This window comes from Felis catus, chromosome A2 (assembly GCF_018350175.1).
Source record: "Felis catus isolate Fca126 chromosome A2, F.catus_Fca126_mat1.0, whole genome shotgun sequence".
Lineage (NCBI taxonomy): Eukaryota > Metazoa > Chordata > Mammalia > Carnivora > Felidae > Felis > Felis catus.
The window spans coordinates 20965542-21072502 of record NC_058369.1 but is presented as its reverse complement, the minus strand read 5'-3'; the positions used below and the strand labels follow the sequence as shown (position 1 = coordinate 21072502).

Here is a 106961-nt window from a genome sequence, read left to right as displayed (position 1 = left end):
AGGACGGGAGGTCTGGTTGAGCTGCCTCCGAGGCCGCCACTGACCACAGCTCTCACTCCCCCAGCGATGCCATGCCCCTGCACGAAGAACAGAGCCCGCTGGTGCTGGAGGGAGGTGGGAAAAGGCAGGGAAGGTTTGAAGATGGGAGGGACATCACCTCACCTTGCCAGGGAGACGAACCCCTTGTTTGCCTGGGCCCTTCAATCCATACTATAGAGTAGAGAGGCTTAACAAGTCAGTCACCAGACCCCTCTCGCAGAGCTGGAGCAGGGCCCCTCCTTTTGTCCCCTGGGCCTGACAGAATTGAACCGGTATGTCCTGCCCCAAGCCACCTGAGAAGCATCATGGGCACCCATTTGGTGCTGAGCGTGGGGTTGGGAAGGATGTGAGAACTTGACCTCCACAGTCCCTTCTCCCCCCAGGCCACAGAAGCTGTGTTCCTACCTTCCTACCCCTAGAGTCTGGACTTTTCCCTCTCAGCCTCTCATCTTGAGTCCTATTTCCTGCCTCAAGGGCTTCCCTCTCACTCCGTCTGGCAGCTTTTTCCTCAAAGTCTCATACCTCCCCTAGTCTTTGGGTCTGTGTCATGATTTCCCAAACAGGTTTAGTGCTGGAAAGGGGCTTGGAGAAAGACACAGGACAAGCATTTTCCAAAATGGTGTCCTATGGAACATGAGATCCTCTGTGACAAGGGTCAAATAAATATGGGGATTTCTGTCCCTTTAGCCCCCGCGGAATTGCTGTGTGCTGCCTGTTTGCCCTGTGAAGTCCCCAAGAAGCCACAGTGATCTCTCGTTAATTTGCATGTCTGTCATGAGCTACATGATTCTCCTAAACCTGGGTCCTCTATCCCCTTTTTCCCATCAGGTCATCACCACTTCGTGTTTCTAATGTTTTGAAGCATACTTTCGGAAAATGCTGATTTGATTCATTCATTCCTTCCTTGGCCATGTGAAATTAGTTTATTAATCTCTGTTTTCTAAGCCTGTAAACGCTGAAGGCCCTGCCCCAAACCCCCCCAAGTCGAATAGCCACATCTTGGCTTCCTATGGGAGGCACTGGAGCAGGACCCACCACCCTAGGGCCAGGGCAGCCAAGCCACCAGTCTGCTGGCCCTTGGGCTTGGCCTCTGCCCATCCTCCCACACTCAGTATGCCTCAGCAGCCCACTTCCTGGCAAGGTCCTCTATTGATGGCTAGGGTTCACCCCAAGCCTGTGGCTGCCCAGCAGTCTAATACACTCACTTCTAAGGGAGGGAGCAGAATAGGGGAGGAAAACAGCTCTTTTCACTTTCTCAGATGGCTTCCTTGCACTCAGCCAAGCCCAGGTCAGCTTCTAGACACCCCCTTGAATCCTCCAGTTGGAGGAGGAGTCAGGCAGCAGCCATCAGGATCCAGGCTATCCTCTCCATGGGCTGGTAGGGGCCCCAGATGCAGCTAGAGGGGGATGGGTAAAGTGGGGTGAGCAGGGAACTCACTCACATCCCTCTGCCAGTCCAGCACACTGAAGCCTCTCTAGCCAGCCACATCTCCTTCTTAGAGCTAGGAGACAGTTGCTCAGAAACAGCCTGATTTCCATCCTAATTAGGGATCCACCCCAGCCTTCCCCAAGTGCTGGTTCTCAGGGGCTCCCCAAAGAGAAGTTTCAGCACACACTAAGATCAAATCTCCAGGGTTTTCTGAGACTACAAACTTGGCCCTGGTGTAGGGAGAGAGCGAGTGGGTGGGGCTAGGTTTCCATACAATTCCTGACTAGGATCTCAAGGATTGTTGGGCCCCTGCCCTGGCTTCTCTTCCAGATTCTCCCCCTCCCCCCCCCCCCCCATGAACAGGAGATGAGGCAACAGCAGCTGTGGCCCCCTGCCCACTTCCCACTGCCCGGCCCCTGCCCACTTTTGCCATGGGTACCACTGGTGGGCCCGTTCCCTGGATTCCCTGTCCTAATGAAGCCTTTCACTTTCCCCACTGGATTTTTATTAAGGAAACTCTTGGTTCCTCAATGCAGCCTTTTAAAAGATCATTCACCCCATGTGGAGGACAATAAGAAAGAACTTAATTAAAAAAAAAAAAAAAAAAAAAAAAAAGATCATTCTTCACCGAGGATGGGAAATGCTGCACAGACTCCAGGGAGGCCTTATAAGGGACGCCAGCCCCTAACCTCACACCAGGCCTTAGCAGTCAGCTAGTAGCTTGCACTCAAGGACTCAGCTGAGGGGGACTCAGGTGACCAGTCTTGACCTCTTTCCCCCAGGGAGGAAGATGACTGGAGTGTACCTTAATCCATCCCAACAGGGTGTGTTTCACTTCCATAAGCATCCCCTTGGACAGAGAGGGAAGACCAGGACAAGGGGACAGTTGTGGTCTGGCAAGGATTCCAAAATGAATCAATAGAGGCCTGTCTGTCATCAAATGGAGGGAACTATAGTAGTTGGAACACTCAAAGCCCAGATTGGCCTGTTAGGAGGACAAGGGGGGCTCTGCTCTCACAGATAAAGATACAGAAGAATGATGTGGCAGACCAGCAGCTTGGTTTATGGACATGACCTCATCTGTTCATGCTGCCCCCCACCCCCAGCCGATAAGAATCTGGTGCTGTTTCCTGTAGTCCAAGGGTCTCAGACAATGGTGTGAACTGCTAGGCCTGCTGGAAAGGACATTGTTTAGGGAAGAAAAAACAACATACCAGCACAAAGACAGGGCAGGACCAGTCTAAATGTAGGGCCTGTTTACAAATCCCTGATTTCCAAGGGGGGAACACAATGGAGAATTGTTTTTGGTGAGGCTGGAGTCCCCTCCACAATGCTCCTGGGGGCTGGGGATGGCTTTGATGGCCCAGACAGGTCTCAGATGCTCTGAGGGGGATGGACACTGATGGCGCAGATGCCTTCCTGTTTATCAGAGGTGCTCGCAGGGCAGGGTCAAGGAACAAGTTTATACCAAAGACAAGGGGGAGGAGCCCTGGGCCTCTCTCCTTCCATATGGGTCTCATGCTGTTGCACATACTAGAGGTGGTTTGCCACAGAGAAGCTAGAACGAGGTTTTGGGTTTTTGTTTTCTGAAAAATATCACCTTTTTGGTTTATGGCCTCCAATTGCCACATTGCTTTCTGGAAAAAAAAATGTACAAGGCATGAGATCCTGCCAAATCTCAGACGCCTCTGGAATGGGGTGTCCTGGCTTAGTTAGTAGGGAGACTTCTCATGCCCAGGGACCCCAAAGATGCTGCAACTCACCTCCAGCCTGGGAGCACACAGGAGCTAACACAGGGTCCCTGGGGGCAGGGCCAATGGATTTGCTATTTCTCATAGCAACCTCCTGCCTGGTCCTTAGGTTAGAGCCATTGATGTCACTAACTAGAGGGAGGCCTTAGTGTGTGTGTGTGTGTGTGTGTGTGTGTGTGTGTGTGGTATATAAGGAGGGTGGGGCAAAAGAACAGAACTGTTTCACCCATGTCCTTTGCGACTGGCAGTCATTTTTTGGAGGTAGGAGGAGGGCAGCTGCAATTAGGACAATCACTTTTGGGTCTGGATAGATCATGAAGGCAGACCTGTCTGAGTCTTTGACCTGGGATGAAAGTGTCATTAATAACTTTTATACTAATTTCAAAATCCGATAGGAGCATATCTCATGAATAAATGCAAATGGATGTATTTAGAACAAGTGAAGAGAATTAAGTCCTATACAATCCCAGAATAGAAGCAAACTTTTCAAACTTCCAGCTCTAAAGGGTTATAACCTTCTTCCTCAATATGCTGACAGTGCCCTCTCGTGTTTGACAGTAAAACAACAGGCTTATGCATACAAGGTATAAGCACTTCCATCAATGCAGTAGACATCAAACTGTCTCTGAATGTGGGGTCCAGAGTCAGACAACATGAGTGGAGAAACGTTAATAAGACAGACAGGTCTCTGCCTTTAGGGGGCTTCCAATCTAGTGGGAGAGATAGATCCACAACTGTAGGATCAGGTAGAGAATGATGCTAGCCCTAATAGGAGTATAAACAGAGACCAGTGGCAGTGCCTAAGGGTGAAGAAATGGCCCTTAGGCTGGATTCAACAGGCTGAGGATAAAGGTTATGTATGGCTCTCCAGAGTGCAGACTTCATGCTCAGGGCCAGGGTTCCAGGGTAGCCAGGGCAGAGTGCCTGTGGGTGGGGTATCCAGGAAGATGCAGAAGAGTAGGGCCGTATTTGTGGAAGGCCTTGCTTGGATGCCAATCTCAGCAGAGCCATTCTAAGTAAAGAGCTAGCAGATGTTTTATGGCAATTAGCATAAGGGAAAAGAGTGGATGTGTCAGCAAAGCAAGTGGACATAGGAACCCATGAAGACAGAAGGCTTTTCCTGCAGTCCTCTGAGGCACAGGGGTCTAGAGCTGAGCCCTGGTGATTGGGATAGTGAGGAATGCAAATGTCTGTAGAACACTCAAATTGATAAGAAAGAGGATGGTTGAGGATAAAGGGAAATAGGAGGAAGTTCTGGGATTCTGGCCTTAGTTTATGCTTCCTACAAAGGTAAGAATTAGAGAAAGTAGAGAAGGTGCTTTGGGAATTTTTATGTAACATCTATTTCTACCCTCCTCAAGTGAACTATTCGTTTTAGGACCTAAGTTATAAAACACTAATTATTTCTAACAGACACACCATTTGTGAAAACACATATTTAAAACATACAAGATGAGCCTGGGGCATCTTGTAGCTCCAAAAAGTAAAGAAGTGCTCAGAAAAACAACAGAAAAAAAAAAACCCACACAATAATAGTGGTATGTGAAAAGGACACAGGAACTCCCAGTGGCCAAAGCTAGAATAATTTGAGCAACAAAATAAATCAAGTAGTACTGGATTATAACTCAGAGTATACTATACATATCCCTAAGTCTAGACTGATATAAACAAACGACCGAATAAATAAATGGGAGAGAATAGGTAAATCTCCCACGCAGAAGAATTCCAAATAATTAGATATTCTGTCCTCAAGGAGGGAGGGGGCATAAACCCCTGCTCATTAATTGTGAGCTACACAGAGTAACTTTCTTCCAAAAGGCACAGTCTGGAAAGGGGGGAAAAGAAGTAACTTTACACTGGAGAAACCTGACAAACACTCCTTGACCAGGTGATCAAGGTCACCATCAGCAGAAGACTTGTTGACAGAATGTAATTTGGATATGATGTGATGACAACAGCACTTTACCTGTGTGCTCTCCCTCTCCCAGGCCCATAATCCTGGTCTAATCATGAGAAAAACATCAGGCAAATTCAAACTGAGGGCTCTCAAAATACCTGACCAGTACTCCTCAAAACTGCCAAGGTCATCAAAAACAAGGAAAATCTGACAAACTGTTACAGCCAAGAGGAACCTAGGGAGACATGACGACTCAGTGCAATGTGGTATCCTGGATGGGATCCTGGAACAGAAAAGAGACATTAGGTAAAAACTAAGGAAATCTAAATAAACTTTGGGTTTTAGTTGATAATAATATATTGTTCATTAATTGTAACAATGTACCATATTAAGACGGTAATAACGGGGAAAACCGGGTTTGGGATATTTGGGGACTCCCTGTACTATCTTCACACTTTTTTTTTTTTGTAAATCTAAAACTATCCTAAACTAAGAGTTCGTTTAAGAAAAAAAGCCCCGTTTAAAAAGAAAGAAAGAAAGAAAGAAAGAAAGAAAGAAAGAAAGAAAGAAAGAAAGAAGGAAAGAAGGAAAGAAGGAAAGAAGGAAAGAAGGAAAGAAGGAAAGAAGGAAAGAAAGAAAGAAAGAAAGAAAGAAAGAAAGAAAGAAAGAAAGAAAGAAAGAAAGAAAGAAAAAGAAAGAAAGCAAGCCCTGTTATTTAGTGGAGAATGACTGATTAGGCCCAGATGAAGAAGAGAACATTTCAAAGTTGGGGACTTTCCAATCTACAAGAATGGTATTGGCTATTAATATAAATGGAGAGTAAAGGTATAGAGATGAAGAAAAAGTTAATGGGTGGGAGTGTGTGCATGTGCACGTGTGCTGTTCCCATAAGAACATGCTAGGTACTCATAAGATGTTCAGGGAGCTGAATGTCTGGGTGACAAAGGCACCCCCACCCCCCACCCCCACCACAAGCTCTACCTCCCGTCCACTGCAGGTGGAGCCCAGAAAGCGCTATTAGAGGCCCACTACTTTCAGTTAAGATGGCGCCTCTCACACTTGAGTAGTATACAAGTGGATTTTTTAAAAAATTTTTACTTTTTGAGGGAGTGAGATCTGGGGAGGGCCAGAGGAAGAGGGAGAGGAAGAAAGAGGGTCTTAAGCAGGCTCCCATGCCCAGTGCGGAACCCAACATGGGGCTCGATCTCACGACCGTGAGATCATGACCTGAGCCAAAATCAAGAGTCAGACACTTAACTGACTGAGCCACCCAGGTGCCCCACAAGTAGATTCAAAGATACTACCCCAGATGTCTTGAGAATATGCCTGGTGACCCAAGTTACAGAAATTCTAGATTAAGAACTAAAGTCTTAATCTTGGAAGTGTCTTTCAGTTGTGAATTATAAGAATTGAGTCTTTAGGATAGGTAAAAAATGGATTTTTGAAATGAAAATCCACAATTTAAAAACTCTTCTGTCTCTTGCAGAGCTGTGACAAGGTGTCCTTGGAAGCCAGGCTAGGAAGCACAACACTGAGTCATCAAAATCACCAGAGAGAAAAGGAAGAAAAAAGGCTCAGTCGTGGGTAGCCCTGAGGTGTTAGCTGTGCAGTAGGCCCAGTGAGCAGTGAGCTCTAGGAGGAGGCAGGTCTTCCAGAAAAGAAGGGCAGCTGATAGTGACCTGATGTCTGGCTTATGAGGGAAACTGTATTTTGAGGTAATTGTCATGTGGAACATTTGAGAATTAGCCACAGGTACATAGCAAATTGAGCAATTAACAAAGAGATAGGAATTCATTTCAGGAAAGAACCAATGTCCAAGAGAGGAAAAATAATCCTAGTGTACTGCCTGGCTCAGAAGTACACAGCATTTACATAGTCATAATAGGTAAACTGAAGGTTACTAACGTAAATACTGAAGGTTAATGTAATAAAGATTGTGATGCAATGATAAAAGATGGAGAGAATGAAAGGCTTTAAAGGTGCTAGCTAGATCCTTATGTAACAAAATAGGAAGTCAGTAATATATAAGATTAATAAATCAAGAAATGGCTAAAAAAAATGGAAGGTGGTTGGCTTTAGGGAATGGGACGAGGGTAGGGAAGGGTAATTCAAAAGACTATTTTCATTATACTCTCCTTTTAGTACTTCTCAATTCAAGGCTTTTAAAATTCTGCATTACTTTACTATATACTCTAATAATAGTAAAAAGACAAGTACCTCACCCCACACCCCATGTGATTCCAAGTGAATCTGGTCAAATCTGAAAGTGATCACTGTAAGCACCAAGGATGTTAAGTCCCCACGGGTCAGCAACATTTGAATGGAGAACCCTATCCTCCGTCATTGGTGACAATGACTCAGTGAGACCCTGAGAACTGAGTATCTGGCAAAGGTCCTGAGTTTCCCCCACTAATCTAAATCCCACAAAATCATTAAAAACAAACAAATGTGAGATAGGTTCCATTCAATTTCTCCCAAAACCTTCTGCCAGATTCCTAGCTGCCTTGTCTAATGTGGCTGTCCTGGCACGGCTCCCTTACCCGAGACAGAAAGAAATGCCCGAGTCACCAGGCAGCAAGGTTTTCAGTGGAGGTACGCTGCCGACCGCACCGCCTGAGTGAACAGAGTCCTTCCACCCAGGGTGAGCATGGCAGTCCCTGCCCTGGTTGGGGCCCAGGGCCCCAAGCCTTGCAATAGTGGCCCATTCTCAGTCCAGTGTAAACTCCTTTGTGGGCTCACCTCCCTGATGGGAGCCTGTGTTTATTTGTGCAACGATGAAATCTCTGCCCCCGCCTGTAAAGTTGATTTCCCTGCAAACTGCTTCCCTCCAAGGCAACATGTCTATGTTCTAAGCTGAGAATTCTACATTTATCCACCGCATTTTATAGAGTAGAAGCATGAGTTTTCTATTTCCTCACTCTGCCCTCTGGATTCCTCCGAATGCTAGATAAATTCCAGAGTGAATTTATGAGGAGACACCAATGGAGAGAAAACCTTTATTTGCATAATAACAAACGTGGGTGAAGTAAGAAGAGGCATATGAGAACCAGACTAGGGTGGTAGAAGAGAAGAGGGCTCTCTGGGGATGAGGCAGAAAGAGCTGAGATGCTCTCGTAACCACTAACACGTTCCGAGGTTGGCATCTCCCCTGGGACTTCTCTTTCCTAGGTTCTTACTCTCACTGCTGGCCCCCTTTCCTTGTCTCGCAGTCCCAAAGGGCCCCCTCTCCCAAGCCCGATGGAGGAGCACAGCTTCATACCCAAATGTGCTCAGCAGCTACTACTCAGAAGCTGTTACTTGGATTTTTTGCTGCTCTTAGTGATTTTGACACCCTTGGACTGCCAGGAGTGGCCCCTCCTGCCACCAGAGGACTCTGGTTTTTCTAGTAAGTAAGGTCCTGGCCAATCAGTACAAGAAGGGCCTGGGTTCTCTTCCAGGCTGGTGTCTCTGCAGAAATGCCCCCCGGAGTGGAAGGTGCTGCTGCAGCAAGGGACGGCACCTGAGTTTTCAAGTGTGTGGTCTGTGGTGAAAGAAAGGTGGGAGAGGAAGACTCAACCCTCTGCCTCTCAGGCTCAGGTCCTTAAGCCCCTACCTAGCCGCTTTCCTTCCCAAACTAAAGGCACCAACCACGAGTCCCCATCTGGCGGCAAGCCCTCCCCCTTTCCCAGGCACCACAAGTCCCCCGACCTCCACCCCAGTTCTTAGACCAGACCATCCCTCTGGTCCCACCTGTGGCTTCAGCAGAAGGTGCACACTCTTCACACTCCCATTTCTTACTGTTGGCTCTAAGAGAAGAACAGTCCCTATGAGTTCCGTGGGATCCGCATGTAGCACACAGAATGAGGCGCCATCTCCTGCAGGAAGAGCCAAGGGTCGTGGAGACAAATATTACACTATCACTCTCGGGAGGCTAGCTACAGGCCAGGCCTTTGCTGAGGGTTTCCCAGGCATTTTTCACCACACATTTTACCTGTGACCCACATGTGGCTGAGTGCCAAGTCCCGGACCCCGCAGTCAGGCACGGACACTCAAAAGGTGGATTTGGGAAAGAATTGGATCTGAGGGTTTCTGCCCTGGGCACAAGGAGGAGCAGGCCCTGCAGGGACCTGTCCACTTGTGCAGGAGTGAATCCTGGACTGGTGAGAATGGGACCTGAGTTCACCCTGAGGTCTGCACACAAGAGCAAGTTTCTTGCTCCTAATAACTGTGCCAAGGTCTAACTCTATGATGGCACCAATGAGAGATCTTTCTAGCCAGGAGCCTTTCCCTACCCTTCGTCCTCAAAGCTGTCTCTGCCTTGTTCATACAGACAGATGGGGGCATCACAATGTTGGTAGCGCTGATACAACTCCGAGAAAGCCCCTGGCTCGAGTTCCCAGGCAGCATCTCTACAGTGGGAGAAGAAATACTGAGTAAGGGGCATGTAATCGGTGGTGAAACCTGGGAGGAAGTAGAAAGAACTAGAGCTAGCACAGGAAAAGAGTGCAACAGCCTGCCTGACTATTTTAAACAAGATGGGCTGAGTGGCCTGACAGTGGAAGAGGGTTGAGGCAGGATGAGTGGAACATGGGGCGGGGGTGGGGGTGGGGGGTTGTGTTCCTTAGTTCCCCACTGGAATTCAAGAACCAACCCACCAGGGAATTCTGATACCCAAGTACCCTTTTCAGGAACATGTCTACCCCACCCCCCATGATTCCCTCCCAATTTTTCTTTTTATAACTCAAAAGCCCTCCCTCCACTCCTTCCCTCTTTCCCATATACAAAGGCATGGGCTGCTTCTTCATTTTCTGAACTACCCTCACACTCACCTCCTCTCTAGAAATCTAGCAACCCACTCCCTGGCTCAATCCCTGCCTTAGAGTTTCCACTACCTGTCTGGAATATGAATTCCCATTCTTAGCATTTCTTGAGGAAACTCTTCTCGATTGTTACACTGTGGACATTTGAAGAAATGCTTTGCTGATGTGTGGGCATATTTCTGTAAGAGAAACATGGAAGAGCGTTGTGTTTATAAAAACACCATCTTTGATCACCTCCTCTCCACCCCAACCCTCATTTCACAAAGAGGATGTTGCTAAGAGAGCTTGACTGGAGATTTCCACTGAAGAGCTATGGGTAAGCTAGTGTGAGGGGTGCAAATCCAGGTATCAGACCAGAGACCAAGCTCAAATCAAGAAACTTCCCAGGAGTGCCTCAGCTGTCATCTCTGGCTGTGGGGCTTGGCAGTGCTGACCCGTTCGGGGTCCTTTTCCTTCTATTTCAGGAAATAAGCCTGATTTTGAGGCTGCTTGACTCATTCTAGGTTAAACTCATTTGCTCTAGCCATCCTAAGGATTTTGTTCAGTCTAAATGTTATCATGAATGAGGTCTTACAAGTCACGAGTGACAAGAGACTGGGCTGACTTTTCCTCTGACTGCCTGGAACCACCCCTGCATACAGGCCTCCAGGATGGAGCACGGAAGCCGAGACTGCCTGAGCATTCCCAAGGTGCTGTGAACTAGAGAAAATGTGGGAGGTCCCCAGGGCAGAGAAAGGCCCACCTGTATGCACTTGCGGTGGTAGACAGTTTGACTACAACATGGACTCTGGATGTTTTCAACACTTGCTTGGGATAAGTCTTCACAACATAAGACACAGCTTTCCTCCCCTGCCTTCCCCTGCTGGATGTCCTGTGTTGGGCGATGTTTTCCACAAAATGATCTGTAGCAGAGTAAACAGACGTACTTGGCTCATCGTTGATGCTGTCTTCCAGCTGCCCGGCCTAGGAAGGGCAACCACCCAGGCCGTTGCGCAGCGAACCTCCTCGCTCGTGGGGAGGAGGGGAGCAGGGGGAGGAACAGCCCACATGCCTCCTCACAGCTGTTCCCCAACTGAACAAAACTCCGGGGACTATCTCCACAGCCTCCTGTTCCTGAAAGCCCCGCTTAGCTCTGAGCAGCTGTCTAAGAACCCCAGCTGTTTGTAATTTAAGAAGGGGATGGGAAGCAAGAAGTAACCCCTGTGAAATCACCAAGCCAAGACACTGTTTCTCATTATTGAATGGTGGGACAGATTCACCAGGAATCAAAACAGGCCCGTGAGAACTGGACTCTGATTTCCTTAGTGGCCAATTCAGAGCAACTTGCGAAAGGGCAGCCCGACATTTCCCCTTCGTCACTCACTTGTACTCTCCAAAAAATTGTGAAAGGCAACCCCTTTCTTGGCCACAAGGAAGATGGAAGTTTCTGACGCATTGATCCTTCTGGCAGTTGATGGCAGCTCCCTTTTTCTTGCACACAAAGCAGATCTGCAAATGAGATCCCAGGCAGTGCTCAGGGCCCCAAGAAAGACAAACAGACATTCTGTGGCACGTCACTCTATGGAAGGGAAATTCTATGAAGCAAAAGCCATTCCCTTTCCTTGGTTGACCTGAAAGCTCTGGGGGGCACCCTGAAGCTGCGTTTCAAGTGGCACTAGATTATTTGTTTTCCCAGGATGTTGCTCCCTCTCCTCACTTAGGGTACTACACCCCAGAGAAGCACGCAACTTAAGAGGAGGACCAATTGGGAAATCCAGGAGTCCTTTGACTTCTAAACTAACAGGTAGGGAAAAGAACAGAAACAGGGACGATCAGAGAGGTATGAGAAGAGGCCTATCCCAAGGCCCAGGCCCCTGTACTGGGGGATTCTAACCTTCCTAGAAGCCCGGGCTGCCTCCTTTTTGATGTCTTCCGGCAAGAATCCATGGAAACCTCTGTTGGACTGGCCTCTCTGAGGCAGCTTGCTAGATAGGATCTGGGGGAGCAGTAGAAGCAGGCTGTCAACATTGATGATCAATGAAACAGTGCAATGGGGTGAGGAAGAAGACAGGGTATATAGAGCTGGGCAGGATATACAGCGTATATGCATTTACAGGTAATTTACTTGACAAAGGGCTTACACAGAATTAACTGTGTAATGTGTTGGGTGCTCTAGGTGCTTTTCAAATATTAACTCATTTAATCCTCATAACAACTTCAAGAGGTAGGTACTGTCATCATCCCATTTTATAGGTTACAGGACTCCAGAGCCTGGGCCCTTACATACCTTTGTGCTACACTGCCTCTCATTTACTGAGGATTGCTTTTGTGTGCTGAGCCCTTTGGGGAAACAAATGCTGTGTACTGACTCATTTTATGTTCACTATAACCCTGTGATACAGATGCTATTGTGGTCCTCCTCTTTCAGAGGAGCCCATCGAGGTACAGGATGGTAAGTGAAACGGCTGGAGCCACACAGCAAGGAGGCAGCAGAGCTGACATTCACATCCAGGCCCACAGAACCCACACTCTTAGCCCACCCACTGTACTGACCCTTGGTACAGAATATGCTCTTCTCAGAGTGTACTCTCTACAGGAAGGGAAACAGGGCTTTAAAATCTGACTGTAGTCATTCTGCCCTATTGGGGAGGGGAAGGAATTGAACTTTTCTTTAAAAACACACTTTAAAAGCCTTTTTGTTTCTGAAAAGCCCCCACAGCCGATTCTAGAATGGGAAATCAAGAAAAAAGAAGATAAACTGTTCATGTACCCATAAACTGTTATGTATGTGTATGTACACTGGAAAAATGCCAGCACCCCAGCCCCACCCCAAGAATCTTCCAAAAATACTGGGGAGGGCACTGGACTGGCTGCAGTGATTACATGTAATATATAATGGGGGCTCAGGTTATTTTATTGACATTATAAAAGGGTGACCCTACAAGGCTAGACGACTTGAGGATGCTTGAATTACAGATTTATGTTCCCAATTAGGCTTAAACATATCTATTTAACACTGATTATCTCAGGTCTTTAGGACTATATGAGTGATTTGTTTTTATACTCCTATTATTAATGTTTTCTACAATGAACACCTATTATTTCTATAAACAGAAAAATCAACAATGGAAGATCAGAAATAATCTAAATGTCATTTAAGAGCAGTTTAATACTTTAATCCCCCATACCATGGAATACCAATTAGCTATTAAAAGAAAAAAACCAGACCAATATGTTCCATGGAGAAAGATCTTCATAAGTATTAAGAGATAAAAAAAAAACAAGCAAAATACAAAACACTGTGTATAGTATGTTTATTTTTATGTTGAAAATGTATATGCTTGTAAAGGCATTGAGATTAGCCAAGACCTGGTACCCAAACCACACAGGACTTACAAGAGAGGAAAATCACAGACCAATCTTTCTCACAAGTATAGATGTAAAAATGAAACAAAATATTAGCAAATTGAATCCAGTACCATATAAAGAGGATAATACATCATGATCAAGTAGGGTTTATACCACAAATGCATTAAAAAATTCAATTGATGTAACAAACCACATTAACAAAAGAAAGAAGAAAAATGACCATCTCAGTAGATGTAAAAATAAAAAAGCATTTGAGAAAATTCAACACACATTCACGATATTCTCAGCAAACTAGAAATAAAAGGAAACTTCTTCAATCTGATTAAAAGCCTACAGTTAACATCATATTTTAATGTTGAAAAATAGGATGCTGTCTTCTGATGCTGGGAATAACACAAGGATATGTACTCATGTAATTCCTATTCAATACTAGATTGAAAGTCCTAACTAGTATAACAGGGCAAGGAGAATGAAAAGAATTTAAAGATTGGAAAAGAAGATGTGGTGCATATGTATGTGTGTGTACACACACACACACACACACACACACACACATGAGTATTATTCAGCAATCAAAAAGAATGAAATCTTGCCATTTGCAACTATCAGGATGGAACTAGCGGGTATTATGCTAAGCAAAATTAGTCAGAGAAAGACAAATATCACATGACTTCACTCATATGAGGACTTTAAGATACAAAACATGACATAAGAGAAGGGAAGCAAAAATAATATAAAAACAGGAAGGAGGACAAAACATAAGAGACTCTTAAATATGGAGAACAAACAGAGGGTTACTGGAGGGTGTGTGGGAGGGGGAATGGGCTAAATGGGTAAGGGGCACTAAGGAATCTACTCCTGAGATCGCTGTTGTACTATATGATAACTAACTTGAATGTAAATTAAAAAAAATTAAAAATAAAATAAATAAATAAATTTAAAGGTTGGAAATGAAGAAGTAGAACTGTCTTTATTCACACTACATGATTGTGTACACAGGAAATCCTAAGGCATTTACCAAAAATTTTAAAAATAAAAAAACTACTAAACAAATGAATTTAACAAGATTTCAGGATACAAAATCAACATACAAAATAAGCTGCATTTATATATGCCAGCAACAAACTTGAAACTGAAATTTTAAAATACTATTTATAATAGCATGAGTCACAAAATATTTAGGCACTCATTTAATAAAAGATGTGCAAGACTTCACTAAAAAACATTGCTGAGGGGCGCCTGGGTGGCGCAGTCGGTTGGGCGTCCGACTTCAGCCAGGTCACGATCTCGCGGTCTGTGAGTTCGAGCCCTGCGTCGGGCTCTGGGTTGATGGCTCAGAGCCTGGAGCCTGTTTCCGATTCTGTCTCCCTCTCTCTCTGCCCCTCCCCCGTTCATGCTCTGTCTCTCTCTGTCCCAAAAATAAATAAACGTTGAAAAAAAAAAATTAAAAAAAAAAAACATTGCTGAATAAAAAAATAAATAACAAATAAATTAAAAAAAAAAACATTGCTGAGACAAAATTTAAAAGGCCCAAATAAATGGGGAAATATATGACATCCATGGATTGGAAGATTCAATCTTCTTCATCAATTCTTCCCAAATTGACCTATAAATTCACTGCAATCCCAATCTCAATCCCAACAGGCTTTTTTTTATTTTTTAAGGAAAAACTCATAAGCTAAATATAGATTTTCATGGAAAAGGACCTGATAGCCAAAACAATCTTAAAAAGACTGTAGAACTTATAAATCTTGAGTTCAAGACACTATAAAGCCACAATAATCAAGACAATGCAGTACTGTTGTAAGGATGATGCACAGATCAATGACATAAAATAAATCACCCAGATCCAAAGATACATGGTTAATTGGCTTCGACAAACGCACCAAGGTAATTCAATGAGTAGGCAAAGATTTCTTGGGACACACACAAAAAGCACTAACCATAAAAGAAAAAAAAAACTGATAAGCTGAACTTCATCAAAATTAAAAACATTTGTTCTTCGAAAGACACCATTAAGAAAATGAAAAGGCAAGCCACAGACTTGGAGAAAATAGTGACAAAGCATACACATGTCTGAAAAAGGATTTATATCCAGAATATATTTAAAAACTCTTATAACTTGGTAAGACAAAACAGCTCTACTTTTACAAAGGAAAAATATTTGTTCAGACACTTCACAAAAGAACATAAGTGAATGGCCAGTAAGCACACAAAAGAAGCTCAACATCTTAAGTCAACAGAGAAATGCAAATTAAAACTACAATGAAATCCCAGTACACACCTAATAGAATGGCTAACATGAAAAAGATCGACCATATCAAGTTCTGCAAGAACTGCAAGAATATTGTGCAACCAGAATTCTCAGAAATTGCTAGTGGGAGTGTAAACTGGTACAATCTCTTTGAAAAGTGATTTGGCAACTTCACATAAAGTTAAACACGCAGTTAGCATACAACCAGTAATTCCACTCCCAGGCATTTGTCCAAGAGAAGTGAAAATGCGTGTTCACAAAAACACTTGTACAGGAATAGTCATTGCCACTTTATTCATAATAGGCCTCAAATGGAAACAATTCAAATGTCCATCAGCAGATGGATAAATAAGCCAATTATAAAATATTCATAGAACAGAATACTACTAGGGGACAAAAGGTACAAGCTACCCGTACATGCAATGACATGGGTTAATCTCCAAAATGCTGTATTGAGCAAAAGAAGCCAGAAACAAGAGTGCAAATGCTGTATGATTCCATTTATATGAAGTATAATAAAAGGCAAAAGTAATCTATGGATCAGAACATGATGATCTCTGAGGGGACTGACTAGAAGAGTGCAGGAGGGAACTTTCCAATGATGGAAATATTTACTTTGATTGGGGCAGTGTTTACATGAGGATATACATTATATCCCCATGATATAAGAGCTTATAAAAATGCATCAAATTGTACACTTAAAATGGGTACATTCTATAGTATGCAAATTATAGCTAATTAAGAAACAGCATAGTACAAACAACAGCTTGAAGGACAGTTGATAGCATGTGCTTCTGGGGAGAGGGGGAAAGATTGGGAATGCTGTTTTGAGAAGTATTGGGAATACTGTTTGAGAATGTACTGTTTAATTGTACATACTTTATACTGCCAGGATTTTATAGCAGGTACCTCTGGTATTACTTTTCAAAACTAGGATTAAAATTTTTTTTTTTAATATTTAGTTTTGAGAGAGAGAGAGAGAGAGGGAGAGGAGAACAAGTGGGGGAGGGGCAGAGAGAGAGGGAGACACAGAATCCAAAGGAGGCTCCAGGCTCTGAGCTGTCAGCACAAGAGCTCAACGCAGGGCTTGAACTCAAGAACCACAAGATCATGACCTGAGCTGAAGTCAGAAGTTTAACCAACTGGGTCACCCAGGAGCCCCTAAAAACTATGTTTTAAAAAGAAAAAAGCTATTGGGGCACTTGGGTGGCTCCGTTGGTTAAGCATCAGACTTCAGCTCAGGTCATGATCTCGTGGTTTGTGGGTTCGAGCCCTGCATCAGGCTCTGTGCTGACAGCTCGGATGGAGCCTGGTGCCTGCTTTGGATTCTGTGCCTCCTTCTCTCTCTAACCTTCTCTCTCTCTCTCTCTCTCTCTCTCTCTCTCTCTCTCTCTCTCAAAAATAAATAATAAACGTTAAAAAAAAGAAAAAAGCTATTAAGAAAAACAAACAGGGCTATAAATCTGAGGCTGGATGAAAGACTATATAGCAAATGCCATGAAACATTGAAAAGGAACCTTATACTCACAAGACAAAAATAATGCACGCTGAGATTGTCTTTCTGAAGAAATTCCCCCAGTTTTTCGGGATCCCCAGGTTCTCGAAGGCATAGCCGGCAAACTGGAAGAGAGAATGTTAAGAATTCAGTTTGGGAGTATAACCATCTCTCTAAATACAAGGAGGAGTCCAGTATTGGGAAGAGGACATTTTGACAAGGATGGAGGTTGGGATGAAGTGTTACATGGTATCAGTTATACATTTTGGCCACTTTTTAGGGAATTGGCTACAACTGCACACTTCATATACTTTTGTCTCAAGCGGCTTTAATTAACTTGTTTCTTGAACTTTGGAACATTTAAAAAATCAAGGACCCTGAGTTCTTCAGGATCTTAGAGAATCTGGGAAGTAGGACAGAGAAGCAAGTTTGTTGCCCTACACAGGTGGCCTTTGCTGAGGTCGGAATGCGGTTGAACAGAACCTCCAGTCTTTCTTACCAGGCCCTGAAGATGGCTTCCTTTGGGTTACCCTCCTTGTCTTGGCAGATTTTCTATACAAGAGAAGGAAGAAGTACAAGGTGGTCTTTGAGGATCCTGTCGACCACCAATGTGACATTTCCCTCAAAATGCCTCCATGGGTCTGAGGAAGGGCCAAAATATCAAAAGGCTAAGGCATCAGTTTCTTTTTTTATTGAATATTTTTTGAAAGCACAAACCGTACCAAGTTATCTGAATTATGTAAGATTGTGCTTTTCTGTTCCCGTTGGCTGTGCTGCCTGTGTAGACTGAATGAATGCAAGAGCAAATCCCCTTTTACTCTTTTACTGTTTCTTCTGCCACATACTCTGAATCTCTGTGGTACCGTGCTCATAAAGCATCAAAAAATGATACTAAAATTGAGTGTGAATTTCCTATTGCGAAGCACTATTGCCAGTAAGCAAGAATCTACAGACGGTTCTAAAAATGGGCATTGCTCGTATGCACATTTTCCAGATGAGGAAACTGAGGCATAATGAAATGAAGTAACCTGTCCCAGGTCACCTAGTGTTAGCAAGTGTTAGAGCCAGGATATGAATCTAGGGCTCCAGCGCCAGCACTTTGTTATTAGGGACAGCCCCAGGAGCATAGGTTGCTGGGCAGCTTCCGGGGGACCACTGGTGTGTGCTTCCATACTACCCAACCTCAGCCCTCAAGGCCACACAAGTGTAGCATATGCCACAGGCCTTTGGACAATTTCTCCCAAACTCCCTTACATCACCTACTCTACCTCAGTCTTTGACGTTCCTTCTTCTTTTCTTTAATAGTCTTCATTCGCTGCTGCCTCTCTCTCCTAACTTGAATTCTTCTATACTATTATGAGGACAATACCGGCTCTTCCAGCTATAAATACAAACAGGGCTTGGTCAGCAATTTAATTCTACACTTGATTCCACAGGGTCAAAGTAATAGTGTACTTCACCTCCCAACTCATGTGACATAATAAAAGGGACCCACCCAGTATCAAGGCTAGCATTAGCCAATAAATATTAAATTGTGTTAAGAACTGTTCTAGGCATTTTACATGTGTTAACTCACAAAGACTCTCATGCAGGAGGTACCACCATTATCCCTATTTTCAAGATGAGACTGAGGCACAGAGAGGTCACAGAGAGGCACTTCCCCAAGATCAGAGTTACTGCTATCACTCAGCAGAGTAAGAATTGGAATTATTGCTTGACCTAAGTGGGTCTTTTTTTCCTTTGTGCCTACTAAATACATGAGGGAGTGCTCAGGGAGAAAAAAAAAAAAAGGTTCTTTTTGCCTCCAAGTATGGGTGGCTTAATTCCACCCAGTAAAAGCTTAGAGAAGGTAGCTCTTTCCTAGTAAAAAAAAAAAAAAAAAAAAAAGCCCCTGGGATTTTGACTGCCTGAAGCAAGAACCCCCCCTAGTGGGAGACAAGAGAGAACACTGACAAATCACACCACTTTTCACCCAGCTCAGCAGGCCATTGACGTTTGGTCTGTTCCCAATCTTTGTCTAGATCTGAGCCAAGAGTAAGATGTCCCAGAGTGGAGAGGACATCCTGCCACTCCTCCCCCAACAAATGTCAGCAGACTGAAAATTTAGTTTTCATTGGTTAAAGGGGGAAATCCCTGAAAGGGAAATCCCTGAAAGAGAGACAAATGAAAAAGACATAAAATTCACTCCCATGAAGGAAGGGAAAGGACGGCAGCATTTCTTCCAAGGAGAGCTGAGTGAATCAGGTCACTCCAGGGACAGACACTCCAGCACCCATGTCCTCAGATCACAGCGGGGGAGCGTGAACATCTGCAGGGACTGTCAACTGTTCCCCATGGATACAACTACTAAGGCAACTAGCTGTTCAGAAAACTAAGACTAGACTGCTCTTCCTCTCTTTGTGTTTGTTCCATCTCCTCCTCTGACCCTTGAGTTGCACTTGCAGAAGTAATGACATCTGAGGGCTTCTTATTCAACAAAAGCACTTGGACAGGCTGGAAGAGGAGGGAGGAGGGCGTGCACTAGGGGATCCACTTTAGTGGCTACTGAGCGGCTCCGGGTTGTTGGGGGGAAATCCCGGCCATCTCACAATAGAAATAAAACCTTGAAACGTCAGTGCTTTGCATCGCTGGACCAAGACGTTCCTTGAATGGGATTCTGGGCACACTGATAGTTACGGGAAGACTCAACAATCTTCAGAGCATTTGAGGAGGGACTTTGCAAATGCCGGCTTCCACGAGCTGCTCAGTCCGAGACTTCCTAACCGAGCGGATGCTCCCTTGAAACGGTTATCAAGCTGTTTCACTGGATGAATGCTGGGTAAAGGCTTGTTGAGAAAATTAAAAATAGCGTGTTCGGCCCCGCCGCCGCAAGAATAAACAATGATTTGGAAAATACGTGTCGGTGTGGCCACAACCGTCCCCGGAGGTAATAGCCAGAGAAGGGGCTCAAGGAGCATCCCGCGAATGCCAGACCAGGTTCATGTCGCGCCTGCCGGGCGGCTGGTGCAGGCCCGGGCCGGAGGTCGCCTCTGCCGCTCGCTCCTCCCGATAGCGCACAGGCCGCCGCTCCCGGCCGGAGCCGCCCGCCCAGCTGTCGCCGAGGGCTCTGCTGTCCGGAGCTTTATTCGTTGTCACAAGCCGTGGGAGCTACCTCACGGGCGGCCGCCCCGCGCGGTGACTGCGCCAGCGAAGGGGGCGAGCGCGCAAACGGGGGCCGGGTCACGCGCACTGCGACCTAGGGAGACTGCGGCCGCGGAGACTACCGGAACACCAACCGTTGCCGGAGCAAGGCCGCTAACGGCCGCGCGCTAACGGCCACGCGCCCGCCCCGCCCCTTCCTCTCGCGCAGTCTGCGCCCGACCCCGCTCTCGCTTCACCCCCTCATCTCGCCCCGCCTTTTCCTCTCGCGCTGCCCGCGCCCAGCACGGCTCTCGCCCCGCCCTTTCCCCGTCGCCCCGCCCTTCCGTGCGAGCGCCAGGACCTCAGGAAGATCCTGCGGCAGACAATCCCAGAGGCGGGGCGGAGAGCGTCGCGCCGTGGTGACGTAGTGTCGCCGGCGCGGACGGGTGACGCTAACGGGGCCCGTTGTCTGTGTGTGGGGCTAGGGGCCCCGGGGCGGCGGGGGCTCCCGGCGCGGGCGGCGGGGTGTCGGGAGGGCCTGGACATGGCGCTGAGGGGCCGCCCCGCGGGAAGATGAATAAGGGCTGGCTGGAGCTGGAGAGCGACCCTGGTGAGGAGGGTGCCGGGCGGGCCGGGGGCTGGGGAGGCCGGGTGGGCCCGAAACGCGCCTGCCTGACCACCAACCCGCTCCTCTTGTCGCCCCACCCAGGCCTCTTCACCCTCCTGGTGGAAGATTTCGGTAAGAGCCTCTCCTACCCGTCGGATCCGGCTTTGGCGGGGGGGGGGGAGGGGCCCACTTCTGTGCCCTCACACCACAGCCAGGGGCTGCCTTTCCCGACTTCTTTCCTTCCCTGATCGCAGGTGTCAAAGGGGTGCAGGTGGAAGAGATCTATGACCTTCAGAGCAAATGCCAGGGGTGAGTGGCTTGGTGCCAGGGCCTTCCCGTACATCCTGAGGGCAAGGGAAGGGCCGGGCGATGAGTTACCCTCAAGGGAGGTAGTATAGGAATCACAAGTTATAAAATCTCATACATGGAAGCACCCCCTCGGTTTTGGGTTCCCTCCTGAACAAGTGGATATTTTTGTTTTATCCCAGTCTTCAGCACTTCCCTGTATGTAGTAGTCCCCCCCCCCCCCCCCCCAAGTACAAGTCTAACCATCCTTTGGAGTACAGTTCAGCTGCCTTTTCTGGTCTTAGAGCAGGAAGGCAGCCCTTTTTCTTGATTCAGGTCACGCAGTGCCTGCTGTAATTTATTAATTGCTGCTTTCACGTGCCCGTGTGCGGGTGGCTTTAATCCCTTCACAAAGGTTTTGATTGGTTGGTGTGTGGCATCTGAGGAGGCCCCTCCTGGGTGACCAGCCTCACTCAGGGCCTTTGTCTTGGTGGTCCTACAGAATAGAGGTATGGAGGGACTACCATGCATGAACGGAGCGGTCTGTTTTTATCTCCCAGAAAAGAAGGGACTGATGGGTGTTCCTTTGCTTTCTTGACTACACTGGGGCCCAGGCCTTGGGGTTCACAATGAGAATTAGTGTTTAAATTCCTCCATCAGAATTTGTCTTCTTGTCTCACTTTCTGTCCTACCCTGTCCTGGGCCATGGGCTCCAGCTTTTCATCTCTTATCCCAGAACCACAGACTTCATGAGGACACAGGATGTACCTCTGGAGCATCACAGCCAGAAGCTGAGGCTTGACTCTGCCTGCAGCAGGCTCATGGGGTGTGAGGGCTCAGGGCCACTTTAGTCAGTGTTGGGAAGAAGCCAGGGTAGAGGTGGAATCACGGGAAGGGCACCTGAGTGGTAACACGGTGCATGGGAATAGGAGGGAAAAGAAAGAGAATGCTGATTGCTTTCCCCCACTTGGCTGGTCTAGCTCTGCCCCTTACTTTTCCCCAGCCCAGTGTATGGATTCATCTTCCTGTTCAAATGGATCGAAGAGCGCCGATCCCGTCGCAAGGTCTCTACCTTGGTGGATGATACGTCTGTGATTGATGATGATATTGTGAATAACATGTTCTTTGCCCATCAGGTCTGCTCGGCTCTGTGTTCCAACTGGAGGGTGGGATGCTGCTATTGTCTTTGCCTGGGACATGGGAGTGGGGGCAAGCAGAAGGAGATAGGCAGATACCAGGAGTGGTGGTTATAGAAGTCCCCTGGCAGAAGGTACTGAGCTCTTATTCATTAAAAAAGGGAGTATCTATAGAGCAGCGTGGTGTCTGAGTCCACTCTGTATGTCCTCAGACACCTGGTGGGTATTTAGTTGAATGAACAAATGTTGGATGGAGATGAGGGAAGTTGATGAGTTTTGTTATCCAGATATGACTGTCCCTCTCTGGGTCCCCATTCGTAATGAGTATGGCTTGGGGTGAATGACTCTGTATGAGTGACTGTTCTTGGTTTCACAGCTGATCCCCAACTCTTGTGCCACTCATGCCCTGCTGAGCGTGCTCCTGAACTGCAGCAATGTGGACCTGGGTCCCACCCTGAGTCGCATGAAGGATTTCACCAAAGGCTTCAGCCCTGAGGTAAGCTGCAGTGCCTCAATCCTGGCTCATAGCTTGCTGGGCAGATCTGACTCCCAGTGCTACCACATTGCATTTGACACTATGAGGCCATTTCCTTTTCAAGTGACGTACATTACATTTGACCCTTAAATTTTAGGCCCAATTGCCAGGAAAGACTGAAGGAAGAAAGGAACATTCCTTAAGTGACACTATGTCGGGACTTTCTTTGTCAGGTCTTTATCAGGCCATGTTATTCTCCAGTGTCCGCTCATTACCGTGTAAGACTAACCCCATCTTTCTGGGGCTCCAGAGTTCTTTCCTGTCCACACTAACCTTTCAGGATCCCATCTATGCTTCTTCAGGCTCCTAAAAATGCCTCCAGGCCTGTTCTTTTGAGCTTTGCTTCCCACCCAGAGGCCCGCCCACCTGAGAAATTGTTTTGATGTCATCTTATTTTCTTCTCTCTAGAGCAAAGGATATGCGATTGGCAATGCCCCAGAGTTGGCCAAAGCACATAATAGCCATGCCAGGTGTGTGGGAGCTGTGGGAGCTGATGGGAGTGGGGGTGAGGAGCGGTTGTCTCATCCTGGGCCCTGAGTGTGTTCTTCCCTAGGCCTGAGCCACGCCACCTCCCTGAGAAGCAGAATGGCCTTAGTGCAGTGCGGACCATGGAGGCATTCCACTTTGTCAGCTATGTGCCTATCACAGGCCGGCTTTTTGAGCTGGATGGGCTGAAGGTCTACCCCATTGACCATGGTAGGCACTCTGGGCTCGGGGCCCATTTTCTGCTTACCTTCTAGGGAGCTAGGCCTTAGGGTCCTCAGGTGTTGGGACCCAGTGGCAGGGGGCTGGGTGTTGAGGACATCTGTCTCTGGCTGGATGGCACCCTGCACTGCACTGCCTGACTACCCCAGATTCCCTGGCTCAGCTGCTCTCCATCTTCCTTCCTGCTCCTGGTCGGCCCAGACTCAGGGCTCACCACCTGCTGATTCCTCATCTTGGTCTTCCCTAGGGCCCTGGGGGGAGGATGAGGAGTGGACAGACAAGGCCCGGCGGGTCATCATGGAGCGTATCGGCCTCGCCACCGCAGGGTAAGGGCTCTGTGCTTGCCCTACCCTCTGGAGCCGTGCCCCCATCGGGAGGGCCACAGAAAAGGGAAGGCAAAGAGAGGCCAAATGACTCATGCAAGGCCACATGATGAGTCCGGCCAGGTCAAGCTTAGATCTTGGGCTTCCACCTCCTTGCCCAATTTCTCACCCAGGCTGCCTATGGCCTGCTTTGGGACAGGCTGGGGAGGGGCAGGCCTTGTGGAGCCCTATGTGGTCCAGTGTCCTGGCTCACTTCCTGACAGGCCCCTCACACAGCTCCTTGGAAGGCACCAGGTGCTCAGGTGCCTGGTGTGCATTGCTAGCTCCTGCCCGCCTGTTGGGGTGGGACCTGCACCTCTGGCTGTAGTTGTGACTTCAGGGAGCCCTGCCAGATTGTTTGCCTCCACCTGATGGCGGAGCTGGTTTGGGAGCTGCTCTCACGGCTGCGGCTGTGACTGCAGGGAGCCCTACCATGACATCCGCTTCAACCTGATGGCGGTGGTGCCCGACCGCAGGATCAAGTATGAGGCCAGGCTGCATGTGCTAAAGGTGAACCGTCAGACAGTACTGGAGGCCCTGCAGCAGGTGGGTACCCCTCGTGCCATCCCTCTTCCCCGCACTGGGGCATGTGTCTCTAGTTCCCAGATCACTCGTTATTGTGGGTCTGTTGAGCTTCAAGTGACCTTTGCTTTCCTTGTGGAAAAACTGGGACTTGGGGTGAGAAGGGAGGATAAGTTCTAAAAGGAGATTTGTGTTTGTCTGTTGTATTTCCTTGTGAGCGAACAGGTAGAGCCAAGGCCTTTTGCTGTCCAAGGGAGTGGCTGGGGTCTGCCTTCACTCCTCTGAGCTTGGGTTCTGTTCTTAGCTGATTAGGGTGACGCAGCCAGAGCTGATTCAGACCCACAAGTCTCAAGAGCCACAGCTGCCTGAGGAGTCCAAACCAGCCAGCAGCAAGTCCCCTCTGGCGCTGGAGGCAGGCAGGGCCCCAGCAGCCTCTGAGGGCATTCACACAGGTACCAGCGATCTTGGGGCCTCCTTTTGACCTCAGAGCAACCCCATCATAGCTTGAGCTGGGAGACCCAAGCAGAGCAAGTCTTTTGTGTGGAGGCACTTGGGCAGTGGTTCAGATGCTCCTATGGGAGGCATGAAGCTCGGTGCCTACAGCCCTCTCTCTTTGGAACACGAAGGGAGAGCAGTCCTTCCCTAAAGAAAGGCACCTGAAAGGGCTGACATCACCACAACCCCTGAGCCTTCTCTATAATAGATACTCCCTTTTTTGGTTTTCTAAAGAGGCGTTTTTCTTTCTGCCTCCCTTTTCCCATCTCGTCCTTCTCGTGTTGCTGTGGGCCCATGACCTAGAGCTTGCGGGCTCTCATCTCACCAACTAGCTCCCCTCTCCTCCAGCAAGGGAGGAGGAAGCAGTGCTGTGTCACGACACTGGGGAGACGGTGGGCTGGGGACAGGTTTTCTTGAGGATCTGGCTGAAGGTCCTGCCTGTGCTCCTTGCCCCCTTAGATGGTGTGGAGGACGTGGCTGGTTCATGCCCCCAGGCCCCAAGCCACAGCCCTCCCAGCAAACCTAAGCTGGTGGTGAAGCCTCCAGGGAGCAGCCTCAACGGGGTTCCTCCCAACCCCACTCCCATTGTTCAGCGGCTGCCGGCCTTTCTGGACAATCACAACTATGCCAAGTCCCCCATGCAGGTGAGCTGGGAGCACCCTTGCAGGAGCCCCTCCAGGATTCTCTTGAGAGGCTGCAACAGGCAGTTTCTTCACATGGTTCCTTGGTGTTCACCCTATACCTAGGCCTAGGTGGCCAAATTCCTCTGCTACCCAGAAGCCTCCGTAGGGGCTTAGAGAAGGAGAGAGAACTCCGACTCTCAATCCACCCATGCAGCAGTGAGGCAGAATGTTTAGGGCATGTTCCTGGGTACTACTCAATGAGTTAGGTTGGCAAAATAAAGGTATGTGTTTCAGAGAGCTCTGTTTGTCTTAGAGGCCTTGCATAGGCAGGTCGTGTAGGTGGGCAGCGGCCTCCTCAGGAATTGGGTGGGCTGTGAAACACCTGGGGTTCAGTGGACTTGACCTGGAGAACGGTGTTGGCTTTCTTTCTGGCTGTGAGTGCTGTGCCCAGGCTAGGCTAACTGGCCCCTGCTTATGGCTGCCCTGGCTCTCTGCCCCAGGAGGAGGAAGACCTGGCAGCAGGTGTGGGCCGCAGCCGAGCTCCAGTCCGCCCGCCCCAGCAGTACTCAGATGATGAGGACGACTACGAGGATGATGAGGACGACGATGTGCAGAACACCAACTCTGCCATCAGGTCAGCCTCAGCTCTGTTAAGGCTTCAAACTCTTAGTGCTGCAGATCCTATTCTTGAACGTTCCAGCCCACATCTGAGGTTGCCCTTTAGCAGACAGCACTGAGCACCCTGCTGAGTGCAGGGTCCTGTGGGAGGCTGGCATGCAGGGCCTGACTCCAGGTCCCCGGTCCCTAAGACTCCAGGAGGGCTTGGGGAAGTGCTAAAGACATTTAACCAGACAACAAGGCATGTCCTGTTGGGAGGTGGTCTTTCGGCTAGGCCTCAAAGGATTGGATGGAGCAGGGATGGAGGAGATGGGGTGGGGAGCAGCTCTGTCAGAAGACACGGCACTGGCAAAAGGCCACAGTCAGGCAGCTGGAATAGAGGTGTCCTTTGAGGACACGTGGCTATGGCTGTGGAGTGTGAGGAGCTGCAGTGCCAGTCCCTGGAGGCCAGGATGTGTTCAGGGCCATTCTGGGCACTGCTGGGTGGGGTCATCTGGTCCCTTCCCTTGGCTCACCTCTCCTTGGGGCCCCCTAGGTACAAGCGAAAGGGGCCAGGGAAGCCAGGACCACTGAGCGGCTCTGGGGACGGGCAGCTGTCAGTGCTGCAGCCCAACACCATCAATGTCTTGGCCGAAAAGCTCAAAGAGTCCCAGAAAGACCTCTCAATTCCTCTGTCCATCAAGACCAGCAGCGGGGCCGCGAGCCCAGCCGTGGCGGTTCCTACACACCCGCAGCCCTCGCCCACCCCCAGCAACGAGAGCACGGACACAGCCTCCGAGATCGGCAGTGCTTTCAACTCGCCTCTGCGGTCGCCCATTCGCTCAGCTAACCCGACGCGGCCCTCCAGCCCTGTCACCTCCCACATCTCCAAGGTGCTTTTTGGAGAGGATGACAGCTTGCTGCGTGTTGACTGCATCCGCTACAATCGTGCTGTACGAGACCTGGGTCCTGTCATCAGCACAGGCCTGCTGCATCTCGCTGAGGATGGTGTGCTGAGTCCTCTGGCACTGACAGGTGGGCCTGGGACTGGCGCACTGACTACTTGGCCAGAGGAGGGAGGTGCCAGGTGACCGCTAAGCGTCCTGCACTTTGATGAGTCTTCTCGTGCCTTCTGTTCCCAGAGTGTGGGAAGGGTTCCTCGCCCTGCAGCAGACCAAGCCAAGGCAGCCAGGGCTCCAGCAGCCCAGAAGAGAAGGAGGTGGTGGAATCTGCAGACGGCAGAGAGAAGCCTGGGTTGGCCAGGCCCGGTGAGCCCTTGAGCGGGGAGAAGTACTCACCCAAGGTGAGTCCCTCTGCGGCTTTCTCATCTAATCTTGTCAGCGGGAAGGGTCTGCGGCACTGCCGCCCAGGTGCTGGGGCCTTGGTTGGAGTTCTGGTGTGAAGGTTGAAGCCAGGCGCCAGGAAGCCTGTTTGGGTTGGGAAGCGGCAGGGGCTTTGGTAGGCTCTGTGGACTCTGGCTGCTCATCCTTGCCTCCAGCTGCCTCCTGGTTGGGGGGGCTTTGATGCTGGCCAGCACCCCCTCAGGAGTACACTGCGGGGTTTTGACAGGAGCTGCTGGCACTGTTGAAGTGTGTGGAAGCAGAGATCGCAAACTATGAGGCCTGCCTCAAGGAGGAAGTGGAGAAGAGGAAGAAGTTCAAGGTGGGTCATCTCTCCAGCTGCTGGACCTCTGCCGGGGTCTTCCCAGAGCTGTGACTTCCCCAGGTCAACTGCTGGCTGCTCTGGGGAGATGGGCTGCAGTGTTTTCATCCTTCTCTCCCACAGATTGACGACCAGAGAAGGACCCACAACTACGATGAGTTCATCTGTACCTTCATCTCCATGCTGGCCCAGGAAGGTGAGGGGACTCACTGCATGCCCTGCTTAGGGCCATGTCCCGCAGGCCTCTTTTGGGGCTTGAGCAGACTGTGGGGCTCAGGATGCGCAGCGAAGAGCCTCAGCTCTTGCCCTGAGGCCGTGGCCCGTTAAGAGGGTGGCTGCTGGACATCCGGCCATCTGTTTAAGGGCCTCTGCCTCTTTGTAGGCATGCTGGCCAACCTGGTGGAACAGAACATCTCGGTGCGGCGGCGCCAAGGGGTCAGCATCGGCCGGCTCCACAAGCAGCGGAAACCTGACCGGCGGAAACGCTCGCGCCCTTACAAGGCCAAGCGCCAGTGAGGACTGCCGGCCTGTACTCTGCAGCCCGCTCTTGCCGCATGGCCCTCACAAGGGCCCCTTTCCTGCCCCACTCCCCCTCTTCCCAGTATTACTGAATAGTTTCAGCCGGAGAGCTCACACCCCGGGAATGGGTAGGCTGGATTCCCCGCAATGTGTCCCAGGGCCTGGCAGGGCAGGGCAGCCCCACAGTGCTCCGGAAGCAGGAGCTGGAGCTGGGGCACAGTGCGCTGCTGCAGCTTCCTCCACAGCCGGCTGTGGAGTGGCAGGACCTGGCCTTTCTGCCTCGGCAGCAGAGTATATATTTTACCTACAGAGACGTCTATTTTTCTGGGCTCTAACCCATCTTGCCACCACTGTGTTGACATAGCCAGCTTCCTGACTGTGTTCTTTCCAACAGTTGTCATCCTGGTGGGCCCAGGTCCCTGCATCATGCCGGGGTCATGCCTGCAGGGTCACAGCCAGAGGCCTGGGGTAGGGGGGCATTGGGTCCTGCTGCTCTAGCCCCAGCCCCCAGTCATTTCGAGGAAGCCAGGTCTACTCTTCCTTCCCCCTGGGAGAGCTCCAAACTCAGGAACCCGGCTGCTGGGCTGGATTGGGAGTGGGGTGTCCTAGCTGGGGTGGGCGAGAGGCCTGCTGGGGTCCCATGGCCTGAGCAGAGAGAAGTGTTTGAGCTGTTTGTTGACCTCTAAACTCCCTTCCTGGCTTCAGCCGGGCTTGTCAAGACTGCTTTCTGCAGCAGGGCTCTGGGCCGCTTTGCCTTCAGTGTTGTAGCCCTGGCAATGGGCTCTGTCCCTGGAGCCTGGGGTTCAGAGGAGTCTCTGCCCAGCCCCTCAGTATTACCATGTCTCCCTCCTCTTAGGGATAGCAGAGACTGGGCTGCTTCTAGGAAGCTGACCCCACTTGTCTGTCCCTGCCACGCCAGCTTCCTCAGCCTCTGCAAGGCACTCAGGGTGGGGGACAACAGGACTGAGACAACCAGTCAGAGCCTAGTGTTTCCAGAGAGCCCAGTGCCAAGGGGCAATGGGCCCAGCACTGTCTCGAGCTGGGCCCCAAACATAGCCCCATGGTCTTTGCCGGATGGCTTTGAAGGTGATCTAAGCAGGCCCCTTATCTGTACATAGTGACTGGGGCAGGGGATGGCTGGCCAGTATAGCAGCTGCCTCTCTGTGCTGAGCACAGCCTGACTTCTCTGGCCCCTGTAAATATTGGATCAATGAATGAATAAAACTCTCCTAAGAAATGAAGTCTCTTGTGGTTGCTGGCCTAAGATTTATAGGCTAGACTGGTGGGAGTAAGGACCCAACCAAACCTGGGCCCAAGGCCCTGAGACCAGAGAGGTGAGAAGGATGCATTCTCAGGGCCTAGATTCTTGGGACCCTAGACCCAGGATTTAGGACCTGAGTTGAGGACGGGCTTTGTAGGGGCTGCAGAACCTGAGGAGTCGTGTGCAAGGTACACTACAGGAGGAGAGAGCCATGGTTTTCACCCAGTTCTGATGGCCTTGCAACCTGAACAGATGCTGGGGCCCTGGGTTGAGGAGGCAAGTCCCTGGAGGGACCCCCTTGGAGGGCTCTGCTCTATGCTTGTTGCATTTGGACAGGTCCAGCAGGTCAAAGCTGCTACCTCTGCCACTTTCCCACTGCTAAGCACATTCACTCTTGAGGCCGCCTCAGCCCCTGACCCTCACCGGTTCCCTGGCAGTCAGTCCTGCGGAGGGGCACTGATCTAAGCAGCTAAGGCTCAGGTGGACTGCTTAGAAAACAACTTTAATGGCTCAAACTCTTTTGTCTTGAGTCTAGTAGTCCAGGGCACAGATGAGGGCCACCCCACGCTTTATCCAGTGTCGCTGGGGCTGGTCGGAGGGGATCTCCACAGCAATGATGTAGTTGGTGGAATGGCCTGTGGTTGATAGTGTTCCTAGAGCAGGCAAGAAGTGGGGAGGGTTAAGTTGTCTGCCACAAGAGCAGAAACGGAAAAGGCAATGGACTCAGCAGACTGAGCTGGGGACAAGCAGGGGTCCTGACCCAAGAGAAGAATCTGCCTGGTGAATGGGTCTGGCTAAGGCTTAGGTCTGCCCAGGGTTATTGTGCCAAGTGAGGACAGCAGTGGGAGAGTTGATGGCACTGCTCTTTCCTTCTTGGACCCAGCCCTGGCTCCGCCTCTCCCCCAAGCCTTAGTTACCCCCCTAAAACTTCATTGGCAGGCTGGGGCTCCCAGGACCCGGGTGGGTCTGCTGAGGGAGGCAAGAGGATGGTGAGCTCAGGGGCCACTTCCCACAGACTGAGCCCAAGCCCTGGGTATCCCTCTACCTGCTGGTGGTCCAGCTCTGTCCTGGCCCGGTCACTGTCAGGAGTGCTGACTGGCCTCTGTGGCCCAAATCTGGGCCCCCACCTGTGGCGTATGCTCCCCCCCACCCCCCCGGGCCCGTACCGGCTCGGGTCAGCGTCTTGTAGATGGGGCACAGGTAGAAGTCCTGGTCCTGGATCTTGCGGTTGGGTGTAGGCAGGAGCCAGATGACAGCCATTTCTGTGTATAGCTCCTTGGGCCGAGATTCGGCCAGCTGGAAGGCCTCAGGGTCCCAGCGGGCCCCTTCCAGGAACAATCCATGGATGTAGCACCCCTCTTGGGGCCTTTTCTTGAGCTCCGACACCGACTGGCGCATTACCTGTGGCGGGCACACAGACAGGCCCCCACATGCATGAACACTTGGAATCTGGGTTAGGATTTGGGTCAGGAGGCACGAACGCCCTCCTGAGAGCCTTGCCTGCCCACCCATCACCCACCACTTTAGCTGGTGTCCTACTCCTAGGAATTTTCGTGGGGCTCATGGCCTCTTCTCGCTTGGCTCTCCCTGCTCCCCAAACCCTACTTGGGGCCCCCGACTGGCAGCCAGCTGTGGCCTTGGCACCCTTCCTGCCTGGGCCATACCCTGGCCTGACCCTGGCTGTGTGCAAACCTTGAAATCAAATGAGATGGTGTCGATGGAGATAACAGACTTGCGGGCAAAGTTCTGCAGTGTTCCTGTCAGGAAGGCCTGGGGGAAGAAGAAGCCACTGATCCAGAAGACGGCTGGGATGCCCCCTTGGATCCAGGTCTGCAGGAAGTCCAAGCGTTGCATCAGGTCCATGACCCATGAGGACAGTGGCTTGAGCGAGGGGTAGGCCTTAGCTTTCCAGAGCTCAGGCACAGTGTTGTTGTACAGGCTGGTAGCCATCAGCTCCAGCTGTGAGGACATCACCACCAGCCCTTTGAGTGCCTTGAGCAGGTCTCGCAGCGTCTGTGTGATCACCTGCAGCAGCCGGTTATACCTATAGGACCAGTGGCAAGGAAGCAGACAGTGGTCTGGGGCCATGTGGCAGTATCTGAAATTTCCCCAGTTGTAAGCCATCAACTGAAAAACAATGGCAGAACATGGGGGCTAAGAGCATAGAGCTGGGTCGGGCAGCCTGGGTACTGATCTCAGCTCTGGTTCTTAGCAAATGTGTAATACTTTTGGGCCCTGGTTTACTCATCTGTAAAGTGGGAACGATACAATGTGGCTGAGTTAGAGGGCGGGCTTCTAGCACTTGGCATGGCACCTGGCCAGTAGTAGCTGTGCTGTCATTTTTCCATAGCCCAGTGGCATCATAACCCAGGACTGGGGGTGGCAGGGGGATTACCGAATGACCTCCTGTACTAGCACTGTGTTCATTGACTCCTCATACAGCACCGGGTACTTGGCTATCACCAACTGCAAGTTGATGGGCTCAGGAGTCTGGAGCAGAATATTGTTGGCCACATCCTCCACTATCTGTGGGGGCAAAGGGACACAGGAAGTCAGGGCCAGCCCCTTAATTCTTGCAGGATTCTATATGCAAGGAGTCCCTTCCCCCAGGGGAGCAGTCAGGATAATGAGTGGGAGACTGGCCCTGCCCAACCCATGGCTCCTTTCCCCTGCTGCCACCTACCTCCTCCCGGCCCTGGCCACCCATGGAGGACGATTTGGGCTGCAGCTGGATGATGGCACCGAGCAGGGCATAGGTCTCATTCTGGGCGAAGGTGATGTTGGCATTGTCATGCAGGCCAAAGATCTCAGGCATGTCATTGAGAGGGAGGCCCTTGATGTAGGAGACATAACCCTGGAGGGTGGGAGAGCCGCCGCTGCAGCCGGTGGAGGGCGCTCCAGTGGATCACAGCTCCCACCTGTCTCCCCTCGTTGTAATCCTTACGCCTCTCCTTAGGGCCGCGTGGCTTCTGAGGCACTGTGTGGGTGGCCTTTGCTTCCCTCCCAGCCCTCTTCTTGCAGCCGTCTGCTCCTGCTCCTTCATTCGGCTGCTCAAATCAGTTGTGCCTCCCTCCTTATATGATGACCTGTACTCTGAACACCCAGCCCAGCCCAGGCCGGCTCCTCACACCTCTTAGCTGAAGCATCATTTCCTCTGGGAGCCCTCCCTGCCTGCAGAACCTGGGCCAGCCTATGACCTTGGAGGAGCTGCCCCTGCCTCCACTGGGTAATTACACTCAGGCAGTGGCTGAGAGGCCAGAGTTCACCTCTCCCCACACAGCCCGAGCTCCAGGGGGCAGGGACTGGGTCCACCCCCCTCACTGTGCTGTCTTTGTGGGGTGGAGTAATCCATGAAAAGGAGCTTGCTGCCCAGGTGTTCATGGCACCCCAGAAGCCCAGCCTGGCAAGCTGCCGGCCCTTGGGGTATGCTCACGTTGAGGTCGTAGGTAGGCTGGATCTGGTGGTAGATGCCTGAGGCGCTGTAGCTGTGCTCGTGGAAGAGCACAGACGGGCTGTAGTAGTCTTCCAGGATGTTCATGACGCAGCGACGGTCCCAGTCGTCGGTGACGCGGCCTCCGTAGTTGATCTCCCCGGCCGTGTACTTGAGGACCTACAGGGTGTGTGGGTGAGGGCCCCCACAAGCACCCAGCGCCACCCTCCCTGGCCCCAGCCTGTCCTCGGCCCACCTTGTATGGGATGTCATCATACTCGTCCAGGAACATCTTGAGTTGGCTGATACAGATGCGCAGGTCCCCATCTGTGAACTCATAGGGGATGTTGAAGCCCAGGGGCCCAAACTTGCGGCGCTCCAGCGCATTCCCATGGAACAGGCACAGGGACAGCAGCAGGGACTTGAACTCCATCACCTGCGAGAGGCAGTGGGGGCAGGGGAGTGAGGGGCGGGGCTGGGTCTGGAGCACGTGGGGTGGGCACACACCCAGTGCCCTTCACCTTGCGGCAGGAGTTGAGGAAGTCGTCGCTGAGGCTGCTGTAGGACTTGAGCAGGTTGGCCTTGACACCACGTGGTGGCTCAATGGTCATCTTGGAGCCGTTTTGCAGGATGGACACTGGGAACTTGTTGCTGGGCAGGCTGGTGAGCCACAGGCGAAAGTCCCGGTGCACCTGGCAGCCACGCTCCATGTGAGCACCGAGACTTCCCCACACCAGGTTCCCTCCCACCAGGAACCTGGGCCACCTGTAGTCTGACCTGGCTGCTCAGACCACTGATTAAGAATATGGGCTTTGGCAAGTCCCAGGATCATCAGTCGTGGGTGAACATGGGCATGTCACTTCACCAGTGGTAACGGTAATTAGGGGAGCCACTTAGAAGATGAATCTAGCTGAGGCCTGTTTCATATGTCACTTCCTGAGTGCTCACTGTGTGCCCAGCTGGGCTGAGTGCTCTGTGGGACAATCTCATTAAGCCTCGTCAGTCCTGGATGGATGTGTTAGTAGTCCCTTCAGCAAAGGAGGTCTTTGGACCTGTGGCAGGCAGGGCAGTGCACCTTATCAGGATTAATGTGCTCAATGAGGCGCTCCAGGGCTGGCATCCAGCTGGGTGCCAGGTGGCAGTTCTGGAAGAAGACCCACTTGCCCCTCTCTATGGAGCTGCGCATCATGGCTTCTGCCCGAGGGCCCTGTGGGGCAGAAGTGCTGAGCGGTGAGGCGCCAACTGGCCCAACCCCCAGGGCCCCACCCCTACCCACCCTGTCCTTACCTGGCCCTGGCCCAGAGAAATGGCAGAGAGCTTCTTGGAGAACTTCATCTCTTCAGCAAACTTGTAGAGGTCAGCAGCGGGGTCAGTGCCAGGCGACAGCACAAAGATGAGGGGTGTGGTGGAGCTGGAGTCTTTGAACACCACTGACAGGTTAGCTGTCTGCAAGCCAGGGAGAGACGCTGAGTCACCTGGGGCTGAGGAAGGGCAGGGACCAGGGCAAGGCAGGGGGTCCTGGGGCTTCTAGAGAGCTCTCAGAGAAGCTTCCTGGTGGGGCCTGGAGCCTCCCAGAGTCTTTGGAGGGCATGACTATGAGTTCCACCCTGACCATGGCTGCAAAATGGTCTGTGAAGGTGTAGCCAGTCCCCTGGGACCCATAGGTGGGGATAGGTCCAGGGCACTGGCTGGTGGCACTTGCCTGGGGCTCAATGAAGCGTGGTTCCAGGTTGGTGGCCACGAAATCCTGCATGGCATTGGTAACCTTGTCCCCACGCAGGCAGCGGAGAACCAGCAGCTTCTGGAACTGGTCCAGGTACTCATCCCAGATGCCAGGCAAGGGCTCCCTGCAACAGCGCCCATGTCTCCCTGAGAGCTGACCTGTGAGGGGGCACTGGCCCCAGGGACTCTGCCGGCTGGATGGCCAGGGAGAGTGGAGTGCCTGGAGGGTACATGGCTGGGAGCACAGAAAAGATGTGGCCACAGCTGCAGGGCAGCCCTGGGTGGCTCCTCAGAGAAAGCTCCTTGCAGGTCTGTTCCTGGGGTCTCACCCCTCCTTGTGCCCACCCTGCCAGGCCCTGGGGCGCAGCTCACCGGTGAGGCTCGGGGCTGTCAAAGATGGCCTGGAATTCTGAGAGGTGCTCTGTGAAGTCATGGGCGAAGTCTGAGAAGGCTGGCAGGTTTGAGAGTGCCAGGATATCTCGCCAGGCCCGGTCTGACAGCCAGTCAGGTGCTGGGTTTTCAGTCATGACCTGGACAGAACCTCCAGACAGGAGGTAGCGCCACTCACTCTGGCAGGGGACAGGGGGAGACTAGTGCCCGGGCCTTGTGACCAGCCTCTGGCACCCCACCCAGCAATGCCTCCCCTGCCACCCCTCAGCCAGAGAAATGGGGTTCTCCCTGGGGGAGGCAGTCGGACAGGTCTGGATTAATGTCCTCACTCCACATTTTCCTGTCTGGGTGTCCTTAGGCAAAAGATGTGACCTCTGAGCTTCAGTTTCCTCACTTTGGGAAGTAGGAAGAATTAGAATTCTAGCTGCTCCACAAAGGGTTTGTCGGGGTTGGAGAGTGTACCCGTTAGCCTGGCACCTGGCACACAGTGAGGCCTCAGGCTGGAGTGGCTGTAACACTCACACTCTTGGATGTGATTTCCAACATGCTGTGGGGCTCATGAGAGCGTGAGTGGGGAGGCTCGGGACGGTCCCTGCTCGCCAGCACACCCATGGCTCTGAGAAGGCTGTGCTCACAGAGCAGCTTGAGCCACAATGAACCTAAGGTCTCCTGGCTGTTGGGAGGAAGGAGCTGTTTCCTGAGGTCTCTGCCCCCTTGCTCTTGCTGTGCCCTGAGGCCCAGCCTTCCCTTTCCTTTCACCCTGTTCTCCCAGGCCCTGCCACAGGCTCCCTCCTCAGGCCATCTGTCCCGAGTCACTGGCCCACCCAGTTCCCTCTCTGCTCATGTACCTGATCTATCTTGGCCTCATTCATCATGATGCGGGCACACAGCAGGAAGGCAAACATCAGCTTGTGCTTCTCAAAGAGGCTACGGCAGACGTTGCTGTAGAGGTTGTAGGTCAGGTGGCGGTTGATGTTGGCAATGCGCTTCTTCAGGTTGTCTGCAGGGCAGGGAGGGGATGGCAAGTGCATGGGGGGAGGTGAGGGAAGCAAGATCCCCGGGGTTCAGCCTAGCCCAGCCAGTCTGCCCTGCAGCCAGAGGGATGGTGTGGGCATCCCCTTGGGGCCTGTGGAATTCCTCGTAGAGGGGCTCTGAGGAGGGTCGGGAGGGGTGTGTGTGTGTTGTTATGTTTGATATGAGAGTATGTACAAGTGAACGTGGACATGATTTTACATGTATGTGCCCACTGTGGAGATGTGGCCACGTGTATCGCATCTGTTTCAGGGTGGGAGCCTCGCATTTGTGTCACCGTGTGCACATATGCCAGGACTACCTGCCCTCTCTGAGTTGGCGATGCCCGAGAGGAAGATGTTGAGAAACCACTCCAGGGAGTACTGGTACATGGGGTCCACGTTGGCCAGGTCAGACACACAGAAGAAAAGGATCTGGGTGCGGACGGCCACGGGTATGTACTCCATTCGCGTGAGGTCAATGTCCTTCTCCGTCTGCTCTGCGATCCTGACTTTGGCCTGGAGGTACAGCAGGGGAGTGGTGGTCAGGCCCAGCTAGACTGGCAAAGAGCGGCAGGCAGAGGTGGGTGGGGACAGGGGTTGGGCCTAGGGCTAGAGGTAGGAGTCGGTAGGCCGGGGCAGGCAGTTGCTGACCTGAATCTCAGCAGCCTTCATCTTGGAAGCCTCCAGAACTTTGATGAGCTCCATGTCATCCACAGGGTTGCCTTCAGAGGAGCTGAGCCTGTATAGGATCTGGTCTTCAATGTCCTTCAGCTCCTGGCGCATCTTGGCATTACTGACAATCAGCTGGTTTTTAGCTTCCTCCAGGTCTGGCCTCTCCTCAGCCACTACTTGGCCCAGAAGCTGGTCCTCTAGACCACTGCCAGGGGCAGGGGACACCATGTCAGCAACACCTGGTAGACCCCAGAGGGCCAGCCTTGAGTCTGCTCACCTATCTACCTGTGGCCCCAGGGCTCCAAGAGCCCAGCATCCCTGCCAGTGTCAGCCGGGGAGGCCTAACCTCTGTCTCAGGCTGCAGGGCTAATGCAGAGCCTGTCTGCAAAGTGACCAGTTCTCAGTGAGACCTGGGTGGCAACCTGGAATCCCAGCAGGGGTCTTTGAAAAACTTCCTGGGCAGGAGGGGGCTGGAGGACTGGTAGGGATCTGCCTTACGGGCGTTTTCACAACCATGTCTGTGGAGAGGTTCGTAGTACCCACTGACATAGAGGCCTGAGCATGGAGCAGGCCTGTGGGCTCTGTGTAGGTGGCCAGCAAAAACCGCAGTGCCTGGGCTCATGGCAGCAAAGCAGGAAGCAGGGCTTGGGTGCAGGGAGCCAGAGTGTGCCTGAGTCAGGACTCTAGGACAGCTCTGGGGGTGAGTGCACAAGGGGCTGGCAAGGGCTGAGCCACAGGGGAAGGGTACCTGGACAAGATGGGGCTAGCACTGACCAGGGAGGCTGAGGGGTCCCAACCAAGGATCAAGGGCTCTTAATCTTGGGGGTGGGGGTTCTTAGCTGGGAGTGGTGGCGATTAAGGGGAGCTGGTGGAGGTGCCAGGAAGGCCTGGAATGCCAGAGTGCCTTGGAAAAAGCCAGTGGAGCCTCTGGGAGAGACCCATTGAGTTTCAGTCTGCGGGTGGGAGCGAGGCAGCCAGGCAGAGCTGATGCTCGGTGTCCGGGGTCTGGGGGCTTACCTGGGCGACAGAGTGAAGTTGATGAGAGTGAGTTTAGTGGAGATCTCAGGCGTGTAGTGTGGGTTGGGCAGCTTGGTGGTAATATACATCCTGAAGTCCTCATGGTAGGGGATCACCGTGTCCCCCAGCTTCAGCACTGTGTTCCCCTGCTGCTTGTATGTCTACATACAGTGGGTGGGATGGGCAAGCACCATGGCCAGGGCTTCACCAGTGAGGCAGGGAAGGGGCTGCTCCCTCCCCTGTCCAGACCGACAGTCTGCCCCCACTCCCTTGCCGCTGCAGGCCCACCTGCTTGAGCAGCACAGGCTCCAGGGCCGGGTCCAGCTCCTCGCCCACGTTCTCCAGAAGGCAGGGCTTGCCGAAGCGGATGGCATTCTCCATGCTGCGCAGGAAGTCTCGGTCACTCAGCTTGAATACATCCAGTCCACTGTCCTTCTCCTGTAGGCACAGGGGGCTAGTGGGGGCTGTGGGGGCTGTGGGGGCTGTGGGGGCTGAGAGCCAGGCTGACCCCCGCTATTGACCCTGCACTTGCTAAGCCCGGCTGTGTGGGGCAGCGGCACCATGCATGGGCTCACCATGTTCTTGATCCATTTGTTGGCCTGGCTCTGAGGGTCAATGAAGTGAGTCCAGCGCTGGGAATACTGGTTGATGACCCCATTCTCCACTGACAGTGTGTCGTTGGGGAGGCCAGCGATCTGTGGGGCACCAGGGGCCAGACTGGGTCAGGGCTCTCACATAAGCAAGGTCAGCTGGGGCATCAGCTACTCCCAGCTTTGTGCTTGGTGATCTCTTCCTTCTTATTATGTCCCCTTCGAGGTGGGGACAGGAGATAGTGTGCACAGCCATCAGCCCACAGGACCCCATACTCTCTCCTGCTTCTAGGCTGGCTCCCAACACCCTCCTTTCTCTGGGCCTCTCTGCCTTCATGCCTACGGAGTCCTCACTCAGTCAGACCATCTCCCCAGAGCCCACATGCCATCGATGTCCTGGCCTATGCTCACCCTTGGCCTCTGCCCATAGCCTCCTGGTTTTCTCCCTGGGCCAACTTTACCTGTCCTTCTAGCTCAGATCTGCAGACTTCCTTAACCTCACTCTGGATGCTGCTCTCCTACCCCAGCCCACTCTTACAAGCACCCCTTGAATTCTCTGCCCACAGTTAGCTAGATCTGTGCCACACTGCGTTCAGCTCTCTCCTCTCCTACACACACCCTTTCGCTGAGCCCAGGCAGGTTCAGGGGAGGCATCTCTGAGCAGTCCCAGGAAAGAGGGTGGGAGGGAAGCAGGAAGCCCCTGGCCCAGCCCAGTCACGCCAGCCCCCTGGGTGGGTACCTGCCATGAGCGGATCTTCACGGGGTTTCCCAGTGTCCCGATTAGCGTGGGCTCAGAAGTGTGTGGGACCTTGTGTCTTGTGAGCTGCTTGACCCAGTTGTCGTAGAGCACTGTGCGATACTGGCCCTGGGGAGATGCCAGACTCAGGACCATCCCACCATGACCCGTGTGATGCCCTCCCACCTCCCTTTGCACACCCGCCCCCCCCCCCCCCCCAGTGCTCAGCCATTGTACACAGAGGCAGAGCTCAGATGTGAAGTGAGACACCCGCACTTGGGTCCCACTCTGGGTGACTTCCTTGGCCCCTTTTCTGTGAAATAGGGGCAATGACAAGAACGCCCACCTGTCAGGGAGACTGTGAGGGTTGAAAAAGATGCACCCAGCAAGCATGGAAGTGCGAGCTCCTATCTCCCACTAGAAAACCAGACCTGCCAGGGAGGGGTTCTGGCTGTTTCATGCACTGCCTTATCCCCTGTGCCTGGAACAGCAACTGGCTCAGACGGGGCACCTGAGGAGTGCTCGTTGAATGAGTAAGTGCAGAAGGAGTGGCCCTCCAGGCTGCCCCTTGTGGAGTGAGGCCTCAAGGTGGGGCCTGTTTGGGGAGGTGAGGCTGCCCCAGGCAGGGTCAGAAGGTTCCTTACTGTGAAGGGGCCCAGGTAGGCCACGAAGCCAGCAGCCAGCAGCACGTCACCAGAGATGTTATCAAGCGTATGCTCCAGGTTCTCCACTGTCTCCTGCCAGCGTACCTTCTCGTCGGACAGCCCGTTGATGAGCTGCAGGGGCAGCCCCGTGGGGTGGGCTGTGGTTGGCCGGGCCGGGGGCTGGGGAGGGTGCGCAGGGCCTTCCCCCGACCCAGGCCCCCCCAGCCCAGAGGCCCTCCCTACGGGGATGTGCGCACCTTGTCTGCGCGGCCCAGCCGCTGCTCACACTGCTCGCACTTCAGCTCCAGTTCCTCCTTCTTGGTGATGCATTCCCGGTACTTGGTCTGCATCGTGGCGATGCCATCCTCCACCTCGCGCAGGCGTTGCTTGGCCTCCTCCAGGATCCTCTGTGTCACCTCCAGGTCATCCTGGGCCTCCCGCAGGGCTTGCTGCCAGCAGAGGGTCCAGGGCTAACTTGTGGCAGGGGCTCTCCCCCTGGAGGCTCTTCCTCCTCTGCCCCCCAGCCGTACCCAGCCCTCACCCGCTTGGGCTCCACTGCCTTGGCCACAAAGTGGTACTTATGCATGGCGCGCACCCACTGGCAGATGGAGGTGCAGGCCTTGGACACCTTGGCGATGGCGGCTGGCTGGAACTCCTCGTTGTCAATGTAAGGCTGGATGGCTTTGATCACTGCCTCCCCAATGTTGTCCTAGGGGAGGGGAACTGTGGGCATCAGGGGGTGCTTTGCAGGGAGGAAGTGATGGTGGGCCCTGCTAAGGAGCACCTTGCTCCTGCTCTGAGTCCCATGTCCCATGTAGGCTTCAGCACAAGTGTCTTCCTTTGGGAATAATCATGGCCCAGAAAGGCTGGTCGGAAGGGGAATTTCTGTGTTCCAGGATTTCAGATAATACAATCAGAGACTTTGTCCTCGAGAAACCACGCAGGCTTGAGGTCTGATGATATGCAAGCCCCATTTAAAATTCATTTAGCAACAAGAGCTATTTCCTGACCGGTGTGGACATGAGTGAGTGACTCTGACGCCCAATCAGGGTCATGTTCAGGGTATTAATCCTCATCCTGAGAGCTCACCACACCCCCAACGTTCCTGTCCCACCGTGGAAGAGTCCAAACCTGTAGTTTAGGATGAGCCCAGTAATCTGCATGGTTCATGAGCTCCCAGAGTTCAGAGCCTGGGACCAGGCAGGGGAGCCTGACCACTGGCTGTGAGTGCTCCTGATTTGGGTCTAATTAGGCCTGTGGGGACTCTGGTTTCTAGACTGATGGAAGAGGAGGAGGAAGGATGGGGAAGTCTATAGGGAGTCTAGCTGCCTATGGGCCATTGTCTCCACCCTCCCAGTGCAACCTGGAGTGTCCGGGGCCTGATACTGACACATGGTGGTGGGGGGTGGCCCGTGTGCACAGGCAGTTGTCCCCTATCCAACTGCTAGGCTGAAGAGGGTCCCCCAAGAGAGTAGTGGGCTCCAGGCTGATCTAACCATGAAGCCACCTCCTGAGAGAGAAAACGGGCATGGACACTAAGAGCCCCAGATAGACAGCAGACAGAGAAACCCAGAGACAGACAGGAGAAGCTGAGCCTCAGCTGAGGCTGAGGGAAAGGCGATGGTTGCACAGACAGTGAAGGTCTAGGCCAAGGCCATGGGGGTCTCAGGGAGGAAAAGGCACAAGAGGGGATCTCCAGGCTACAGAGCTTTGGAGTGACTATGGGTGACATCTTATGGGGACAGGAGCCTGCCTATCGCCCCTGTGGCCACAGGGCTGTGTGTGTTACAAGCAGAGGGAGACAGGACAGAGAATCCTACACCGTGGGGGTGTTGGCTCCTCTCCTTGCTTCCCTGCCTTACCCACTGTCCAGGCTGCACCTGGCATGCTCACCTTGTCAAACTTGAAGAGGCTATCAAGGAAGCGGCCAGGATCCTGCAGCAGCCCCTTGCCGGGCTCCCAGTAGTCGTCCACCTTGGAGCCAGGCTTCTCTCCAGGCACCTTCTTGGGCTTGATGCCCTTCATGATGCACACAGCCTCTATGACCAGCTTCACGCCTGGGGGTGGCCGCTGCATGGCCCGCACCTACAGGTCAGGCCAAGAGTGGGGGAGACCCATCAATGCCTGGATTCCCCCAGGGCAGGGACAGCTGTCAGATAAGGTGGACCTCACCTACCCAGTTCCTACCACCGTTGACAAAATGTTCTCTGAGATGTTCCCTGAGGTCTGCCTCGGCCTGTGGCTCCTGCTGCTCCCCCATATACCCAGGCTTGACCATGGGGCTAGAGGCTGATTTCTTAGGACCGAAAGCCCTCCCCATGTGCTGGCTCAGGGCCTAGGGGCTGGTGCAAGGAGGTAAGGGCAGGCAGCTGGGTTTGAGCCCTATTTCTGCTCACACCTCCCAGCACATGACCCCCAAGGGATGTGGAGAGAGGGGGCCTGGAGGCCAGGGGTGCTAGGCTGGACACCAGGGGGGATTCCAGGGCTGCCTGGCCACCCACCTCAGTCACATCATTCTTGTTGAGGTTGCGCAGGCTGGCCAGGGCCGCATCCAGGGCAGGCAGGGCCTCATCCAGGTCCTTCTGGGCGTCATCAGCTATAGCTTGTGCCTTCCTGGCCTTCTCATTGGCCTTGATCTCCTCTGCTTGCACTGAATTTCGGGTCTCCTGGGCAATGGCTGTGTCCACCTGGAGACCAAAGGCAGGTAGGACCCAGCTGGTGGCATGCCAGGGACACGTGTCCCCACCCCTTTCTCCTTCCTACACACCTCAGTTTCCCTAGGCAGAGGGAAATGAGGGCTGGGATACCCCATTCTCCAAGGGCCCTCTTGGCTATGACAGGCCATGGAGCTCTGGGAATGTAAGAAGCCCATTCCGAGTATTCACAGTGGGCCTGGATTGGGGCTCTGGGCTTTATGTGCTTGAGCACAACTGCCCACCAGGGAAGGACCCCCTAAGCCCTTAGGGTACCGCCATGCAAGACAGAGAAAGGTGCTCCCCCTACCCCCATCACGTTCTTTCCATCTGCTGGCAAACATTTTCAAAACACTGACATTGCAGAGCAGAATGTGACTGCTTCTACCAGAAAGCTGTCATAACGAACATACGAATCTGAGATGTCGGCTGGGAGGACACGGCCCTCGAATTTGGGGATCTCACGAAGACTCAGAGGGAGACTCAGGCAGAGTCCGCACAGCTGCCTGTGGTGGCCTGCCGCTCAGTCTGTGTCATGACTACCACGGCTTGGGCTGCCTCTCTTGCTTTCACCACATCCCCTACCCCAGGGCAGTGCCCAGCATAGAATAGGTTCCAAGCAAACACTTGTTGAATAAACCAATGACTACTGTCTGAGGAAGACAGGCACTGAGAGGCTAAGCAACCTGCAGGGTCAGGCAGCTGGCGATCTTGTGGTTGCATGGGGACACTGAACATCCTCAGACACGGTCAGACATCAGGGAAGAGAGCCAAGGAGCACCCCTGACCTTGATCTGCTCCATGGTGAGCATGGTGTCCTTGGCAGCCTCTTCCAGCAGAGGGCGCATCATCTCCAGCTCCTCCTGCATCTTGGCCACATCTTCTGAAGTTCGCAGCAGCTAGGAGACGGGGGATGCAGAGAGGAAATTAGGTGTGACAGGGTACCAGAAAGAGAGCCGGGGTATGTGCCTGTGTGGCTCAGTTGGTTGAGGATCTGACTCTTGATCTCAGTTCTGGTCTTGATCCCGGGGTCTCGAGTTCAAGCCCGCCGTTGGGCTCCATGCTAGGCATGAGGCCTACTTGGAAAAAAAAAAAAAGACAAAAGAAAGAGAGAGTTGGGCCTGGAGGGGCCTGGGGAGAGGTTCCTGCAGGGCCACAGGCCCTCATGCATGAGTGAGAGGCTGTGGCTGGTTGTCCAGTGAACCCTGGAGGAAGGGAGCCATCCCCTGAATATCTGTGGGGTAACCTGCTTTGGCCTTGCCCTTGTCCAACAGCTTCTGTTTATTTGTTTGTTTGGTAAGGGAGGAAGCCACCCATTTCAACACTGCAGGCTGCTGATGAGAGGGTGGGCTGGGCCTCCCTGGGTCTGGGCTAAGCCAGAGCAGGCAGAATCATGGGCTGTCAGCCATTGCCCACAAAGCCCCACCGTGGCCCACCTTGTCAAGGCCACTCTTCATGCGGTTCTTAGCAGTTTTCAGCTCCTGTTTCTTCTGCCCAATTAGGATGGAGAAAATATTAAGCAGCTCCAGGTAGCTCTTGGGGGTCACATAGTTGTGGCGGGCCAGCTCAGCCAGGTACTCGACACACTTCTTGGCCACCGACTGGTGGATATATACACAAACCTGAATCTGTGGGGTGGGAAACCACTGATGCCAGCAGCAAAGAAAGGGCACCGGGGTGCCCTCAAAGCCACTGCAGCCTAGTCCCAAGGAGGGAGCCACATGTAAGAACCTCAATGTCTCTCACACTCACTGTCTCCTATGATCCTCATAGCCTCCAGGGTCAAGGTCACCTATTCTGCAGAAAATCCCACAACCCAGAGAAGTCAAGGGGCTTGTTTAAGTTCACACAACTGTCAAGGGCAGGGCTGCCTTTAAATGGACTCAGGTCTCTCCCAGATCTTTCCCTGGTCACAGCTCCCAAGACCTGCCTCTCCCTGAGAATCCTAAGGTGGGACCCCCCCTTCCTTGGAGGCTGGGCCAGGGGAAACAGAGGGCCCAAGGCCTCAGCATATCTGGACAGGGAAGTGGACTCACTCTAGCTCTTGGACCTCAGGTGACCACCACTCTCTCAGTTTGGACCAGACAGATCTAGTCCCCCATCCATGGTCTTTGGTTGTGTCAGGGGGCTCTGTGAAGAAAGCTGCCATAAAGATCTCAGGGAACAAAACAAACAGTGACTGTGAAGTGTGTGTCCAACCACCTATGTCACTGAGACAGTCTTGTGGCACCCCCATTATACAGATGAGGAAACAGGCTCAGCACAGGTAACTCACCTGCCCAAACGCCCATCAGTGTTGAGCCTGGGTGAGAGTCCCAAGCCTAAACAGTTCCCCCACGACAGCTTGCTCCTCACCAAGACACCTACCAGTCCTCCAATTACTTCAGAGGTGGCTTCCAGTTCTGGGATCTCGTTCAGGGACATGGTGGCCACAGACTCCAGGGCCTCAGCTGGCCATTCGTTAAACCAGTCAATGGTACAGCAGTTGACCAGCGAGGGGAATTGCCTCAGGCGGGCTCGGAAGACCTCTCCTATGGGGCTGGGGGGCCAGGAGTCCAAATGAGATGCTGACTTCCACCCCCAGGAGCCCAGAACCCTCCCCACAGCAGGCTGCGATGACTGCTTGTACCTCATGCACAGCACCACATGGATGTTGCTGCGCACACGCCCAGTGTAGGCGGCCATGAGGTTGGCCTTGGTGGGCTGCAGGCCCTGCTCCTGGACATATGGCCGCATGGTGTTGACAATCTGGTCCTGCTCTTCTGAGGTATAGAGGTTGGGAATGTCACCCGAGTTCAGGACGTTGTTGATGTCCTCCAGGAAAGACTCATTCTTGATCTGGGGAGAGATGAGAGTGCAAAAGCTAAGCCTTGATGATGGCCCCTGGGCGTTGGTCTCCCTGGACCTTCACAGCAGCCCCATTTTACAAACCTGGGCAGAGAAGCCCAGGATCATACAAGTGACCCCATAAGTCATAGTCTAGGACTCATATCCGGGTCTGCCCTATAGCAGAGACTCTGAACATCACCACTGGGCTGTGAAAGAGCCTTGGGTCCTGGGTAGGAGATGTGGCACCTTACTCCTCACTTTTCAGGCCACTCCATGCCTGTTTAGTCCTCCTGTTTACAGGAGAAAACCAGGCCATGGGCAGAAATAGGTCCTTACCAGATGACATGAGGGGACCCTGGGGTAGAAGCAGGGCTGGGAACAGAGAGGACTCTGCACAGGGTGGGATATATTTCAGGACTTCAGCCTTGGCCCAGTTCTGACCCTTAGCCAGGTTTAAGTGCTGCTGTATTTGTCTTGAGACCCCAAAGCCACAACCTCACCTTCTCTTAAGAGACCTAGTAACAGTACTCATGCCTAGGGAGCTCTAGAGGGAGCAGCCCCTAAATAGAGCACCACGGGCACAGCACTTTGGGCACAAGTCCTGTGGTCCTTAAGGTGGGAAGCCTTTGGCCAGTGAGTGTGGCGCCATTTGTGGTCAGCCATGGTGCCAGGGGCCTTCTTTACCCTTAGGGTTTAGTAGTGATCTATATCTCCCTAACCCTGATAGGCTGGGTTTGGCCCCACGCACCTGACCCACCCAACTATGGGCTCCCTCACCCCTAGTCCCAGCTGTCCCTCAAAACAGCCACCCCAAATGACAGTGACCTGGGATTGAAGGACTGACCACCTTATAGGATACCACACTGGGATGGGGTTATAGCCACCCCACCCTGGACCCTGCCCATTGCCTATGGCAGTGGCACCTGGGTGTCGGAGAACAGGAAGGTGATGGGCAGGCTGTACAGGCCAGCCTTGAGCAAGACCTTCTTGACATCTTCACGCCACTCGGTCATGCCGTAGTTCTTGGATAGCTCAATCTGGAAGCACTCGTACTCAGCCCTAGAGACAGGAGTTTGGGTGGAGGCCTACCAGAGCTTGAGGCCAAGTGCTGAGTGGTGGGTGCCCACACCCCACCCCAGCCATCTGGAGTCTGGCCCCCTTCCTGGGCAGATCTGCAGACTCTCCAGGCCCTGAACATGCTCTCTTGCCTTCAGACCTTGGCTTAAGCTGTTCCCATGGCCTGGAATGCCCTTTCCTTCCATCCTCCCAGCTCTGATTCTGAGAGAAAGCCTATAGCCGTCTCATCTAGGAATCCCTCTTGGATGTCTGCAGCCACATTTCCCTCCCCACAGCACCACAGGGTACTGCTGTTGCCTCTCCTTGGGGCCTAGTTCCTGTTCCCAGTGTGTTCAGAAGCCCATGGCTGGGGGTCCTGGCCCGGGGCGGCCCGAGGCTCCCCCATCTGTGGAAGAACATAAATGGAACCAATAGCCTGCCACCAGCCACCCACTGCCCACCATGTCTGGGGGCCCTCACATGTGCGAGGCCAGCCGAGTGAGGGAGCTGCGGCCACTGCCACCCACACCCAGCAGGAGCGCGTTGCCCAGCGCCTGGCGCAGGGTGCGGCTGATGCGGCAGATGTGGCTCATGGCATCCATGAAGAGGACCAGCTTCAGCTTGGCTGTGTTGATCTGGTTGTAGTCCTCCATGTACTCCTCAATCACCTGCATCATCTGGGGCAGGGAGGATGGGGAGATCTGGGTCCTCTCTCGGTCTCTGTGAACCAGGGCCCCCAACAGAAAGCACACCCCTTCCTCTGTGCTTGGAAGAGCGCTGTGCCTTCAGAAGCCAGTTCCACCTACATAAGGCCCGACCTGTTGGATACACCAAGGCCTGAGGCATGGGGTCACAGCCCTGTCTGTTTCCTCTGGGTTTTAACAAGTGTACTGACCCATGACTCTGGTGGGAGCTCCTAGGAACAAGGAGGGGATGTGTGTGGAGGGAAACCATCAGGAAGGCCACGCCAGCCACGCAGCTCTGAGACCCCTGACGGGGTCTCTTCCATATCTCCCTGGGGTCATGACTCAGACTTATGACCCCAGGGGCCCTGCTGCCCCTCTGAGGGCAGGATGATAGCCCCTCCAACAGGTACAGCATGTCCCTGTTTACAGAGCCCGTCTCAAATGAACCACAGGCTCATCCTCAGAGGTGGGCCAACGAAGGCCTGCTACACCCTTTTGACAAAGGAAATGAGACCCAGAGAGCCAAGTGCTGGCCTTCAAAGTCAGTGTCCTGACCCTCCAGCCACAGCACGCAGGTCTGTTAGCAGTGCTGCAGAGGGCCTGGGTCCCGGGGGGCAGCATGAAGGGCCCCAGGAGGAGTAGGCCTCAGCCGGGCCCCTCACCTTCTTCTCGCTGGTGATGAGCTCATAGGACTTGACATCAGAGCCTGGCGACATGAAGTCCCCATAAAGGATGGGCTGGAAGGGACAGACCTCAACAAAGGCCACGTCCCAGTACTCCATGTGGCTCTCCAGTAGTTTGTCGAACCAGCCACGGTCCTCCTCGTTCACCAGGCGGTCGCGGAACACGCGGCAGCTCTCATGGTACCACAGTCGTAGCAGCTGTACCTTGTCCTGCAGCCATCCTGGCATCAGCACCTGCCTCTTCCCCCAGAGTCCCGGGCAGGGCTGCACACAGGGCAGCCGGCCAAGGACCACGTCCTGCATGGGGCTGTGCCTCACGCCTGTGCCTCTCCACCCCCAGATCCAGTCTCAGAAGGCCAAGTGCCTACTGGGACCCAGCTCCACTAGGGCCCCCACGATTCCTCAAACCCCAAGCTGGGGAGGAATGCCCAATTCTCCTTCCTAACGCCCCACATCTAGCCACTCAGCAAGCCCCTCAGATTCTGCTCCCATTTCTATGTCTGTTGCCACCTCCATCCCAGCTTTCCTGCCTCTCCCTGGGTGAGTAGCTGACCTTCAGGAAGCTCCCAGGCCCTTCTCTCTACCTCTTTGGCTATAGCTTGGCCAAGGCCAAGTCTGGCATCTGTCCTGTTCACTGAGTCTCCCTGTGCAGACCAGGCTCTGCACGCACTGACCAAACCCACCCCCATTCCAAGTGCAAATCTGTCTCCCACCCAAACCCATGGTTCCCATCACCTTCAGGATCCTGCGGCCCCCACAGCTCACAGTCTGCCCCAGCCCACCCAGCACACCAGACAGCCCACTCCCTGCTACAGTCCTGCTCTTTCCACTGGAGCATTTGTTTCCTGGAGTGCATCCCACTCATTCTTCCTCCCAAATCTTCTCCCACACAGGGCCTCCAACAGGAACCTTTCTCTCCCTTTCTTTGCCCTGGCTCCCTCTTTTGTGTGAGCCCCAACACCACTGCCATTCTAAGCATGGATCTGGACTCAGCTATAGGAAGGCAGGGGGTCTGGAGCCCACCATGCCTCCAGCCCCACTCAGGGCCTGGCCAGATCAAGGCTGGGCAGTGTTTGAGCAGTAAGGCCTAAAACTGAGGGGCTGGTGAGGACTGTGAAGTCATGGTGGGTACTCCTCTGCTGGACACTGGGAAGGGATCCTACCAGATCCTCACCTCGACCTTAGCCGGGTCGGCCATGAGTATTCCCTGGAAGACCTTGGAAAGGTCCCTCAGGTTGAAGGTATAGTGGGACTTGGCTGGGGTGGGCAGCAGCTGGGAGGTGATGGTGGAGTATACCGTGATGGTGGCTTCCACGAGGGGGTCCGCAAACTGAGTGATGGTGGGGGCCCCAGCTGTGGGAACAGGAGGGTGGACGTGGGTCACACAGGTGGGGGCTCCAGTGCAGCCTCTGTGGATCCTAACCCCCTGCCCTTGCCAATGCCGTGTTCTCCCCCAGATGCCCTTTCCCCAGCCTGCGGGCCTCACTTGCACCCACCCTTTAGATCCTCTTCGATGCCACCTCTTCCACAAGTTCTTCTTGATGTCCCCTAGCTTGGGGTGAGGAATCTCCTGCTCTGAGCTCCTCACTTGTACATCCTCATTACCGACACAGGCCATTGTGCACTGGGGCACTGGGACACACACACGGAACAAGGGGAGTCAGTGCCAGTGGGGCTGTCCCCCACACCTGAAACATGCCGGCTCTGAGCCAAGCAGGGGAGGGTCACATGGTCCACATAAGCTTCAGGAGGGCATCAAGGGGGATGTGCGGGGCCTGGAGTCAGCCGTGACCTGCAGGGCTTACCAGCCCCCCAGAGCTGCTGCAACCCACTAGTCTGCATTTTCATTACTAACATAATCTGTTTTATTGTTCTTTAAAATCTACTCAATTCATGGGGCGCCTGGGTGGCGCAGTCGGTTAAGCGTCCGACTTCAGCCAGGTCACGATCTCGCGGTCCGTGAGTTCGAGCCCCGCGTCAGGCTCTGGGCTGATGGCTCGGAGCCTGGAGCCTGTTTCCGATTCTGTGTCTCCCTCTCTCTCTGCCCCTCCCCCATTCATGCTCTGTCTCTCTCTGTCCCAAAAATAAATAAAAACGTTGAAAAATAAAATAAAATAAAATAAAATAAAATAAAATAAAATAAAATAAAATAAAATAAAATAAAATCTACTCAATTCTTTGCTGGGAACCAAAATGCTGTCAGTGGGAACTTGGGGCAGAGGGAATCAATCCCCTGAAGTGGAAAAAAGTAAAGAAGGGGCAGAAGAACTCATCAGCCCCACAGAGGGGCTCATCTATTAACACAGGCACTGCACTGTTCTAGGCCCTGGGCACAGAGGGCAGCCCCAACAGACACACTCATCACCCTGAAGCTGCCATTCTTGTGGGGAGGCAGGGAACGAACAGATGTGCATCAGAGCAGACAGTAAAGAGCTATGGAGAGGCCTGCCGCAGGAGAGAGGTGTTGGGGGCGGGGGGGGGGGGGCAGGGCTAGGGGCATTCGGCATGATGCTGGGAGAGGCCTTGTGAGGAGGGGCACTGAAGCAGACAGCTGAGGAAGGGAGGCATAAGCAGGCCCAGGACAGTGAGGAGCGGGTGAGAGCAGAGAGGTGACAAGGGGCAGGGATGGCCCCATCCGCCACTGTTGGGACTTGGGCTCTTGTCTGCAATTGGGCAGCGGAGGAGTGTGATCCGAATGAACATTTGAATGGGTCCCTCTGGCTGCAGATGGAGATGGATAGATGGACAGGTGGGAGGTTGGGGTGGAGTGGGGAAATGGGGGTGGAGGGTGGTGACCTGAGAGAAGGAGCGGCCACCCTCCACTGACAGTGACAGCCCGGGAATGTGAGGACTGAGAGCTGACCTTTGGTCTGGCCACACAAGGCCGCTGGTGGCAAGGGCACTCTCTGGGGAGTGGTGGGGCATGAGGGAAAGTGGGAGGGGCGGCTGGTGCCAGCATGAAGAGACAATGCTCTTGAGCTGTGCTGTCAACGTGAGCAGAGAAATAGAGTGATGGCCAGGATGGGAAGGGGCCCAGAGTGGCTGTTTGGGGTTTTGTGTTACGATGGGGGACATGTCTGCTTGCTGATGGAATGGCCCAGTGGAGAAGGGCCACACACATATGTGGGTACTTATGCAGTGTTTTGGGAGGTGGAGCCACGTCCTCCGGCACACAATCTGGGGGTGGGATTCAGGCTTAAGAACAGGACTCTTTGACCTTGTCTGGGAGCAGGGCAGTCCGTTCCCAGCAACAAGAGAGAAGACAGGGCCAATGGGCGCCTGGGTGCAGGTGAGCAATGAACATGGAGGCCTAAGGAGGGCGCTGTTTTCTGATGGCCTCTTTCAGCTGAGGTAGGGGAAGAGGTGGGATGTGGGGTGGGTCTGAAGGCCTGAGGCAGTCAGTCGCCCTGCAGCAATGACTGACAGATCCGTCCTGTGTGAGGCTGCCACACTGGAGATGCCTGCTCCTCGGAGAGGGCCAGCCTCTTTGGAGCCTCTGCTTCTTTACACAGGGTGGGAGCTCATTCACTGAACTCCCTGAACTCTACTGAACAAAGTAGAACTTTGCTTCTACTGCAAGATGGACATAACCCAGGCACCGAAGGACTGGCTGCTGTACGAATAGTTGAATGAGCCTACAAAGGCATTGGCTATAGCCTAAGGCCCTCACATGAGCCTGAGGATGGTTCACTGTGGCCACTGCGACCCAGCCTTAGCCCCACCCAACTGGAGCCCAGGGCTCCCCCTGGAACCAGCACCTCACCCCAGCCAGGGCCTGTCTGGGCCTGCACTTACGCACGGGCTCCCGGTAACTTCTCTCCCCGAGGAGTCCATCTAGAGGGTTGAGGGAGAGACATGGGGGTCTAACTTAGGTGGGTCCCTTGCTGCCCACCTTGGCCAGCTGAGCTGAGCTGGGCAGCTCCCAGAGCAGCTACCTGCTACCCACCCTCCTCAGAGCAATGTGCCCCCCCCACCCCCACAAGCTGGGCCTGTAGGCAGGTTCTGACCTATCACCCCTGGGGGCAGGGCAGGCCAGGCCACAGGAGGGAAGACCTGACTCCCATCCCCCACCACCTGGCACAGTGCCAAGGGGAGTTCAAAGGTCAGAATGTATGTTAGATAGGAGGTGGGCTGGTGAGGGAAACTGCATCCTGATGCAGACTTTTCCCCAAACCCCATGGAAGATCAGGGCCACTTTGTCCATTCTATCTTGGTGGCTTTTCCTGACTTATAAAAGTAACATCCTTCCACCAGCTTTTCTAGGTAAGTACTGACATGTATGTGTGTGCATATGCAGGTGAAGTCACAAGCATACAAGTGTATAAATCATATATTCAGTAATCCCCAAGTGCCAGGCTTCATGCTAGATGCTACGTGCAATGTCTTATTTAACCTTCACAACTTGGGGTGGTGGACTCTAATATCATCATCCATTATACAGATGGAGAAACTGAGGCTCAGAGAGGTTCACAAATTTGCCAGTGGTGACATAGCTGAGTAAAGGATGAATCCAGGGCTGAGGTCAGTGCCTCAACCACTCCCCCCTTTCCAGCAGCTGCCCGGCTGTCCTAGGAGTAGTTTATCTGCTTGGGCTTCTGCCTTTGCCCATGGCCTCCCCCACTTCTGCCCAAGGCTCACCCATCCAACTGCCCAGGATGGTGGAGAAGATGCGCTTCTTGCTGACCTCATCCATCTCAACAAAGGACAGGTAGTTGAAGTGGCGCATCAGCCGTGGGGTGATGGCATTCCTGCCTCCACCTGGGGGGCCCATGGCACAGACAAAGTTGATGTCCACCAGGTTCTTGAAGGCTCCTGGAGTGGAGGCAGGAAGTCAGGAGGGAGCCCTGCCCAGGGCTGAATTATGACTTCTGTGGGCCCCAGGCACTTGGCCTTCAAGGGTCTCCTCTCCTCCATAACAATATTAAAAACTATAATTTATATCAGTATTAGAATAAAGACAAATATATTTATGTTATACATTAAAAATGTTCTTTGACCTGAAAGTTCATCTTCCTGGTGATTTTAAAAGAAATCAAAACAAGGCGCCAGGGTGGCTCAGTCAATTAAATGTCCAACTTCGGCTCAGGTCATGATCTCACAGTTTGTGCTGACAGCTTGGAGCCTGGAGCCTGCTTCAGATTCTGTCTCCCTCTCTTTCTGCCCCTCCCCTGCTCATGTTCTGTCTCTCTCTCTCTCTCTCTCTCTCTCTCAAAAACAAATAAACATTAAAAAAAAATTTTAAATCAAAACATTTCTGTGGACCCTCTAAAAGTACTGTGGGCACTGGGCGCTGTGCCTACCCTGCCTAACAGATGCCCTGGCCCTGCCCAGCACACCCAGCCCGCACCCCACTGGCTCAGGCCAGAGGGTACATACCAATGACCTTGCGGTCATACCAGCCACCGTGGTCCATCCACTGGCGCAACAGCTCGATGGGTGGCTGGGCACCATACGTCTCCAAGGCTGGCATGTTCAGGTCATCGATAAAGAAGATGAAGTTGCGCCCCAGGGGTGGTCCGAACACACCCTTCCGCCTGTGGGAAGGGGCTGTGTGAGCCTAGCACCCATTGGTACCAGGTCCTCTGGGAACCCAGGGGTGGCAGGATGGCAACTACCTTCAGCCTCCTCTGAATTGTTGGATCTCTTGAGCAGCCCCTTGTCCCATTCTGAACATCCTAGGACATCACACTTGGCTGCCCTGAGTCTGGGCTCCCTCAAGGTGAGTCTTGCCTCCCATGCAGACACATAACAAGCCCCACCCGAGTACCCAGCCCAGGGCAAGCACCCATGGCTGGGCCTAGTAGGCATTTCTGATGGATGACGGCTCCAGAACAGTCTGCAAAGGAGCCCAGGGCCCTCCAGGAAGGTCTCGGCAAACCCAAGAGCATAATTTGGTAAGGAGCTGAGAAAGCAGCTGGTTGAGCCAGGCTGGGAGGACACGGGACATAGAAAGGAATGAGGTGCCTACCTCTTGTCCAGCTTGCTGTCGATGAGGTCCTGGGTTTGGTTGGCCGAGGTTCGGGCTGAGAAGGTGAGGAAGTGGCTGATGTACTCCAGCGGCAGGTTCTTGAGGAGCTTGTCGGAGATGGTGAGGGTCTTCCCTGTGCCTGTTGGCCCGATGCACAGCACCTAGGAGAACAGGGATCACGTATTCAAAACTCTCCCAGGGTCTGGCACACAGCAGGAGCTGCCACCCTGTCAATATGGGAGGCCAGCCACCCCCTGACTTGGGCCTTAGTTTGGGTGAGACAGGGCATGGCAGGGGCACTCACGGGCCTGTGGTTGGTGAGCAGCATGTCCAGCAGGTAGGACATCTGCACTGTGTCCATAGTAGGCACGATGATGTTGCAGTAGTTGGTATCTGGCACCATGGTGAACGGAGTCGAGGAGTCCATCCACTTGACCCAGGCAACCTGGAACCACAGGTAGCTCAGGGCTGGGCCCAGAACCCCACTCTGGCCAAGTGCACCAGGAGGGCAAGGAGCTGCACTGCTAGGCCTTGGCAAGAGAGCCCGGGTAAGGGGCTGTTTCTGACTGAAATAGGAAGCCTGTGCCCTACTCTCTGCACACCATGGGGAACCCCAGAACAAACCACTGCGAGTGGGGGAGCTCTCTGCACACGGCTGCCCTCGTGGGCAGCTTCCTAGGGAAGCTGTGGGTCTCTGCATCAAAGAAGTGTTCCAGCAAGTGGACAGCCCAGAAGTCAAAGGCCTTCGCTATTTAATTTCAGGCTATCCAAGGCAGGGGAGGGGGGACCAGAACCACAGGTGCTGAGGTCACCTGGCCTCATCTCCCCACACCATCCCACCTGCATGAATTCCTTGACCCAGCTTGCAGACCTCCCCCGATGAGGGTCCTCACTATGGTCAAGCACAGGTCACACTGGGGACAGTCCTGTTAGACTCAAATGTGCCCTGTGAGATCTCCAGCCCCATGCATAGTGGCCATCTCCGCAAACGCCTCTCTGCCCCCTCTTCCTCCTGGGTTAGGATTCTGATCCTAGAAGCAGAGTAGGCTCACAGAGCCCTCGCTGGCTGATAGAATGAATGGGACACCAAAGTAGGCCTTGAGGGCTTGCTGCCCTGCCCTTAGGGTGCCCAGCCCTTAGGAAAATGGGACTTTTAGTAGAATTGAGGTGAACATCCCTGGACTCGGCATCAACACAGAGGAGTCAATGCATATGGTTGGTAGGGGAGGAACTCTAGGAACAGCTCCCAGTCCCAGGTTCAAGTCCAGCTCTGTCATCCACTGGCTGGGGATGACTGTTCTGAGCCTCAATTTCCTTGTCTGGAAAATGGGCATGATAATAGGTATACTGTGGATCTGTGAGGATACGAGATAATGCAAATAACCACCACCTGAGACCTGTGGCCATCAACATGGCCTCCTCTCTGTAGTCAGGATTCACCGAGAAGTTTAGCCACCACCCAGTGGGGCGCCTCCCGTCCTGTCCTGTCCCCTCGGCACAGGCCTGCATTCACCTTCTTGCCTTCCTCATCTTCATCCTCATCGTCCTTAGTGCTGCTGATCCCGGCGTCCTCCAGCCTATAATCGAAAACCAGCCCCTCCTCTGGGAAGGGCATGGTCAGCTTCAAGGGACCAGAGGAAAACCAGGCTGTGAGGCCCAGGAATTTGTGTGGCTACTTGTCCCTGGGGGCCCGAGTCCCATGGATGGTCCCAGAACACCTGGCATTCAGCACACACATCCTGGACTTGGGAGCCCAGCCTGGCGGGGGGTGGGGGGGGTGGGGGGGTGGGGGGGGTGGGCACTGCTGCCTCTCACTTTTTCTATCTTCATCTTGATCCTGAGCCAGTGGCTGAAGTTGATGCGGCTGGCACTGTCCCCTGTGGCACCCACACTCCAGATCAGGGAGAAGATGAACCAGGGCTCAATCAGCTCTGGGATGCGACTCAGCTTTTCTGGGGATATTTTCTTGAGGCCCTGGGGATAGTGGGAATAATATCAGGCCAAGGCAAGAATAGTACTGAGTAGCCCTAGGAGGCAGAGGTTGGGGGCATCCTTTGGCCTCTGCTGCATAGTTTGGTGTCTCTGCAGCACACCTGATGGGGTGATCCCGTGACCCATGTGAGCCGATCTGAATCTCTCTTCCAGGAAGCTGGGCGTGGGGTTCAGGGCCCTCTGGTACTCGGGCAAGGAGAGCAGGGGGCAGAAAGGAGAAGGCACCCAGCCCCACTTGCTCAGAGCCATACCTCTTTAGGCAGAAAGGGCTTGAAGAAGCAGTCCAGCAGCTTGAGGAGACTCATGATCAGGTTGCTGTTGGTGGAGGCGATCACCTCCTTTACCGAGTTCCGGATGAAAGTTATGGACCCCTATAGGGGATGAGCACCCGGCTCTTGTGGCTGGCGGCCACAGCACCTGGCTGCCCCACCTGGGCCAGGCACACTGTGGACTTGCTTACCTCCAGGAAGCCAACAAAGAGGGCCTTGAACTGTTCCTCATAGGGCTTGAATAAGTCAGGGAGTCTCCTTAGCCAGCACTCGACAAAGGGCATGAGCCCCAGGATGCTGGGCTCCAGGTACACCATACCACAGCGGGACACTGTGGCTGGGGAGGCCACTGCCAGGTCCTGCACCTCGAACATCATGGTCATTGCCTGGCAGGACATGAACTGTGTGAGTGGGCCAGCCACCAGCTCCTAGGGCCACAGAGCCATGGGGAGGAGTTGCCCATCCTGCAACTGTAGGCAGGCCATGGGGTGGGATGTACACCAGGAGCAGTGCTGGGGTGGAAGGGATGCAGAAACCCCTTGGTCTTCAGCTGATAAAATATCCCTCCCTGGAGTCTTGAGGAGAACAAAAGTCAGGAGATTCCTGATTACTCTCTGGCCAGTATAGTGGACTGGGGCATATTGGGGTCCCTGGAGCCACAGAGAAATCTGATGGGAGCTGCCTGCTATGCTCCAGAATCTCTGGGTGTTCTCAGAAGGGCTCAAGAGATCAGCTCAGTGTGGATACCATGAACTGCTCTTACACCCAGGTGATACCTCCTCTTCTGAGAACTGCACCTCACACACCAGGCAGGTGTCCCTACAGCCAGGTCTGGACCACCTGTCTCCCATACGACTGTCATGTTGCTAAGATGCCTGACTCAGACTGGGCTGACATGGCTGCAAGGGGGCCTGGGAGGCACAAGGCAGAGCCTTGTGGGTGGTCATCCTGGACCTAGGCCCAGAGCATCACAGACTGTGGGTCTGCAGATGGGCAGCTCTGAGCAGCTGCACAAGACGTGGCCAAGTATGGGAGCTTGGGACGGAGAGGGACACCAAAAGGTTGTGGGGATGGGCTGAGGTGCAGCTGTGGTCCTGAGATGGAGGGGGACGAGGATGGCCAGCATGCTGTGGCCGTCAGGTCCACCCAGATGCAGAGGAGAGCCGGGGAAATGGACAGGTAGACATACCTCTGTGAGCTTGATGATCTCCCCAGAGCTAAGGCACAGCTTCTTGTTGTCATCCAGCACCGTGTTCATGTTCTCTATCCAGACAGCATCCACTGGCCCATCGAACATGTACCACTTCTTGTTGGTATCAGAGGCGATGGCCCCCGCCCGGATGAGGGAGGAGAAAATCCCATCTGTCCTGCAGTTACCAGGAGGAGAGGGCTGTAGGTGCCCAGATACAGGGCAGCAAGCACAGCTGAATCCCAGAGACATCTGGCTGCCAGTCTGGCCTTGCTCTGCTGGGGTATTTTTCCCTTCAATATCTTCATTCATTGAAAAACTATAATGGGGGAAATGGGACTTTTTGGTAAAACATGGGGTTATAAAAATGTGTGCTTATATTCCTTCTCTGCTGAATCTCCATTAAAAAGAGGATAAAAAGGTGATATCCTGGGGAAAAGAAAGGAAACGGGGGAGGAGGCAACAGCAGAAATGGAGGTCCACAGAGTTCTGGGACATGGAAAGAGAAGGATAAGAGGTCAATGACCTAGCAGAAAAAGCAAGGGATGGGTCACGAGATGTATCCAGTTCCTGCCACAGAACCCAAGAAGGCTCAGGTTTCAAAGGCCCCAAATGCCAGGGAAACTGGTGGGTAGGGGGACATGTTTTTGGTCTGATCCCCAGGCCCCCCACCTACCCATGCAGGGGCCTAGAGTGGGTATAGCTGAGACCCTTCACCAGAAATGTGGGAGCAGGCCAGACTCACATTTAGAAAGACAGGTGACTGCCCCTCTCTGGGCCCCAGAACACTGGAGCCAAGCAAAAGTCCCCAGCAGAGACTGGAAACTTATTGAGAGAAACAGAATCCCCCCAGAGAAGAGCCTCCCACATGCTGACATTTGGACGGTGTCCACTTAGTTGCCCTCTCCAGCTCAAGGCACTTTCCCTGACATGCATGTGTCTGCCAGGGCATGGAGGCCCTGAGAGGAATCGCCAACCCTCTGGGGTCATGACACCAGGCAACATTTACTGAAAACTTGGTATGTGCCATGCTGTCCAAACATCTTCTTTATGTCAAGGTCATTTTCTATGGCAATCATGGTGCCATTATTATCCCTACTTTGCAGACGACAGCACCAAGACCCAGGGAGTGAGGAAGGTCACTCAGCAAGGAAGTGCAGTGGTGAATAGGGTTCCAGGCACTTGGGCTCCAGAGCCTGAGCTCCTGACCTCCCACTGGGCTAGGGTGGGGAGGGGGACGCATGGCTCACAGCCTCCAGAAGCCTAGGCACAGGGTGATAACTGTAGAGGGATTGGGACCACTCACCACTCATGGGTGAGCAGGTCAAATTCTCCATACAGCTGGCCCATCGTGATGGACTTGGGGTTAAGCACGTAGTAATTGACAGCCTCGTACACACCACCGCTGATGGATGGCTGCCCTTTCAGCAACGTCATGGCGGCTGCCAGGACTCTGTAACACTGGGGAGGCAGCCACCCAAGAGTGAGCCTCCTTGTTCCCCAGAGAACAGGGCTGGAGTGGGTTGCAGATCACAGGGGCAGGAGGGGTAGTCTAGAGACCACAGAGGTACAAATGGGGGCCAAGACCCCACTGAGGCCCCACCACCCTCAGGCCCACTGTCTGGGTGCTGGATCGCCTGGCTTGGCTCCACTTACATTACTCTTGCCAGAGCCTGTGGGCCCGACCAGCATGAGGCCGTGCCGTACCACCGTGGTCTCGTAGAGCTGGATGCACTTGGTCAGGAAGCCTGGAGGGACATGCAAATGGAACCCAGGGGGCAGAGCATGGGCTTGGGTCCTGGCCCTGCCACTAGCTCTCTGTGTGACCTCAGGTGGGTCACCCTGAGCCTCAGTTTCCTCATCTATAAAATGCGGCTGACAATAGTGCCTACTTCAAAGGAGGGGGCAGGTGAAGCCCTGAGCACAGAGCCTGGCACAGAGTAGGGACTCTCTGCTAATGGCCAGCCATGATTGCCACTGTGACCATCAGTCCCTAACATCCATTGGTCAGGTGTCCAGCTGGCACAGGCCCCAGAAGCAACGTCAGCTCCTGCCGAAAGCACTGCCCTGAGTAAATGGTGGCCAATACGTGGCAAAATCCCAGGGACAAAACCTGAGAGTCAGTCAGGAGCTTTGACTGACCAAGACCAGAGCTGTAGGGATAGCTGCCAGTGGTGGGCAGAGGGCCAGACCCACAGGTAGAGAATGAGCATATCACTTTGGCCCAAGAGCGGCTTGGGGAGTGGCAGGGAGCTATGGTACCACATGCCTGGGGGTCCCTGTTAATGAGACATGGTCTACTCATTCAGTGATGGCTAAGCTGAGCCAAAGCCATGAGCAAGAGATTTTGAGGCTCCATTCAACAAGCCTGCTGGGACCTGGTGGGCGGGAAGGGGCATCAGAGCTGCATGTGGAATGAACAGTGGAAGGCATGGGGGACAGGCCTTGCAGCATGAGCACATCAGGCCCCAGAGAGGGCCCCGTGTAGCCAGGGTGGCCAGAACAGCCAGGTGTGACTTCCTGGGGAAGCACCCCCCTTCTTCACAAAGGACAGGCAGGGAGGGTCTAGGAGGAGAGGAAAGGTGAGCCGGGCTAGGGGATGGTGGGACCAGAGCTCAAGCTGCATGACTGTGCAGCGGCTGCATTGAGACCCCCACCTTCTATTGGGAAAGAGGGTTGGGGCGAGAGGGAGACTGATGAGGGCATCCCACAGAGTTCTTCCAACTGTGTGGTGGTTTTTCTGACAATCCAGTTCAAGAAAAGCCCAAATGCTCCTTAGCCCAACAACAACAGGGCTGTGTTCCATGAGGAGTATGAGCAAGTCCTGAAGAAGGGAGTGACATGCTTTGCTCCAAAAGAGGGGAGTTGGGGTCGGGGTGAAGTGGGGTGGTGGGTGTGGGCAGGCCACAGCTCACCATTTCCCCAGTGATTCCCACCCCAGGCAGGTGAAGACAGAGCAGAGGAGAGCTCCTGTCAGGGAGGAACAGGGCCCAAGAGGAGCCGAAGTGCTGTGACTACTCCCCACGTGGAGAGAGGGACCACAGCAAGACGTCTGGGGGAGACAACAGGATTTGCTTCCCCAGTGTAAAATAACCAGCAAAATATACATTGGTCTCTGCCCCGGGGTCCTGAGGCAGAGCTCCTCAAACCATTATAAATAGGATGCTAGGAGAATCTTCTTTTCTAATACTTAGCCTTTGATCCTGGTTCCTGACACAGAGCTCCTAAAACCTTTGTCATTTCCTGAGTGCTAGAAATGTCTTTTGTTCTAATGAGGCACCTCTTGGTGGTGGGCTCCTGGAAGGGGGCTGGTCACCAGAAAGACCAAACCATGGTTAGATACCTAGAACTTTCAGGCTCACTCCCCTATTCTCCAGAGAAGGGAGAGGGGCTGGAAGTGGAGAATAATTGATAACAATTAAAATTTTATCATGCCTACATGATGAAGACTCCATAAAAATCCCTACAGCATGGGGTTTAGAGAGCTTTCTAGTAGGCGAACACATCCATGTTCTGGGAGGGTGGTTCACCCCCAACTCCAAGGGGGCAGACCTCACCCTATGTATCTCTTCATCTGGCTATTTGTCTGTAACCTTGCTCATATCCTTTATTATATTATAAGTAGTAAACTTGTTTCCCTGAGTTCTGTGAGCTGTTCTAGTGAATGGTCAAACCTAAGGAGGGGGTCATGGAATTTCTGATTTGTGGCCAAGCTAGAGAAAATTTGTGGGTAACCTGGGGGCTCACCACTTGTGACTACTTGGGACTTGGGACTCTGATTAGTGTCAGAACTGAATTGAATTGTGGGACAGCCAGCTGGTGCTAAAGAATTGGGAAACTTGCACATCTGGTATCAGAAGCATGATTGGGACAGAGGACATTTTCCTAGACATCTATTACCTGAAGCTTCTAGTGGAGACAAGGCTGGGGCAGGGACTGCTGGCAGTCCCCAGCCTGTGGCACTCTTGGCCTGAGGCAGTATTGCCCTGTCTCTGCGCCCCTGCCCTGGAACCCCGGGATGGCCACCCCAGCACTGTGAGGGCAGGGGCCAGGGGCTCACCATCCACATCCTTGAGGTTGCTCTTCTCACAGACCTGGCGAATGGCCTTGTCCAGGATGCCATAGTCAGTCTCCTCCTCCTTGATGGTGGGGAACAGGTCTGATACGATCCCAGAGAAGAGCTTGAGGTCCTCCTGCAGGAACTTGGGCACGTTCACATCTCGGATAGCCCGGAGGCATATCAGCTCCTGCAGCAGAGGCCAGTGGGGCCTTCAGGGGACGCAGGTCGGTTGTGCCTCTGGCCCCTCTTGAGTTATCCTGGAGGCCCGCCTGGGTGTGCTGCTGGATGGAGCTCACCTCATTCATGCTGGGGTTTTCTCGCTTGAGGTTGCCAGCAGCCGAGATCACTGTCTTCACAGCTCTCATCCCAAAGTCATAGTGATCCTGTCACCACCACACAGGAGGAAGGGTGGGTGGGCATTGTCCCTTTGGGGGCTTCTGCCTGGAACACTCTGTCTCCCACCTGGTACCTGGCCCTCACCCAGCTGGAAGCTACAATGTCACTTCCCCCGACAGCTATCTGTGGTTGCCCACATGCCCCAGCCTGAGCCAGGTGCCCTCGTTTGCACTCCTCTGGCACCTTCTATTTACCATCCCAGCAGCCCTCTCCCTTCACAAGTTTACTTATTCTGCATCCCCTGCTCAACTCTTGGCCCCTGAGGATGAGGACTCTGACCCAGGCAGAGTCCTGCAGTCCCAGCACTGCACCAGGGGCAGAGAGGAAAAAAATGTGAAAGGAGTTCCCATTAGTGCCACAATAGGGTTGGCCCTGAGGGCCTTTGAGCTTCCTTCTAACATTATCTCTTAAATCTCTCTGGACCCACCCTTTCAGCCACACGACAAGGACCGACCGGGAAGACCAAGGCTTTTCTCTTTGCTACTTACTGGTTCTGTTTCTCTCCATTATATGGCAGGCAGGTATGTTGGAAATAGTTAAATTTATCTTTTTTTTTAATGCTTATTTTTAAGAGTATGAGAGAGCATGAGCAGGGGAGAAGCAGAGAGAGAGGAAGACATAGAATCTGAAGCAGGCTTGAGGCTCTGAACTGTCAGCACAGAGCCCAATTCGGGGCTCGAACCTATGAACTGCGAGATCATGACCTGAGCCGAAGTCGGACGCTTAACCGACTGAGCCACCCAGGTGCCCCTTAAATTTATCATTTTTGTCTATGAGGCCAGACCATGAGAGCTACATCTGGACCTGACCCACGGACCAGCGGACTTCCCAGAAGTCTCAGACTTGGAGCAGGATGAAGAGACTGGGCTACACTTTGAGTCACTGGCACTTGAGAAGGGTTGACTGCCTTTCCAGAACCACGTGGGTACAGTGAGTCTGACGGGAGGGCAGCATCTTTGGAAGTGGACGGTTACAAAGAAGGTGTGTAGGGGTTCTGGCTCCCGGGCCGCACTGTGGCGGGCAGCTGCTGCTTTTCCTGGGAACAGACTGCATCTCCTCCAGCACGTGGGTTTTGGGGGGCACCCCTGGCCAAAGGCCGCACGGCTTCCCCCTGGCCACAGTGACTGGTGTTCATGCATGAGCAGGTCACCCAGAAGGGGCCCATTAGGATGACACCAGGGACTTTTTCTACAACTCTTAAGAAAGAGAAACTAAGCGGGCAGCACGTAAGCCCAGAGCTTGGCTCATCTCTGCCACTGCAAAGGGGGAGCCTGCCTGAGAAGGGAGCCAAACGGGAAAGCTTACCCACCAGTGCTGGTGTCCGCACTGGTGTCCGCTGCAGCTGTCCCAGAAGCTGGGCTCAGCATGCCGAATGGATGGCCCATGGTGCGGGGCTTGGGGGGAAGCGGGGCTCCCGTAAGACCCAGTATACTTGTTCCTCAGCCTTGGGTTGTGTGGCCCTTGGTTTCCTAATGTTTGGCCCTCCCTTGCATCTGAACTAGCCCTCAGCTGAGAAGTGGGGATGTAATTCCCATCCTATGGGGCTCACCGAGAGCAGATGGCAGCTCTCACACCCTGGAACCTGGTCGGGGCAGGGCTTCCTCACCTGGGAGCTGAGCTGCTCGGAAGACAGCTTGAAGGTGGTTGTGATCTTCTTGGCCAGCACACTGGCCTCGTTGAAGCCAAAGGAGTAGAGGGAGATCTCCGCGATCATGGCATAATCCGGGACCATCATGGCCACAGGCCGGAAGAGCGCCTGGGGCACGGAGTGCACACGTGAACGGAGAAGCAGGCCTCCCCTCCCAGACCACAACTCACTCTCTGGACTGCCTGGTTCTCAGAAGGCAGCCTCACTACCCTCCTGCCTCACCGATGCTTGGATTCCCCTCTGCATCTTGCCTGCCGTAGCTGAGGTGTATCCTCCCCTGTGACTGGACCACTCTACTCATTAGAAATCGGTCCTTCGTATTGACCTGAACCTGCCCCCTGACTTCTCCCAAACCTGAGGACGAGCCCGGGGTCTCCTCTCCATGGCTGGGGGGGTGGGTCTCAGGACACTGGGCAGGAGGGTTGCCACGGGGGTCATCATCCCTGATGGCACCTCTGAGGCCACAGCTGCAGGGCTTTCCAGTACCCTGAGAAGTCACTAGGTCTGCCCTATGCCCAAACTCGCCTTCAGGTTATCAGGAAGCTCAGTGCGACCAGCATATCCTGGGTTCATGGTGATAAACACAGCACAGGATGGAACGAGTGGGATCTCGACACCTTCAAACATGAAGCGTTCCACCTACGTGGGGGGAGGGGAGGGGTTGACTCACCTGCCTCCTCTCTGGATGGGCCCCTTGTTCCCTGTGGATGCCCTGTCCCAGCTATAGCTGCTCAGCCCAGGAGAGAGGATTGGCTCCTCAGGATCTGACCTAAGACCTCTGGTCCCGGTAGCTACCAGCGGCCTCCCAGGTCCCGGCTCCCTGAGGTCTTCACATATCCCCTGCTACCCACACCCTACCCCCAGTTCCTGACACTGGTTCTCCTAGACTTGGGCAAGCTCAGCTCTGACTAGGACCCAGCACCCTACTGGGGTGGGGTTGGGCACCTGCCAGCCTCCCAGTTCTTGTCTCCAGGAGGAGAACTCTGGCCACTCTGAATGAGGCTAGAGAAGGGACAAATGGCTGGGGCTTTCCATAAGGGTCAGGATGTCCATAAGGGACCCCTTCCTCCACCACAGCCGGCCTGAAAGTTACACCTGGAGTGGGGCGAGGGCGTGGGCTCTCTGACTGGCTACAAAAGCCCCTCAGGGACAGTTCCACAAGGGGGAGTGGGACTGCCCAGTCCCCTGTGAGATGAGACAGGCTGGGCTCAGGGCAGGCCTGAGTGCCTGGCTTTTGATGCCGCCGGTATGAGGAGCCACGTGGCAGCGTGGGCATGCTGGGGATAGTTGAAGTGATGCGGTGGTAACTTGAGGGAGGCATGGGGTGGTGGTGGAACCCCGGATGCTCACACGCTGTTGCTGAGCCTTCTGGATGGTGGTGATCTGCTGGGCTACCACAGATAGCACCTCAATATCAATGCGATTGAACTCATCAAAGCAGGCCCAGGCCCCAGCACTGAATGAGGTAAGAACAATGGGGGGATATGAGCTCAGAGCTCACTTGACATCTCCAAAGCCCCCTGTGACTCTGCTGAGAGGAAGCTTACAATGATCATCTCTGCCAGCTTGGACATATTCCCAACGCCCACCACCTCAGCCCAGTGCCCATTAGGGACTGAGTCTTTGACTGCTATTATTCCATCCTGTCCCCTCCTCCACCCTGTGATGCTCCTGGGAGTCTCAGGCAGTGTCCCTGGGAGAGGTCAGCCTTCCTGCCCTGTCCTGGACCAACCTCATGCCCAGCCTCACCTGGCCAGGCCCTTGAAGAACTTGCCCATGGCCATGAAGTCAAGCTGGTCAGAGCAGTTGAACACCACTGTCTGGATGGCCAAGGCCTTGCCCAGGTCTTTAGTGGTCTCGGTTTTCCCTGTGCCAGCTGGGCCAGCTGGGGCACCCCCAAACTTGAGGTGCAGGGCCCCGGTCAGAGTCAGGTAGCACCTGCAGGAGTGAGAGGAGGTAGGCATGGGCCACGCTCCTTCCTCAGGATTCCCAGAGACATAGGGAGAGAGAGCCTTCCTGTGCTGGGCCTCGTGGATAGTGGCTCTTGCTTCTCCCTCCTGTCAGGGCCCCACGTGTACCCAGCCTTGGCTGCTGGGGTCAGGACTGGGGCCCTCGGCCACCTGCCCAGTGCTTCCCCCACTTGGCCCCATGACCCTGCAGAGCTTTGCTCAGGGACCTGTTGGGATGGCTGACCTCTGACCACACTTCACTTTCCTTCTTCAAAACCCAACTTGAAAATTCAACTGCTGCTAAGTACAAGTGGCCAGAGGAAATGACTGATTATTTTAGAAGAGAATTGTTCACTGTACAAAAGGAACAGGATCTTGTTTCTCTCAAGATCAATTTTTCTGGTACGTTGAAAGAAGGCTTTCACTGATGAAATTAGTAAAGCTCATCTGTTAGATGCTTACTGAGTGCGCTAAAAGCTTTAGACCTTGGCTGGCGAAATTCTCATAACCACCCTGAGGAAGCTGCAGAGGAAACTGGGGCATGTAGGGTTGAGTCACCTGTTCAAGGTCCCTCAGCCTATGATGGGCAGAACTGGTTTTGAACCTGAAACCCCTGCTCCTAACCTTCCACTGTTTTGATGACTGATAGTACCTTGTGGTCCCCAAACTCTTAGGCCAGCCAGAGCTGGAGGGAGGCTCCCAGGGTAGAAGGGTACATGGGGAGGGGGATGCTCACCTGTCAGTCAGGGGCGTGATCACAAGCCTCCCGCTGTTGCCTAGGTACTCATAGCCATAGATGAACTCGGCATTCACAGCCCGGATGTACAGGTTGTTATTCATCCAGTAGTACCTGGCATTTCAGGGAGATGGGTTCCCGGGTCATGGGGACCATGGGCCACTGGGTATGTGGCCAAGGCAAGGTGGGGAATGAGGGCATCAAGGCCCCCTGCCCAGCTTGTGCCAGGGCCTAATGTAGACTGCCTCTCCACCCTGCCCTGGCCCTGGATACGGCCGGGCCCAGGGGCCCCTGCATCCTCACCTCAGCTGTGAGATCCACTCAAAGTCGTTCACACTGACTATATTCTCCTGGATCAGCTTGCTCACCACATCCTTGGCGTGGACCTCAATGACAATTAGTGCTGATAGCACAGCTCGTTGCATGCGGGACAGCTTCCCCCGCACCAGGGCCACCAGGTCACTGAGCTGCAGGAGCGTGGGGAAACTGTCAGATATTGGCATGATCACACTGCAGGTAGGTTTCCCCTCCCTTGCACAGATGGTGGGCTTCTGCCAGGAATAATCTCATTCTGGGGGCCTCTTATGGTCTAGGATGGGAAGGGGCACAGAACTAGGCAGGGAGAGGGCAGGCAGGACATTGGCCACCTGGGAAGTCTGGCAGGAGAGCAGATAAAAGCAGAGGCACATGCATGGCATCTGCCTCCCTGCAGCATACAGTGTCATGTGAGCCTCTGAGGGCCAGCTGGTGGAGCCTGGCAAGGGGCTTGAGGAAGGGGTGCGGTGAGGAGCCGGTGTACAGACTAAGGAGAGCCCTCGGCACAGTGCAAGAAGGCCCCAGGTGTGTGACTCTCTCGCTGACCATCAGGAGAGGGGCACTTGCTTGGGCTCAGAACTCTCCTCAGACCTCCAGTCTCTCCCACCAGTGGCTGGTTCTGAGACACTCATCTCTGGAGGTGTCTGGCCTATTGCTCTTTAGATCCCACTCCAGGCCCTTTACAGGATCAATATAGGAAAACGTCCTCGAGGGACTGGGTTCTCCCAGGGTAAGGGGTGCACGGGGCGGGGGGGGAGCAGATAGTGATCTCCCACCTGCTGAGCAAGCCGGGGGAACAGCTTGTTACTGAGATTACCGGCCTCCAGGGCCTCTGCCACCTCCATGGTCCAGTAGGTCTGGCATCCAGCGATGGTCACCTGGCCAGGCCAGTTTAGAACCCATTGGGTCCTGGGCATCTAGAAAGATAACATAGGCAGGGCTGACCCAGGCGGCTGTCAGCCCCAACCCTGCATCCTCTTGTTTGCTTCAACTTCATCTGTGCTTCTAGGCCCAAGTAGTTAATTCTGCCTCAGAAGCAGAGAAGCCATTAAGCTCTAGGCCTCCTGGCAGAGTCATTTGGGCAGAGTCATCATTTCCTCAGCAGAGGAGACCTTGCAGTTGAGGGGTGGGAGCCTAGGTTCAGGGAACACACAGTCCTGGGTTCAGATCCTGACTGTCGCTTTCAAGTCACATGCCTTTGGGCAGAGAACGGCTCTGAACTGACTCTATATGATAAGGCTTAACACCTAGGCGAGCTGCCGACCGTGGACTGAGGGAGATAATATGGGGGAGGGCCCCAGCCAGGCCAGGCTCACAGTGAGTGCCTGAAACACAACCACAGTGGTTGGTTATTATCAGGGGCATGTCTCATTTTGGGAGCGTTTTCAGACTCCTCCTCCAGTAACCTCAAGGACTGCCTGCCCCCAGAGAGCCCCTGGCTCCTGCTCCTGCGAGCAGCAGTGGTCAAGGCAGAGCTTGAGGATGAGGCCGGCCGGCAGGCAGGCAGCCCCGTGACGGAGCAGGGGGGCACAGAGGCTGTGTCGGCATGGGAGGCACGGCTCACTGTGGGGTAGGCCTTGATGGCCCTCTCGATGATGTCCCGCACGCTGGCCTTCATGCTGCGCTCCACCTCCCGCAGCCAGTCCTCCACGTTGCTGGATGGGTAGATGCAGAAGGACAGCTTTACCTCTTCACCCTCTGCTGAGTACATGTGTGTGATCTCCAGGTCCTCCTGGAACAGCAGCTGTGGGCAGGGGCGGGGCAAGAGAGGCCTTACCCACTGTGTGCCGGGTGGGCTGGCCCTGCCCCCTCCACCCACTCCCTCAACTGCATGTGTGCGGGATGGGCCTGCCTTGTCCCCAGCTGCGGCCCAGCCCACTTGGGGAAGGAGGCGGAGCCTGTGCCGTGTGTCCCCCTTTCGCACAGGCTTGTGTGACCTCCCTTGGAGACACAGATGAGATGAGGTGATTCAGGAGCCCCGGCTTCCTGGGTCTCTTGGCCCAGCCAGCACCTCAGTGTACTAGAGGGACAGAACTCCCCTGAGCTGCCCTTCCTCCCACAGGCCCCAGCTGTCTCCAAAGGCCAGGAATTGCACTCGTCACCTCATTTCCTGCTAAAAGGATTTGGGGCCAGAGAAGAGCTGTCCTCCTTGGGAAGGTGCCCCAGAACTCCAAGGCCTGAGCCCCAGGCCCAGTTACCCACCCGGGCAATGTTCTCAAAGCACTTGCGCAGATGGGGCTGCACGGCCGTGGGGTCCTTCGTCTGGGACAAAATCTCAAGTAATTCGTCATCTGACAGGAAGTAGAATCTGCCAGGGGAACAGGGTGAGGGAGCGGGTTAGGCAGCCTCTGTGCCCCAGCCTCGTGGGCAGATACTGCCTGAGTGGACGCGGGCCAGGTGGTGCCCACCTGGGGAAGGCGCCCCGCTTGGTCTCCAGGTACTCGCTGAGGCCCTTCTGCACCATATCCAGCAGCTTGTTGCAGTCCCGCAGACTGTCCAGCAGCCTCTGGTCAGAGCACACGTTGATCACCTGCATGGCCCGGGCCAGAGAGAAAGTAGAAGCGAGCATGGTCAGAGGGCACCTGGGTGGCTCAGTCAGTTAAGCGTTCTACTTCGGCTCAGGTCATGGTCTCGTGGTTTGTGAGTCAGAGCCCCATGTCCGGCGCTGTGCTGACAGCTCAGAGCCTGGAGCCTGCTTTGGATTCTGTGTCTCCTCTCTGCCCTCCCTGGCTCACACTCTGTCTCTATCTCTCAAAAATGAATAAATGTTTAAAAATTAAAAAAAAAAAAGTTAGCATGGTCAAACTGGGACACAACAAGGTGGGCTCACAGGGCATGCATGCTGGCCAGAGACCACCAATAGGAACTGGAAAGGAAAGAGGGCAGGAAAATGGCCCTGAGCCAGGGCCCACATTCATCACCCTTGTCAATCCACAGAAAAAAAGTCTATAGTCAAAAACATTAGGGTTAAACAAAGCCAAGGAGTTTGATTTGTTGCAGGACTTGTCAGAGACTTTAAAATGCTAATGTAGACTGCAAATCTGCAAGAAGAAAACCAACTGTTGTGTTTCTGAGGAGTATGTCTTGAGACTGGGGAGTCCAATCAGGGAGACACAGGACTTGGGACTTGTCCTTCAGTCTTACTTGTTCAGGGAGAGAAGAGACCAGGAGGCTCCCAACAATGTGACCAGGGCCCTCAGTGGTCCCAGCTGCCCCCTCCTATCCCCATGTGAGCTCGCCTCCCGGTTCTCGTAGGCATTCTTCATGATCTTCCTCCAGATCCGCTCCATTGTCTGGTAGCGCTTGCTCTCCACAGGCAACTGCCGATTGATGTCCTCAGAGTTGAAGATGGGCTCCAAGTAGAGCCAGGACCGTTGACAGTTCAGCCACTCCTCCAGCACCTCCTGGACAGGGCATGGACTGTCAGGGCCTGGGGTCTCAGTTGGGTCCTGTCCTCCATGACCTAGAGATTTCACCCCACCAGAGTGCTCAGCAGACCACTGGACACCAGAGCCAGCATCCACAGGTGAATCTCTAGATGACACTGCCAGTCATGGGACCTCAGGGAACAAAGGTTGCACAGAGGCCCTCCCCTCCAGATAAAGTCAAAGTGCCCCACAGGACACCCAAGCCTCCAACAGGGGGGCTTTCTCTCTTCCCTACGAGAGAAACACACTCACACCAGTAAACCCTGAAGTAACAGAGGGAAGAGTCCAACACATGGAATGTCAGACCAGTCTCCTTTCCCAGAAGGATTTTTGGATTTATGACCCCAGGATTCTCTGAGGTGTCTTGAGACCTGAGCATGAGATCCATAAAATACTCTCTGAAACAGGAGTCCAAGAGTAAGACACCTTCAAAACAAGCCACTTTCTACTTCTACCTCCAAATCCTTCTTTAAGGATTTATCTCTTTTCCTATCAGTGCAAATTCCTCCATTCATTCATTCATTCCTTTCCTCAAGAGATGTGTGTGTTTCAGCCATTCTGTGCTGGGCCTGTGCCACACCCATGTGAGAAACAGAGGGAAACAGGATATGGTCCCTGCACTAGAGGTGCCCACGGTCCATGAAACAGCTAGCTCTGCCTCTGAATCACCAAGGGCCCAGCAAGTGTGATGGGCTCTGTAAGAGCTACCAGGGGCCATATAACAGGTGGTTGTGGGGGAGTCAGTGAGGGCTGCCGGATGCTGAGCCTTGGAGGGGACGGCAGGAAGGGATGAAACTTCAGGTGGAGGGGACAGTGTGACCCAGGGAGACCCAGGGACAATGCCGACGAACTTGGGCATCTCTGAGTGATCCAAGGAGCACACGGATGAGACCTCCTCACTTGGCTCCTGGCCTTCACTGGAGGTTTCTGAACAGCTCCCAGGAAGGTCCCAGGGAAGGGACTGTAAGAATCATACCAGTAGGCCTAGCCCCAGGACAGTCCTCCAAGGCTCTGCAGACAGCTCTTGCCTTGGCCTTGAGAGCCCCGGAGAGGGGCAGTCCCCGGTGCCCCCTCCCTCTGAGCCAGCTCCAAATGAAATGGAGATGGGAGGCTCAGGGCAGAGAAGAGAGGGCACTGAGGAGCCTCAGGGCCTTGTGGCATCCAGCCCAGAAAGTTTTGAGACTGAAGGTGCTAGCGCCAAGACCAGATGCCTCCCGAGCCTCTCCCCAGCCATAGTAGCAGACCAAACACTAGCCCTACCCTCACATCCTGAATTGCCTTCTCTGGCAGCCGAACCTCAGAGATGGACAGCCTCATACTAGCTGTTCTTCTCTGAATGAGAGAAGCCTGTCAGAGCTCTAGGAGCAGGGCAAACCTGGGCAAGGCACTCTGCCGCTTCGAGTCCCACCCAGACACCATAAAGGGCTGCCTCTGTGAGGGCTGGGAGGGGTGAGTGAGGACAGGGAGAGCCCACCTGGGTCAGCTTCAACTTGTTCTCCCAGGAGTTGATGCGCTGCTCGAAGGGCTTCTTGTAGGGTGAGAAGGACATGCTCTGGGTCATGACAATGTGGTCATCAAGCAGCTGTGAGGCCTCGTCTGGGCTCTTGAGGATGTAGGTCTCTGTCTCCTTGTAGGGCAGCACATTGAACAGGATGGTCGACCACTCCTTCTCCATCTTGTCCAGTGCCTGGGGTGGGGGGCGAGTCGAAGCTGGGTCCCAGGAAGGAGCTGGCCCACATGCCGCATGACCAGCACTGGGCAGGGAAGAGCAGGCTCTGTCCAGCCTTGATCGTGGCCCTCTGGTAAATATTCTCTGCTTGTCTGGTTAACAAATCCCCCGTGGGCCCTAGTCCGAATTTAAGGCCAGCTGGTATGCACACACGTGCTGCATGTATTGGGAGGAAACTAAGAAGTTCTGGTCCCAGTTCTAGCCCTTACTGGCTATGTCACCCTGGACAGGTGCTGAACCTTTCTGAGCCTTAATTTACCCATCTGTTATCAGCTCTTTCCTGGGCCAAGAAGTATCCGAGAGGAGTAAATGAGTAATAACAACGCACCAAGCACTTTATGTACATGATTGCTCACCAAATAGAATGCACCTCAACCCCTGAGCCTAGTGAATGACCCCAGGGATGGGGCCCAGTACTGTCAAACTCCTGTGCCTTCAGGCAGGGCCTGCTGGTGGCCACCCACCTGCTCAATGGCGTATTCCTTGCCAGCCACCTCTGCCACCTTGCTGATGCTCTCGATGTGGTCCTGCAGGTTCATCTCGAGGCAGCGGGCGAAGGTCAGGTTGGCCTTGGGCCTGACATTAATGTTGATCTCATTGGACAGCACCTCCCAGTGCCGGTTCCGCATGCCAGGGTTGCGTAGCCCCTGGATCAGTGGGATGTATGGCTTGAACTCCTCGATGCGGGCCCTGATGTCTAAGGCCACTTCCTGGCAGGCTGCCAGGCAGAACAGGAAGGTGTGACAAACAGCCAGCACAGGCAGGGAAAGAGGGGACAGGCCGGCTTGGCTGCCTACCTGGGATGTCCTTGAACTGCTTCACGCACTTGTGCATGGTCTTAAAGGACTCGATGACATTCTTCTCCAGCTGCTCAGAGTCGATGGCTGACAGGGGGTCATTCATCCAGCTCTCAGACCAGCGCAGCCAGTCAGAGGCTGTGGTCCAGAGATCCAGGAAGGGCTGGAACTCCTTCACCATCCTGGAGAGCTTGTCGTACTACAGGGGCAGACGAACCAAGGCTGTCTTGGGGTGCTTCCCGGTCTCTGTCCAAACTTGGGCCAGGTCCCCTCCCCCTCCTTACTCCTAGCTGCTGTCCCTGATCCTGTCCCCATGAGCCCTGGCCTGGCCTCCCCTCTTCCTGATGCGCACAGGTTCTGGGCTCTGAGTGGCTCAGCAAAACCTCCTGCCTGGTTCCAACTGTCCCCTCGCCCTGAGGGCCAGGGCTGAGCTATTCCCTCTCTGCAACCTGCTCAGCCCCACCCCCCAAATGTCAGGGCCCTGCCACCCAGGGCCCAGCTGGGTTCAGATACGGCCACAGACGCTGTGGGCTCTTCCTTGAGCCCTGGGGGCTGCTGGCTGGAGTGCCACAGGAGTCCTACATTGGTGATGGGCAAGCCGAAGATGCGCTCGCGGTTGTTGTACAGCATCGCCAGCTGCTGGCAATCCTTCAGCTGCTTTTTGACCCGCCGCACCTCGTTGGCAATCTCGTGTGCTCGTGCAATCTCCACATGTGTGGTGAAGCCTGCTACCACCAGCTGTGGGCCGAGGAGCTGGGGTCAGAGGCCTCTGGGGCCCCAACCATGTGCATGCGTCCCCCCCAACACACACACACAGAGGTCCGAAGTTCCTAGGTGTCAACACTTCCCAGTTCTGGGGGCACTTTCTTCTCCTGGAGTGAACAGCTTCCTGGCCCATCACAGGCAGGCTCACCGCCCCAGGGTAACACAGCAAGGTCAGAGGGAGACCCAGAACCCTGAACACTGTGCCCATTGCCGCCCGGGGCTCAGAGGACACAACAGAAGAGCTGGGGCTCTTTGCAACCTTGAATTTTCTGGACCTTGCTGCCTAAGCACCCATCCAGCCTTTCAGTTCATTCTTTCAGCCGTTCTTTCATCCACCCACCAGTTCATCCACCAAACATTGCCATAGCCCCTCCTGCATACATAAAGCCAGGCCTGGGCCCGGAGCACATGTGCGGTGGGGAGCGAGTCCTAGAAGACCCCTCAACTGGCCCCACCTGCAGCCCTTCCAGCTTCTCCTGGAAGTTGTTCTGATCCATGATCTGGATTTTGCGGAACTTCTCCTCGTCTTCCATATGCTGCTGCTGCACCACCTCTATCTGCCCAAGGATCTTAGAAGGCCAGTTGCTGGCAGCCCATCTGGATGGTGCAGGGATGGAGATGGGGGGAAGGTCACAGCTGAAATCATAGGGTGACCAGGCCAGACAGGGACACCCAGGGTTAAGGGGAGAATGGGGGAATCCAGGCGGCCGCTGGAGCCAGCCGGGACCAGGCAGCCAGGAAGTAGAAGTGAGCTGGAGGCAGCCATTGCCACCATAAGGGTTGGGGGCAGGCCTGCCTGGCAGGGGAGGCAGTCCCTGCCCTGTGACTGTGGCCTGGGAGCTATGCTCAGCATCCAGGGAGATGCAGGTCCAAGGTGCCCAGTGCAGTGATGGGGCAAGAGGGAGAATGGGGCTGGAAATGAGAGAGGCGATGCTGAGTTTCCCTCTTACATTCTAGGGTCTGGAGGGGCCTTACCTCCCATGAGACAAAGCAACAGTCTTTAGTCTCTATTTCCTTGGTGACCAACCAGGGCCACCAGGCTAACTTCCTTCATATCAGACCAATTCCCTTTGCCTGGCTGATGTGGGGGCCCTGCAGGATTCGAGGATTCTGCCTAAATCTGGCCTAGCAATGCTGACCTTGCGGGAAGCCCACCCTGGGTACCAGGATGCCCTGGAGGGTTGATGCTTGGGGCTCTTGGCAGGGTTCCCAGGAGATAGTGCCAACCTTTCCCAGGCCCTGACATTCTGAAGGCACCCCCAGTCTGTGAGGCAGGGCAGACAAGGGGTTTCTGGGAGCAAAACTCCAACCTAAAGCCATCTCCCACAAGGCTCTTGAGTTGGGTGGAGACAAGCACTCCTCCCCAGGGATTGACCACCGGTCTGACTTTGCCTTCACTCAGTGCTCCCAAGGATCCCAAAGGGTCCCTACCACAAACAAGGGGATCCTAGGCCCATGTGAACATGTGTGTGTCAGGCTGACAATGGTATAGAGAATGGAGACAGGGTGAGGGGGCAGCAGGGTCCCTAGGCCAAGAGGCTCAAATGATTTCCTTCTGCCCCATTGGCCACCTGGCCCTGGCCCTGGCCCATGTGGAGCCATGGTCTCTGACAACTTGGCAGGCATTTCTGGTATAACCACACAGCCTGTGGCTTCAGGGATATTTGAGAGCCATGCGTCTCGGCACCTCTTTCCCTACCCTCTGGGATGGGAGCGAAGCTCCCACTCACTTGTCATTGAAGTCTTCTGTGCTGAGGTTGTAAAGGAATTCATCCATGACCTGGTAGTCGTCCATGACCTTCACAATCCGCTCCTGCATGGACAGGTGGTAATGAGAACTGCGTGTGTGGGACCCCAAAGTGGTCAAGTGCTAAAGAAAGGCTGCTCTCTTCCAGAGAGGCGAGGCCTGGAGTTGGGGAGCCCCAACCCAGCCCCCAACCCATACCTTCTGTCTGGCCTCCCAGACAGCATGGCTCTGAATGTCCACCATGCATCCAGCCTCATAACCCTCCAAACCTCCATCTTCTGGGTCTACCTCACCTCTGGCCTCCTGGCTCCTGATCTCTGAGCCCCCAGACACCAGCCTCTGGTCCCTCCTACACCCGCCTCACCTCTAGCCCCACCAGCTTCTCAGGGATGCCCTTCATCCACTCGCGAAGCTCAGCTAGCTCCTCGATGCTGTTGGGCTTCTCATAGATCTTGCGGCTGATGCTGCGAAACTCCTCACAGACCTGGTGGTGAGAGGAGTGGCTAGGGAGGCCATGCACCCTCCCTGGCCATTCCTGGGGCCTGCTCCTCCTTCCTGGACCCCCGTGTCTCCCAACAGGTAACTGCCGCCACCCCGCCATACCCTGCAGCTGACTCGCTGGGGAGCCAAGGTCCCCCCCCACCCCAGCCTCCTGTGTCCAGTGAACACATGCATGGGACTCCTGAGGCCTGCACTTGCATGCCCTCAGTTCCCTGAAATGGCCCGTCTTTGGGAGGGGTTCCCAGGTCTTTCCAGGTCTATGGAGAGAGCTAACAGTACCCATTCCCTGAGACCTTCCATATGGGATGCCTCCCCACAGACAGGGTCAAGGCAGGGTGACTTCCAGATCCTCCCATCAGCCTGGGCATCTGCAGACACCCTGGCCCTGCCTAGGGACACCTTGTTCCTGGGAGCTCACCCTGTATGCAAGAGTGCATGTGCTGTTGCAGTCACCAGGGCCAGGTGGCTGGGCACTTACATTGTCCACCTCCTTGTGCAGGTTCTTGGCCAGGATGTCCAACATGGAAGTGGCCAAGGCCTTGCGCTTCTTGGACAGGCTCTGCTTGACATTGTCAACGTTGACGTAGAAGGGCCCAATGACGATACTGCTGGGCAGCGAGCTGTCCAGGATCTCTTTCTCCCGCAGGTGGGTAAGCACCACTTCCCGTACCTCCTCGGCTGATGGGCACTGTGTCTGGTAGGCCCTGTGGACAGTGGGCACACACGAGGGGCAGAGGGTGGTAAGTGGGTGGCCCGGTGTCATACCGACACACAGACACCCTCAGATGCATACACGTACTTGAGGAAGGTGGTAATGTCATTGTTATTCAGCTCCAGATATTTTTGGTATTCCCTGGCATAGGCCTGCAGTGGGATCATGGCCTTGCGCACAGCATTGGCAATGACGGCCCGCAGCTCCTCCACCAGTGGCTCGTGGAGCCCCACGGACTCCAGCAGGGGGTTGCCGCTGATAAAGATGTCCTCCATCACCAGCTGTGGAGCCAAAGGCAGGGGGTGAGCCATGGGGCAGGCAGGTGGGCAGAGGGATTGGAGATGAGACCCGAAGCCAGAATGGGCAGCAGTGCAGCCAATCACAGGCAGCGTGGTGGGGGTCAGGGAAAGGGTTTGCTGTGGTGTCTCTGAGAGCGGGCTGTGGACTAATACAGGGCTGGAAGCCTCATGAGCCCGACCAAAGGGTAGCGTCTTCCTCTACCTGGGCCTGACTCGGTCCAGTGCCCAGGAAAGGAGCAGACAGGGCCACCAGGTCACCAATGGCTTTGGCTAACCAGCAGGGGAGACAAGAGGGGGCTGAAGTTCCAGAAGCTCTTGGGCCCGGAGCAGTGGGATGTACATAGGTGTGGTGATGAGTAGGGACTTCTGACAAGGGGTCCTGCCTGTGGAGGTCAGTCTGCACCCACATCTTAGCTGAAGAGAGAGGCCAGGAGCTGGGTGGGATAAAGAGGGTGGAATCTGGGCGAGAACGGCTGTGACAGGGGTGGGTGAGTGAGCCCGGTTTGAACAGTAGGTTTGACACTTAGGCGCTTTGTGCCCTTATGCTAGACCTCTCCAAGTCTCACAATAAAATGGAGATGCTAATGGTTCTCAGGGCAGCTTGTAGTGAGGAGTAAGTGAGCCATTCAAGAATTAAAGGGCTGAGCACACTGCCGGCCAGGTGGGAGGCCCGTACGAAAGCTGAACCACTGTAATACGGTTAGCCTGCAGCTCAGTAGCCGCTAGCAGCCAGGGCAGCAGGGGCCCTGGCCTCGAGCTACAGCTGTACCTTCTCCAGCTGGGGCACCGTGTGCGTGGCCAGGATGCCCTTGTCGAAGAGGTTGAGCAGAGATGTCTCGAACTGCTCCAGTGATGTGCTATAGTGCACCCCTGAGCTATCCAGCACCAGGTCCACAATGAATAGGGGATTCTTCCGGGGCCTGTGGGACAATGATTGGGCTGACGGTGGGCAGGGGCCTGAGGAGGTCTGCAAGCAGCAGACCCAGCCCTCTGCCCTTCCTGCCAGCATGATGGCTCTCAAGCTTCTCCATGCATGAGAAGTGCCTCCTCCCTCCTCCCAGAAACCTGTTACCAGAAAAACACTGGTAACTTAGTTACCAAAGCCTATGCCGTTTCTGCCACTTGCCCAGAGGTCCGCTGGCACCAGGGAGATGGAGGGCCCCCCATGCGGTCCTGAGGTCATCAGGGCAGGTCGGCCAGACTATGGGCCCTTGTGGCCCCTGTGCTCCCCCTGGGAGGCCACCATCTTTAACTTCAGATGCCCACCACACACCAGCAACCCTCAAGCCTAGATCCCAGCCAGGCTTCCCTGCTTCACTCTAGACCACCCTCCTGGACCTTTAATGGGCATCTCAAACATTCTGTGTCCCCTGACTCCTGCCAGCTCCCCTCAGGGCTCAGTGCTAGCTGCGGACCCCAGGAGTCAGCTCATCTCCTCCCCTCCCCTCCTCCCACTGCACATCCTCCTGCAGCCCGGCCTGTAGCACTGCCACCCATGCATGGCCCCAAATCTGCTGCCCTCAGATCCCAGCCCCCTCTGTCATCTCCCTCGTCTAGACAATGGTAGGAGACTTGGTCTCATTTGTCTTCTGCCTCACTTGTCCCCACAAATCCAGAGCATCGTTTAATCAGATTATAACTCCCCTCTGGTGGCCGCTAACCACACTTAGAATAAATCTAGCCCCGGACCATGACCCAAGGAGGCTCTGTGATCTGGCCTGCCACTGCAACTTCTCCCACGCCATCCTGACCGGCCCTCCTTGCTCCAGCCATAGCTCTAGCCTTTCCTTCCTCGACCGCCCCGAGTTCTTCCTCCCCCTCCGAGCCTCTGGTCCCTCTACCGGCGCCCCTCCTTAGCATCTCTGCAGCCAGTTTCCTCACAGTCTCAGGTCTTCATTCAGATGACCCTGAACCCTGGCAAATTCCCCTGCCCCACCCAGGGTCTGTCACACCCCCTGCCAAGATCGGCCATGACCAGCTACTAATTCATTTGTTTGCAGTCTGTCCCCCGTGAGAGTAGGAGTCATACGTCTCTTATTCCCTTAGAACCCCACCTGGTTCATGGCAAGTACTCAAAGAATAACTGCCGACTGAGAAGATGAAGGTCACCAGAGACATGCAAGCCGGAGCTGGTGGGACATTCCCTGGCCACCAGGGCAGGGGCCAGGCTCTCCTTGCCGTCTGAGACCTGGCAGTGCTGGGCACCCTCATCTTGGCTGCCCTCCTCCCCCCACCCTGCACCAGCCTAGCCCCTGGGGCCTAGCAAGGAGTGGCGGTGGGGTCACCAGGCACCTCCCCCAACCTGTAGGGGCTGTTGATGAAGTCCTCGCCCCAGACCATGTCGTCAGCGCAGTCGAGCACGCTGCAGCAAGCGTCGCTGATGAACTGCGAGAAGCTGGCCAGTGAGTCCTGCACCAGGAAACGCAGCGTGTCCTGCAGCATGTACTTGATCAGCTCCATCAGCTTGCGCAACTTCGACATGAGGTACACCTCCCAGTTGGTTTCGTAGAGGTTATACCAGCCCTTGCTCATGTCACGCAAGCTGCTACGCATGGCCACCTTGAGCGTGCTGATCCAGCTGTCCTTTAGGAACATCTGCACCTGGAGTGGCCATGGGTGGCATCAGGCGGCCGCCCCAGGAACATGCTGCCCACAGCTACGTGCACCACTGTGCTGGGGCGGCCCCAGGACCCAGATGACCACAGAAGGATTTCCCCCCACCCCTACCAACCAGCACCCTCCTGTGACCCTGGGGACCAGGGATGCTCTGGGGGAAGGGGAAAGGGGACGGCAGAAACAGGACTTTTCCTCCAGCTAAGAAAGAGACAGAGACTGAGACACAGGAAATGGGCAGAGAAAGAGAGACACAGAATGAAACAGAGAAGGGGAGCTTTTCTCTGGACCATCTGGTGATGATCCCCCACAAGCCTGTACCCTTCTTCCCTCACACCCCAATTCTCAGGGGGCATGTGGGGTTCCTGCTCTCCTTTCCAACACAAGGGGTCTGCTTCAGAGGCCACCAGGGTTGGCTGGAAAGTGACTACCTTGGGCTTCCTTTCTTCTCTGGGATGAGCCATCTTCCTGGGAGCACCACCCCCCATCCTCCCACAAGGTCTAGGTTTTAAAGAGAACAAGAGGGGCGCCTGGGTGGCGCAGTCGGTTAAGCGTCCGACTTCAGCCAGGTCACGATCTCGCGGTCCGTGAGTTCGAGCCCCGCGTCAGGCTCTGGGCTGATGGCTCAGAGCCTGGAGCCTGTTTCCGATTCTGTGTCTCCCTCTCTCTCTGCCCCTCCCCCGTTCATGCTCTGTCTCTCTCTGTCCCAAAAATAAATAAATGTTGAAAAAAAAAATTTAAAGAGAACAAGAGCCCACAGCCTCACCACTAGCCAGTCAGCTCCAAGGCTCTGGCCTGTGTGCAGCCCTCTATGCCCTTGATGACCACGCACCTGAGAGAAGGTCTGTGACTGAATCTGCTCAAACTCTTCCAGGCGGCTGTACTTGGAGAGGTTTGAGTGGAACAGGGACATGGCAGTCACCTTGTTGCACTCAGCCCGCACCTTGCTGAGGGCCGTGATAACCTCCGGCCGTGTAAGCAGGGACACAAAGGTAAAATCCTCTTTCTGCTCCCAGAAGGGGTACTCGGGAACACTCACCAGCCCTGCAGGGATGGCGGTAGAGGGCCAGTGTCAGATTGGCCTGGGACAACATCAGGGGTGTTGATGGAGAGATGCAACTCCCGTCTCCTCCCAAAGAGACACCCACGTCCCCAGAACCCCTCTTTTCCCAAGACCTTCCAGAGTGGCCCTACAGCTTCGCAATGAGCTGCCCACTCTGGGCGAGTAAATGAATCCTCTCCAGGCCCCTCTGGGTCACTGACCCCTTTGAAGTGCAGGAGAGTCACAGACCATCTCCCCCTTCACTCCCACCCATGCTGCAACATAACCCAGCACCAAGCGAAGGAGATGTGGGCACCAGGACCCTTGAAGTGCCCACCGCCCATGCACTGCCCCAGCTTCCTGGGCATTTCACAGGAATGAAATTCACGGGCATCAGGGAACTCAAAGAAAGGAAGACTTGGGGGAACTAGTGTCCTACTCTGAGACTCAGTCTGCCACAAGTCAAATGGGGCTGTAGCAATGCCACCTGCTCCTGCTACTGGAGGAAGGGCGGGCGGTATGTTCCTCAGTCAGACCATCAGAGCCCTTTCATCCATTTCTCAACAGTGGCTGTCCTAGTACACATTTACCTGGCTCCTTCAGCCCTGCTCACACCACTGGTTTTTAAAGGAGTCTTCATTGACCCCCACCCCGACCCTAGCCCTCCAGGCAGCTGGAGAAGAAGCACAGTGGGTGCTGTGAAGGGAGGGCAGGAGGGCTGTGGCCAGGGGGGTGGCCATGGGGTCTTTGTCCAACGCCCCTCACCTTGCCTGGGCACCTTCTCCTCCTCCTTCTTAGGCAGGGTCACGTAGGAGAACATGTCAGGCTTGGAGGAGACAATCTGGTCAAAGTTGATTTTGTTCATGCTGCGCTCATAGTCCAGGTTCACTTCTCTGGAGAGATTGCTGAGGTGCTCCAGAACGCTGCCAATGGAGAGGGGGGGACAGGGACGTCAGGGGGCTCCATATACCCTGTCACCCCCACGCTGTGGACTGGCTGGGGCCCACTCTCCTCTAGCGTTAACCTGTGGGCATGAGTTTGGGGCTTCCCTTCCGGATTCATGAGCACACCTCCCACCTGGCCCCCGGCCACTAACCTCCATCACCCTTGTCCCCTCCCTCTTTCATGCCACCCCCTCTTCCCCATCACATCAGTTCAAGTCTGCCTGTTTTGCTTCTCACTTCTCAATGTCATCCCGACAAGGCACCCTCCCTGCCTGGTCCCCTCACTTTCACCCCTGCCCATTCCAATCCACTCCCCACAAAACTCAAGTATAAGCCCCTCCTTCTCTTGCTAAAAATCCATCCTGGGTCCCTGGGTCCCTGGGTCCCTACATCCTAGGATAAAGCCAAACCTCTTCCTGAGCTCCAAGAGGCGCTCCAGCCCTTCCTCGTTCTCCTCTCTGGTCACCCCACCCCAGCCACAGGCAGCGCTGAGCTGTCACCTCATAGCCTTTGCATACACTGTTTCCTCTGGTGGCCACACCCTGGTTGACCCACTCCTACTTCTGCCTGACCAGCCCAGGCTCCCCCCTTAGGGTTTCTATCTAAGACGAGCCTTGCCCCCTCTGGATGAGGGCAGCCTCATTTGTGCCCCCAACGTGCCTCCCCAGTCCTAATGCTCCTGACCCCCTAAGGGCATTTCTTTCATTCATTCACTGTTGTTCCCTCAGTCAGCATCCTGTTCTCCCCTTACTTTTTCCAGGACTCAACTCAAATGTTACCACCCCAGCAAGGCCTTCTCTGACCATCTAATGTAAAGGAGCCCCTCCATGATATCTCTGTTCCCTTGTCTTTCCTGGTCTCCACAGTACCTATCAAAACCCTGAATCACCTCATTTTCTTATTGTGTGTCTTCCTGGCCAGACTGAGAGCCCAGGAGGGCAGGCCCTTCATGGGGTGCGTTCACTGCTGCGCCCCTGTGCCTGGCACAAGAGAGACACTTGCCACACACATGGCTGCCTGCCTGACATCCACTTCCTCCTAATTGGACCTGACTGCTGCTCTAGAACTCTCTCCTCTCTCACTTAACTTTGAGGAAGATGACAAGTCTGGGTTAGCTCTGGGTTATCTCACCTGTCTAAGCCGGTCATGGTGGAGCTCAACCTGCTAATTGGCTTAGGAGTGGGAATGTGACTCAGTTATAATCAACAACTGACGCCGAGCTGTAAAATCAAGCCCCCTTGTCCCATCTTCCTCAAGACAAATTCTGGGGTATTGTTCATGCTCCAGAGTTCCCTGTGAGATCAGAGGCAGTACTTCTCCTAAAATCGCATCTCTGCCCAGCTGCTTCCTCCATTACATCCTGTGGCCTTCACTCCCTTAGAGATGTCTCCTGAGAGGACTTCATCAAGAAATCAATTGTATAAGAATCCCTCAAACCGGCTCTGGTTCAAGGGAATCCAATCTACGGCAGGACTCAGTGGACTCTGGACTTTGTGCTTCTGAAACTGCTGCTGCCATCCCGCCTGGGGATGAAGCCAGCACACCCTGGAGACAGCCCCGGCACACTAAGCTGGCACATCCTGCACCCAGTTCCTAGTTACAGGCAAAACAGTGGCTTCTCCTACTGTCTAGGCCAATCCGAGCCCAGCATATTTGTTATGAAAGCCAAACACACTGCCAATGATACAAACTCAAGAAATGGAATTCTGGACCACCAAGGTAATGGTGGCTACGTCAATTCCAATTTCCCATCATGCTCTAAAAAAAAAAAAAAAAAAAAAAAGGAAAGAAGGGGGAAAAAAGAAAAGGACAAATAACACTCCCTAAACCCTCACCTTTAGCATAAGCAGAATAAAGAAAATGCCCAAACTTCACGTTATCTTTAGAAGAATAATCATCTGTTCCCAGTGAGCTACTACTCACCCTCCCGCTGCCAGCCTGCCTGGAAAACGAAGGCTGTCTGAAAAAAACTGTGCAGAAGAGGGGAGCAGTGGGAGCCCTGAGCTTGGTCTAAGATTCTACCAGCAAGACAGAAAGTCCACCCCAACTGCAAGAACACTGACCGAGTTCTGGAGAATCAGAGTGCTTAGGACGAGGAAGGGGCCTCTGTGCTTGCATTCAAGGTAACATTTTTCTTTTAAAGTTTCTTTATTTATTTTGAGGCGGGGAGAGGGGCAGAGACAAGCAGTCTCTGCGCTGTCAGCGCACAACCCGAATGACAGCGCACAACCCGAATGACAGCGCACAACCTGACATGGGGCTCGGTCCCACGAATCCTGAGGTCGTGACCTGAGCCAAAATCGAGAGTCAGACGCTTAACCAACTAAACCACCCAGGTGCCCCCAAGATAACATTCTTTGAAAGGCATCATGACATAAAGGGGAAGGTAAAAGACAAGAAGAGGAGTACTTTGGAGATTGAAGGGTGATAGAAAAGGAAGCAAAAGTAAAAAATTAGAGTCTTGCAAGATAAGAGAGAACAAACAACTTGGAGGACAAGCCCTCTCTCCAACACACACACACACACACACACACACACACACACACACACACACATCGACTTAAAAAAACAAACAAACTGGGGCATCTGGGTGACTCAGTCGGTTAAGCGTTTTAACTTCGGCTCAGGTCACCATCTCACAGTTCGTGGGTTCCAGCCCCACATCAGGCTCTGCACTGTGCAGAGCCTGCTTGGGATTCTCTCTTCCTCTCTCTCTCTCTATCTCTCTCTCTCTCTCTCTCTCTCTCCCTCTCTCTCTGCCCCTCCTCCACTTTCTCTCTCTCTCTCAAAATAAAATAAACTTAAAAAAAATTTTTAATAGTTTGCTATCCTAACAGAAGAGGGCGCCCTGGAACTAGGAATCTTGTAAATCACCCTAAATCCCTGAACTGAATAGGTGAAAGTAACCACATTTACATAAAGCTACTGAAAGAGAGAGCAACTTACCTGATGAAAATTCTCACCTATCCCTCAAAGAAAAAACAAAGACAAAGCAAAGGAAAACTAACATAACACTTCAAACTGAACCAAATATCTTCACACAAGTATGTAGGCATATGAAAAATACCTTGAATCCGAAACTCACAACTAAAACACAGAAATGGGCAAACAGCAAGAAGATGGAGGAAACAAAATTATCTCTGGAAGGAAGGCAAAATTATGAGGTGCCTACGGAAGAATAAAGTAAAAAAAATAATAAAATACATTGAAGAAAGGAATATAACCAAGAAAATTAAAATAAGGCAAAAAAAGAAAAAGAACTAGAAGGGACAGAAAGTGGTTAAATTAGAAATAGGTAAAAAAGCAAAGCAAGATAGATAGATAGAGATATATAATGGAATCTGATAAAGAAAAACTGGATAAAGGAACACAACTAATATTTAAAACTATAATCCAAGAGAAATTTCCAGAAATAAAGAATATCTCAATCTATGTACTTAAAAGGCCCATTTTGTACTAAGGAAAATTGACCCAGAATGATCAACTCTGAGATGTAAACTAGTAAAATGCTTAGACTTTAAAGATTGTTGAAAAAACAAACAAAAACAAACAAACAAACAAAAAACACCAAGGCCTCCAAGCCAAAAAATCAAACAACTTTCAAGGGAAAGGGAGCAGGACTGGCACTGGGTCTCTCAAAATCAACATTCAAAGCAAGGCAACAAAAGAGCAGTATTTAAAAACAAAACCCAAAAACTGAAGCAATAAAAGTGTGAACCAAGAACTTTATTCCAATCAAGTTGTTTGTCAAGTTTTAAACATGCAAGAACTCTAGGAACACTATACCCTTGAACCCTTTATGAGGAATCTACTAGAAAAGTAGCTTCATCCAACCAAGAGACTGGTGATGTTCAAGACATACTATCCCAAAATATGGTACCAAAATATGGTACCTTGGCATCTTGAATGTTTTAAGCTGAAGCAGTTTGAGAAACGGCCTTCCCTGGAAGCAGGTCATAAGACCCTCATGTAAGAAGTGCCCTCCTTATACCCAGAGCACAGGACATCCTTAGCTCCAAGATGGAGTGATGCCAAGTGGAATCCCAGTGAAGAGGCCTTGCTAAGTATTCCTCAGTTTACTACGCTTAGCTCATATCTTTTTGTCTTGCCACTATCCCCACAACTTTCCACTTTTCATCAAACCTAGTGTAGGTTTAACCTCCTCAGGTCTTCATTTCTTTAAGAAGGCTCCCATGTTAAGGGAAACATGCAAATTTGCAAGCTCTTCTTTTGCTAACCTGTCTTGTATTACAGAGTCCCAGCCAAGAACCTAGAAGGATATAAAAAAGAGGATTGACCCCCCACCCCCCTTACCCTCCGCTACTGGATGATGGGAGAAATTTCAGAAGAAAAGGTTGATACACTTAATCCACTTAATTGTAGATTTAAGACTAAAACAGAGATAAGAGCTGCTGGCTGTCTCAATCCATAGAGCAAGCTGTGAGCTTGAGCCCCACATTGGGCAAAGAGCCTACAATCAATCGATCAATCAATCAATTTTATTTTTAAAAATAAAAACAAAACAAAGATAAGTATGAGAGTGGAAGAATATCATATTAAATAATAAGGAGAAAAAAGCAACTAAAAATGGGAGGAGAAAGGAATGAGGAAAGTAGATTAAAGTCAAGATTGCTACAAAGGAACATGAAGGGAGTCGAAGGATACCATTGAAACCTGACAAAACAGATATTAACTAGTTAAATAAGAAAGCAGGGGATTCGAGGCACTATAAAAGGTTTAATACAAAAGAAACCACTAAAATAAGGCAAAAATATTCCCAAATACCGAAAGAAATTTAAAAAGTGAAAGAACAAAGAAAATACATCATGCAAAGGAGGAAATACAGAACTGAGATCAAACATACCAGCTCTATAAATAAATGTGAACGTGCTTAACTCACTTATTACAAGAAAAAGATTTTTAATCTCACTCACAAAGTAAGATCTGACTATATGCTAATAGCAAGAGACCTATGTAAAACAACTAACTCAGAAAGGCTAAAAACAGAGAGCTGGGAAAAAATGTATCAGAAAAATGGAAATAACAAAAAATCAGGTTACAATTCTGATATCAAACAAAGTAAAATTCTGATCAAAAAGCATTTTACCTGATCAAGGACACTTTTTTTTTAAGTTTATTTATTTATTTTGAGAGAGAGAGAGAGCACGTGTGCAAGCAGGAGAGGGGCAGGGAGAGAATCTCAAGCAGGCTCTGCACTGCCAGCACGGAGCCTGATGACACGGAGCTAGAACTCACAAACTGTGAGATCATGACTTGAGCCAAAACCAAGAGTCAGATGCTCAACTGACTGAGCCACCCAGGCACAGTCCTCAAGGACATTTTTTAATGCTAAAAGCCACAATTAATAATGATAGTGTAACACACTACTCTCTGTGGGGAAAAATAAGTAAAGATACAGAAGACATAAATAACATAATCAATAAGATAGATTTTCTGGCATATATGTATATATAAAAACTCTTATACCCTAACTAGAGGGATACACCTCTTCTCACATGCAAATGGAACATTCAGCAAAAAACTGACTATATATTAGGTCACAGAGAAAACACCAGCAAGTTCTGTAGAGTAGAAATATTATAAATAACACTCCCTGATCTCAATGCAATTAAAGTAAAATTAACAAAGTTTAACAAGTCCTTTCCACATGGAAAATTGTGAAACTTGTTAAACAATATTAAACAATTCTTTTTTTTATGTTTATTTATTTTTGAGAGAGAGACAGAGAGGAAGAGGGAGTGGGGCAGGGGCAGGGGCAGAGAGGGACAGAGGATCTGAAGTGGACTCTGTGCTGACAGCAGAGAGCCAGGCTTGAACCCACAAACTGCAAGATCATGACCTGAGCCAAAGTCAGACGCCTAACTGACTGAGCCACCCAGGTGCCCCTAGACAATTCTGTAATGAAATGGGAAATACAAACTAAATTTTTGGAATTAAAAAAATGAAATACTACATATCAGAATCTGTGGACTATTTTTTAAGCATTTATCAGAAGAAAGTTCATTAGACACATTTATAAACACATTTATAAGCAAGAATGTAAATAAGTGAATTAAATTTCTAGTGCATGTGCACACACACACACACACACATTATAAACATAACAAAATACAAGCCAAAGCAAGGGACAAGAAAGGAAATAATAAAAGTAGAAATTAATGAGGTAGATGTAGAAAACAGTCAAGTTAATAAATCAAATTCCTATTTTTAAAAAATTAACACACCAAACAAATCACTAAGTAACTCAATAAAGCAAAGAAAGGGAGAGAGCATAACCCTACACAATCAGAAGTGACAGCATGTTAACTAACTAGAATTTAAATAAAATTTGAAAAGAAAAAAAAAAGGAGGTGATAAGGGGAAGTCAACATTGAAACAAAAAAATTGTTAAATCATGAGACCACTTTGCAAAATTCTATGCAAATGCATTTTAAAACCTAGAAAACATGGATGATTTTTTTAGAGAAAGAAAGTATGCCAAAACTGACCCCCAAATTGGGAATATAAGCTTAAATAGACCAATTCCTACTAGAGAACTATCCCACCAAAAACATTATGTCCAAATGATTGCAGGAGGGAATAACCAGATAGCCTCAATACACCAAAAATTGCTCCAGAGTATGGAAAATGAAGGAACACATCAATATTCTTCTTATGAAGCAAGCCCCAAATCCCCTGCTTTCTAATTTAACTTGTTAATATCTGTTTTGTCAAGTTTTAATGGTATCCTTCAACTCCCTTCATGTTCCTTTATAACAATCTTGACTTCAATCTACTTTCCTCATTCCTTTATCCTCCCATTTTTAGTTGCTTCAAACCTGATAGAGACAGTATGAAAAAAAATATAGGCCAACATCCCTTCCATCAATGCAAAAGTTCTAGAAAGCATGTTAACCAATAGAACCCAACAATACCATATTTTAAAAAAATGATACGCCATGGCCAGATGGGATTTATTAAAGGAATACAAGATTGTTTCAATATTAGGAAATCAATTAATATAATATACAATGTTAATAGATCTAAGGAGAAAAATTATATGATTATCTCCATAAGTACTTTATTATTATTATTACACATATATATACATATATATATATATATATATATTTTTTTTTTTAGAGAGAGAGAGAGAGAGACAGAGCATGAACAGGGGAGGGGAAGAGAGAGACACAGAATCTGAAGCAGGCTCCAGGCTCTGAGCTGTCAGCACAGAGTCCGATGCAGGGCTTAAACCCATGAACAATGAGATTATGACCTGAGCCAAAGTCAGACACTTAACCAACTGAGCCACCCAGGCATCCCTCTCCATAGGTACTTTTAAAGGCTGTGATAAATAAACACTTAAGAAAATAGAAGTTTCAATGGATACATTAAATAAAGTCCCAAAGCTAGTATTTTCTTTTTTTTTCTTTTCTTTTAATGTTTATTTTTTGAGAGAGAGAGAGAGAGAGAGAGAGAGAGAGAGAGAGAGAGAATGAGAGCAGGGCAGGGACAGAGACAGAGAGAGACCAAGACAGAGAGAGACAGAGGATCCAAAGCAGGCTCTGCGCTGAGAGCAGAAAGCCCAATGCAAGTCTTGAACTCACAAACTGACAGGTTATGACCTGAGCCAAAGTCAGAGGCTTAACTGACTGAGCCACCCAGGCACCCCTAAAGTTAGAATTTTCTTAAGGGGGAAACTTACTAGAGGTACCTCCACTAATATTAGGAACAGGTAGGGATGCCTACCCATCTCCGCTACTATTCAATATTGTACTGGAAGTATTAGAAAATGCAATTAAACAAGAGAAAGTGATTAGAGGAATAAGAACTGGAGAAGAAAAAGTAAAACTCTATTTACAGGTAATATATACTTAGAAAGCCCTGGAGAGGGGTGCCTGGGAGGCTCAGCCAGTTAAGTGTCCAACTCTTGATTTCAGTTCAGGTCATGATCTCACAGTTTTGTGAGTTCAGGCCCTGAGTTCAAGCCCCATGTTGGGCTCTTCGCTGACAGTGCGGAACTTGCTTGGGATTCTCTGTCTCCCTCTCTCTCTGCCCCTCCTCTGCTCGTGCTGTCTCTATCTTTCTGAAAATAAATAAGCAAACTTAAAAAAAAAATAAAAATATAAGAAAACCCTGGAGAATCAATAATAAAACACATTCAAACAATTCAGTAAGGATTGTTTGTAATAGGATATAAAATTAGCATACAAAAATCAGTAGGAGCAATAGTAGAGAAAATCCCATTTATAATAGCAACAAAAAAGACAAAATAATAAGAAATATGCAAAACCTATATGAGAAAAATGTAAAGCATTCCTGAAAGACACAAAAGTAGTCTTTTTTTTTTTTTTTTTTTTTGAGAGAGAGCACGCGCATGAGTGTGGGAGAGGGGTAGAGGGAGAGAGAGAATCTTAAACAGTCTCCACACTCAGCGTACAGCCTGACACAGGGCTTGATCCCACAATGCTGATATCATGACCTGAGCTGAAATCAAGAGTCGGACATTCAACCAACTGAGCCACCCAGGTGCTCCCAAAAGTAGTCTTGAACAAATGAATGAACATTCTTTGTTCTGGGATAGGACAGTTCAAGAATATAATGAAACCCCATCAAAAATACTAAGTGTTTCTAAACTGGACCTAGAGGATTTGATACAAGGCTCATGGGAAAATAAGCATGCAAATTCCGATCAAAATCCCAACAACATTTTTGCAAAAATAGAAAAATCCATCCTAAAATTCATATGGAATCTCAAGGGACCCAAATAGCCAAACGATCTTAAAAAAGAACAAAGTGGGAAGACTCACACTTCCTGATTTCAAAACTTACTGTAAAGCTGCAGTAATCAAAACAGTATACTGCTGGCATAAAGACATATAGACCAAAGGAATAGAATAAATAGTTCTGAAATAACTTCTGGAATACATATGGGTCAAATGATTTTTTACAGGGGTGACAAGACCATTTAATGGGGGAAAGAACAGTCTTTTCCACACATTGTGCTGAGAAAACTGGATATCCACATGCAAAAGAAGAAAGTTGGACTTTTATGTAATACCATATACAAAAATTAACTCAAAATGGATCAAAACTCTAATGTAAGAGCTAAAACTATAAAACTCTTAGAACACATCGGGAAAAGCTTCATGATACTGGGCTTGGCAATGATCTCCTGGCTATGACAAAGGGAACAAAAGAAAAAAAGACGAATCAGAATTCATCAAAATGAAAAGCCTTGTGTCCTGGTAACATAAAGGACACGATCGACAGAATAAAAAGGCAAACCATGAAATGGGAGAAAGTATCACATATCTGATAAGGGATTGGTATCCAGAATATATAGACAACTCATAACACTCAACAACAAAAACCAAACAACTAGATTCAGATATGGGCAAAGATTGCTAATAGACATTTCTCCAAAGAAGGATCTACAAATGGCCAATAAACACATGAAAAGATGCCAACATCACTAATTGTTAGAGAAATGCAAATTAAAACCAAAATGGAATACCACTTCACATCCATTTGGATGACTATTATACAGAGAAAACAACAAGAAAAGAAACGTTGGGTGAGGATGTGAAGAAATTCGAACTTTTGTGCCCTGCTGGTGAGAATATAAAACAGTGCAGCTGCTAAGGCAGCTGGATGATGGTGTCCCAAAAATTAAAAATAGGGCTTTGCAAATACTGCTGACGCCACCAAGAGCTGCCCTGTGCCACCCCGTCACGGTCAACTCCATGATGGTCTTTGACATTTGCCATCAACCATGAGCCCTTGGGCCACGTATCCTTTGAGCCATTTGCAAAGTTCCAAATATAGCCCAAAACTTTTGTGCTCTGAGGACTGGAGCAAAATGGATTTGCTTATAAAGGTTCCTGCTTTCACAGAATTATTCCAGGGTTTATACGCCAGGGTGGTGGCTTCACATGTCATAACAGCACTGATAGCGAGTCCATCTAGAGGGAGAAAGCTGATGATGAGAATTTCATCCTGAAGCACACAGATCCTGGTGTCTCATCTATGGCAATTGCTGGACCCAACACAAACAGTTCCCAGTTTTTCATTCACACTACCAAGACTGAATGTTTGGGTGGCAAGAATGTGACCTTTGGCAAGGTGAGAGAGGGCATAAATACCATGGAAACCAAGGAGTGCTTTGGGTCCAGGGATGGCAAGACCGGCAAGAAGCTCACCATTGCCAAGCGTGGACAACCCTAATAAATTTGACGTGTGCTTTCTTTTAACTACAAGACTGTTCCTTCTCCCATATGCTCATAATAGCCTATAATCAGTGCTCTCACTGCAGCTCTTTGGTTCCGTGTTTTCCTTACCCCCCTTCAAATCTAGTTAGATTGCAGAGTTAACATTACGATTACGAAATAACAACTAAACAACAGCAACAAATAGAATTATCATATGGATAGCCAGTCCACTTCTGGGCATACACCCACAAGAACTGAAGGTAGGGACACAAGGAGAGATTTGTACACCTATACTCGCATTATGCACAAGAACCAAAAGATGGAAGCAGCCCAAGTGCCCATCAACAGATGAAAGGATACCTAACATGCAGTACGTGCATACAATGGAACATTAAAAGGAATTTTTTTCCTTTGAATGGAAAGAGATTCCGACGCACACTACAACGTGATGAACCGAGAAGACACTGTGCTCAGTGAAATAAGCCAGACACAAAAGGTCAAATCCTGTACGATTCACAGAGACAGAAGGTAGAACGGTGGTTGCCAGGGACTGGAGGGCAACGGGAATAGGGAGTTACTGTTTAACGAGTACAGAGTTTCGCAAAGTTCTGTGGATGGATGGTGCTGATAGTTGCACAACAATGTGAATGCACTTAATTCCACTGATCTGCACACTTAAAAATGGTTAAAATGGTAATTTTTACATTATGTCTATTTTGCCATAGTTTTAAGAAATAACCAGTTAAAACAAACAAATAAAACATGCCAGAATAGCCAAGAAAACACTGAAAGGGCAAAGCTACAAAAGTGGGGGCTGGTCCTACAAGGCATTAAAAAATACTGTAAAACATCCATAATTAAACCACAGTCCACTGCACAAATAGACAAATGGGACAGTGGAAGAGAGCAGAAAGTCCAAAAATAGACCTGACTGCATCTGAAAATTACTGTATGAAAAAGGTAGCATCTCGAATCACTGGGACACAGATGGAGGTTTTAATAAATGCTGATGGGTGTTTAATAAACCACTTAATAAATGCTGGTCATTTAGAAAAAGATAAAATTGGATCCATTACCACATACCATACATAAGGATGGGCTCCTGGGTGGCTCAGTTGGCTAAGAGTTCAACTCTCGATTTTGGCTCAGGTCATGATCTCACATTCATGAGACAGAGCTCTGTAGCAGCTCTGGGCTGAAAGCTTGGAGCTTGCTTGGGATTTTCTCTCTCTCTCTCTCTCTCTCTCTCTCTCTCTCTGCCCCTCCCCCACTATTGTTCACATGCTCGCTCTCTCTCTCTCTCTCTCTCAAAAATCAATAAATAAACATTAAAAAATAAGGATGGAACAAGGATATGAAACCATGCAAGTACTAGAAGAAACCCTCACGGTGGGGAAAGGCCATCTAACTGTGACTCAAAATCCAGATGTAATAGAAGAGATGATTAACAACATTGATTAAATATTTCACAAGTTATATTACAAAAATTACCACAAGCAAAGTCAAAATACAACTGACAAACCAGGAAAAAATATTTACAACATACATCACAGATGAAGGATATCCCTAATATAGAAAGAACTCAAAATCAGAGGGAGGAAAAAGCCCAAAAGCCTGAGAGAAAAAAATGGGCAAAAGACATGAATAGACGAGTCACAAAAATATGTAAAAGGTGCCCTTAATCACATGAAAAGATGGAAAACACGTATGGCCTCACATATAACACTTCAGACTGATTTACCTTACTTATCTTCCAGACTGGCAGAAAATCACACAGCAAGACAACAGACTCTTGGCAAGGCTGTGGGGGGAATGGCGCTCACACACTGCTGGCAGGTAAGCGAGATGGCACAGCGCTTGCGGAGGGAAATTTGGCAACAGCTGAAAAACTACATCTGCTCTTATCTTTTGACCTAGCGATCCTGCTTCTCGCAATTTACCCTGAAGCTATCCCCGGGACAATATGAACATATAAATGCACAGGGTTTTTCACTGCAGTACTGTTTGTAATCGCAAATGGTCAGAAATGACCTAAATGCCTATATATTAGAGAATGGTTGAGTGAATGATGGTACAGGGCACATTCACACAATAGACTACTATGCAGCCATAAAAAGGGATGAAGGAAATCTCAGTGAACTAGTAGGGATTGATGTCCAGGATGTATGTAAGTGAGAAAGGCAAAGGACAAAAGGATATCTATAGTGTGCTGCCCTTCAAGTAAGAAGGAATGGCGTATAAGAAAATATACATGGGGGCGCCTGGGTGGCGCAGTCGGTTAAGCGTCCGACTTCAGCCAGGTCACGATCTTGCGGTCCGTGAGTTCGAGCCCCGCGTCGGGCTCTGGGCTGATGGCTCAGAGCCTGGAGCCTCTTTCCGATTCTGTGTCTCCCTCTCTCTCTGTCCCTCCCCCGTTCATGCTCTGTCTCTCTGTCCCAAAAATAAATAAACGTTGAAAAAAAAATTAAAAAAAAAAAAAAGAAAATATACATGCTTGGGGGCGCCTGGGTGGCTCAGTCGGTTAAGCGTCCGACTTCGGCTCAGGTCACTATCTCACGGTCTGTGAGTTCGAGCCCCGCGTCGGGCTCTGGACTGATGGCTCAGAGCCTGGAGCCTGCTTCCGATTCTGTGTCTCCCTCTCTCTCTGCCCCTCCCCCGTTCATGCTCTGTCTCTCTCTGTCTCAAAAATAAATAAATGTTAAAAAAAATTAAAAAAAAATATATACATGCTCATTTGTACAAGAAGAAATACAGAAAGGATAAGCCAGAAGCTAGTGCTACTGGTTAACTATGGGCATGTGGTGGGGACAGGGTGGACAGGGGAAGATGTGGCTAGGATAGAATGAATGGGGGTGGAGAGTGACAGATCCGAGGATACCTTTATGAATACTACATATCAGTGAGAGAAACAGATACATAGAATATATACATTATATACATAAAACAAATGGACGACCACCACATTGTATTTCATCAAATAAACATATCCCACTGAAGGGGGTGGAGAACTAAACCAAGTCGCTTGAATATAGCGACATTAATACTAAATGCCCCCAGGGTAAAGAGACAAAGAACACTGTATCAAAGTCTACTTAGTAAGGTTTTTCTTCCAAAGAGTATGAATTAGCAGTTTGAAATTACTTTCTGTATATTCTAGGACTGAGCAAATAAATATACTATGAACAATGGGAGCTAGTTTTCTTCTGGAGAAAGAAGTAAGAAATATGTATAAGTGAGAGTGAGCCATGTGGTGTTGGGGTCAATTTGAAGGTATCATTAGGAATCCATGGTTTTTAACAGACAGAAAGAATTAGACATGGGTGTGTGTCGGGGGGGGGGGTGTAATATGCAATTTAATGCAATTTAATGCAATGTAATATAATAATAGTATAACATAGTATAATAATATATATATTTCCCAGATTTGTCTGGCCTAAGAGCCTCACAGCAATGATTTCCCAGTAGCAATGAGCATATCTAACACCCAGATCTTGGTTTCTAAACTCCCCCACTGAAAGGAACCAGGGGTTCTTGGATAAATAGCTGATTTCAGGGCTGGGTCTGGAGAAGTACAAGATGAGCCCAGCACTTCTTGCTATGCCCCAAATTAAAGACACACTCAAAGAACGATAGGAATATATCAGCTTGAGGAGGCTCTCTCTGGCCAAATCTGGGACAATTTGGGCACCAAAATAAAAAATAGTAGTAACAGGTTCTGTCCCTTTGAATAAGAATCCATGAGTTGATACTGATAATGAGAGATCTGGAGATGAAAAAGACATGACTTGGGGCCAAGAAGTCCACAGTGCAGTGGGCAACGTGGCCCACAGGTGAGCACGGAGGGAGCATTGCCCCCTGGGCTCCTGGAGGAAGTGGGCATAACGAAGGGTCTGGTGGAGACTCACGAGGGCCCTTTGCGCATCCGGGGTGTGCTCATGGCCCACTGCTTGATCTTGCTCAGGCTCTGCTCATTGATGAGCTGGTGGCCCTCAGAGGGCATGCAGTCCACGTACAGATTGTATAGCAGCAGAGCCTCTGTGTTCTTGCGCAGGGCGTTGGCCTGGACCACACGCTGTGTGAACACGCGTGGGTCCTCAGCGCAGAAGAGAAGCTGGATCCGAGGCACCCAGTACTGGCAGGCGAGGAGGGGGTGCCTTCCTGGGGCCAGGTGGGAGAGAAAAGGGAACACACAACACAGTCAGACTCTCTAGGCTGGAACACTGGGTTCTAGCCTGACTCTGCTACTGATGCATGGTGGCCCTGCACAAGTGGGTTCTCTCTTCTGACACCCTGTCACATCTGCAGAAGGGGTATGACAACACTCCTCTCCCTGCCCACCTCACAGTTGGCCATGGATGGATGTGAAAGTGCTTTGTAAACCATAAAGATCTGTGCACAGACAAACAGTCACACAGGGGCGGCTGCTGAAGTGCCCACTCCTCGCTGCCACACTCAAGGTAAACATCACTAACTGATGGGCCTTGGATGCCTTCTCTGCATCATGTTGCAAGTGGTACCGTCAGCTGCTCGGGGCAGGCATACCCAATAATGGCCATTTGCCCTTCCTGGGGTCTGTCTCTGAATGATGGGTCCTCTGGTTTTCACTGGCCAGGGGACAGACAGTCACAGGACATACAGGGCAAGGAAGAATTCAGGCCTGATGTGGCTGTGCCATGGGTGGGGGGGTGGCCTCAGTCATGGTCCTGAGTGGGGGGTATGCATGGGGTGGGGCAGAGAGCCTGTACCTTCAGCGGTGACCCCTCCATTCAGAATGGGCTTCCCCGTCTCATCTCGCACCAAGCCGTTCTCATCTGTCTTGTGTACCAGGTACAGCTTCTTCTCCTTGTCATAGTCCAGGACGCCGACATCGCACCATTCATACTTCAGCTTCCGACTTTTGGGGTCCTCTGAAACAGGAGGGGAACCCACCAGTGCTCTCTGCTGTAGGGTGGGTAGGGGACTCTGTGTGGGCAGCAGGCGCTGGGAACGAGTCTCAGTGGCCACTGGTCTGGCCTCCCTCCCACCAGGATGACCCCTTCTAGCTCCAGCAAAGCAGCGATTCTGCTTCCTTCCAGCTGAGCTGGCCTCTGGGGAACCCCTGGTGGCAGGAGGAGCCAGAAGGACCAGACCCCTCTGTCTCTGTGCTCTGCATGACCCCATCAGGATAGACAGAGACACAGGCCAGCAGAGCTAGAACGGGAGGCAGGAAAGCCCCAGGCACACAGAGACCTGGTGAGGATGTAGTTGTGAAGCTCATCATGTCTGAACTGGACCCCTTCAAAGTGACCAAGACCAGAGTGAACCCCTTCCCATGGGCTGCATGTGGCAGTTGAACCCTTAGGCCCCTTATATCAGGGGCCTAAGTCAGATCAAGGTAAAAGATTGCTGCCCTGCAGTGGCCCCAAAATGGGCCTCAGGGCCTGTTGGTCAGGATGGGCCTTCTACTCACTTCCTGGACTGCAAGCCTTTGCACTGCTTCTCCAGCTCATCTGCCACCACCTACCCTTTTCTTTCTCCAGCCATACTGCATGTCTGGCTATTACTGTGACTTTGGAGCTTACTCCTGCCTCAGGGACTTTGCATTGGCTATGCTCTCTGACTGGAACAGTCTTTGCTCAGGTCACCTCATTGATGGTTTGTTCCTTGCTCAAACGGTTTCCCCTCCACGAAGCATCCTGCCTCAAAGAGTGCCTTTGCCCCAGGCACCCTCTGACTTGTTAGCCCATTTGTGTCCCTCACAGAGCCTGAAGTCATACTATGTATGCATCCAGTCCTGGTTCTGGTCAGCCTCCTCACACCTTTTAAGGCAGAAGTGCCTTAAAATAAGCTGATGGGTTCTACAGCCTGGGTTGAGGAAGAACAGCTGGAACTCCAAGGAATTGCTAACGTGCTGGCTGGATGCTATATGCTTCTCTTTGGAAAATGCTGACCTGTCTTGGCTCAACTTAGAGAAGATGATGTCACAAGAAGGCACCAGCAGAAAACCAGAGGTCTCTGGCAGAAATGCTCCCTGCCAGCCCCCCTCCCACCAGTGCCACTGCCCAAGGCCAGGGCCCACATGAAGGAGGGCAAACAGAAGCACTTCCGGGAGGCTGGTACTTGGTACATTTAAGGTTAATGCAGCCCCCCCCCCCTTCTGGTTTTATTGCCAGGAATTGGAGATCTGGGAACAATTGAGTTAAATTATTTTTGTAATTAAGTCCAAAGTAAAGGGAACATTCTGGGCTTCTTGTCTAGTTCAGAGAAATTGATTCCAGCATTAACATGTTTTTAAATCGAAACATAAACTTACAGCCTGCTCAGTGGACTTACTGTGGGGCCCCCTGGAGGCTGAGAAGTCTTAAAACCAACCAGCATGGCTCTCAATCCTGGGCAGAGCCCATGGGGGGTGGGGGGCACTCCCCGTCCCAAAGTGGCATGTCCACCATGGGGCAGGGAGCAGAGCAGCCCTCAGCCCTGCACAGAGGGGCAGCCAACTCCAACCTCCAACTTCATAACCCAGATCTTCCTCAGATGCTCACTCAGAGGCAGCCAAGGAAGGTCAACCTGGCTCAGTTCCCTACAGCAGCAAACACAGCCCGAGGGCAGATGTGGGGCCAAAGGAGGGACAGACAGACAAAGCAGAGATACAGCTCATCTGTGGGACATCAGTGCAGGTATGTGTGTTGGGGGTGGGGAGAGATAGTGGCTGTGAATGGGTGATGGGAGGTGTGTATGTGTGGTGAAAACGTGTGTGATGTGGGGGATGGTGTGTGAGTATGATGGTAAGTGTGCTTGTGAATGTGTGTTTGCAAGCAGGTGTGTAAGCATGAGAATGTGTGTTGTCCATGCAGAGGTGCAAGTTGAGAGGCCATAGGTAAAGCTAGAGCAATGGTGATTTCTAGGTGGCAGGAAGGAAGGCTTGAATTGTGCCCCTTGTACACATTTGAACATTTCCAACAAGCTTGCATATTTTTTATTACCAATAAATCAAAGATTTTTTTAAACACTAGACACCATCCAGCAGTCCCTTCCCCAACCCTCCCACAATGTCATCCCTGGTCCTTGTATTTTTTGACTCTATATGGCCAACCCCTTAGTCTGTATCCCAGCTGGGAGGCCTCAAAAGGTGGGAGCCCTCCCCTCCCACAGCTGCCAGCCCCTAGGGCAGCCCAGAAGTCAATGGTTGGGCTGCTTGCCAGACAGGGATGGTACAGACCAGGATCCTGCCCCCCACCCATGCCGGCCCTGCTCACCATGACCTAGGATGTCATCAGTGGGCAGGAGGGCTTTTCCAGGGACAGGTTTCCTGTCCTGAGACCCTGGCTCCAAGCCCATGTTGATCCACTCACTGGGAGTCCGGCAATCAAACTCCTCATTGTCAAATACCTGGAAGAAATGGGCAGAGGTCAGGAGGAGGCAGCTCTCCCCTAGAGGGGCCAAATGGGTTGGGTGTGGCAGAAGATGAGGGTGCCTAAGTAAGTCTTCCTCAGATGCAGAAGCTACAGACTGAGGGCCATGGGGCTGAATGTCTCCCCCACTATTCACAGGGGCCTGTGGGGTCTGGCTCTGTGAAACCCTGGATCCCCACCCAACTGGGCAACCCTGATGCAAGCAGAGGGGTATTTGGGGACTCAAAGCAGGATATGAGCTCTCTCTCCCACTGCCCAAGGATCATCCAGCTCAGGCCCAAGGGAAGAGGTGGACCTTGGATTTTTCTGAGCATTCCACCTACATGCAGAAATGAAGGAGATTCAGGGTAGTCAGGAGGCCACCCTTAGTAGGGTGATGTGGATTCAGCTCTGCCTCCCCACAGGGACTGCCAAGCAAGACATACTCAGGGTCAGGGAGAGGAAGGGCAGGGAGGCTAGTGAAAGCTAGAGCAGGCTATGCTCCCTCTTTCTCCTCCTCGGACCCAGTTTCCCCATCGGCATCCCAAAGGAGCTACAATGAGGCCCTCCTCCACCTCAGTTCCCCCCATCTCAGTGAGTCCAGGAGCAGTGGTCAGGGAGCTCCATATACTACTCCACAGTCCAACTGGGCTGCTTCTGGTGCCTCAAGGTTGGGAGCTGGGGGGACAGAGATTGCATACACAGGTTCCCCAGGCTCCCAAGCAAAAAGCAGAGTCAGCATCTCAGGGGTTCTGGGGCCCCTTCTGTCCCAGCCTAGGATGATCAAAACCCCTGGCGGGAAGGTCCAATTATGCTTGACAAGTGAGTGCTTATGATTCCCACAGATCCCCTTTCGGGTCTGATCTCTCGGCCGGGGTCCTGTACCCCTCCCACCCACCTTTCCCCCCACTGCTGACCATCAGCTTGCTATGGAAACTAGGCTCACCTTCAGTGGGAGGTAGATGGGAAAGAGTGGGTCATGGCCCTGCTCAATGGTCTGGGGGTGGTGGGGGTCTGGGTGCCTGGGCATGAGCTTGTCCGAGTCGATGCCCTCATGAGCCAGTAACTGCTCGATGTCCAGACTCAGGTACAGCCGCTTCCTCCTGGCCGAGGGGGAACAAGGGAATCTCATGACAGCTCAGCTCATCTGAGATGGCTTCATGGATGCCAGCAACGGTCCACAGGGTCGTGGTGGATAGGAGTGTGGCCCAGGGATGCCTCCAGGGGCCCCCACCCCTCTGGAATTCATCAGGAAGTAGTGTGGTAGCTGGGGCTGATGTCTTGAGCCCCGGCTGCCCTGTGTCTGTCTGGTAGTTCCACTACATTGACCTAAATACCATCCTCCCCAATCCTACAGCAAGGAAAGCAGTTTGTTCCTATAAAGAAACCAAAGGGTGAGGCGCCTGGGTGGCTCAGTCAGTTAAGCATCCGACTCTTGATTTCAGCTCAGGTCATGATCTCATGGTTTGCGAGTTCAAGCCCTCTGCACCGACAGCAGGGAGCCTGCTTGGGATTGTCTCTCTGTGTGTCTCTCAAAATAAAGAAATAAAACTTAAAACAAAAACAAAAAAGAAAGCAAAGGGCTACAAGATTTGCACACAGGCCCATTTTAGTAACCTCTGCCATGAAGACGGTCACCTAGTAGCCTGCTGTCCCTCGCTCCTTGACTTGGGTGGATGCCGCCCCCCCCAAAGGAATGGGCCCTCCCACTGCCAACCTGGCCATACCTCTCAATCTCAATCTTTCGGGGGCACTGGCCTGGCAGCACCAGGAAAGGCACCTGCACCTTGGGCTCGTAGGCCTGCAGTGGGAAGTCAGTCTGGGTGAGCACCCGGGTGGTGGACTCGAAGCGCTGCTGTTCCAAATGTTCCTCGAAGCCTTCAGGAATCTCAAAACTTCTGACTGCAGGCAGAGGCACAGGCAGGAGTGTCAGGGGCTCAGGCCAGAGCCCAATACGCCCCAAGACAAAGCACTAGGTACTGGGTATGAGCGCCCTGGGGCAAGGGAAGCTCAGAGCTTGCCTGTGGCTGGCAGTGGAGACAAGAAGCCAGATTTGGCACCAGGCACCCAAGGGAGGGCAAGTCTGGAGGGACAAGGGCCTCCAGAGGGTGTGTTTTGGTCTTGCTTTTCCTCATGTGGATGGGGATGCAGAGCCACCGAGCATCCCCACCCCACCCCACTGTGGATGGTAGGAGCACCCCACAACCCTTAGATCTGTACTCTGTAAGCATTTTCTGGGCCACAGATGTCTGTGAGACGGTACAGCCCAATAGACTGGATCCTCAGCTCACCACACAAATGCACATACGTGTGATATTTCCTGAGCCACTTCTGGGGCTTCACAGACCCCATGAGGTCCGTGGGCACTGAGAGGACTAATCTGGGCAGTGTCAGCAAGGAGCCAGGCCTCTCCTGGGGCTGGGGAGGAGAGGCAGACAGCTGGGACCTCTGAGCCTGATCGAAGCGGGTATCCTGTCTGCCAGCCAGGTGGGAGGGCTCCCACCTGACTCCTCACTCAGGGCCCCACCCACCTTGCTGCTTCTCCTGGAGCCACCCTATTCTCCCCTCTGCCACCGGAGACTGCCCCACACTCTGCAGTCCTGCCCCAGTCCTTACAGGACTCAGCGCAGATCCTGGGAGGAGAGTCCTCATTCAGCAGAGATCTTCTGGGCACTTTCCCATGCCAGGCCCTATTCTAGACACTGGGGTCCCAGCAGGGAAAACTCAGACACAGACCTGGCCTTCTCCAAGCTCATGTTCCAGGGGAGGTAGAAAAGGTAATTTATACATGTGAAAACCCTAGTGTCCCCAGCTGGGCAGAGAACTGATGCCCTGGCCCTCAGCAGCCCCACCCACTGTGGTGCCCTTGTCACAGCTCAGCTAAGAGGAACATAAGGTGTGGTTCACTGAGCACTAACCGTTAGCTTGGCCCTTGCAAAGCACCTTATATCTTGTTACCCCCATTTTATAGCTGAGGAAACTGAGATCCTGAGCCAAGAAGAAACAATCTAAGACCAGAGGTCTTGCTTCTAAATGGCACCCACTCATCCACCCTGCCCTTCTAGGCACTGACCTTTTGGAGTAAACTTGTCAAGGTCGGCCTGCCGCAGGAGATCTTGGTTCATGCAGGGACCACGGCATACTTCCTAAAACCAAATCCCAGAGCTCTAAGGGGGTATAAACATCCTGGGGACAGGCAGGACCTGGGAGGGACCACAAGGCCAAGTGTCGCCCCCAAGCCCACCAGGGAACACCCAAGGGCACGGGAATAGGGCAGAACAGTGAGTTTCCACAATTCCTCATTCAGAGGCCATAGTGGGCAACAAGCTCCAGCCACTTGGGACACCCCTGACCTCACCCCCTTCTGATCCTGCACAGCTCCCTCCTCACTCTAAGAACACTCCTGCTGTGTCTGGGAGCTGAGCCACTAGATGGAGGGACCACAAGTCCAGCAGGTGTCTCTGTGCATGTCTCCCCCACCAAGGGTGACTCTGGCACCCCCAGCATAGTGGGGATCCATGGATCTTTGCCCTAACCCTCTTGGCCTATCCTAGTTAGAACTTTCCTAAGGCTGTCCAGGACTACGGGGCTCTTTGAACTCTCCCCTGGTCATCACCTGTCTATACTCCCCCTACCCCAAGCCTCCATCTGTCCTCTCACATTCTCTCCTCCTTCTCTACACAGGCCATGGAGCTTGTCAGGGTTCCCAAGCCTCTGTACCTTCTGTTCCCCATGCCTGGAACACACCTCCTCCCAGCCACCCAGTAAACACATAGTATGCCACTTTGTCCAAGGACCCCCTCCCCAATCAGAGCTGGGGGACAATTCCCCCACCAAAGTCATTGTCCCATGACAATAGGGACATGGATGTCTTGTCCTCACTGTCACCAGTGCTCAGTCCAGGGCCTGTCACATAAGAGATATTCAGTAATGAATTGTTGAATGAATGGGCAAATGGATGGAGGGACAGATGGACAGATGATCAGAAGGATGGATGGGTGGGTGGATGGTGGGTGGATGGATGGATGGACAAATTATTAGACACAGATGGCTAGATGGATAAATGAACAAATGGACTGATGGCAAGATGGATGGGTGGAAGGAAGCAAGGAAGGAAGGGTGACTGGAACCCACAAGGAGGGTTTGGGCTTGGTAGGGGACAGCTACCACACTCACCCCCATTTGATCCAAGCTTCCAGGGCTGAGGATGTCAGAGTAGAACCCACGCTGCTTCATCAGGGGTACTTCTTATCAGTGCCTGTCAGGGGCAACTTCCGGGGCTGCCCCAAGACTGAGAGCGTGGGTGGGGGCAGTGGTAAAGGCAGGGTATTGGGGTCAGGGCTTAGAGCCTTGGAGCCAAAATCTGGTCCCAGAAGAATCTTCCCCAGGTTATACTCTAGGTCTGCCTGGGTCCTCTTCAGGTTACACTCTTGGCCCGCAGGAGTACTGCTGCACTCTGGGCTCTGAGGGGTCCTTCCTGGGCTGTAGCCTTCTCTGTTAGGCTGCTCCATGCTGCTTCTTGAGGTGCTCCTAGGAGAAGATACTGGCATCACTGGGCCCTTGCTGGCTTCTGTTCAGCCCCCAGGGGCACCGGGACACAGGGATGCCTCATCTGCATCCTGCAACCGGCCACAGCTTGCCACACAGAGGGTGGAGAGGGAGGAAGTGGTCTCCTAATTTGGACAGACACAGACACGCAGTGCCAGGCAGGTCCCACCAGGAGACAGCAGGGCCTTCCCTGGATGTGGCATGTGAGAAATGAGCCCCCAGAGTCAGGGGCAGAGTGAGGGGAGTCAGGGAAGCTCTGCAGATGCCCCCGCTGCAGTGCGTCCTTCTACACCTGCTCACCCCCTCTCCTCCATGTTAGACAGCAAGGCCTAGTTACTCACAAAGGAGACGAGGAGGGTGGCCCAGAGTTCACTCAGTGAAAGGCCCTGTTTGGTTTTCCCCAAAATGACTTTCAGCAGGAGGCAGCCCTGGTGCCCCAGCCCAACTGAACTGCCCTGTCTCTCCCTACTGTGGGGTGCTGGGCCACGCGCTGTCTCCCCCACCTGTGTCTGCCCCACACCATAACCCAGGAGCCAGAGGACCAAATGGTCTCCCTGGAGGGATCCTGACCTTCCCGTGACCCACAGATCCCGCTGCCAGTTACAGAAGGGTATTCAGCCGCCCTGGCTCTCAGGGTCAGCTCAGCTCATGCAATGCATCCCCTTGCGTCTCCCCAGCAGGAACAGCACGTGTACCACGGGGCTGCATACACATCCACCATCCCAGGGACAAGGGTTTGCAGAACTTTTACTACAGGCTGAGCAAGCCCTTGCCAAGCCGCTGTTGCTTTTGGCTACCTCAAAACGTATCACTGGGGGAAATCCTTGGTCAGGGCAGGGTTATAAGAAATTTGGACAAGGGTATGGTGATGAAGAGGTTTTCATGTAATGCAGGTACAAAAATAAAAAGGGAGTGAGTCTATAATTATCTCAATAACAATGTCATTTAAAAAGAGAGGTTATCTTGTTACAAATAGAGAGGGAGGGAGGCAAACCGTAAGAGACTCTTAAATACAGAGAACAAACTGAGGGTTGATGGGGGAAGGGTGGGGAAGAGGAGAAAATGGGTGATGGGCATTGAGGGGGGCACCTGTTGGGATGAGCACTGGGTGTTGTATGTAAGCAGTGAATCATGGGAATCTACCCTCAAAACGAAGAGCACACCATATACACGGTATGTTAGCCAACTTGACGATAAATTATATTAAAAATAAACAAACAAACAAATCTTTAAAAAAATAAATTAATAAAAAAGAGAGGGTATCTTAACAAAAGAATACCCTGACCCAAGCATCACCCTCTCCTCTGGCCCCATCCCATTTCCCAACCCCTGCACACTGCGACAAAGTAGCCAGGAGTTCACGGTACAAGCCGCTCTGTTGGCTGGATGTTTCGTGCCCTGTTGTCTCCATTTTAAGCATGCCTGGCTGGTGTAGGCTTCCTGTTGGATCACTGCAGGGTAATCCTGTCTGGACTGACCTGAAAGGCGGGCTGGGCAGCCAGGACTGTCTGGATCAAAGCTACCCAGCAGTGCTGAAGCAGCCTGAAGTGCTGAGTCTGTTTCTAAGAAGGAGGTGGTGAGTTGGCAAGACCACTTTAGGGCCCATGAAAGGCCAGATAGGGCTCTGGCAGAAAGGCCCAAACTCTGAGCCCAGAGGCTGACCAGTTTCTAACCAGTGTCCTACTAGAACTCGGCTCCCTGAACCCATTCCCTGGGAGTCATCCACCTCCTGGGGCAGGCCCTAAAAACAATGTTGAGTTTGGCCTACCCATCTGACAGTCACCAGCCCTTCCCAGAGCACCCTAACGGACAGAGGACCCACTGGGGCTCAGCTCCATCATGGCTGCAAACCCAAAGATGTCTGCTCATCTTTGAACAAAATCACCAAACAGGGCAGTTCTTGGAGAGGTGGGGTCCCCACTCCACAGGAGGGCATCCCACTCCCTGGTTTCCCCAGCTCTCAAATGTGCTTGAATATGTTGGGCTGCTGAGCTGGTGCGTCATCAGGCTCAGCCAAGATGACAGATGCAGAAATGTCCAGGAAAGCACAGTGTTACTGGAGGCAAAAGGAGCCTGTGTTGGGGGTATTTTTTCTCCCATGAGCCAACTCCCTCCAAGAAGTCTGGCAGTGGGGGATCCATACAGACACATTCCATGAAGGAAGGCATGAGAGCAAGCTGCAAACTCAGAATCCTGTCTCTCCTCCATCCCTCAGCCCTTTACAAAGATCCACGGCTCCCTTCCCATCCCACCCCAGCTCTAGGCACCTGTGCATTGCTGGTGTGCACAGGACCTGTGACAGAATCACAGACAGATCCACCTCTGTCTCCTATCAGCCCCACCAGTGATGGCTGCCTCTATGTGGGAATGAGTGGGGCCGGGAATGGTTACCAGCAAGCCTCTGCTGCTCACTCTGGGTACTCTCTCCTCTTACATGAGGAAACTGACCAGTAAGATGGCAGGGGTGGCCCCAGCAGACACAGTGTGTGGGAATGGTGAATGCTATTAGGGGCTTACATGTAGTTTGTGCAACATCTCGTTCAAACCTCTGAGGTGAGAACTGAGACTATCCTCATTTCTCAGAGGTAGGGCAAATGAGGTTCAGAGAGGTTAAGGGACCTGTGCAAGTTCAGCCAGCCAGCAAGAGGCACAGGTGGACCCAGTCAGACCACCTGAGAGTCCTAATTGCTTGAGTCAGAAGAAGCTTCAGGTTGGATTTAGTGACATTCAACCCCATGTGACCCAACCACCCACCAGGCACTGGCTGGATGGACACAAATGAACAAGGGGGTTTGATCCTCACGACACATACTACTACCATCACCAATCCACAAACAAGGAAATGAAGGTCCAGAGAAGTCAAGAAACTTGCAAAGGACACACAGCCAAGAACTGACAGAACCAGAAGGGAAACTGAGGTCTTCACTTCTGGCTGACCCAAAGATCCATGTCCCTAAGCAACACCACAGTGGTTCTCAAACTGTGCACCAAAGAGCCCTGAGGTTCTTTGGTGAGTGCTTGTGGGGAGGAGGGCCAAAGCAGAAGAAATTCAGAGCCACCCAACCTTGGATTCAGCAAAGACCCTGTATCTGTTTCACATACCAGGTTCTGTGTAAGGTGTCATCTAATAGATCTGTGGCTTAAAGGATTTTCGAAGTCTCTTCCCTTGTGGGGGCTACCTGGCAAACACTACTACTGTGGATAGCAATAACCCCGACAGGCGTGGGGTTCTCTCCGCCTTTTTGGAGTACTCACCTAACGTGAGCCCCTCTGTGCTCCCACATCTGTCTGAGGCTCTTCCCTCCAGCGAACACCTCCCTGTATTGTATGTGCGCATCTATCCTCCCTGCCAGATGATCGTAAGAGCTGCAAATGCAGGAATTTGGGGGTGACGTTGGTCTCTGGAACCTCAGCACCTAGCACAGGACTGGCACAGGCTTGGCACAGAGTAGGTGCCTCAAAGGTGTCTGCCAAATGATTTCATGAGTGAGAAAAGTAAGGAAAGAAAGCTGATGTCTGTAACGAGTCTGTGAGATAGGGACGGCGGTGCTCTGAGGATTTGCAGATGGGGACATGGAGGACTAAGGCTGCAGCTGACATCAGGAGAGGGACTGTGTGTGTGGCTGATAAGGACTTAGGCTCCTTGCCTGCAGGGGCCTTCCACAGGGCGGGGAGTTGTGGCTACATTCTCCGCGTGTGGGGCGGGGGGAGGGCAAAAAGTCAGTCTAGTAAGTACAGGGCTTACCTGGAAGGTTATTTAAAAGTGCCCCCCACTCCTTTCCCCCTGGCCGAGGTTCAGGAAACTGAATGCGCAGTCAGAGACAGGAATGTGGACCCTGGGCCGGAAGGGAGTCCTCCTTCCCGTCCACTCGCCTTCTGTGCCTTATCGAGGTGCCCCTGCCCCTGCTGGCCCAACCATCCCCCTCGGTGGCCACCGACTTACCGGCTCCAACGAGCAGAGTGCGGTCTGGTGGCCCGTCTCTAGGGAGGGACGCTGGGCCTGTTGCTAAGGGGCGGGATCATCCGCGCGGCGGGCGGGACTTCCGCCCCCGAACGCTCCCCGGGTCTGCAAGTCCCCTCGCCCAACACCACCCACAGGCTGGGACTTGGTTCCTCCCGCCCTGTGCT

At 52.4% G+C, this 106961-nt stretch overlaps 3 protein-coding genes across 9 annotated transcripts; 1 reads left to right on the top strand and 2 right to left on the bottom strand.

The window, feature by feature from the left end:
* Positions 1-3623: 3623 nt before the first annotated feature.
* Positions 3624-20289, bottom strand: PHF7 (PHD finger protein 7). 6 transcript variants are annotated; one of them, XM_006928848.5, is made up of 11 exons: positions 19615-20283; positions 18281-18393; positions 17512-17564; positions 17046-17137; positions 11789-11890; positions 11279-11403; positions 10658-10817; positions 9988-10094; positions 9388-9504; positions 8846-8970; positions 3624-5399 (listed from the first exon to the last, which is right to left on the bottom strand). In XM_006928848.5, the coding sequence occupies exons 2-11, from the start codon at positions 18322-18324 to the stop codon at positions 5335-5337; spliced, it is 990 nt and encodes a 329-aa protein (XP_006928910.1). In that variant the 5' UTR covers positions 18325-18393; positions 19615-20283; the 3' UTR covers positions 3624-5334. The 6 variants fall into 6 exon arrangements, with proteins under 6 accessions (XP_006928910.1, XP_019678174.1, XP_019678171.1 ...); XM_019822615.3 differs by lacking the exon at positions 3624-5399 and adding an exon at positions 8099-8636 and having other exon boundaries at positions 19601-20284; XM_019822612.3 differs by lacking the exon at positions 3624-5399 and adding an exon at positions 8099-8636 and having other exon boundaries at positions 19656-20284.
* Positions 20290-20562: 273 nt separating this feature from the next.
* Positions 20563-29421, top strand: BAP1 (BRCA1 associated protein 1). Of its 2 annotated transcripts, XM_023249464.2 has the most exons (17): positions 20563-20742; positions 20842-20871; positions 20994-21048; positions 22028-22160; positions 22537-22656; positions 23104-23165; positions 23249-23391; positions 23648-23726; positions 24185-24308; positions 24589-24736; positions 25239-25423; positions 25903-26036; positions 26556-27034; positions 27142-27302; positions 27569-27661; positions 27785-27857; positions 28044-29421. In XM_023249464.2, exons 1-17 carry the CDS (start codon positions 20706-20708, stop codon positions 28175-28177), a joined length of 2190 nt encoding a protein of 729 aa, XP_023105232.1. In that variant the 5' UTR covers positions 20563-20705; the 3' UTR covers positions 28178-29421. The 2 variants fall into 2 exon arrangements, with proteins under 2 accessions (XP_023105232.1, XP_023105233.1); XM_023249465.2 differs by lacking the exon at positions 22028-22160 and having other exon boundaries at positions 20687-20742.
* A 503-nt stretch (positions 29422-29924) lies between these two features.
* Positions 29925-106555, bottom strand: DNAH1 (dynein axonemal heavy chain 1). The gene is given in 79 exon segments (XM_045051061.1): positions 29925-30094; positions 30608-30842; positions 31134-31485; positions 31837-31967; positions 32125-32295; positions 32875-33051; positions 33128-33307; positions 33393-33563; positions 33947-34078; positions 34159-34317; positions 34574-34718; positions 34966-35162; positions 35832-35983; positions 36317-36512; positions 36648-36873; positions 37686-37846; positions 37974-38123; positions 38261-38380; positions 39015-39140; positions 39656-39787; positions 39913-40104; positions 40197-40364; positions 41549-41740; positions 42157-42342; positions 43137-43247; positions 43785-43976; positions 44716-44887; positions 44978-45186; positions 46101-46236; positions 46714-46910; positions 47582-47812; positions 48777-48955; positions 51398-51436; positions 52241-52414; positions 52979-53136; positions 53571-53731; positions 53875-54015; positions 55084-55191; positions 55386-55544; positions 55814-55933; positions 56023-56217; positions 57021-57198; positions 58327-58481; positions 58677-58768; positions 61081-61267; positions 61377-61463; positions 63083-63232; positions 63650-63763; positions 64475-64580; positions 64874-65062; positions 65810-65923; positions 66113-66276; positions 66901-67041; positions 67689-67868; positions 68327-68432; positions 68533-68654; positions 69364-69528; positions 71027-71239; positions 71746-71999; positions 72079-72277; positions 72661-72816; positions 73299-73440; positions 74574-74656; positions 74955-75074; positions 75570-75795; positions 75891-76084; positions 76872-77022; positions 78405-78703; positions 79548-79759; positions 80523-80680; positions 94821-95073; positions 95661-95822; positions 98151-98283; positions 99232-99388; positions 100013-100187; positions 101359-101431; positions 102462-102523; positions 102526-102815; positions 106089-106555. Coding segments are annotated over 79 exon segments (12846 nt in total). The 5' UTR covers positions 106118-106555; the 3' UTR covers positions 29925-29972.
* Positions 106556-106961: the final 406 nt, after the last annotated feature.

Excerpts from the sequence above, each read along its gene's own strand:
- PHF7 (XM_019822615.3), bottom strand. The coding sequence starts at position 18,324 with ATGAAGACTATTAAAGAAAAGAAGAAGGAACGTCAAAGACTGAG. Across the intron at positions 11,891-17,045 it reads GCGTGCATTATTTTTGTCTT|ATCCTATCTAGCAAGCTGCC; the intron begins GTGAGTATAAGG and ends CTGCTCCCCCAG. Across the intron at positions 8,971-9,387 it reads GACAGCTTTGAGGACGAAGG|GAGATGGCGCCTCATTCTGT; the intron begins GTAGGGAAAGGC and ends CTCTTCCTGCAG.
- BAP1 (XM_023249464.2), top strand. The coding sequence starts at position 20,706 with ATGAATAAGGGCTGGCTGGAGCTGGAGAGCGACCCTG. Across the intron at positions 23,166-23,248 it reads GCACATAATAGCCATGCCAG|GCCTGAGCCACGCCACCTCC; the intron begins GTGTGTGGGAGC and ends GTTCTTCCCTAG. Across the intron at positions 26,037-26,555 it reads AACACCAACTCTGCCATCAG|GTACAAGCGAAAGGGGCCAG; the intron begins GTCAGCCTCAGC and ends GGGGCCCCCTAG.